Below are 144179 nucleotides of genomic sequence, written 5' to 3'. Positions count from 1 at the left end.
TCATGTGCTTACTAACAAGTCCCATGTACCTATGCTGGAGGAATTCACATCGTTTTTTCAGAACAGGGTAGGGATCAGGGATGGGAACATATTTTTAAGTATTCATTATGTGCGGTGTAATGTACCTGCACTCTTTTAGCTTGTATTATTTTATTTACTGAAAGTATTATCGTTAGTGCATTACCATGAAATCCCCATCATTCAGTGCCCATTGCTGTGCAAACACAGACAAAAAGAGGGCTCTTCTTCCAAGAACTTTAAAAACGAGCAAAGGTAAACCACCCATGACACCTGGCAAGGGGATTTTGGGCTCGTCATTGCTCTACGCTGACGTGCTATAGCATTTTAGCCCACCAGCCACAGGTAGTGTCTTAAGCAGGTTGCCTTGGTAGTGTCCTGGTAGTCTCCCATCTTGGTACCCATTTCACCAGTGACCAGGTGGAGGGGAAAGGACTCTGCATACTCTTCTCTGGCACATCACAGAGAAGGTAATGAGTTTCCACTACCAGAGTTTAACGTTTTAAGCTAACAGAATCATAAGTGTGAAAAAATTTATTTGTATGAAGATCATGGGAGATACATGATGTCTTAATTCTAAATAAAATCCAAGCTTTTAATACAATTGTTTAGGAAATTACCATTTTTAGTATGTATAAGTTTTTAACTTCTGGTAATTTCGGACATGTTCCAATCCAACCGTCCAGAAAGGACAAATTATACATAATAAATGATTGTTGAGAAGGAGGTATCACATTATCTGTCTTGTCCACAGCAAATTATAAAGCTATTCTAAACCACAAATGTTGAGTTCTTAATCAAAGAAACCACTTACAATAATTTTACTACAGATTTTTATATAGCTGTGAGGATGTATGTCTGATGGAAAGATGATAAAATGTTTTTATAAGATCAAATGTTATTTAAAAATTGGTATTACTGTATGTCTTAAAATCGTACTGGCAAATCTTTTCATATTTCTCTCCTCTTCAATATTGCCATAGGCTCAACACTGTGGTCTTTACAAGCAAAAATACCACGCATCGTTTGCCTGTATGATGACATCATGCGGGGGCATTACAGCAGCCTCTGAATAGTAGAGGTGACGGTGAGATCCTGCTTCCTTCATCGAAATCAGTGGGAGTTTCGCCTGAGTAAGGACGTTAGGATTGGACCCCCCCAAAAAAAGAAGAAAATGAGACATAACTAGGAATAATGGGGTGATATGAAGACCTGGAAAATGAAGTTGAATATCATTAAAATCTTCCTGACAGTGAGCTCTATTATACCAGGGAATAATCTCATTGACTTCAGTGGGAGAACTGTCAGAGTGAGATCTGAGCAAAGGCTGGAGTAGCCTTGGTCCTGATCCAAAGCCCCCCGATCAGGCCCAGGGTGAACACTGCAGGTTCATTTGCCTGAACCCGCACAACTCCCAGTGCTTTTTTTTGTAATTGTTACAAATAGTTGTTAAGATGTATCTAAATACAGGTGACAGATGATGTTACGGGATCATGTAAGCATAACTAAAATTGATCAGTTTAAGAGGCATCTTCCATGTGGTGCAAAGGTAAAGAAGCTGTTAAAATTACCTGGTTGCTGTTGTGCCGTCGGGTAATTTACACAACAGAGGCCGCTATGAAGAACACAGGCATGTAAAAAGGCTATACCGTGTTGCCGACTGGAGCGTATGTACCTGTAACACGGGGTGCTATGGAGGCTGGGCATTATCTGAATTAGAAATCCCTGCTTTTTATTGTCACGTCTGTGAATGCAGTGGGCAAAAAAGCAGGGAAGCTACGAGCAAGGAAGCTCCGGGAGCCGTACCAGACATACCTGCAGAGCGGTGTGAAGGAAAAGCGAGGAAACAATCTTTCTTTTCATTCACCCTGTGTACACTCTCGGTGAATAAACTGCATTACGTCAGAGTTGCCAGCTCCTGCATCTGTTTCTCTCCTCACAGACAAAACTTGCATGATTATGAACTTTAGCTATTACCTGACTCAAGCAAGGCAACAGACTAAGTGTTTGTGGCTTATGCCTTTGCACATAGAATTTAAGACATGCGTGGTTTTGTAGACACCAGCCATTAAATGCGTTTTAATACTGGCTCCCACTGAACCTCAGTAAAGTGGCAGAAGCACTGAATATTGAAAAAGTAAATTTCTTAACAGCAAACATTCCTTTGTCCTTTTGTGACTTCGCTGCACCTGGGTGTGTTTTTCGGCACCTCATACGGCCCTCCAGCCTGTCCGTGTGTTTCTGTCCCCTGCGACAGACTGGCAGTTACTCACATGAAGGTTTCTATTTCTCAGTAAAGTTTCTATTAGCTCATTGGTAGAGTGGTTGATGGGAGAGGGGAAGAGAAGCAAAGAGGAAGGCCTAAAGCTCATCAGTTTTTTATTCATTAATATCTGTAGCACAGCCAATGAGAAGGAGCTGTAGAGATCTGTGGCACTCATATGAGACTGATACAGCTAGATTAAATAAAATTGCTGAGTCTGTTCAGGTAAATTTATTAAAACCTCAGGATCTATGTATGGGGAAAAATGAGTATGCAGCTTCTTAAATTTTAACTTGCATCACTCGTTGGACTGTGACAGATTTGGAGACGCTTTGCAGTAGCTCCAGTATATTGATCTGGTTACTATAGTACTTTATATTTGCTTAACCCAAAGCAATATGACTGGAAAAAAATAGGCAGCTGAAGACAAATTGAATTGACTGGCTCCACCTCTCCCATAATAATTTAAAGTTGTTCAATCAGAGGAGTCGTAGGACATACCTGAAACATCTTCTAGTCAATGCAGCTGTCCCAGCGCAGATTCAGTTCCAGACATATTGTTCTGTATAGGTGGTCCAGCTAACTTCATCCTAGAGAACTCCCGTGGTGAAGGTTTCATCTTAGGCTACCTACTCTAGTGTTCCTCTGGCCTCACTGTTAGAAAGATTTTCTTAATACCTAACCCATATCTCCCTAACTGGAATTTAATCCACCAGGCAACATGGAAAAGAATGCATTGCCTTTCTTTCACAGCTGCTTTTTAGGAATTTGAAGTCTCATACCATGCTTCTCTCTGTCTTCTTCCACATAGACTGAGCAACCATGTTTCTTTCACTCTTCCCTCACAGATGGAGTTTTCTAGTCCTCACTCTCATCACTCTTTACACTCTCTAGATCGTTAGCGAATTGTGCACAAGCCTATGTAGGGTGTGCCAGAAGAGGCCTGATCAGCACCAGGTAAAGCAGAAGGATTACTTTGCAGGTTTTGAGGATGACACTCCCAAATATGTACTCCCGAGTAATGTCCATCTCTTTTTGCAACAGTCTGATGTTTTTGAGTCTTGTTAAACTTTGGTTTAGTACAACTCTAGTATTTCCTTCTGCAGTACAAAGTCTGTCCTTACCCTGTGCAGCTGATTACTGTTGTCTGGGGCTGAAATTTTGCAGTTATCTGAATTGAGTTTCAACCTGTTTCTTCAGAATTTTTCTGATTTTTCAACAAAATGTAAAATTATCACCCCATCCTTGAACAGGACTGCAGCTGTCCTCTACTCGCTGTTATCTTCAGATTAAAGAAACACTTCCTATTCTATTATCTGAGTCATTACTAAAACTGCTATATGGTATTGGACCAGAAAAGGCCCTTGTGGAACCCCATTTGATATGTGTATCTAATGATGAAACTCTGATACCTATGCTCCGAAAATAAATTTTTGGTAAGTTGTTTAGTAGTTTAAGGTGGCCGTGTTTCTCTACCTTGCATATGAGAATTATATGACATAGTGACAAAACCCACTGATGTCAAACATGTATGGTGTCTATTGCTTCTTCCTATTCTTGATGCCCGTTAGTCTGTCATGGAAGAAAATTACATTGGTTTGACATTATTTGCTCTTGACAAATTCATGTTGGCTGCTACTTGTCTCTTGGTTGTCTTTTAGAAGCCCATAAATAGTTTAATTAATTGGTCCACGATTGAAGTTAAGATGACTGATCTTTTGAGAGTTTCTCCTCTCTCACTTGTTTGCACCTTTTTGACAGTCTGGATCATCTACCATGCTTATGCACTTTCAGAAATAACGAATAATAATGATGCAACTGGCATGGCTAGATCTTGAAATAATACCCAGATTGAACTGTGCCAGGTGCAACCCATTTTAATACATTTCATGTTCAAGTATCCAAGATATTTTTTCCCCCCCACTGTAGTCTCAGTTCTTACCCCTTTTTCTTTGGTGTTAATTACCTTTGTTGTCTGATCATGGCTTTTGTTGTTGTTAAGATAGAAATTTTAAAAAATGGCTTTTTTAGCATCAATATCTTTCTCTTCCTTTCAAGAAGTAAACTTTCTCCCTCGATATTCTTCTTCCTACTACAGCTTTAGAATACCTTCCTGCTATGCTTTATATTTCTCCTTCGTTGTACATTTTTCATCTCAGCCCTTTTACTTTATCTCCATGTTTTTATACTTTTTTTTTTTTTTTTTTTTGTAATCTGACCTAGTTTCCAGCTTCCTATACTCTCTTCTTGAGGTTTAAGTCATTGAAATGCTCATGATTTAGCTACGTTTGTTTCTTAATGTGTTTCTGCATTGGAAGAGTTTATGTTTCTCCCTTTGATACAAGTTTTTAAAGGAACTGTCAGATCTGTTGGATATCTCAGAGTTGTTTCCCAGAACTCTAACATTTTATGGTCAGTCTCACCCAAGCTGCTTTACACCTTCACATTCTCAATCAGTCCCCAATGGCTGGCTTGAATAAAATCTAGAAGAGTTTCCTTTCCTTTCTTTTTTTCCCCCACAATTCCATAAAATTGTTTCCAACACATTTGTGGAACTTGCTAATTTGTCTCCTGTTTTCCTGGTTTCCTAACAGATGTCCAGACCAGTTAAATTTCTGCGTTTCACCAAGTCCAGTGCTTTTGCACAATTTCATCAGTTTACAAAAGCCTCATTCACTTAACCTTCCCAGTTCAGTGGCACACAAGAGCCTGTGCTGTGGCAGTGCCCTCATTTTTTCCTGTTACTTTCACTCACGAACTTACAACCCATCTATCTTCTTTCCCATCCTGGACCTCAGAACAATTCTTGATACACTACCTCTCTTATGCCCTCCCTATCCTTCCAGAGCAAGTTATACCCTTCCATATTAATATTCTAGTCATGTTAATTACTTGAACGAGTGCCTGCTATGCCAATTAACTTGCAGTTTTGATCATGCACTGAGACTTTCAACTCTTCCTGTTAATCCCCATACTTTTTGATAGACAGAATTGTGAGATACAGAGTAGTTGGCTTCATCCTCTTCCTTGTCCCTCCTAGAACCCTATGGTGAATATTCCTAGCTGTTCTACTTGTAGACCTTTGAGCTGAACTTCTTCTTTCTAACAAACACATGGATTCTTGTGACAAATTCTCATTATTTCTAATGTAATGTCCTCATAACTAGGGTTGCAAGCCTATGCTATCCCAATTAACAAGGAAAAATCAGAACAATTAATTTTAAAGACACTTCCTCCTCTCCAGCTAACTTGCAGGTGGCTGAAAGCAAGAAAGGAAAGGGCTGGCTAAAAGAGGAGATCAAGCAAACTTGGCAGGCTCAAAAAGAAGCCTTAACACGGAGGAAGTTCCTCGTTCAGGGCAACCAGACTGAGACATGGAAGAATGTCTGAGTTACAGTCAGGAAGGACAGAGGTCTAGATAAGATAAATGGGTATGTAAACTACTTTTTGGAGGCCTTTCTTCCCCAAATACTTTAATCCGCTGCTAAGTAAGCAGTTTTTGCTCAATTTCTGTATGTCACTATAGCAAAGGGGAAGATTTTAAGCACACATTTTGTTGAGGTACAAGTACATTGGCCATGGTTGAAGAAGCATAAATGGGATTTACCCCAGGATGGGCTGAAGCATTGGTCCTGACATTCGGGTGTTGCACTGACCGGTCGCTGTCCTGCCCACCAGCACCACGGCGGGCTCCGGCCGTCAGTCTCACAGCCACACAGTTCAAACGACGTGTCCGTAGTATGTGGTACGCAGTCAGATTTCAGGAGTGAGCTGCTGTGGCCCCACACCTGAGCTCCTTTGCACACAGAAGCCACTCGACTTTTTAAGGGCTAGTGGCACAGCAGTGGGCTGAAGTTCAGGCTTTATAAAGCATTGGGACTTATGAGTATTCTTAAGCCCCAGACTAATACAGACCTAGACCAAACCTGGAAACAACACAAATGTAGACTAAAACCAGTAAAAACACAGAAACGCACTGAACTGTTGCACAGCTGAAACCTAGGGAGCTCCTTGGTATCTCGTTTAGACCTCTGAAGGCAGCCTACATCACCAACTCAAAAATGGCAGCGTTCTGACCCATCCACAACCATCATTAGGTGTGTGAAAAATCACAAATTCTGACTTTGCCTTTTCTCTACTTTTTTGAAGATGAGTCATGCTGCTTTCTTTCATTTTTCTGACACTTGCAAAGGAAGATAATCACAAAGACTCCTTTAAAATAATGTAATTTTACCAGAAGTCATCAAGAACTCTAATGAAAAGTATATATAAAATAGCAGGCTGAACTAGGGGCTAAGTTGAAAGGTGGTTTCTGAAACCCATATTAAAATAAGGCCTGGTTTTGAGGAAATAATGAAAAATATGGAAATTTCTGCTATTTAATAACATTAACATTCCCTTGGTTACTGAAGCTCCATAGATACTTAGAGAAGCTATTAGGAGAAATTTGGGGGGATTTAGGCGAGCCTTTCAGCATCTTCTGAAAGCACATTTTCTACCAGATGTTTGTAAAGAAAGAAAAAAAAAAGCGTATTTTGATTCCATTCAGTCATCAGCTGCATGAGAATCTTTGTCTTCTGAACACTTCTTAAGCACTTTCTTTGGATCAAATATTAAGAGGAACTTTTATTAATTAATATTTTTTTCTCTAGATGGCTGGGTTTGGAAGCGTCTCAGGAAATTTCCTAAGAATTTGTGAGACAGGTTCCTATTCTGTGTGATTTTCCCAGAACATTATTATCTAGGGTATGGTGGTGTTTTTGAGATTAGTAGAAGATGCTACTTATAATGCAGAATGCTTCCTGTCACAAAATCATGTGAAAAATATCAAAATAATATATTTTAATGACACTGGTAATTGCCATCACTTAGTGGAGTCAAAAGCAAATCACATTACTGTGGAAGAATTTGCTTTCTCTCTACTTAGCCTTTACTGAAGCATGGTTTTCACACTCTCTGTGATGATCACAGGCGTAATTGCTGCTGTTGCGGTTTTTCAGTGCTTCCAGTTTACGTTACGTTCCTAATGCAAACTGATATATAGCAGTTGCCATGAATAAGCCAACATTTACCAACAGTTGCCGTACAAAGGCATCTGGAACACTACAGCCATCATCCACCAAATGTCCAGCAAAAGATACGGGGACGACTCAGGGGCAACCTGGAAATTGGAGGGCCTGGCCCCCTGAGCACCTTCTGTGGCTCCTCGGTGGCAGAGCCGCCAAAGCCGGTGTACGCAGCCCTCCCACCCCTCCAGCTGCTTCTTCCCACCCCTGGGCCGCCCACCGCCAAGGAAACAGCTGTGCCGGCACAATGCGGCGGGCGGTACAGCAACGACGGCTGCTTAAAACGCCAAAGAAATACATGCGGTGGTGTCATACAGAGCTTATGTTCCTCAGGTGCTTTTAGAACCACCTCCATTCCTTCACTCAGCACAATGACTCTGCCATTTTTCCCGTCTCTTCTCGGGGACAGGCTCAGGAGAACGGGAGGGTAGAACACCCTGTGGCCAGCTGTGACTTCTTGGCTGTGTCAGTCCACGCTGAGGACTAATTAGCGTCCAAGCGCACTGACGGAACTTCAAGCCACTGGATGAAACTGCAGAACCAAGACCAGCAGAAGACAAATCTACGAACGCTAGAGCAAGCTCTGAGTTGCTGGAAATGTACCAGAGCATGGAGCACACAGCACTAGTTCAGTGGAGAGACAAAAGTTTTTTAGCCCTGCCACCCTCCTGAATCACAGCGAAAATCTCAGTAGTGACTAACCAGGTCTGACAAGCAACAACCTTGTGCCCTGTAACTGTGATCTTCCCATTTTTAAGAGTGCTAAAATGCACATTTCTGTTGTCTGTGTTGGGGCAAATATGAGTAGCACAGTCAGATACACTGAAAAATGCCCTGTTAAGATTAGCTGTTTTCTGTTCTCTGTTGTCGTTTTCACTTGGTGCAAACATGGGTAGAAATTAGAAAGGTGCTCTCGACTGTTCTGACAACACTGTTGTACACTTTTCTGACACATGGGTGCAGACCCAGAACAAGCTGTGAACCAACGGATGGTCAAACAATGGTGGGATGAGGTGGCAGCAGGCTGTGCAGGGGCAGAAATACACCTGCCCTTTAGCCAACTGTGCTGACAGTCCCACTGGCAACAGGCACCCGTGCACAGTGGCAGGCCAGTGGTTGGGTAGAGCATCATCGCAGGCTACCACAGCTTTGCTTGCCCAGTTCAACAGGTTGATATCCCCGGCTGTTTGCTCTGTCCTGCAGCCGGGGGAAGGAGAGCGAGTTGTTCACAGCCTTTGCCAGCATCCATGAGTGAAGCATGGCAGGTAGACGCGTCAGTGGGTGGAAAAAACTCATCCTGGCCCTGGTCACAGGAGAATGTGAAACTGTGAATTTAACCCACTCACGTGCAGCAAAAAAAGCCAGGTAATCCAAGGCCATCTTAACCCTCATTTTCTGCATGCATGCAGTCGGCTCCACCGCAGGAGGTGACTGCTGCAAGTTCACACCCCAAGTCACCATGCACTCACACCCCAAGGCAGCCTGGCCTAGAACAGTGTCACAGTGGAAGCGAGACTGTTACATTCCCAAAACAGAGACAAATAACTTCCTAGCCATCGAAGTAAGAGCCAAGTTTGTAAAATGAGAATCTGCTACGTGGGTAAATGTTTTGGTGGATGTAAAGTGGGTTAATGCTAGTCTCTCAGCTCGAGAAGCCCAAGTCACGTGCACCAACAAACGTAATCGAAAGAGTATGTCTCCATGGTAGGGATCTTCCAGCAGATGAAAGTGACCACGCAGTTCAAAACAACTCATTAATTTGCCATTTCTTCTTAGTTCCGAACAAGCATAGGCATATCATTTAGGGATTAGATCCCCTCTTCTCTTTGGTTCTTTAGTCTGTTTCAGTAGTCACTGGAATCAGATGTTTCAAATAAAAGTTCAAGGAACTGTCAGTATAGATGAGTAGTAACCTGCCTAGTATCTGTCTATATCTCGCTTGCGTATTCTCACATTGAGTAATGATCTGGATCCTGAGGTTTTATATCTCATTCTGTACATGTTTGTTTTAGTTTATCTATTATGGTTTTGAATGTTCTTGCCATGCATAAAAAAACATTGCTTTCTTTTGTAGCTTGGAAACTACTTGACCTCAGGTATCTATTGTGGCAATGAGTTCCCTCATCTAAAATCATGTGGTTTGATAAAATGTTTTCTTTCATTGGCAGTGAATTTTTAAACTTTCATTTTCAGTGACTGTTCCACTGTCCTTATGTATCAAACAGTGGGAACAGAAGCTCTCAATCTTTTTTCTGCAACAAACCATGATATCAGCATTGGCATAGCAAGTAAGGACAGAGCGATCCTTATGCAGACGTAACTGCCCAAAATGCTGCCTGGCTACCGCCAGTGCATCAACAAAATTATATATCTTTTGGAAACAGTGTCTTAAAATGATTGATTTTTCATTATGAATAACTCTCAAAGGCTCAGAAAATCGCTAATATAAAGGCTCAAAAGGGGTCCTATGCTCCCCCGTAAATTTTCCATTGTGCTATGCTAGTTTCTAAAACTGCAACACGAGGAGTTTTTTGGCTTTGGGCATTAGGAACTGCCTACATGCAGTCCACCAGTTCCTCATAAATACACTCTGCTTCCTCTTCAAACGGAGATGCCTGCTCATAGACCGACCTGCAGGTTCCTGCGGGACATCTGGCTCCTTCCAGCACTGTCAAAGAGCTGCTGCAAAGAGCTCCTCCAAACACACGACTGGAACAGTACATGTCATAGCTTGTCTCTCCCCAGCCTGAGACTGAAAATACTCTTTCTTTCCAACTCCCAGTTCCCAAACTCAGGCTTTCGATGTGCTGGATCACTGTGCTGTGGCATTAAGCCTTAGAAGCGAATGGTTTCTTCTCATGACCTTCAGGATCTTTGGAGATCTTCTTGGAGAGCTGCTTGGAGCTTCTGGACCAAACTTGTCCTTCACTGAACTCCAGAAACTGTTCCAAGTTCCATGTTATTTGTACAGGAGAGAAATTTGGACACAGAGCAGCTGAAGCTTGGAAGCTACTTGTGTGAAAAAAATAAGATGGCTGAAAAAGCCAGGGAGCTAATTCTCATGGCCTGCAATTTGAGTGCTTGAAAATGTCTCTAAACTTCAAGAACAAATATTTTAATTCTTCTGAGGTTGTAGAAAAACTTGAAAAAAAAGAAAGAAATGTTATTCAGTTTTGTATAGGTCGCACTAGCAACGATTTGGATCAGAAAAGCCCGTGGTTAGTACAAGCAAAATACGTATAGGTGTTTCATCAGAACTACAGAGTTAAACAGCAAGGCTGAATTTGGGTAATAGGTGAATCTAAATTAGGGCAATGGGTGAGTCTGAATCTGACACAAGAAAGCTGAATTAGGGTAATATGTGCCCATCTGTTTGATGGGCAAATGTTAAAGATACATAGCTCTGGGTACCACATGAGAAATCCCAATCTCACTGAACTCAACAGGAATTTTGAAGTGGTATTTCAGAGTCTGGGTTTCATGTCACTTCTTCTTCAGAAAGAGTTAATGCTGGTGTATGTGTGTGTATCTCTAATCAAAGTGCTGTCTTTTTTAGGTAGCAAAAAATCAGGCATTAATTAGCAGCCAGTAGTCGAGTTGGGCATTGTGAGCTGTGCAGAGAATACAGCTGAAAGAGCAAAGTGGACCAGTCCAGAAAACACAGCAGAGGGAGCGGAGTTCACAGAGTGATTGGAAGCGATAGGCTGGAATAGCGAACCATCCTGGACAGGGAATGAAGGAAGAAATGAAACAGACCAGCTTGCCAGGAGGCAGCAGGGCTTACCGGACAGCCCTGATTTTAATGACTCTCTCGCAAGCCATGTCTGCAGGATGTCAATAGTACTCCCACTGCATCTATTTTATTTATGAATAGGCATCTCTGTGGCAATGGTGAATGCGTAAATACTCCAAAGACACCAAACTGCAACGCCTTCACATGACGAAGCTGCGTTGTGAAACCTGTCGTGACATGAAGCGGTGGCCGACGTGGTGATGAACTACCTACCAGGGTACCGCAGCTAACGGCAGCTCTGCCGACGGCCGGGCTGGCACCTGAAACGTGGGCAGAGGGGCAGCCCCGTCTTTCGTGGGGAAAAGAAGAGCGGAGCAAGGTCACCGCTCCCCGTCACGGAACACCACCCGGCTTCCCTAAAATGGGGTGCTGGGGGTAGGCCCCTACGCCCCTGCTCGGGAGCCTGCTCCCCGAGAGGCGCTGTGTCGGGTGCCGGATATCTTTTAAATTCGGAACGGGCCTCCGAGACCCAGAGCGTTTGGGTCGGGTAGCCAGGGAGGGCCAGCACAGCCCCCCCTCATGTCCGGGACCCCTGGCCCCGAGGGCGGGGGCTGGTTTCTTGTCCCCGGGGTGCACACGGGCTGACGGCAGGGCCGGGCGTCGGGACCTGCGGGCCCGTGAGGGAGGGCGGGTTCCCTTCAGGGTCTGCCCGAGGCGGGCGGCGGGGCGGCGGGGGGCCCGGCTCCGGAGGGCGGGCTGGGAGCCCGGCAGCCCTCTCCGGGTACCGCTCTGCGGCGTGAATCAGCCCTCGCCAGCAGACGCAGCGCCTCGCTGCGCTGCCAGGTCCCTGCATGAGGGATTTGGGGGGGGGGGGAATGATAACCCCCACACAGCCGGGAAATGAAATCCGCCCCTCCGCCGCCCGCGGACCCCTTCTGCCCACCCCGATCCCGGGCAGGCAGGAGCCGCGCTCCCGCTCCCACTTCGTCTTGGCAGGGCACCGCCATCAGACGGAGTGGGAGGAAGAAACATTAACTCCAGCAGCTGTTTCTTGACCCGGGCTGTCAGTCTGCCCGAGAATACGTTCGCGTTGTTTTATTTTTTTTTTTTATTATTATTATTATTATTATTATTTTAAATTCGGAGAGTCCGAATTCGGGGTGTGGGGGGGGTGCGCAGGGAGGGAGTTTTCGGGGTAAAGTTGTGTGGCCCCCCTCCGGCCCCCCCCCTTCTCCTCAGGCGGGGCTCGGCGGCGCGGCAACTCCGAGCGGCCGCCCGGCGCGCGCGGGCACACGCACACACTCGCTCCCTCACACGCACACGCGCACACACACACACACACACACGCACACACACAGCCAGCGCTCACAGCCCGTAGCTCGACTACAGTAATTCCCCGGCATGGGCGGCTTGAAACTGCTGGGGCTGAATAGCATTTGCTGTTCCGTCCCGCCGGCCCCCTCCCGCCGGCCCCGCGCGCTGCCTCGCCCCCTCCTGGAAGTTGTGCTGACACAGGATGGCGGCCGCCCCTCCGCCCGCCGGCGGGAGCCGCGCGGCCGCCATCTCCCCGCACCCGCATCCCCCCACACACCCCCCACACCCCACGCACATACCCCGGCAGGGTGGGTGTCCGTGTGGGGTGTCGTGTGCGTGAGGTGTCCCCTGCGAGGCGCGTGCTGCGGGGTGGCCTCTGAGGAGAGGCCTGTGCCGCTGGGACCAAAACCAGCAGGGTTTTGCCCATTAGTTGTTATTTTTTGTTCGTTTGTTTTCCTTTCCTGGGTTTCAGCTTGATTTCTTTAGCACCCGGGGAAAGGGACAGCACTCCCCGAGCTTCCCGCCCTGTGACAGCCCCGGGGTGGGGTTCAGGCGGAGGCGCCTGCCCCTGCGGCGGCCATCCTTCAAACAAAGGGAGGTGCAGAAAATGTCCACCCTCGCCCCCCGCAGCGGAGTGGAACCGGGGAAGGCTGCCTGCACCAGCACGTGGTGTAGCGGCAGGTACGCCTGCGCCTTTATTGTCAGGCAGGCCGAAGTCTTCGGTCGATGCCTTCCGCTCGCGTTGGGCCAAGGGTGCTTGAAGTTGCTTCTGCGCGATCTTGAGCGTTTGGAGGTTTCTGGAGGGGCGTTTTTCTGTTGGCTTCAAGCCCTCTTCGTCCTCTGAAGGCTTGGTGAGAGGAGGATTAACTCTTTGCAGGGCTCGAAATGCATGTTCCACACAACAAACAGCCCTTGGCAGTGCTGACCTCTTAAAAATAACCGGCATCTTCAGCAAAGCCGTAACCTGGCGTACCTAAGGGTCACGACTACAGGAAGGAGACCAGACAAAGTGCCAACACTTTAAACTACTGGTGATGGCTCTTTTTCACCCCTCTCGTTCACTTTATGTTTTACAGCATCAGATCCTCGGCGAGCAGAATGTATGCAAGCATACCTGCACCGGTGCCCTCATCTCTATCAGGAAAGCCGGAAAGCTGGAATGCTTTGGCCTGCAAAGCACCGGCCGTCCAAGGCAGTGCTCGAAGGACACGCTCGCCAAGTGAGCAGTCCCACTTGCGTTGGAAGGACGCGGCCCTGAAAGGGAGGAGTCGCAGTACTCTCTGTAGTAACCCTGCTGCTCACAGTGCCCCAAACGTGCTACCGAAATGGAGCATCTGTCCGCAGGGATCTTGTGGTGTCTAATCAGGATGCAGCAGTGGTTCAGTCCTCCCCAGCATCCATAATAGGGTAAAAGGAACAAGGAGGGGAAGATGACCATTGAAATGAACATGCCTGTGGGTGTTTGCATGCGGGAATAGAAGGTGTGAGAAGGAGCGTTGTGAGAGCTAGCTAAGGGCAACCCATTCACGAGGGACCAAGCGAGATGATCAGCTTTACTGGCTGTGCTGAAGACAACAGGCGATTCATCTCGATCAGCTTTTTGAATGAAATAGTAGTTACATGTTCTGTACTAACTGTAAAAAAATCTTGAACACATATGTTATAGATTGATTGAGGCATAGATATCTTAAACTAGTAGAGAGTATTTTTCCCATGCGGTGCGAAGGGAATACTTGTCTCTGACCCCTCAGATCTATACAAAGCCTCCTTATTTTGAGGTGATCAGAGAGATACGTTTTAAGTTCCTCTAAACTTAATTGGATTAGAAATAGCACGTGTCTGTGTTTTGGGTTTTTTTAATAAAAATTTTGATTGTACAAATGAAAGATCACTGGTGTATTTTGGAATGTCTGGAGCTGCCTGAACAAAAAGCAGAGATGCTCTCACTGTGCTTTAAGAAAGATTCTACCATCCTCTTGTAAAGTTTCTGGAAAGTACTGTATTAGTGCCTAAGATGTTCATGCTGACCTATTTTTCTTTTTTTTTTTCTTTTGGGTCTTTCTAGCTAGTACTATTGTGTTCTGGGGAAAAGGAGCTCGAGTTCCTGTAGTAATTTCCCCATATGCTTCCGACTCTGCCAGCTGTGGGATGCAGGTGAGACATAAAGCAACAGTGTTTCAGGACGAGTTTCCAGATACACAACCAAGTCATTCTAACCAGTCCTTATTTCTAACCATTATAAAGTATACCAGCAATGAAAACTGGTGCCTAGTTTTTAAAAAAGCTTCAAAAACTGCTGACTGACTCAGGAAAATAATGAATGAGCGTAGGGCTGTACACATTTGAAATGTGCACCATTTCATATTTGTGTGATGCTTTTGCTTTGTTAATTGCATTTTTCTCGAACATTAATTGCCCGCCTTTCAGTTGAAGGTATTAGCCTACGTGAAAAATCTGAGCACTGTACTCATTCGGATTCAGTTATGAGGAAGTTAAATAATAAATTAATTTGCAAATGTTGGTACCAGATGCCTTAGTGTAGGGCCAAAGTAGGACATCCAAGTACAGGAGGTACGTGGGGCTGGGTGAGGGGGATATTGGAGGTGTATTGTTAAATGAGTGTTTTCCTGGAACTTTTTATCCCATTTTAAAGTCATGTGCCAATTACAGGTAGTAATTATAGGATTTTTGTTCCAAAAGTTTGATTTCAATAAAGTTTTATTTTAATGTCTATTTTAAAATAACAGCAAGTGGATAACAACCTTTGGCTCACAGAGCTGAGAAGGAATTCTTTCAGCTTTGGGATCTTAATATGTGCCTTCCCGTTGAAGCTACGCACCCACACAAGCCGCAGCTCAGGGATCGTTCTGTATAAGCCTTCAGATGTATTTTGGTTTTTGTTACTCTAGTGGGACTGCTGGCCTGTTTAAATACCTGACCCTGTGAGCTGCTCCAGCCTCTGGCAAAGCTAATATTTCCGGTTGTTTTGGCTTCAGCTGGTGGCAGCGGCGCTCCCTGTGCAGAGGCGGTTGGCACCCTGATGGACTGGGCCCTGGGCTCTCCTAAGTCTCTTGCCTCAGTTGATGGCAGTGGGTCTGCAATTAAGAAATCTGTGGCTGATATAATGCCTTAGCATTGCTGATATGTAGTGACTTTTGTGTGTTTGACTTTTTAAATCTTCTTGCAGAGGCATAAATTATTCGATCAAGTTGTTTATCAAAGCTGTTTCTGTGTGAGGTCTCAAGACACATATTTGTCATTGTGAGAAACTTCCTTCTGAGACTTATAAGGGGTTCCATCTCTAATCTGTACCTACAGAAGCATTTTTGTAACTGAAAAGTAACTAAAACAATTTCAGAGTTTTCATGCATGCTTAGACAGTATATAATGTCAGTGAATGCTAAGATGACCCATTCATTCATTTAAATTTGCTGAGGCATATTAGAGGCTGCCTACCAAATTTCTCTGAAAATGACGAATGAATGCCTGTGCCCTAAGTCCACCTGCTCACCACTATTTTGTTCGCAGGGCACATAAGTAGGAGAGTGAAATTTGCTCTTCATATACACAGGTAGGCATAGCTTGTGCCTCCACAGAGGACAATGAACTAGAAAACATTCACATTTTCTTGTCATTAGTCACACAGATCCCATGACAAATTTTAGTAAATTTAGTCCAACTTGAGGTAAACAGGAAGAATAAAAGTGTGGGGAATAAAAGGTAACCTCAGTGTGATAGTCTGCCTGCTGTACTCTTAGTTTGTATACTCCCATTGCAGCCTAATGTCACTCTAACAAACCGTGTTTATGAAATACCTCCGTTTATAACAGCCTTTAACAGAAGCTGGTCATCAGCTGCAGTTGAGAGCGAATTAACAAGAGGTTGACCAGAACACAGTATTCATGATTTTCTTCTTCTTGTCAATAGTTAGCATATAAGTGCATTTAATTTTTCACTTGTTTAGTATTTCCCTTAAAAACACTGTTTAAATGTTGAAATAATCTCTGGAATTATTGGTATGTTTTGATATTCATTTCAGTGTTCAGTATTCTTGTGCAGTAACTTTTTAACTCTTCTTACAACAGGCACCCAGTTTACATATTACCGTGTCCTACATGGTTTGTTTTATGCATATTTAGTAATAAGGCAGGTATAGAGAATGTATTGCATGAAAGTAAAGCCAAATCTGGCGCAGCATTGTTCTGCACAAGAGAAATGTGGTGGGACAGTAGATACAGCTAAGATAAACAGAAGGAGTTTGTGCACGAGAGTCTCAGTGCGCAGCTAGCTGGTATAACAATTTAATACACAGATGAAATGAAAGTAACTGGGAGAAAATGGCTTAATCTCTTTAGAGTGCAACCACTGTATATTCAGTGATGGCTAAATCCTAACATGGTAACTCAGTCACAGCTGAGGAAAAACATCGGAATTGACCGCATTGTAAGTATTCAACTAATGTTTTAAAAGAGTTTTCAAAATAGAAGATACAACTTACTTCATCTGCACCTTACCTGTTGGTAACTAGGTGGTGTCCAAAACTTCTGAAATTAGCTAAAGGGCTATTTTGAATCTAATCTGAGCTATAACCTCTTCCATGTTTTACTCAAAAATTACTTTAATGTTAATTGCTTTGTAACTGTAAGTGCATTGGGTGCATATTTTTAATCCAAATGCAATATTTACAGTTCATGAAGAGGGCAGTGCGGTATCTTTGGCAGAGTAGTAATAATCAAAACCCATAAACATAAGGCATCTTTGCAGGGCCCTACAACCGCTTCCACTGATGTCGGTGACAAAACTCCCCGAGATCCCAGGGGTACAGGATCAGTTTTCTAAAAATATTACAGTAATACAAATAAACAGAAATAATAATAGTAAAAGGGGACAGGAGTAAACAATCAGAAAAGCAAACTGTTCCATGGCTCACAGAGATGAAATTAATGTTTTTCTAAAGTTTTCGTTCTACTTTTTGTTCTTCTTCACTGCAGTTGATAACCATCTCCATGATGTTTTGTGCAAGAGTAGCTTTACGTTAGTGTTAATGCCAGTTTTAGGCCAAGAATACCTTGCCTGAAGATGGAATCTGTGGCTGTTTTACAATGTCTGTCGTGTTTTTACATGTTTAGCAGCACTGCTAATGAAGGTATGATACGTAGAGGGTGTGCTAATTTTATGTTTAGCTAAAACATGTATAATGCTTAGGTTTGAAAACGAAGGTCCCAAAAACTAGATCAATGAGGTCTGGATAAACAGTTGCTAATGGATTAGTTTATACTAAGTACTGAATGTATACTGTTTTTCTGAAAAAGATTGCATTTTGTTGTCTATTAGAGAGATTTCTTAGCCAAGAAGGAACAAATGCAGAAAAAAATAATTTGATAACTTACAGTTATTATCTCTTGAAGTACCTTATATTCGGCCAGCGGTTTATTTATTGGTACAGTGGCTACCAATCTTCTAGTCATGAATCATGGCAAAGTATTTAAGATACCCCTGTGGACAAAATCTTAAATCTTTCCTTCTGTCTTATGGCAGAACTTAAAAAATGTTTTTGATTACTGTGTGTTAGGAAATTACTTAAATAATGCACCAAATACCCATTTACCATGTGACTTGATTCACTAACAATAAGAAAACATAAAACACCTGAAGTGTGGATTTAACATTTCAGTGGCTCTCAAAAATGTGAATACAGTCAGCAGATGAACTCAGTGGAAAACCAAGATCTGTATTTATATCCCACTAATGATGCAGATCTGAACTACAGAGTAAAGGATGCCAATAGTGACCGCACAATCCTGTATCTGACACTCCGTATGTAAGGTAAATCTTTTTGCTCACTTCCTCATTAATTATTATTGTCTGGGCAGAGGCTCACTACTGTATTCATGGTGATGCATTAAACTAACAAACATCCAGCTTGTCCTGTTTTTTCTTCATGCACTTTATCTGCTTGCATTTCTTTTAGTGACACAAGTTAACAGTCGTATTAATCTGAATTTTTTTTTGCAATAAATCTAAGAGAAGACAGAGAGGAGGTAAATATTGAAACTGTCAAGATGCAGCTCTGTCAAGTAAGTTTTCTGACCATTTAAAATATTTCAATATGTAACATATGTCGGAAAGTGTTATTCTAAATCTTCGCTTGACTACTGGTACTTTAGGGTGACGCTGTGGGAGTAGTTGGTTCCTCTGATCAGTCATTAGGGGCCAGATTTTTGCCCGAGTCTTGAGCGATTTCAGAGGCATAGTGCACTGCTGTTGCTCGGATACACAGTGTGACTGGGATCTGTCAGATGGGTTTTGAGAGAGTGTCTTCCCTGCTGAACAAAAGGGTCATGGTCTACTCATGGCTGATCAGGAGAAGGAGAACATGTTAGCCAGAGGTTTGGCATGGATGACCTCTGCGGTGGGTTGGGGTGTGCAGAACTGCCCTTTGCCGGAGGACAGGGTTGACGTGATGCAATACGCACAAGGACGGTATTGCCAAGAGGGTGAGTCTCCTGCAGCAGTACCAGCCCATGCCAATCGGCAGCAAGGCAGCGTAGGAGGAACCCGTTGTTGGTTAAAGAGGAGTGAACATGACTCTGCCCTGGAGCAGTCTAGAAAAAGTTGTTTTAGGGTAGTGCAAAATGAGTGTTTTCATATGCCTCCGCGTGCTAACGCAGCTCCCACAAAATTTGGCCGGAGTTACACTGTGATACATAATATTATGTTTTTGTTACAAAAATGTACCAGCAGGTTACAATGTCCAGGTACTATTTGCATAAGTCTGGTGAGATCCAACCTGTTCCCCACAGCCCTGTGGGTGCTCATCAGGGGCTGCCACCCTGCTCAACCTTAACTTTGTGTTCTGTGGTAGTAAGAAGATGTATCCTGTCTGTTTTGTATACCGGCAGTTGGATGTAGCAAAGATGTAAAAAGAAGTGTTGCTCGCAAGTATATTAATGCACATCAGCATAGCCTGTAGGTGCACTCCTGCTGGGATTAGCTGGTGTGGTAAAGGAATTTTTTAATGAACAGAATTAAACTGATTGATCTCATTGGTACCAGGAAATGTGTTGATTATATGATTATGTAGTTATTTCAGATGAGAATGCTTGTATTTATAACTATTCTGTGTTACCACTATAGTTTGTGTGAACTGTTTTGTGCATCCTTCATGTTTTCCCTTTTGGGGGGTGAAACGGTTACTGTCGTTGTTACACTATTAAGTCTAGACACTAGTGTTTGTGGTCGGGGTGAATACATGGCTTGTAACACTATCAGACGTGCATAGATTTATGCAAGTATTCTAAAAACGTACATGTTGTAAACTGGGTCGGAATAATATGAGCGTGGAAGACTACAGCCACTGTTAAAGAAGCAGATTACTCAGTTGTACAGTGCAGATTGTATTCCATCTAAAAAAATTAGCTGAGCAGAGTGCAATAATCACAAACTAGTTTCTGGGACTTGAGGAGGAAGAAGTGAAACCAAAGCAGAGCTTGTGCTTCTGTTTTTTAGAACAGGGTGTGTGAGGAATTTGGAGAAAGAGAATGTATGGGCAACTTTTTTTTTTTAGCCTGAAGAAAGAGAGAGGAGAAAAAAAAGGGTGAAACAGTTCCTGTAAGATTTTTTGCAAAGGGAGTAGTTAGAACTTCTGCTCCTTTGCCTAGAAGGAAAAGTCTTCTTCGTACGTTAGGAAGTTTTTTTCTTGCACATCGAGAAGGACAGCAGTAGGAGAGGGATTTCCAAGGGACCCAGGATCCCCCACACCCAGCTAGCCCTGACTTTTTGTGTGGGTTTGTGCAAGAGTGATGACAATACCAGAAAAGCAGTTCCTGATTTTAAACCCTGCTATGAAAGTTCTCATGTGTTTGTGGGTAACAGGAATCACAACTGTGAGTGATTCAGAGACGCTGGGGATGAGGAAACAGCTCCCAAAGTGACAACAGGATTGCTCCCTCCATCTCTGGTCTTCAGGGTACTCACCAGCTCAGCTCATAGCACCACCCTTCTCCTAGTCTCATCACAAAGCCCCAGTGCTTGAACTGCAAAGAAACTGCTGCAATTCAGTCACAGGATGGTTGTCTCTCTAATTTACACAACAGCTTCATCTTTGTTTCCGTGGGGAAGGTTTCAAGACAACCCCTTCCTGTGATCGCAGAACCTCCCATCTGTGAGAACAGCGTGCTGTGTGTCCCTGGTCTCTCATCCCTGGTCTTTTCACAGAATCACAGAATGTTCGGGGTTGGAAGGCACCTCTGTGGGTCATCTAGTCCAACCCCCCTGCCAAAGCAGGGTCACCTACAGCAGGCTGCACAGGACCGCGTCCAGGGGGGTCTTCAATATCTCCAGAGAAGGAGACTCCACAACCTCCCTGGGCAGCCTGTTCCAGGGCTCCATCAACCTCAGAGGGAAGAAGTTCTTCCTCATGTTCAGACGGAACTTCCTGTGCTTCAGTTTCTGTGCATTGCCCCTTGTCCTGTCGCTGGGCACCTCTGAAAAGAGTCTGGCCCCACCGTTAAGGTATTTACAGGCATTTATAAGGTCCCCTCCCAGCCTTCTCTTCTTCAGGCTAAACAAGCCCAGCTCCCTCAGCCTTTCCTTGTAGGAGAGATGCTCCAGTCCCCTCATCATCCTTGTAGTCCTTCACTGGACTCTCTCCAGTAGTTTTCTGTATGCATCTCTGTAAGTCGCTGCTTTCTGAGCTTTGTGTTCCAATGTATTCTGTCCCTCTTGCATTTCCCCCTAGTCCAGGCCTGACCCACTGATTTCATGTGTTCTGGTAATCCCGAGTATTAGACCACTCATTTCATCAATATTTTTGTTACTAAAAGTTTATTGTAAGTGGCATTGTATGGATAGCAACTTCCTGTGTCTGCGACTCGCATTTCCTGCTGACGTGAGCGTGTTAAGTTGGTAATAACCTCACCAGTCTTCTGGCTGAAGTTTTCCAGGCCAGTTGTCCACATCCAGCTTAGACACAGATGCATATTTATATGCTGGAGTTAGGTCATCATGTAGTGTTTTTCACAGGCACTCTCCTCTTGTCAGTGCCCAGGGTGGACCTGCTTGTAGATGAACCATGGCTTGTAAGAAGGGAGGATGTTTTCTGTAGGACCTCTAACTCACTTGGTCTGGAAGGCAGAAGGTACTTGACTGGTGAGTCAGGATATTGCTAACACAGAAAGGATGGTTTACTGATTACAACCATTGATGAATGCTACTCTGGTAAATCCCAGTACAGGACTCTGTCCCTGTCACAGGATTCATGTGTGACATGAAGCAAGTCATTTAACCAAATGTATCACAGGTGGTCATTGTGCCCTCCTCTTTTTCTAGCTTTCTGACTGGAGATTCTATGACCTAATTTGTGGAAGTTGTGAGTGCTCACGGTTGGAAACAAAATCCAAGGGGACTCTCCTTGGCATATGTAACTTCTCTGAAAAAAAAGAAGTCCTAGGCATACCAAATGAACAGATATCTCTGGTTTTCTTCTGTGGACTGCAGTTCCCTCCTATAAAACAGCGTACGGTCATAGTGAGTACTTCCCCAACTCGCACAGGAACTGTGACGATTCCTTTGATGGAATGGAATGCTAGCTTTATGAAATGCCCCAAGAAGCAATTAATAATTCAGTCTTCCAAACAGGGTTTAAGTTCAGTACAGTAAATAAGACCTGCAACAACATATTAGAGAATGAGGAAAAGCATAAAAAATGTATAGCTGCTCATTAAAAGAACATTATCTATTCTGTGCCCTGAAAAGGTGGGCAAGTACCTTGCAGTTCAATCACTAATTACTATACAGGAATGATGATGCGTAAGGCAGGCAAATTAAAGCTTAATTCTTTATTTTGTGCCTTTTGAGTACTTGACTTTGCAAATGTAGTAAAATTATTTTAACGTATTATTTTGTGTACAATATGTATAAATGCTGATAGGATTGCTAACACAAATGTTGCTCTTTAGAGGGCCACTTTAATAGTGGGAGGGTCACTTAAATTCCTGGATAAATCCCCATTTTGTAAAACCAAAGAAATAATAAACATAAAAGTACACAAAGAAATAGGTCTGTATATCCATTTTAATCCCTCAGCAGGCTTCCTAGAATACTAAAGGGCATTTCTCCTTAATGAGGCCAACACAACCAAAATTGAAGTAAAGATTCCAGAGAAAAGTTCAGCCAAAATAAAACCAGAAAGGATATCAGCTTGTTTGCAAAACAGTACAATTCATGATCTTATTTTATGTGTTTTACCAAAATCTCCTTTAAAAACATATCTGGGAGTGAGAAAGGACGCAAAATTTTAGAGGCAGTTGTTTTACCACACAGAAGCTAAAAAGGCCAGAGAGGAGAAAATGCTTAAGAACATGTGTATATCAAAAAGCAAATTCTTACCTTATCTGGAAAGTAGCTATTGCAACCTTTTAATGCAACATTGGCACAAATATGAAGATAGAGATAATGCAGAGGTTATAAGGCTGGTTTTGCTTCATGTGGCCAGTTTTGGAAAGACAGATGCAGTGATTTTGTATTTGATTGAAAACTGCAGCTTTTACGAGGAATTATGTTTTAACTCCCTAACAAACAACTGTACAATAAAACTGAGCTCTGTGACAAAAGCCTTAAGATGTCCGAATGTACTGGTAGTTGTTCAGGAGTGTGAGACATACCTATCGCTCCAAGCGCTGACAGACACACACTGTCAACAACCATGTCAGGGAACCAGAACAACTCACAGGCTTGTAGGACAATTTGTGCTGGAAGGGACCTCAGGAGGTCTCCAGTCCTACCTTGTCCCGGAGCGGGACAAGTTACGAGATCAGACCAAGTTGCTCAGGGCTTTTCACAGTTGGGTATTGAAAACCTCCAAGGCTGGAGATCAGAGACTGGAAAAGTCTTCCAGACAACCTTGACAGTCCTCATGATGGAATGTTTTTCCCAGTATCTAAGCTGGAACTTCTCTTATTGCATCCTACGCCCACTGTGTTTTTAAAAAGCATTGGATTGCAAATGTTATATCCGACTCCTCATTGATAACATTTTAAATAAATATAAAATTTCATCTGTAGCTGAAACTGGCTGATATTAAAAGTGATTTTAGTAGAGAGTAGTGACTTTGTATGATCAGAACACTCCAGATTCCAAACAAAATTGCAACACTGAAATAGAAAAATCACTTGAGGGAAAAATACGTTTGTTAGCATCGTAAATGTAAATGATGAGCTATGCAGGTATTCCCCAATGAGAGTAAAACTCAGCAAAATGAATCTAAACAAAAAACTAAACAAGCTCAGATCTGTACAAGCTTGTCCTGCACACACCTTCAAGAAATATTATATACTGCTGCGATCAAAAGGATCATCTGCAGTTTCCATATGATGCCATCATTTTATGACTGGCATTTAGTGTTATAGCTCATGGATACAAAGTTTGAAGAATATTAACAATATCCCATCTAACGACCCTGTGTTTTTTGTATTCTCTGTCTTGGCATGTCTACTCGGTGAGGGACTGTCTTCTTTCTAATAAGCTTCTGCCAGTACCATTCAAAAGGTTTTCGATGTTATTAACTCACAGTGACAGAAGACTGAAGTGTTGAGTAGATAAATAAATAATCACAAAAAAGAGCACAGAATGACAAGGAAGGAGGCATTCCCTCATACTGCCAAACTTTCCTTACTCATGCATCCCATTAGGCAGCAGGTCAGGGCTAGAGTAAAGCACATGTTGGACAGAAAAGTCCACTTTGTCAAGTGTATGCTTTTTCCAACATGCATTTCTCTGTGTGAAATCTGTCTGAGTCAGAACATTCCAGTATTTCAGGCTATTTCTTTATAAAGCTGCAGGGCAAATGACGTCTAAAGCCCATAGTAAGATTTGACCATCTATAACCAGATATGGACTCATCTTAAGAAGCCTACGTGCAAGTATTACAGCACAAAGGGATCCATACTTACAGGACAGGCACATGTTTCAGAGGTAAGACTAAGTGCCAACAGAGTCATGAAGTTTATGTTAAGCATTGCAATGTAACCACATGCCCTGGAATAAATTACGGAGCTTCTTAAATGGTCATGCTAATGTTTTTACTTATGAGGTCTTACCTGTAGAGGTATAGTCTCATAATTACTGTAATTACAAGGCTCATGAGTCTCATCGCTCAAATCACCTTGCTCCCTCAAGACATTCTCAAAATTGCTATCTGTCTGATTCCCACACACTGAAAAGGTAATGTTGGAGTAAAGTTTCCACGATGAAAAAACCAATGCAAACAATCGGAGGAAAGAAACACACAGCTATGTCATTCAACCCCCTAAACACTCCTAGGTTTCCTTTCTAAACCCCTGCCATGTCATCCCCAACATCTGCAGCTGACACACTGAAAACCCCTGTCTTGAGCAGGCACACCACTGCACATACAACGAGGTTTCGATGGTAAGCACTGTTCGTGTAGATTGCATATATTGCATAGTGAAAACTACTGTGCGCAGTTTTCTTAACTGGTGTTTGAGTTAGTGTCAGACAGGAGATGGTGATGAAGAAACCTTTGTCTGTAGCGCCACTCGATATTTCTCATAGCATCAGCTACAATGCTGAGAGCTGTACTGAGGGCTGCACTGGCAAGTGTACTCAGGATTCAGGCTGTTGAATATTCTTGGTTTTATTTCATTGCTTTGAAAATGTAGAATCATAGAATCACAGAATGGTTTGGGTTGTAAGGGACCTTCTAGATATCTCATTCCAATGCCCCTGTGTCGTGAATGAGTGGTTAGGTCACTTTAATGATCACTCAAAGGTTTTGCAGTAAAAGATTTTACTAAAAATTTAGAAAATGTGATCTTACAAAGTTTGTTGACAAGGTTCACTCTATTACTTCTTAAATAAATGGAATACTAAATCCAAAGGGGTTTTGTATGGAAAATGATTCATACAGAGTGAAACAAAAGTGTGAGGGGATAGGGAGACCCTCCTGTTGAGTCACCAGGTTTGGACTGGACCCGCTTGCTTTCTAAACTTCTCAGAGAGGAGCCTGGATGTGGCTGGATTCACTTAGACCACAAGTGTGCACGGTTTAGAGAGAGAGAGAGAATCACAGAAATTTATCAGCACTTAATCACTGGTTAACTTAGCATTCATAGAGACTAGAAAAATTTTCTGTTACAGTCACAGTAACAGAATGCTATGTTTTGAATTGATTCACACACACACACATAAATAATCCCCTCGAGTTCAGTGAATACTTCAACGATTTCTCAGCAGGTGGAGGCTGGGTCTCGAGGAGATCAGCCCAGGCCGTTCGCGAGTTGCTCTGAGAGGTGTCCCACTCAGAGGGAGTTACTGGGTGCTGCCCGCTGTGGAACAGAAGAGCTCCAAGGGCCTTCCTTGGTCCCACTGTTTGTAGGGTCTCAAGGAGTCAGTGATTTTCCATCCTGGTCACAATCCACGTGATGCAATCCCGGTATCTGGACAGCAACTACACAACTCCAGTACAACCCGGACTGTACGGTTCTGACATTTGCCAGGCGAGTACAACTCCAGGCATCGGGAGATTCAGGTGCGGTCAGGGAGCGCCTGACCGGCCCAACGCACTGCTCTTGCACAAAGCCAAGGAGAGTGCCAAGTCATCCCGGTTCACCGCACACCAGCGAACTATTCCTGCAGTGCAAGCAAGAGTACAGCGTTGGCTGGTCCTGGAGTTGCCAGGTATGTGTGGGGGCTGCACCACGACACCCTGCCATGGGCAGGGACCCCTTCCACCAGACCACAGAATCACAGAATCACAGAATGGTAGGGGTTGGAAGGGACCTCTGTGGGTCATCTAGTCCAATCCTCCTGCCGAAGCAGGGTCACCTACAGCAGGCTGCACAGGACTGGCTGAATGGCAGAACTCAGAGGGTTGTCATCAGTGGCGCTGAGTCTAGTTGGAGGCTGGTAACTAGTGGTGTCCGTCAGGGGTCAGTACTGGGCCCAATCTTGTTTAACTTCTTCATCAATGACCTGGATGAAGAGTTAGAATGTACCCTCAGCAAGTTTGCTGATGACACCAAACTGGGAGGTGTGGTAGATACACCAGCAGGCTGTGCTGCCATTCAGCGTGACCTGGATAGGCTGGAAAGTTGGGCAGAGAGGAACCTGATGAGGTTCAACAAGGGCAAGTGCAGGGTCCTGCAGCTGGGGAGGAACAACCCCATGCATCAGTACAGGCTTGGGGTGGACCTGCTGGAGAGCAGCTCTGTGGAGAGGGACCTGGGTGTCCTGGTGGATGACAGGTTCACCATGAGCCAGCAGTGTGCCCTGGCTGCCAAGAAGGCCAATGGGATCCTGGGGTGCATCAAGAAGAGTGTGGCCAGCAGGACGAGGGAGGTTCTCCTTCCTCTGTACACTGCCCTAGTGAGGCCTCATCTGGAGTACTCTGTCCAGTTCTGGGCTCCCCAGTTCAAGAAAAACGAGGAGCTACTGGAGATAGTCCAGCGGAGGGCTACAAGGATGGTGAGGGGACTGGAACATCTCCCCTACGAGGAGAGGCTGAGGGAGCTGGGCTTGTTCAGCCTGAAGAAGAGAAGGCTGAGAGGAGACCTTGTAAATGCTTACAAATATCTGAAGGGTGGGTGTCAGGAGGATGGGGCCAAGCTCTTTTCAGTGGTGCCCAGTGACAGGACAAGGGGCAATGGGCACAAACTGAAGCACAGGAAGTTCCGTCTGAACATGAGGAAGAACTTCTTCCCTCTGAGGTTGGTGGAGCCCTAGAACAGTCTGCCCAGGGAGGCTGTGGAGTCTCCTTTTCTGGAGATATTCAAGACCCGCCTGGACGCGGTCCTGTGCAGCCTGCTGTAGGTGACCCTGCTTCGGCAGGGTGGTTGGACTAGATGACCCACAGAGGTCCCTTCCAACCCCTACCATTCTGTGATTCTGTGAGTCTGTGACCTTGTCCAACCTGGCCTTCAGCACTGCCAGGGAGGGGGCAGCCACAGCCTCTCTGGGCAACCTGGGCCAGGGCCTCACCACCCTCAGAGTAAAGGATTCGTTTCTTCTATCTAATCTAAACCCACCCTCTTTCAGTTTAAAGCCATTACCCCTTGTTCTATCACTCCATGCCCTTGTAAAAAGTCCCTCTCCAGCTTTCCTATAGGCCCCCTGCTACTGAAAGGTCGCAGTAAGGTCTCCCTGCAGCCTTCTCTTCTCCAGGCTGAACAGCCCCAGCTCTCCCAGCCTTTCCTCACAGCAGAGGGGTTCCAGCCCTCGGATCATTGCTGGGGCCTCCTCTGGCCCCGCTCCAACAGCTCCAGGTCTGCCTGTGCTGAGGGCTCCAGCGCTGGACGCAGGACTCCTGGGGGGGTCTCACCAGAGCAGAGCAGAGGGGCAGAATCCCCTCCCTCGCCCTGCTGGCCATGCTGCTGGGGATGCAGCCCAGTGTATGGGTGGCCTGCTGGGCTGCCAGCGCACATTGGTGGCTCATGTCCAGCTTTTCATCCCCCAGCACCCCCAAGTCCATCTCGTCAGGGCTGCTCCCAATCCCTTCATCCCCCAGCCTGTATTGATAGTGGGGTTTGCCCCGGCCCGCATGGAGAACCTTGCTCTTGGTGTTGTTGGACTTTGAGAGGTTCACACAGGCCCACTTCCCCAGACTGTCCAGGTCCCTCTGGATGGCATCCCATCCTTCTGGTGTGTCAACTGCACCACTCAGCTTGGTTTCATCTGCAAACTTGCTGAGCGTGCACTCGATCTTGCTGTCTGTGTCACTGATGAAGGTATTAAACAGTACCAGTCCCAATATGGACCCCTGAGAGACACCACTGATAACTGGTTTCCACTTGGATGCTGAGCCATTGACTGTGACACTCTGGATACAGCCATCCAGCCAGTTCCTTATCCATCTGACAATCCATCCTTCAAGACCCTGGTCTCTCCAATTTAGCAGCAAAGTCTAGTTAAGCATCACGTAGAGCTAAGTTGTTCCCCTGGCTACCACAACAGAAATTATTTAGAATGCAGAAGAAATCTTCTATCCTACAGGGAATAGCTGTGTGCTTAATTCTGAAAGTTCAGAATTGCCTTATGGCTAGATGTGTGCATATGTGAATTTTGTGGAGATGGTGGCTGTTTAGCCCCAAAATACATAAAGAAAACAAAAGAAAATGTAAAAGAGGAACATTTAGAAATGTACCCTCTTTCACAGTTCCAAAGAATTGTAAAAAATTATTGTCTTTTGAAATAATAATTGGTAAATTTTGTATCTGAAATCAGTTGTTAAAGATATCTTAATTCTGCTTGAAGGGCTTAATTACTGCCTCATTGAAACTAATGTAGAGGGGCATCCAATGAGAAGAGACTGTGCTATAAATAGAAATCCCAGCTAGAGGGCCTCTCCTGGAATCTTCATGATACTGTGTAATCCAAACAAGCAGATAAATAAAAGAAAGTTCAATAAATGAAATGTAGGGCAATATAACTTCCACTCTCTTAGTGTGGTATCCCAGTTATGTCTGACTTTACATCACGTGCAGTACAGTCATTGTTAAATCTGATTTGTGGCACCCTGAGCTTTATAAATGTCATCCCTTTAGCCTTTTCTGGATCTAAAATAAAGATCCTCCATTTCATGAAGTACTGAATGTTCTCTGATTAGTTATAGAAGTAACATTGGCTCCTTAGGAGCAGTCACGGGACTTCAGGGCAATCTGTGTTAGTTCTCACCTTTCATCGCTGATAAATCAAAATATGGAAAACTTCAGGTACTTTTTGATTAAACAGTTCTTGAAAAGTCTCACAAATATAATAAGCTCATGTCCAGTAGACCTTTATCTTATGATATATCCAAGAAAAATAAAACAGTAGGGACCTAAATCTGGACTTAATCTTGTTAATGTTGTATTCACTTGGACTGTGAATATGGTCCCTATTTGGGCTTTTAAAATATTATTTTATAACTTTCTATTTCGAATCATACTGCAACATCTTGTTTCCTAAAAGAAATGCACATTGCTTTCTAGGAAAATCCTCCCTAAGCTCAATGAAGTGTTCTGCTTTTTACTTATTTAATATCATGTCTCAAAATCCTTCAGTTCCAGTGGTCTGATTATCTCATTATCCTGCCTTCGATTCCCTTTTACTCTAAACAATAATGTACATTTTCATAATAATTACACTTTGATTTTCTATACACCCATGTTTTCGCTGGAGTGTCTGAAAGGGCGTTAAGTACTATTAAGTTAATTTTCAAAACACCTGTTACATTATCATCCTCATCCTCATCCTGCAGTTAGAGGAAAGTAACAGCAAGAAGCACGTAGCCTGCCAAAGGTGACAGAGAGAGGTAGAGGCAGAGACAGAAGTAGGTGTGAGCTGGAAATGGATGACACCACCCTCGTCACCAGCCCCCAGTAATCCTACAGTCGATAAAACAGGGTACGTCAGCTCTGCATACCTGCAAAGAGCTGTCATCTCCCAGGGTGCTACCACCACTTCTAGCCACTTCTGTGTCTAAACACTTCTCCTAAAAAAGGGAAGACATTTGCCAGACAGGCAACATTCGTAAGTGCTGTTGAAAACATGCACAAAAACATTTTTTTTACATAAACAAAATACACCCATAAAGCCATGTTATTTGACTGTGGGCAGGTAATGGGACAGGAAAAGTTAACAAGAGTTGTGATCAAGGGGATTAGATGGAAGGTGACCTGGATTTGTGTAAGCCTTCTGGCTTTGCTTCTTGTATTTGGCTGTTTTCAGGAAAATTCCTAGGAAAAGATATCTCCTAAGCATGATTTAATCTGAATCGTATCCAGTTAACTCTCAAGTATCTGTGGACATTATGTGCCATTTTGGTATAGAACTACATGGAAGCTAAACGCTTCGAAGCTGTATTTTAGCTATATATCAGCTAAACCCCCTTATAAATCGCCGTCAGCTGTGTGCAGGTTCAGCCACAACATCTCAGCATTGTCCTCCAGCTACAAGGAGCATGGAGGTGCAGCTGCTTTTCTGGTTCCGCGTGGACATGTCTGGCTGGTGCTGAAACGGAGTCAGCAAATCTGGCCAGAGGGAACCTGGTTCCTGTGCCTTCGCGCTGCGCTTCTCTGTGTGCGGGGAGGACGTGCTGGCTCTGTGATGTGCGCTTGGCCCCCAGCACTTTGGAGCACCGTACAAAGACACCCAAGAAGTTCAGCTGAGGTCACTGCACGTCCAGTTCAGTGACTGTGCTGGCTACACTGGATCTCAGCTGTTTCCAAGCACAGTCACAGTGATACTTTCAGCCGCGCGCCACGGTACCTGTATTATCCAAGTCTGTCATTCGTCAGGTGTTGCAGCCCCACTGGATAATGGAGAGTAATTGCTGGACTAAATGAATTCTGACATACCTTCAGTGACTTTAGCAGAGTTACACCGGAGGTGAATTTGGCCTGCAGATTCCACTGTTACGTTAACATGCTGTCAGCGCTGTGTACGGATGAGGGAAGCTGACACCGATGAGCTGGTGAAGCTAAAGCCTGCTACTTCACAGTGTTATTAAATAAATCATTCCAATTTCAGTGACAGTCTGCCCTTCATCCTCTTTTCTTCCTGACTTTCTTTGACTCTTACTGTATTATTTACCTTGTGAAAATGCTGCATGTGGCTAAAGCACAATGGCTGAAGCTCAGGGCTGGAAGTGGTTTGGATAACCTCTACACCTTCCCTGCGAGAAATGTTCCAGCACAGTGTACCTGCGGCATAGGTAAATGTAACTTCAGTGAACAAAGTGGAGTTACAGTCTCTTACGCCAGGGTAAATTGTGCTCAGTGCCAAGGCAGGCCCTCAGGAATCACAGGCCCTGGAGGTAAGAGAAGAAGTCCACAGAGAGGATGACCCTCCCTTGGTCGAGGAGGACTGCGTGAAAGATCGCTTAAGCGATCTGGATGTCCACAAATCCATGGGCCCTGATGGAATGCACCCACGAGTGCTGAGAGAGCTGGCGGATGTCATTGCTGAGCCACTCTTCTTCATCTTTGAGAGGTCCTGGAGGACTGGAGAGGTGCCCGAGGACTGGAGAAAAGGTAATATCACTCCAATCTTCAAAAAGGGCAAGAAGGAGGACCCAGGGAACTACAGGCCAGTCAGCCTAACCTCTATCCCGGGAAAGGTGATGGAGCAGCTCATTCTGGAGGTCATCATCAAGCAAGTAGAGGAAAAGAAGGTTATCAGGAGTAGTCAGCATGGATTCACCAAGGGGAAATCATGCCTGACCAATCTGATAGCTTTCTACGATGACATGACTGGCTGGGTAGATGAGGGGAGAGCCGTGGATGTTGCCTACCTAGACTTCAGCAAGGCTTTCGACACTGTCTCCCATCACATCCTCCTAGGGAAGCTGAGGAAGTGTGGGCCGGATGAGTGGTCGGTGAAGTGGATAGAGAACTGGCTGAATGGCAGAACTCAGAGGGTTGTCATCAGTGGCGCTGAGTCTAGTTGGAGGCCTGTAATTAATGGTGTCCCTCAGGGGTCAGTACTGGGCCCAGTCTTGTTTCACTTCTTCATCAACGACCAGGATGAAGGGTTAGAGTGCACCCTCAGCAAGTTTGCTGATGACACAAAACTGGGAGGAGCAGTGGATACACCAGCAGGCTGTGCTGCCATTCAGCGTGACCTGGATAGGCTGGAAAGTTAGGCAGAGAGGAACCTGATGAGGTTCAACAAAGGCAAATGCAGGGTCCTGCAGCTGGGGAGGAACAACCCCATGCGCCAGTACAGGCTTGGGGTGGACCTGCTGGAGAGCAGCTCTGTGGAGAGGGACCGGGGTGTCCTGGTGGACGATAGGTTGACCATGAGCCAGCAGTGTGCCCTGGCTGCCAAGAAGGCCAATGGCATTCTGGGGTGCATTAGGAGGACTGTGGCCAGTAGGTCAAGTAAGGTTCTCCTTGCCCTCTACTCTGCCCTAGTGAGGCCTCATCTGGAGTGCTGTGTCCAGTTCGGGCTCCCCAGTTCAAGAAAGATGAGGAGCTACTGGAGAGGGTCCAGTGGAGGGCTACGAGGATGATGAGGGGACTGGAGCATCTGTCCTACAAGGAAAGGCTGAGGGAGCTGGGCTTGTTTAGCCTGAAGCAGAGAAGGCTGAGAGGGGACCTTACAAATATGTTAAGTGTGGGTGTCAGGAGGATGGGGCCAAGCTCTTTTCAGTGGTGCCCAGCGACAGGACAAGGGGCAATGGGCACAAACTGAAGCACAGGAAGTTCCGTCTGAACATGAGGAAGAACTTCTTCCCTCTGAGGGTGACGGAGCACTGGAACAGTCTGCCCAGGGAGGTTGTGGAGTCTCCTCCTCTGGAGATCTTCAAGACCTGCCAGGACAAGTTCCTGTGCAGCCTGCTGTAGGTGACCCTGCTTCGGCAGGGGTGTTGGACTAGATGACCCACAGAGGTGCCTTCCAACCCTGAACATTCTGTGGTTCTGTGACTCTGTAAATTTGGGCAACTGGGTCAGTGCAGGTGGCAACCATAGACAAGAAGTAAGAAATTGCACGGTGAATATTGGGGGAAAAAAGAGTACTGAGGCTGCAAGATAACTTATTTTGAAATTCTGCTGACAGTGTTTTGGAGGACTCAACCTCCACAAGTCCTTTTTTTGCACTGTTATCTGGGGTGGCAATCATCAGCAGTTTCAGGGTCAGGCAAGTATTTCAGCACCGTTCAAAGTTTCATTGTACTTGATATATGCAATGATTTTATGCAGCCATGCTGCAAGGTAAACTCTGTCTGAATAAATGTACAATTTTTCTTGGGGGGAGAAAAAACCAAACAAACTGGATTTGATAATATCCCAGTAATTTAACAGTGGATTTGAATTTTGAAAGTCTGGTAAATTTCTGGAGTAGAATAATGCAGAACAAGGAAAGCAAGCCTTTGGCCTTGTCCAAAAAGAGATAAAGAAACACATCAGTGTCATATATTAACTTGGATTTGTTAACAGAGAATTTTGTGAAGTCTAGTACAGAGATGATACTTTAGCATGTGCTAACCTGTCCATTTTAAATGCAAGCCCTTTCTGTGGTGCAAAGGAAAATATTTTCATTGATAGTTTGATGTCAATTGAACGGTCACTTGCTTGCTCCTCACTTCATCATTTTATTGGGATGGCTTTTGATTTTTCCAGTCCTGGCAGGTGACACTGATGTGTATTTTTCCAGCGAAGAGAGTTTTATTTGTCAGCCCTAACTGACAAAGAAACAGACTCAGCAGAGTGACTTCTAAACTCACCATTAATGGATATGATGTTCTTCCACTGGGCTTCTAAAAACCTCATTTGCATATCCTGATGAAAATTCCATCACTGGCTGAAATGACATTTTTGCCTTGCATTCTGAAGCCTTGAGTACATTTATAATTTCAGTCGTAAGTTTGGAAAACAGGTCTCGTGACAATAGAAGATAATGTGATCAATCTTATTCTCAATTTGTAATATGTGTAATTTTAGAGAGGATTATGATGTTCTTATCATGCTGAGGTTGTTCACTTCCTAGATTTCTCACAAATGGGAGAAAGGGTCATACTAAAAATGTTGAGTTAGAGGCCGTGATCTTATGCTGATGAAGACAATAAAATACGGGGCTTTTCTCCAGTGTTTTACATCAAACTGGACAAATACTCTTTTTTCCATTTCTGTGACAGGCACTTCCAAATAAGAATAGGTAGCTACACCATTCGGAAGGCTTAGCAAGTGAGCAGTCCAGCTGTTCAGAAAATAAGAACAAGCGACAGACCCTGTGTCTGAGAAGCAATACCTAGTGAGGAGTGCAGGAGGTGGATTTGGCAGCTGTGAAAGGGAATTGGGAACAGAAAGTAAAAACCTAAGAGACAGCGGCCCTGGTGAGACCGCGGCCCCACGCAGCCAAGTAGCCGGCCTCTGGTAACTGCAGCAGGAGGGGCCATCTCAGGAAAACCAGCGAGCCTAGCCCCTGCGTTGGTCCACTCCTTGGCAGCCGCAATGGTTGTATTAGGAATCTTAGAGAGTGATAAAACATTAAAAAGCCTTAATTTCAGGGAGCAGAGGCCTGAAGGAGAACCGCGTAGTCATGGGGTACATCCGCAGTGGATCTCACCCTGTGCCAGGCCTACGGGTGTTCACGCAGGCACTGTGCAAGCACAGACCGCTCCCGCTCCTTGCTGTGCACGACGGTACGGGGTCGGAAACCCTGTGAACGGGCCGCCTGCAGCCTCGGCAGGGGAAGAGGCCGACACACTGGACCCTCTGCCTGCAGTGCAAACCACACAAGGAGGGGTATTGGGAGCGTGGATGGGGGACACAAGGGGGGCACACGCGACAGCAAAGAAGTCTTACTCGTCTGGTTGCAGTTTTATTTATTGCTTTCTCTGTTGCAGATTAACAAAAAGTTCTCTATTTCAGGCTACTTTGTTTCTGCACCCGTAGAGCTTACAAACTGGTAAGGACAGATCACCACCGGGCCATGCACCCACGCGTGCCAGATATTTAATAACATTGTTTCCACGTAAACTTGTGAATTTCCTATGGAAGTATCCCCAATCTGTCATTCACAAGGTTGCACTGGTGTTAGCAGCCATACTTCCTGACCGCACGCATCAGTTTAATTTCAGTATGGTAGGTCCACGTTCACAGCCCAATGACTGCTTTTCGGGGTGCCGAAGCCCAGAGTCATATCCACAGCTTTTACCTCGCTGACATCAGAAGGTATTTTCACAGCACCAGCCTGTCTTCACTCAGCCAAGCGCACGCTCCAGTTCTGCTGTTCCACTGCTAGGTATGTAACTGGTTTTTCTCTTGGGACCTATGCCGTTAAAGAAGGATTTTGTGATCTTTGATATGGGAAAGTAGTTGTTACTAAAATAACAGTGACCAGTAGTACTCCATGGGTGACAACTTCACTGGGAAGGGCCTTGTTTTGTCAGTGAGCTTAAGCACAGGGCGTCATTACTTTGGTGCCACAGGCCTTGCCGTGTTTCCCGCGCCACTGTTTGAAACAGTCCTCATCATCCATTAAGCCTTTACTGAGCTATAGCTTTTTTGGCTGGTGTAACTCTTTAAGGACAAGCTGGGGGCATCTGTAGCCCCTTAGTGTCTCCTGAGCTATCGGGGAGCTCGCTCAGCTGCAGAACCATTAGTCTGTGAAAGCCATTTATTTCCCTCCTTGGGACCATAAGGGGAAAAACAGGGCTTTGTGAAGCAAAATGAAACCCAAGAAACAATCTAATTCCTGGAAAGACACCTATGATGAGCCCCAGAAATGCTGAAATCAAACATGTAGGTCACATACCCCCCTAGGGTGCAGGATGTTGCCTGCACACGATGCTGTGACGTGAATAACACGTGCCAAGTCAAATTTGCTGGGAACACGACATGCACAGAACCACACACAGACACTTTCTAACAGGCATACCTCTCATGATGTTGGCTGTGTGTTAAAAGGGGGTTGCGAGGCAGGAAAAGGGTTTGGTATGGATTGGAAAACAGTCTTGAAGGGGTTATTTGAACCTGTGTAAATTAGACTGGCCATATGTTCCCCCTGGACAGCCTGAAATGATGAAAAGTGTCTTCGTGTCTCCTTGGCTTTCTTTCACTTAGCTGCAGTATGAGTACAGGTGAGGCTAATGTGCTGCTTCGTCATGCAATCTGTGTTGCGGGCAGGGTCTGGAGTATGTTTTGGTTCGCACCTCAACTGAACTCATGAAGAATGAGGTGCAGAAGAGTTCCTGCTACACACCTCCCTGTTCGAGGGTGCGCAGCCAGGAATGAGACCACCTCCTGCTGCCCCCTCCCATACGACAGCTCTCGAGCAGCTGCACCTTGGTCAGGCTGGTCAGAAAGAGGTGCCCAAACAGAGGATCTCAGTAAACCTGACTGGGTGTCACAAATTCTATCAGATTAATTAAAAAACAGCATTTGTTTAAAATAGTGCTTTATACATTTTGGTGGAATTTGAATTATTGTCACTACTCATTTGTTCAAAAGTATCTGCCTTGTAATGGTAGGAATTAATCTGCAATTCTTGACCAAGGATCAGTAATGTTATGTGATGTCGGCTCCTACTTGTATTACCGCTTGCTTGGCTTCTAAATGGACAATTTCTTCATGTATTGTTCTCTGCAACAATGATAGTGGAGGGTGTAAGCTTTTTTTTTTTTTCAGTTTTGGATAGTTTCTGGTTTTGTATTACTTTAAAAATATGTACAATCTGTAATTCTTCATTCATGAAGAAATTCCCTCTCATTCTTCAACTCAGTCGGTCTCCTTAAATAACAGGGTTTGTAACTTTAACAGTAAACCTACAAGTTAAGCTCCAACTCTTTCCTCTGGACAAGGGAGATGATAATTGCTCTGCTCTTGCCTGTCATTTCTCATCTAGGCAGCTTCCCTCTTGACCTTTCGATCTACCATCTGAGGAAAATTTCTCAAAACACAGCCTTGCATGCTACATTATATCATTTTGGGTTCATAATATTTTTGTAGGAATCAAGAATAAAATCCTGTTTTCCTGGCATCAACATCTGTCCGTCTTGACTCACTTCAGTGTTCATTGTGAGCTGCTAATTTTATATGGGCCTGCAGACCTATACCAGATGAACAATTGAAACAATTTACTCTGGAGCTTAGCACTAGGCTTTATTTACCTTATACGTGCAAAATGAATCCCAGTTCTGATCTAGGTAGCATCCTGAAAAAAAATATTTCACACATTGTACTTTAACTGGTTTCTGATTTGCTGATTTTCACAAATTGGACAGTGGTAGCATAGGTTTGTTGGTTTAATAAAACAAGAGAGACAGATGGTAGCTTGCTTATTTATCACAATTACATATATTTACTAGAGGTTCTAACAGTATTCTTTCACTTACCTTTGCTCCACTGTCTGCAGATATTTTGATGCTGTTTTGACCACGAACTTGTAAACCGATTCAAAAATTTATCTTCTGTATCAATTAGTCCTCCTCATGATTCTCAGCATCCCCCGGACCCAAATTCCCTGATTAGGAGCAACACTTTTGAGGCCTTGAACTGCTATTATCTTTTATATTAATGACCTGAGTATTTCATATTTAGCCTGTCTCAAGTTGATTTCAATATGTTTTGGTCTAATAGGAAAAAAACCCCACAATTAAGAACGGAACTTGAATAACAGTAACAGAACGAGAACACAAAACAAATGAAAAAATAAAAAGTGAAGCCTGAAAGAATTATTAAACTTTTAGATAAAATAAAATAAAATAAGTAGAAAGAAGTAGGGAATATTGCCAAAAACAGAAGGTGGCAACAATTGCTGCACTATGCTAGTAGTTTCTTCAGTGCTGGCTGGTAGCTGCTGGAGCGGAATAAAAACACTCATGAAAAATGTATGCTGTTTGTATACCCTTCTGTTTGTTTCCTTTTGAACTTTCTCTCAGAACAATCATAGGGCCCAAGACCAAGTATGTTGAAGGCACAGATCATGCATCTATAAAGTTCAGCTCTGTTCGCAAGCCTAACACAGTCACCACAGCCTTCAACAATTAATTCCCTTTTTTCTGCCAGCAAAAGGAAAACAATTCTATTTGTCCACTTCATAAGAGCACTGTAATATTACAGTGATTATTGGAAAATAAGGTTTGTTAACAATTTTGACATAGTAACTCTCCACCTACCAAGTTCTACCAGGGGAATTTCAACTATTGAGTCTCCTAAACAAACTAAGCAGAAGAATGCGGAATGTCTTACTTTTTATTCTTAGTATGCATTATTGGTGCAGAATCTCATAAGCACTATTAATTTAATGACAGACAAGGAAGAGATTTAAATTAAAGTCAGCCATGGTAAATGTTTGCTAACATAAATTTCAACTTGAGTGAAGTCCAGCATTTCATTTTTGTAGATGCTGTCTGTACACACAATCCTTCTTAAATTGTCGACAGAGAACATTTGCTCCTGTGACTATCAATGCAGCAAATGCAGAAACTATTTGCGATAGCACAAACGATATGTTGGGTTTGAATGTGTTGTCCGATACACTCATGAGACATTTTCATGAGCATTTTGCTTTGGCTATACCATTATTTCTTATTTGGCTCACCCAGCAGTATTCTTTCATTACAAAACTTTGCAACCCATGTACTGCCAGGCACTGGCAATAATAGATCATTATCTCTTTTTGTTTAGCAATGTTGCTCAGCATCAGAAATTAAGAGTAATCAAAAACCAAAGTGGAAGAAATAGCATTACAGTTACTGTGAATTGCTCAAGATCTGACCCATACTATGGAGGATTTGTGAAACTGAATGTACATCGTGTTAATTTTATCAGTCTGAGAGCTGTAATGTTACCTTTTTCTTTGAGAGTAGAGTGTTGCCTGAACTGCTCGATTGATCAAAGGCTTTTGAATGAAGCTGTGTTTCTTGGGACAAAACAAGAGGATGAAGAGATGAAAAAGCCTTTTTGAGAGATAATTCCTTTCACTACCTGGCTGGTGCAGGATTATTCTTCATGATCTTTCTTTAGTTTAGTTCTAAAATTCCTGACCAACAACGTTTCTAAAACAACTGTAGTTTACTCTCAAAAATTATCATTAAGTGATAATGTATTAATATTAATATAAATATATATATATTAATAGATATAGAATAAAACAAACCAGTCTGATGATCTATTGTGCATTTTTTAGGTACATAAGCATCTAAGTAGTGACACAAGGAACAGGACTATTAATGCTTTTGTAGGGAGATAGAAACCCTAGGCATTTATTCAGAGCACAGGCAAAAGAAGGAAGAGAAAGGAGAGAAGCCCCCATGTTGGCACTTCTTGTTGAGTAATTTTAGAACCATAGCAAATGCATTTCCCTTGATAACGAGCACTCACTGCAACTTACTGAAATGCCCTGGCAACAACACTGGAGATGACCAGGCTGATACCGTATGCTGCAAGAATATGCCACGAGTCTGATCTGCTCTGCAGACAGACAAAAAGGCAAACGGACACCGAGAACTGGAACTATTAGCCCAAATTTGTCAACAGCAGAGCCAGGACTAGAATCCACCCCTAGCAGGCACAGTACCCTGTCTACATAGAGATGTATAGTATTTGAGTTAGCCATTATGTATGCACACTAACAGCTTTTCAAAGTTAAGCATTTTAGACCTTAACTTCTGTAACATAAAGAGTTAGTTATGATCATTTATGAGGAAGCCAGCAAGTCCTGAAAGGGGATATTCGGGTCAACCTTTTATTGTTTTTAACAATACGTAATTACTCAACACTGTGTATGTTAAGGTCCATACATAACATTTCCTGTTTGTGACAGTGTGGCTAAAGCCTATACTCTTTAAAAATGACCACTAGTGTTGAGATCCTAGTTAACAGATGTCCTTGATTTTTACAGGGGCTGTATATTTACATTTTTAAATGAAGTAAATGGCTCTGAATACATGGAAACTATGGCTTATTTTTCTGGAAACTGCCAGTCATGGTGACCCCTTTGCTAACTTCAGTGCAAAATCAGGGCCCTATCAGCCACTTTTTAAATGAGCTATGTCTTAAACCCCATGATTCTTCCCTAAGAAAATCCACAGAGGCAGTAACAAAGCTAAAATTAGAAATCAGGATCTGTAGCTTCCAAGGCAATGCACATTATGTGACATTTTTTCAATACCACAGGCATTTTCTGTTACCATAAATGGCTTACAGAATATATTCCACAATGTAAAAATCTTCCTTCAGAACTCAGGTTTGGGTGACAACAAGGTGTTTACTCATGACATTTCAAAACCCCAACATTTAAAAGAAACAGTGAGCAACACAAGTAACTAACTCTGATGCTTAAATAATGACTACTGCATTGCAACTTGCAGTTATAATGGCATCATCCAAGGTATGCAACTGCTTTCCAAAATAATACACACAGTCAGAATAATAATCTATGGAGGTGCCACAGTCTACTCAAATTACATCACTCGATTAGTCATCTTCCAGAATAAGAAACGTTGCTTATATATACCTATTGTTGAAAACTATAGACTTAGATGGAACATTTTGTTGTTTGCAAAGGGCAGTGAAAATTATCTTTAAATATGAATCATAGTACACATCTGAAGAACTCGTCTGCTAACAGCCAAAATCTCGAAAACGGAATTCTGAGAACAAAGAGAAATGGTTTACCTCAGCAATATTCAAGCAAAAACCTTTGACCCTGTGACCTCTCCACACCTGGCAAATGACCGGCTAATTCGGAGCAGCACAGTCAGAGAACGTCACATTGCGACCAGCCAGAGCAAGGCATCGTTTGCACATGAAGCCTCTCCACCGAGCAGCATGATCTCCAGTGCCAATGGGACAGCTCTTGTTTCCTCTTAATGCAAGAGTCATAAAACTATTTAAAACAGCAGTTTATAGCTAAATAGGTACAGCCAACATTTTATGCTCCACTTCAGTCTACCTAAACATTGTGCATTCTGCACACGCTGCAGTTTTGGATAGCTTGGTCATGCCAGCCAAGACCTGACTAATGAAAAATGTATTGTTTACACAGACTCGTAAATTTAAGAATAATTCTTCTAACATTTCTGTAGCACAACAGCTTCTGCGCACCTACCAGATTCTCAGATCTAAAAGCAGTTAAAAAGACAACACGTCTGGGTAACAGAATGAACACTGAAATACACACTGGGCACCTCCTGGAAACAGCTCAGGATTACGGTTTTGGTGAGCCCACTGCATTTCTTCTTATTTTCACGCAGACGAGTGCATAACCACTTTGGATCACTCTTCTACTTAGCCCTGGTGTTTACGCTACAAGACAGCGCTTGGGTCCATTTTAATTTCACATTTCCCCCTCCTTGTCTTTCTCAGGGAGAAGTAGTAACAGTATATACTTGTATTGCAGGCAGAGAAGGGCGATGAAGTCCGCAAAACCAGCTAGAAACAATCCAATAAAACCTGCACTTTCGAGCTGCTGGAAGAAGGCCAGCCCGAACCAAATGTTGCTAAGAAACTCCCTGGTCTGGTGGGGCCTTCTGATTACTACCCCCTCTTGGTAATGCAGGTTGGTGGGGACAAGATAGTAGAAAGAAGTCCCAAGGCCATCAAAAGGGACTTCAGGGCACTGGGGTGACTGGTTGAGGGATCAGGGGCGCAGGTGGTGTTTTCCTCCATCCCATCAGTGGCAGGGAACAGCACTGAAAGGGGCAGGAAAACTCACCTGGTTAACAGGTGGCTCAGGGACTGGTGCCATCGGTCAAATTTTGGCTTCTTTGATCATGGGGAGGTGTACAAAGCACCGGGCCTGCTGGCAACAGGTGGATCGCAGGTATCTCAAAGGGGAAAAAGGATTCTTGGCCACGAGCTGGCGGGGCTCATTGAGAGGGCTTTAAACTAGGTTCGAAGGGGGAAGGGAATATTGCCCAGCTCACTAGGGATGAGCCTAGGCTTGGAGTGCCAAGGCCAGGGGTGAGATTGACAGCCCAGCTCAAGTGTGTTTACACCAATGCACGTAGCATGGGCAATAAACAGGAGGAGCTGGAAGCCATTATACAGCAGGACGGCTACGACTTGGTCGCCATCACAGAAACGTGGTGGGACAACTCGCATGACTGGCATGCTGTCATGGATGGCTACAGACTCTTTAGGAAAGACAGGTCAACAAGGAGAGGTGGGGGAGTTGCTCTATATGTGAGGGAGCAAGTAGAATGCATTGAGCTTGGCCTGGGGGCAAATGAGGAACAAGTTGAAAGCTTGTGGGTTAGAATTAAGGGACAGGCTCATAAGGGTGACATTACGGTGGGTGTGTACTACAGGTCACCTGACCAGGAGGAGGAGGTTGATGAGGCCTTCTACAGGCAGCTGCAAGCAGCCTCACAGTCACAGGCCCTGGTTCTCATGGGGGACTTCAACCACCCTGACATCAGCTGGGAAGACCACACAGCTAGGCAGTCGCAATCCAGGAGGTTCCTACAGAGCATCGATGATAACTTTCTGATGCAAGTGGTGGAGGAACCAACAAGGAAAGGCACGCTGCTGGACCTTGTGTTAACAAACAAGGAGGGACTGGTGGAGGATGTGAAGGTCGGAGGTGGACTCGGCTGCAGTGACCATGAAATGGTCAAGTTCAGGAATCTACGTGGAGGAAGCAGGGCGATAAGCAGGATCAAAACCTTGGACCTCAGGAGGGCTGACTTTGCCCTCTTCAAGGAGCTACTGGGAGGAATCCCGTGGGCCAGGGCTCTCGAAGGCAGGGGGGTCCATGAGTGCTGGTCGCTCTTTAAACGACACTTCCTCCATGCAGAGGAGCAATGCATCCCCCTGAGAAAGAAATCGAGCAAAGGAGGCAGGAGACCTGCATGGTTAAACAAGGAGCTTCTAGAGGAGATCAGGTGGAAGAGAAAGGTCCATGGAATGTGGAAAGAGGGGCAGGCCACTTGGGAAGAGTACAGGAACGTGGTGTGAGCATGCAGGGATGCGACGAGGAAGGCCAAGGCTCACCTGGAATTGAAGCTGGCAAGGGATGTCAAAAACAACAAGAAGGGCTTCTTCAACTACATCAGCAGCAAAAGGAAGGCTAGGGACAACGTGGGGCCGCTGCTGAATGAGGCAGGTGTCCTGGTGACGGAGGATGCAGAGAAGGCAGAGCTACTGAATGCCTTCTTTGCTTCAGTCTTCAGTGCTAAGACTGGCCCTCAGGAATCCCAGGCCCCGGCGGTAAGAGAAGAAGCCTACAAAGAGGATGACTTTCCCTTGGTCGAGGAGGACTGTGTCAGGGATCGCTTAAGCGATCTGGACGTCCACAAATCCATGGGCCCCGATGGAATGCACCCACGAGTGCTGAGAGAGCTGGTGGATGTCATTGCTGAGCCACTCTCCATCATCTTTGAGAGGTCCTGGAGGACAGGAGAGGTGCCCGAGGACTGGAGAAAAGGTAATATCACTCCAATCTTCAAAAAGGGCAAGAAGGAGGACCCAGGGAACTACAGGCCGGTCAGCCTCACCTCCATCTCAGGAAAGGTGATAGAGCAGCTTATCCTGGAGGCCATCATCAAGCAAGTGGAAGAAAAGAAGGTTATCAGGAGTAGCCAGCATGGATTCACCAAGGGGAAATCATGCCTGACCAATCTGATAGCTTTCTACAACGGCATGACTGGCTGGGTAAATGAGGGGAGAGCCGTGGATGTTGCCTACCTAGACTTCAGCAAGGCTTTTGAAACTGTCTCCCATAACATCCTCATAGGGAAGCTCAGGAAGTCTGGGCTGGATGAGTGGTCAGTGAGGTGGATTGAGAACTGGCTGAATGGCAGAGCTCAGAGGGTTGTCGTCAGCGGCGCTGAGTCTAGTTGGAGGCCTGTAACTAGTGGTGTCCCTCAGGGGTCAGTACTGGGCCCAGTCTTGTTCAACTTCATCAATGACCTGGATGTAGAGTTAGAATGTACCCTCAGCAAGTTTGCTGATGACACCAAACTGGGAGGAGTGGTGGATACACCAGCAGGCTGTGCTGCCATTCAGCGTGACCTGGATAGGCTGGAGAGTTGGGCAGAGAGGAACCTGATGAGGTTCAACAAAGGCAAATGCAGGGTCCTGCACCTGGGGAGGAACAACTCCATGCACCAGTACAGGCTTGGGGTGGACCTGCTGGAGAGCAGCTCTGCGGAGAGGGACCTGGGTGTCCTGGTAGACGACAGGTTCACCATGAGCCAGCAGTGTGCCCTGGCTGCCAAGAAAGCCAATGGGATCCTGGGGTGCATCAAGAAGAGTGTGGCCAGCAGGACAAGGGAGGTTCTCCTTGCCCTCTACTCTGCCCTAGTGAGGCCTCATCTGGAGTGCTGTGTCCAGTTCTGGGCTCCCCAGTTCAAGAAAGATGAAGAGCTACTGGAGAGAGTCCAGCGGAGAGCTACGAGGATGGTGAGGGGACTGGAACATCTCCCCTACGAGGAGAGGCTGAGGGAGCTGGGCTTGTTCAACCTGAAGAAGACAAGGCTGCGAGGGCACCTAATATATACTTACAAATATCTGTAGAGTGGGTGTCAGGAGGATGGGGCCAAGCTCTTTTCAGTGGTGCCCAGTGACAGGACAAGGGGCAATGGGCACAAACTGAAGCACAGGAAGTTCCGTCTGAACATGAGGAAGAACTTCTTCCCTCTGAGGGTGACGGAGCCCTAGAACAGGCTGCCCAGGGAGGTTGTGGAGTCTCCTTCTCTGGAGATATTCAAGACCCGCCTGGACGCGGTCCTGTGCAGCCTGCTGTAGGTGACCCTGCTTCGGCAGGGTGTTGGACTAGATGACCCACAGAGGTCCCTTCCAACCCCTACCATTCTGTGATTCTGTGAATTTATCCGGGCGAACACTTTTTGGGGGCGGGAGGAGGGCCCTTCCGGAGGCTTGCTGAGCCCTCACGCCCCATCCGCCGCCTCACGCACGGCATGGGGTAGGCCGGGACCGCCGGTGGGCACGCACCCCCTTAGGACCCCTTTCTCGCTGCCGCCCCGCCGCCGGTGCACACGGCGCATGCGCAGCCGCTCCCGCTGTCCGCGCATGCGCGGAGGGCGGGCTAGGAGGGTGGCCGGGGGCTGGCGGGAAGCGGAGGGCACGGTATGTGGGGGAGCGCGCGGCAGGGCTGCTCGCTCCCGCGCCCCACTCGGGGCCGCGCCCCGGCGTGCGCCCCCGCTACCTCAGCGTGCGGGCTTCGCCGGGCCCCGCCGCGCAGCCCCTCCCCCTCCTCCCCTCAGGCGGGGCCCGGGGCCGGGCGGGACGGGGCAGTTGGGGCCCGCCCGTGGGGGAAGGAAGGGAGCCGTGCCGCGGGGGTGCCGGCAGCGCGGTGCTCCGTGCGGCCGCTGTTTTCACGCAGCGCGTCGCCGTGCGTGAAGCGAGCGTCGGAACCGCGCTCTCCTGGGCTTGCGGTCCGCGGGAGTTTCGCAGGGACGTTTGCAGCGTCCGTTTTCCACGTTTCCCCTTGACACCCAGGTAGCGCCAGCAGATCATTGGGGGCTTGGGTCAGCTGCCGCTGGGAGTGGCGCTGGGTAAATAATCTGCGTCGTGGGAGGAGAGGGCGGTGCTCTGACTTAGGGCCAGATCCTGGAAAGTAATGGCTGCTGCGTGAGGTGCCGTGCCCTGTGTGTTTCTGCCTGGTGTCCATATACTGAAACAGCCGTGTTAACGATGCTCCTCTTTGAAGGCAGGGAAAGTAAAACTGTCCAGATCCTCAGAGAGAGTTTTGCTGTTGCCTTCAGGACCCTGGGAGGGACGCGCCTGAGGGGTAGGGAAGGTGCTCCTTTGGAGCATGGTGTAACCCTCCGAAGCCGTGTTGTTGGGCCGTGGAGAGCTGTACTGCTGGTGTGAGCAGGAACAGCTGCTTCAGCTGGACCCTGATGGCCCCTCTGTGGGCACTGGGTCCACGCTCACTGGAGCTGTTAAGCTTTTGTGGAGCCGTTCAGTTTCCCAAAGAAAAGGAGGTAAGTCTGTGGAAGTAGCCCACAAGTGGATTCAGGCTTCTGGACACCAGTTGGACCATACTGCTACGGAAACATAGGTCAAAACTGTAGTACTGTGTCCAGCTATGGTCTCCTTGGTACAAGATAGAAAACACCATCCTGGAGCAAGTCCAGTGAAGGGCCACAAAGATGATTAAGGGTGTCTGACATACCAGGCAAGGCGGACAGAGCTGGGACTGTTCGACCTGGAGAAGAGAAAGGTCAGTGGGTTCTTAGAAATGTGTATAAATACCTGATGGGAGTGAATAAAGAAGACAGAGCCAGATTTTTTTTCAGTACTATGTGGTGAAAGCACAAGGGACAATGAGCACAAACTGATACATAGATTTTTTCATTTAAGCAGAAGAAAAATTATTTACTGCTGTGGTAATTGAACACTAGAACAGGTTCCCTAGAGAGGTTGTGGCATCTCTCTCCATCCTTGGAGGCAATCAAAACTCAACTGGAAATGATCCTGAGCAACCTGCTCTAGCTGACCCTGCTTTGAGCAGGGGATGGGACTAAACAGTCTCCAGAGGTCTTTTCCAGCCTGAGCCGTTCTGTGTATCTGTGGTTTTCTAATATACTTGAAGAAAGGTGACTTTGTTTTACTTAAAGAAACAGGCTTTTTTTCCAGTGCTTTGTTACTTTACTGTTCTATTTCTATAAATCAGTGAAGGTCTTTCGTGTTCATTTTGTCTGTCAGTACTAACATTTAGTTTGCTCTGCAGATGTCCGGTAGCATGGCAAGTGAAGAGGACTGCTTTTTGGAAGAAAAAAGATTCAAGCAGTACTGTGAAGAATTTATTAAACATTCACAGCAAATAGGAGATGGTTGGGAGTGGAGAACTAGCAAGGTAAAATAATCATAGTGTTAATTTTTAGATACCCTTGCTGGCCTTTTTGAGCTGTTGACAACCACCACAAGCTCATCAACATCCTTGAAGGGGGGTTTACAACACGTGAGATAAATGGCATTTTACACGGCTGTTCCAAGAACAGAATAGTACGTAGGTGGTTTACATGAGAATTTAGGTCAGTACATGTATTGAATAAGGTTCAACAATCCAGACAGCAGCTGGGATGGCCTAGTGCGATGTGTGTAACAAAGGGGTGGGATTACGTGAGATGATTTCTGTTTTGATCAGAAAATGTCTGTTAAGACGTTATGCATTCTTCATTTTTGAAATTCGTGGTGAAGGGGAAACAGTCATAGTTCTCAACAAGCCTTTTGAATGGTTGGCTGTGCTTATAATTGAATTAAAAAAAAAAAGCTGTCACTTTCAATGTTAACTTCTTAGATTCATTTTTCTCTTAACTGCCTAGCTTCATCTTCTAGCCTTTGGTAGCTGTACCTCGTCTACTAAGCTGAGGACTCTTTTATCAGAACTCTCCCTATTTTGGTACTTTAACTTCAGATCAATTCATCCCTTAACCTTGTCAGTGTAAAAGCAAAACGTTTTGAGGTCCCTGACTGTTTGACGTGTTTTCCAATATTTTAATAATTCTTGTGCATCTCCTCTGAATCCTTTCAAGTATACAAAATTCATTTTTTCAGCTGTGGGCAGAACTAGGCAACAAATGTTTTATCACTGTGAAATTAAACCTTCCTCCTCCGGGCAAGTGCTTGTGGTTATTGTCCTGGGTTTGGCCAGAACAGGGTTAATTTTCACCGGACTCCAGGAAGGGGCACAGCCGGGGGGTGGGGGCTGACCCCACCTGGCCAAACAGAGCCGGGTATTCCATACCATGTGACGTCACGCTGGGTTCCGGTGGGGGGGGCGGTGCGGCGGGAACGGACTCGCGGCTTGGGCGGGCGCAGCGCCGGTCCGGTTTCGGGAGAGCGGCTGTTGTACGGTTCATGGTTGTGTTTTCTCCTTATTTGTATCGTTGTTGTTCCTGTTTTCCCTCTGTTTGCTGTTCTGTTAAACTGCCCTTATCCCGACCCACCAGTTTTCTGCCTCTTTCTTTCCATTCTCCTCCGCACGCCGGCGGGGGGAGGGGCGGCCGCGTGGCGATTTTGTTGCCGGCGGCAGCCGAAACCGAAACAGTTATATATCTAAGGATCACTTTAACCCTTTACGCTGAAATAGCACATGGTCTTTGTTCTAGATGTGTGACTTAATATTTTGTATAAAATATGTGTTAGTTGCACACAGCAACCAGAAGAATATGTCTGTATTGATCATCAATCCTCATTATTTGCCGCTTCCCCATAACTTTGAAACCTCACCAACAATAATTGCGTATTGCTTCTAGGTCATTAATCAAAATTTTAAAAAGTGCGGGGCCAAGACTAGTCCCACAAGACCCCATTAGAATCACTTATTTTATGATGATTCTCATTTTTTAAGTTACATTTGAGATAAGTGAATTAATAATTTTTTCACCCTTTTGTATGTGTCAGATTAATGTGGGATTTTTTAAATTTTTTAATTTCCACTTGTGGGATCAACAGTGATCTTATGGAATTTTTGAGCGTGTATTGTTATGACTTATGTTTATCAAGAAACCATGTCTTTTTAAGTTACTGTGACAAAAATCTATTTTTCTTAAAAAATAACTACATTTGTTGTATATATTTATTTATTGAATTCTATATGACATCATCTATTATTTTGCTTGAGGTGATGTCAGACTAATATGTGTATAGTTACACAAATTATCCAATATGTAAAGATATATTGATACATGCTGGCTTTCTCCAAAGTTCTCTGAAATTTCCACAGTGCTCGAAGACTTAAAGAAAATTGTCAGTTCTTATGTACTGACTTAAAAATGTCTAATGATAGCCACTTCATGCTAGTGTCCTGCTTAACCAGTACTGAAATAAAAACTTTGTGATAGTTATGATGTATGGCTACGTAATTTGTATTTGTTCTGTAGTAACAATGGTAATATTTTGAATACTTGCTTTTTCTACTTTGAATGCTTCTGTTACTTTCCATCTAATAATAAATCCCACACTGTTCTAGGAGGTTTTTTTTTGCCACACTTTTTTTTGATGGATGGGCAGTGTAAGTTTTCATATGTGCTCTTGCTTCTCTGGCTGGTTTTCAATAATGGATGGTTTGGGATACTCTTTAATATCTGTGTATTTCTTTCTGCTGTCTGCTGTAGAAAATGTAGTTCTCCACCTTTTTTTTGTAGTTGTATTTTACTTTAGTGGCTTTAGTGGTTTCCCATGCTTTCATGAATTTTGGGGAGAAAAGTACCATTTTGAAATGCAAGAAGTCCAGGAATAAATGCACGCCATCATTTCTACATAAGTAATTATACATTAGCATTTGTAACCTTTCATCACAGATGAAACAGAATTTCAGTAAGAAGCAGGATCTTGGCCTTAGATGCATTCTGTTTAGAAGTTTTAAAAAGAGTGCAAATATTAGCTAAGTGCTACAATGCACCCTTTCTTACAGGCAACCATTTGAAACTTTAGATATCAGTCTAAGGCTATATTTGTGAGGATTTATTCAACAAAGATAGATGCTCTGAGCTTCTATTGGGAATTTAATACATGGGTCAAAGTTTGAACTTTCTGTGAAATAAGAAGCTTTGCTGGAAATAGCAGAATGAGATAGATTTTTTGTTCTCACATATAAAAAAAATTGTAAGAGGTTTTTTTTTTGATCGGCCAAGTTGGCGACTCTGTGATTTCAGTGTGTGATAAAAACCTGGCCATTGAGACCATCCATTTATAGTATGTAGTCTGGGAAGGAAGCTTTGCGTTAACAAGATGTCTCATTGTCTTTTTGCTTTCTTTACCGATAGATGTGTTGTGGGTAGTTTGGGGCACTCTTAGTTTTGCTGATGTAATGTATTTGGATCCCATTCCTCATTCCATACTCATGTGAATAGACCCATTGATAGCAAGAAGACCACACAAGAAAACCAGGCTGTGTTCTTGTGTTCCTGTGTTTTCTGTAGAGGTTAAATTTAGATGATGAAATTCTCATTGTTTTTGTGGAGCTGGCTCTTGTGACATAAGCTCACATGGCCCAAGCAGAACCCTGTACTTGTAAGTGAAATGTTCTAAACTATGTTATTTTTGTAATCTTTTCTTCCCAGAAGAAAGCTGTAAAAAAAGCCAACAGCACCTTTTCTGCAGGTCCTGATGAAGCTAAATGTGGGTGCAGTTAAATCCTGGGGGGGATGGGTCCTTAAATCTTGTCCATGAAAGCTGCCCCGCATTTGCTTTCTGCTTTATGTTTGTTTCGTATTTAGTTAGTTTAATCTAGGTAATAATGTCAAAGGCTATATCAGTTCCTTTTGCTTATGATACTCACAAGACATCTGGAGTAGAAATGGATGCCCGTTCCACATTAATGGAATAAAAGTCCTTGCTGAAGTATTGATTTATTTATAGGGGCAGAGGTGTGCAAGATACGTGATGCAACAGACAGTGCAGCAGGAGGATTGCTTCTCTTTCCTGCCACCTCTCCTTTAGCCTCTGACGTACCGCTATCAGATACCGAGACTGCTAACTCCACATTTCTAGCTACCCGTGGGTATTTTTTCATGGCACTCAAATACTGTAGAGTGCAAAGGCTATGGAACTTGGCTTCTTCCTGCTGACAGGAAGAACTGGTTTGGGGAGGTGAATGCTATATCCAAACCTTCTCTGGCAAAGCTCATTGTGCCTTGGGGCTTTTTACCACTGTGGGTGGCTGTAGTACTTTCTTTGCTGCTTTTAGGGGGATAAATACTGATGCAGGTAGCTTTCCTCCTGCTGATACTTGCAAGAAGCTTCACAAGGAGAGACTTGAGTGTTCAGAGTGAAAGAAGTGGCTTTTATATCAGCAAGTTAGGCTTAATTTTTCTGTCACTGTTGTCCTATGCATGCTTGATTCTTCTTTGTGCAGGGTGCAGCTGGTTCTGCAGCCAGGACATCCAGCAAACTTTGATGGATTCATGCACTTGATGAAATGCAGTGAGAAAAAAAGGCGTGGAGAAGTTAATGAGCAAGGTAGTTGCTCATAGTATGATTCATGCTTAAAAATTCATGAACAAAAACACATGTAAAGGACGTTATCCTTTATATCAGGTATGAAACTCGATAAGAAGAAAGTAAAAAAATAGCCCATAGCAGATTTTGGAGGTACATATCTTCTACAGAGTCCTTGAAAAGAGAGAACTGGTGTGTCAGAATGAAACCTGTGTTCATTTAAAGGTCAGAATACATGAAATAAACTGTGTCAGCAATGACAGATTAACCAGATTAACAAGAGTTAAATTTGCAGCCTTGTCAAGCAATTTATTGCTACATTAATGAATTTTGTAGAGAGACTGTTTTAAACAGAATCCTTTTTCATCAGATGTTGCGCATATGCTTTCTGTGTTTATCTAAAATAAAACGTAATGAAACAGCTAATAAAACCCAATTCATTTGTTTCCTTTGAGGAAGAAGTTCTTAACATGCAACTACTGTTCTTTGTGTTCTGCATACTCTTCCTCCCTTTCAGAGCGTGTCTTTTTCCAGTGATCTCTTATTAAACTTTTCCTCTCCTCTTACTTCTAATGAAAAAAAAAAAGTTTATATATGTGTGCAGATAGTCAGGTCAGCAACGGGGGAAAGCTCCTAAAACCTTCTTCTGCTACTCCAAAATGTCACAAGGGCCTTTTACAATAATAGACTGTGTAGCCTGGGAAGCAGAATGATAGAAAGGGAACAGGGAGAAGATACAGCTTTAGTTATTTTCTCTTACATTTGACCCTCAGAAGTAATCAAGAGAAGGGAACAAATTATGACTCTGGGCACATATGTTCTGAAGTGTTTATGTGTTTTTCAGGACTTTAGGAAAGTTAGAGGGGGAACAGCAAAAATAAACCAATCTACTAAGAATCTGAACGTTTGTACTGGCGTGAATGCATTGCTTGAAATAGACGGGTCAAAATTGTTAACAGCCGCTCATCTCTATATGACAGTGCACTGTCTTCCAGTTCTTTGGCAGTCACTCGGATCCTCAGGTAGCAGTTGTCTTACAATTTAGTATAGCTATTAATCGAATATTTTTACTGTTCAGGTCTTTGACTTCCTTTAACACCAAGAACTAGTGTAAACTACCTGTGAGAAGATACGGAAAAGCAATGCAGTCAGCGGTGCCTATAAAAAGACTTGGAGCTTATGCCTAAATACCATGCTCTGTTTATTTTCTGGAACAGTGACAGCGTTTAGCATTTTGGTTACAGAAAATTTTTTTGTTTCTTGTTTTCTGCACATAGGACCTTGGTGATGGTTATCTTAGTAAAACACACTTCCAAGTAAGAAATAGAAATATCCCACGAGATCTCAAGGAGAAAAACAATGATAACATTGAACGAACGTTGTTTACAGATGTTGAAGTAAGTATAGATTTTAGACTGTTGTGTTTATAAAAGAAATTATGAACACAGTTTTTTAAAATACAGTGTTATTCAGTTAAATCCCTCCAGAAACATTTCAGAACTGAAGTTACCAGTGACTTTTAATTATTATTCCTGCAGTTATTCTCATTCAAGTATATGGCTATACTGATGATGAAAATTGGGAGGAAATGGAAAAGCTACTGCATATTTTATGTGTGTGTTTTCTTCATGGAAGGATAATACCTCTTTGCACATTGATTCACCAACATTAAGGAAACTCTTTTTTGTGTGGAAAAAGGTTAAGCATCAAGATTTAGTTATCTTAGAGATAAATATTAATTAAAAAATAAAGAAAACTTGGAGGTTTTGAAATGATACTGAATAATCAAGTTGTGTGTAAGAATTTTATACTCGGTGTATACTTTTCTGCTGTGGAACTTACTTAAAATACTGAAGGTGATGGGAAATAGAATAGATTCAGTGTTCTTGATGGAGAATAAAGCCTGTTCATTAAACTCAGGGTGAACTGATCTGAATAATTATTTGCTTGTTTGATTCTGCATTAGACCTCCAGATTATTGACTAATCAAGATATAAACAGTATATTTCACTCCCTTGTTATGTTGTTACCATAAATATGAAAAGAAATATTGGATTGTAGTTGACTGAAAACAATGTATTCTATATATTATAAACTGTTGAATAGATGGATATGGTATATTTTCCAGTTACCATTTTCTGCAACAATTCCCTTTCTTCTTTCATCAGCACACTGATTTTTATATTTTTTTTTCCACAGAGGTTCTGGTACAGGGTCTGAAATGAGTATTCTTTTGGCCTGGTTTCTGAAGGAAAAGGCACTTAAAACAATCATACTGTCTGTTAGCCTGTGATGTAGTCGTTTCTCCTGATTCTTGAGTTCACTCTCAGGTTTCAGCTGTATTTTAAAGAGGGGTAGATATTAACAAGTATTTGTTTCTTAAAAATTTTGTGAAAGCGGTTGACTGGCTAGATGAAAATGACTTTTACTGGCAGGTAGAATTCTGATTGTTATGGCTGCTCAGTGCAAGTACTGGAGTGGACAGAAGCAGCACCTTGGTTCCTCACAGTGCTGCAAGGAACAGCTAGGGTTCAAATGACGGAAGTAAGCTGGAAATGACACATGGTTCTGTTAGCAAGAAGACAACTTGTTCAATTCACTAAGAAAAAGAGAAAATTTTACAATCCCGTTGCTGATACACCAGACTGGATATGAATTGGAATCCATATAATCTTTAGAATCATTACCTTGCATTTGTTTGATAATTACCAGCTATAGGCTTAGTATTAAGTCATCTGAAGGGTAGCTGAAACATTTTAAGTTTTCCTTTAATTTAAATGCCAGTATTTCTTAAAATGAAGGCTAATATCAATGCTTCAGAAGTTGTTACTTGTCACTATGACATTATTTGTATAGTTGAGTCCTGATTTGTAAGAACAGATTGCTGTTTATATTAAAAATTGCTTTTGATGATTGTGACTTTTTTTTATAATGAATCAAGTCTTCGTTACAGAGTGTATTTTAAAAGAACATCTTGTAAAAAAGAGTATTGAGTCCTTCGTCTGGAAAGATGTATAAGCTATAGAAAAAGTATCATGACACAAAAAAGGCTGCAGAGCCTATAACATAATGAAGCAGAGTTTTTAATATACTGAAATATAAAAAGTATTTAATAGACTGAAATATGATTCCATGCCAAACTCTATGGTTTAGCAAGATACTAATATTAATGATTACCTCTTGAACTATTACGAAATATTTCTCTGTTTAGAGTCATAGAAATGTATAGATTGGAAGGGGTCTTGAACATTAGCTTCTCCTCCTTGAGAGGGAGGCTTTGTTCACGTTGCGCAGCAGCAGTAAGTATGAAGAGTGAAGCAAGAGAAAGTTCTTAGAAAATTATGTAGGTTATAAGACATGAGGTTATGCATAAGAAAAGAATTGAGTTTCTTCTCCAAAATGTTCACTGCCTAATAGAGATTATGTCAAATTTATATTTTTCACTGAACTGAAGGGTAACCAGACTGTTAAAGTTATTTAATCTGGAAAATGGGAGAAGCATACCAATAAGTTGGAAAATTAAATTTGGTATTAATACATAAAGTAAAACTATGTATTTAACACTGAGGAGAAAGATGGATATGGTGACTGTAGAGGGGGAAAATTTGCTCAAGTACAGCAGTGCATGTGGAAGATTCATGTTCTTTTCCACAGATGATGAATGTGAGAGACTGTTGCACTGTTCCAATAGTCCGTTATTTAAATAGGTTTTGTTTTTGTAAAAATACATCTTGCATCTGTAAATTAGATGGTGTTACAGAGTTACTGCAGTCTCTTTCAATAAGTTATGGAAATACATTCTGATGAATAGAGTTCAGCAAATGTTGTGATCTTGGTAGAACTTGGAAAGGTTTTTACTGGTTATATGCCTTCAATATTTAGCATTTTTTTTCTTAGAAAATTTACAAATTTGATTTGTATGTGTTTGAAGTCTAAAGGAGCTCTAAATAAAATTTTTGATTTATTTTGGAATAACTGTGGCCATTGTCTGATAGTTGCATATTTCACAATATTCAGTTTCAGAATTACTGATCTAGATTTTTCTGTATTGTATCTACTATCTGTGTCTGAGGTATTTCCATCTGACAGTAGTCTGATCTTCTCCTTCAAGGCATGGTAGGAGTTATGACACATAGTTTTATGCAAGATAATTAAGCAGGAACAGTAAGAATGGAAAAATTAGGAAATTAAGGTCCAAGTAATCAATATCCATTGTTAGGAACAACCAGTGTTGACAAAAAGACAAGGTGAAAAATGTCCTGTGGTATGTGACAGAGCATAAGAGGCCACAAGGTTTTGCTCTCCTGTTCCTGGGAATCCAGTTCAGATATTATGAATAGAATATTAGTTTTGGCAGGCATTGTCAAAACTAGGAGGAAAATCAGAAGACAAATTTTTGAAGCTGGAGGGAAATAGAGGGATGTTATCCATATAACTGCTATTTAAGTAATTGAACTGAAGACACAGCAGGGAAGAGGTGATGTTGAATAAATCAGTGAGTAAATCCCATTTTAGCAAAGAGTACGATTAGGATGTTGAAACTGCAGAGAAGCAAAATTATTAGTCTTCTGTTCGTTTTTAATCTGTGAAGAGATACTAAAGTACAATGTTACAGTGCGGAAAACACACAGAATAGCTGAAGTAACTCTGAATAGAAAATCAGTGATCAGTTATCACACTATTAAAAATGTGCTAATCTTATGGGATCTCCAGGAAACCTGCTTGAATTATTTGAGAAGTTGATTTCAGCTCACTGGTCGTATGGAGAATTAATGCTTCCAACTTTCCGTCTTAGTGTTTGGTATCTAAGTATTTGGAGTCTTCCTGGTGAAGGAGTGACGAATAACTATGTGTTCTGTTCTTTTCTGCAGCACAGTCTATATTATGTGGTATGCTTTGTTCCATTTACACAAGTTGTGTTTTCATCTGAAAACCAAGAATAAAATTCTGTGTGGGTTTCTTCCCGTTCATTTTAGATATCTGCAATATAGAGCTTGTCACTTAAATCTTTGTTTCAGCTTGAGGAGGTAAAAAAACATTTTTGGGTATAAATCAGTCAACCTATTTTAGTTGTCTTCTCTAGGAGAAGATGAGTCCAAAAGTGTCTGTTTTTCTTCACCGATGATCAAGGGAAGCTAGGTGGTTAGCCTGAGTGTAGATGTCTGCATTTTGCCATGTGAGTCTCACACAGCATAATATGGATCTGAGCTTATGAAAAGCAGTAGTAATTTTTGCTGGTGACTTCACTGAGGCCAAGATTTCACTTTGATGGTAAAGCTTATACTTAGTTGAGAACTGTATTTTGTAAAGTAGCAACTCAAAAAAAAAAAAAAAGAAAAAAAAAGGGAAAAAAAAAGAATTTAAGGATAGACTGTTGGAGAAACTGGCATTGGCTTAAGCTTCTTTTGAAATCCTTACATTGCGAGTGGCATGCTTGTGCAGTGGAGTGCTGTGGCCTGTGTGGTACTGGGGGTCAGAACTGGCAGTCACAGTCAGCACATGTACTGGATTCACACATGCTAGGATGCCCAGGTACCACCCTTTTTTGGGGGTGGTGGTGCTGCGAGTTGCTATGTTCCAGCTCCTGTTGGAACTTCTTGCTTGTGCAGAGGTTCCTGTATTGCAGGTATTGTGTGATAGTAAGGATCAACTGATAGGTGGAACGTTGCTGTGAAGGGAGGCAGCTGGCTCTGTAGGACCAGCAGGAATACAGCAGAAGCCAAGAACAAGTTTGGGAGCCGCTGTGCTGTATTGCAGCACGTTGGCGTGTTACCTAGTATGAAATAGGTCTTACATTTTCTGGAACTTGAAGGCTTCTGCCTTGCACGTAATAGTTAACTGATGGTTTCTGCATCTTGTGGGCAAGCTTGCAGAATTCAGACTGTCTCCACCTTATCCTTTCACATGTCATTGAACCTTTGATATCTGCTAGTTTCCAGACAAGCGCTTGCTAATTCCTGAGCTGTCCTAGGCAGTAGAGGAATTACGTTACGAACTCGTATGAGGACTGTATAGGGTGTTGGGAGCTGTGAGAAGGCTCACAGCTTTAAGTGGGCACAGTATAGATGTCTGAGTTGGATTTTATTCTTTGTATTGAAATGACCCTTAACACAAGCTTAAATGAAGTTAAGTGTAAAAAAGAGTTTATATACCCGTAGATGCACTGACACTCTAAAAGCAACGTATCTGGAGGCAGGTATGTTTAAATGCTAATGTCTACTTAGAGCAGTTTAAGAAAGTTTCTCTCATTATACTTGACAGTAACTGAGTTGTCAAGCCGTTTGTCTAACCAGGTGCTTGGGGATCCTGTTTTATGCAGACCCTATCTTTCCATTTGCCATCTTACTGGAAAATGATTGAGAATGTTTGTCTGGAATGCCATTCTGTGGTTTCTGTGAATTTATTTTAATCAAGGTGTTGGTTTTAACTTCCAGATTGGTAAACAGAAACAACCAATGACATTGTGACTAACCATAAACAGACTTTGGACAGAGTTTGTGGAGGACGCCCTTCTAACCAGTGAGATCGGATTCAGTCCCTAGGATATGGGCTGAAGAGGTCATGAATATTTATAGTATCTTCCAATAGAATAAAAATAGCATGAGATGCAAAGGAAGGAAAGGATACAAACACATGGTGCCATTTGAAAATTTTTAAGTTGCAATTTTGTTCTGCTTAAATTTTTATTGACTCAGTTGTTCTCTTTCTGTGCTGTCCTGACTTTATGCCAGATGAATGTCATCTATACTTTTTTGCAGACAGCGTAAATCTTGTGTAACCATCATACTGTGTTCTGGCTAATTCAACAACAAACTTCAGTGTATATTCTTTCTTCATCCAGATCAAATCTGTCCTGCCGAGAGATCAGTCAGGGTCTGTGTCAATGAACATGGAATTGTGGCTTCTTTTGTATAACTTATTTTATATGAAAACATGTATTTCAGATATTTACGTACTGACAACTTTATATTACCCAAATTTATAAATCAGATTCGTACAAGTTGTTCATCATGAGCTCTTCACTGAGACTAGATGTAGTGGTGAACAGCTGTGGGAGGTCGGAAGTCTGATGAACTTAACCTTGCCTTGGTTTTGAGGCATACTGTGGCACTGGTGTCTTGACTGTGTGAGGCAGTAGCTTCTGCTTCTACCAAAACTGGGATCTTGCCCTTCTGTATTTGCTGGTTTTTTCCCCTTTTCAATCACCCTTCTTCTCTCTAGTCTAAGTAAATCACAGTGAACAGAATGGTTTTTCCTCCCTATGATTGAAACTATTCAAATGCTACAAAGTCATATTTCACTTACTTTATTACGAGTCCAGGTAGCCAGCTGCACTGAAACGATGCCTTTCATTCTAGACACTAGTATTTACCATCAGCTGTAGCCAGCTCCAGCTTTTGTTAAGTGCTATGTAGCTATGTTTTAAGCAAGGACAGAACAATTACATGTATTATGTGGATTGTTGATAAGGTGAAAAATACTGTACAAAATTCAAAATCAAGATAGTCCTCCTGCCTCTAAGAGCTTATATTCTAAAAGAGTAAAGTAGGAAAATCTGGATTCACTTTATGCATTCTTTTTATTTATTATTCCAATAGCTCAAGGGAAGCAATAACTTGGAGTTACAATTCTCTGTGTGTGGTTTGTCTCAGCTCTGCTGGGTTTTGCAGAAGAAGTGAGTCAGCATGGAACTGTTTCTGAAGCTACAGCCATTGCTACTTTATGAAGGAGTGGGCAGGTTGGGAGTGTTGAAGGTCTGTTAATACCTGATGTTGCCTTTGGAAAATAAGCCCTGAGCTTCACAAACATGTTGATTAAGTTATGTATTTACTTTTACGTGGACTCCACCTTTGCTGGCTGATGTTGATTAGTGTTAGTGAAGATCTGCCTGATGGAGGATGTGGGAATGAGTCTAGCATCTTTCTTAAACTTCATAATACCATGTGTTTTGCTGTTCAGCTGTGCTGTTCAGTTTAGAACGAGAAAATTACAATTCTTAGTAATTATTAATCATTTTTTTCTCTAAACAAATCCAGTATTTTTAGAATTAAGAACATCTCCTTTTTTTGTGCAAAAGTAAATAAGATGAACTCAGTATAAACATTTGCATAACCACAGTATTTGTTGGATGGCTAAAAAATGTGAAGTGAAAACCGAGCAAACAGTACTTAAGGAGAAAAATGTAAATACGTTTAATGGAATCCAGCACTCAATGCAGAAAGTAGTGAAAGGACCTTTGTAGAGAGGGAGAAAATCAAGTATTGCATACTCACCTAAACCATTAGTTTGTAATGAATGATCTGAGCTTAAGAGCAGTGCAGTTACGCAGAAACGGGTGAATTTACCCCTGGTCTGTCCTGTAGTTTCCCTGTTGCTCTGAGAATGGAAGTAAGTCATGCTGCATCTCATTCAGCCCAAAATATGTTCCCTGGAAAAAATGGTGTGGGAAGCTTTGAAAACATTGATAGGAAGAAAGTATTCTAATTTCAGTTTGTCTCAGATCTACTCAGAGCCTTTGTATCACTCTTGGCTTTCTTTGCTGCTTCCATTAGGTCTCCCGGGAGTGAGCTCTTCCTTTGGTGCTGGTGCCCAGAGTGCTGCTAGTCAGGCTGAACTGGGCCACAGTACATGCTTGTGCCCCATAATTCTGTGTTAGCCAGGCCAGTGTTTCGCCCAGTCTTCCCCGTTGCCTTAATGCTTCATTGTCTAGCATACATACCAGAAAGCTTTTCAAATGTCAGGTCACAGAAGGGAAACACAAATTGTTGGTGGAAACCTGTAAAAAATCAAGAAACCACTTATTCTAAGGAGATCTAAAGTGTGTTGCAAAATGCAGAGAAGATGCTTGTGATTTTGCTTTAAAATGTATTAATCTGAAAGTGGAATTAGCCTTTATTAAACCACAAGAAAATATTCTGGTGCGGATTTTATTAACTGTGTTCAGCATGAAAAGGCTTGGCAAAAGAATTACATTGTTTAGAAATATCAAGGCCGGAAGAAACTTCGCTGTAGACATTACACCCCTTGCTTGAGCTGGAGAAATCTCGATAAAGGAAGAATGTTGTGGTGACAGAAGTAATTTGAATCCCAGATATGTCCTGCTTCCGGACCCCTTCATTGATGGGAAGTCTAAGTCTTCACGGAAGACGCTAAATACTTCTGCTCCTGTAAAGTTCTGGGACACGGGACTTTTTTGTCTCCCACGCACAGACCTTTGTAGATCATTTTCCGTGTGTTGCTTTGGTATCCTGGCAAATGTTTTTAACAGTAGTTATGTTTAGTTTTCAACACCTTTGATGACATGCTGTTGGCTTGACTATCACTGTGGGTGGTGGGAGTCTTTGATTATATACCTTCTTTGATTGCTGTTCTGTTTTACCCAGTAAGATATGCTTAATAAGTTTTCACAAACCTTAGAAATTATATCAAAGCAAATATATAAACTCATTGTGAAGCTTTTGGGAGAACTGAAGCAGCACATTTTATGACCTCCAAAAATGATTTCTTTTTGGTTTAGATGTTAACGTAGAATGATTTAAACTTTTTGTCTGCTATCTTAGTGTTCAGAGTTGTCGCTTAATATTAGCAAATAGGTGCCACGTCAAACACAGAAAAAGATACTCTAGTTCAGATTTGGTAACTGAATGTGACAGTTCAGTTAGAGTTATCATGGCTGAAGGCATGATGTAATCCCCACACAATGTCTTCCTTCTGCAATAAATAAACCTTCATTTCCTATAAAGCACATAATTGAGACTCTGGTAAGGGAAGATGTTTTTCCTCGAGCTGGCGGATGTCATTGCTGAGCCACTCTCCATCATCTTTGAGAGGTCCTGGAGGACAGGAGAGGTGCCCGAGGACTGGAGAAAGGCCAGTGTCACTCCAATCTTCAAAAAGGGCAAGAAGGAGGACCCAGGGAACTACAGGCTGGTCAGCCTCACCTCCATCCCGGGAAAGGTGATGGAGCAGCTTATCCTGGAGGCCATCATCAAGCAAGTGGAAGAAAAGAAGGTTATCAGGAGTAGTCAGCATGGATTCACCAAGGGGAAATCATGCCTGACCAATCTGATAGCTTTCTACGATGACATGACTGGCTGGGTAGACGAAGGGAGAGCTGTGGATGTTGTCTACCTTGACTTCAGCAAGGCTTTCGACACAGTCTCCCATGATATCCTCCTAGGGAAGCTGAGGAAGTGTGGGCTGGATGAGTGGTCGGTGAAGTGGATAGAGAACTGGCTGAATGGCAGAACTCAGAGGGTTGTCATCAGCGGCGCTGAGTCTAGTTGGAGGCCTGTAATTAGTGGTGTCCGTCAGGGGTCAGTACTGGGCCCAGTCTTGTTTCACTTCTTCATCAATGACCTGGATGAAGAGTTAGAATGTACCCTCAGCAAGTTTGCTGATGACACCAAACTGGGAGGTGTGGTAGACACACCGGAAGGCTGTGCTGCCATTCAGCGTGACCTGGATAGGCTGGAAAGTTGGGCAGAGAGGAACCTGATGAGGTTCAACAAAGGCAAATGCAGGGTCCTGCAGCTGGGGAGGAACAACCCCATGCACCAGTACAGGCTTGGGGTGGACCTGCTGGAGAGCAGCTCTGCGGAGAGGGACCTGGGTGTCCTGGTGGACGACAGGTTAACCATGAGCCAGCAGTGTGCCCTGGCTGCCAAGAAAGCCAATGGGATCCTGGGGTGCATCAAGAAGAGTGTGGCCAGCAGGACGAGGGAGGTTCTCCTTCCCCTCTACTCTGCCCTAGTGAGGCCTCATCTAGAGTGCTGTGTCCAGTTCTGGGCTCCCCAGTTCAAGAAAGATGAAGAGCTACTGGAGAGAGTCCAGCGGAGGGCTACGAGGATGGTGAGGGGACTGGAACATCTCCCCTACGAGGAGAGGCTGAGAGAACTGGGCTTGTTCAGCCTGGAGAAGGCTGCGAGGGGACCTAATATATACTTACAAATATCTGAAGGGTGGGTGTCAGGAGGATGGGGCCAAGCTCTTTTCAGTGGTGCCCAGTGACAGGACAAGGGGCAATGGGCACAAACTGAAGCACAGGAAGTTCCATCTGAACATGAGGAAGAACTTCTTCCCTCTGAGGGTGACGGAGCACTGGAAGAGGCTGCCCAGGGAGGTTGTGGAGTCTCCTTCTCTGGAGATATTCAAGACCTGCCTGGACGCGGTCCTGTGCAGCCTGCTGTAGGTGACCCTGCTTCGGCAGGAGGGTTGGACTAGATGACCCACAGAGGTCCCTTCCAACCCCTACCATTCTGTGATTCTGTGATTCTGTGAATCTGAGAGACTGGTAATACCACTGACAAAATTATTTATAAGCTCCCTCATTTGGCCTGGTGATCCTGTATTATGGATATTAAAAAGAAGTATCGTTATTTTGTTTCCATTTAGTGCATTTTTTTCATGACATCTAGAAAGTTGTTTTGAAAAATTTATATGGGTGCTTTTAGCGCGTCTAGAGGGGAAAAAAAGTCCAGACTGAAGTCTTTAAGATTTTAATTCTTCAAGTTAAATAATTTTTAAGTGTGATTTAATTTCATAGATGTACGGTATGATTTTTTTGTGTGTGCCTTTAATAAATCATTGCTATGAGATTGTAAAAGATACCTTTTCAGAATGGTGCCACGGTGGACTTCAGCAGCAGTTATGTTTGTCTTGTAAATTATGCTGACTAACTTACCTTAAAGCTGTGTGTAATTGCACATACAGCAGAAGTATCAGAGATAGGTAGGCCACACATTCAGATAGTTACGTACCTGGGCTGTACTTTTCCCCTCTCAGTTTGCTAGGGTAATGTCTTTTTTTACAAGGCTTGGTGACTTTTGCATGAAATGTTTTCATAGCCCCACTTGACGTGCCTTGATACCTGGGTGAAACATCCAGAAATTCCAACTTCTATAATTTTATCAGTGGAAGGGCAGTGAGAAATTAAAATCTGTTTTTCTTTTTTCAGTTTAAAAATATTACTGTAGTAGTCGTAAGAAGAAGAAGTGTTATAAAAATAGACTTTTCTTGTTTGTCTTGTTACTGTTTAAAAAAAAAAGTTCCCAATACAGTGTTTTGTTACAATGTGTTGTGTCCCCTGCCCTTTTTCACTCCCCTCAAAAAAAAGTTCAAGTTGAGCTGCCATAAGTGGAAGAAATACTGAAGTGATGGGCATATCAACATGTCCTGGTTTTCCCATTATCCTTGGGGATAATGGGAATGAAGGGTTTGGGGGGAGCGTATTAGCACGATACAATGATTCTTCATCACACATGAGTGAGTAGATACCAAACACTTCCCCAGTTAAACCTCCAAAACTCGATTTTTCTGGAGTTGGAAGAGGCTGTAGACTACACTGTTTTTACTCAGTACACTTCATAAATGGCGATAGACAGGGGGTTAAAAGCTCCCTAGAATGCATAAAAGACCACGTGTGTTACTCTGAATTTTACTGTCACAGTTTGCTTCATCTCTAAATTGCATTCATTTTCGTATTAAGACTACACACTTTAGGATTCAGTAGAACACATGGTGCATAGATGTTTAGAATTGATTAATCATGGAGATGTGCACAATGCAAAAGGAGTATGCTCCAAGCATGTACACTGAAACTGACCGTGATATTAAAGGTATTTATTAATGTTAAAATTCTTGCATTCCTAAAAAAGATTATTTATCTGTGTTTGGGATAATCTGGCCTTAAGACGGTAAAGGGAAGGGATTTTTGAGCAATAGAAATACTTTTGAAAATAATAGATACAGAATGATGTTTTGGTTTGGCCAATGTAGGGTAGAGAGATGTGAGAGAGCCACCTGCATCATGAGTAGCGTTTTGGAAGCCGGAGTTTTAAAGTGCACTTCTGTTTTGTGCCTGTGCGTATGTCAGAAGTTAGTGATGGTGGCAAGTAGGGGTGGACGGAGTGAAGGAGAACGAGCCTTGCTCCCCGCACTCCGGGTGGCATTGCTGCACCAGCACGTAGGGCGGTATGTGCTGTGCCGGGCGTCGGTTACAGTGTGCTCCCTCACGGAGCAGCAGGGAGTCGGGGGGGGGAGATTGCGACAGCCTAATCGTAATTCCAGCATTTGGCTGCTCCAGGGGCCATCTGATGATGCCTAACTCGGGGCAGAGCATTGTCTTTTTGTCCACTCTCTGTTTTTTCAGACGTTTATGACATTAGCTCACAAACAAGAAACATGACACTACAGTATTTGTAAATGCTGTTTTACCACAAAGGAAATGAAATCACAATCTAGTAACTGTTAGCATTTTACTTCTGATAGTGAACTTCAAAATACTTCGTGTTGCCAGCCTTGCATGTATGCCTTCCTTTGTTTCTTTCAAATTATATTGTACTGGTACAGTATTAAGCTCTGATTTTTTACGGACAATGCTCATTTGTATTGGAGCAATACTCTTATTTTGCCGAAGTGCTGTATTTTGTAGCAGCGTTCTATGATTCATCTTTCAGTGTTTTTGGATTATTCGCCTGCAACACATGGGCCATGGTGGCTTGGAGTGAATATTGCAGATTTAGGGCTTTAGAGTGAGCAGTAGTTTCCTGAGAACCAGGCACAGTGGCCAAACTTCCACATGTTGATTGCTTTGTAGACAATTCCAACATTAAAAAGCTTATAGATTGCTTGTTCTATTTGCTTCTGAAAATTATTTTAGTTGTGTTATAAAGATTCTTAAGTAATTGCCCCCTTTGCCATGTTAGAATGTACAGTGTGGACCGTAGTCCAGCAGACAACTGAGCGGACTGTGGTGTGGTAGATGGGGATCAGGAGAATGCCAGACCTGACTCCATCCCCTGGGGCTGTTGAGCTTAGATCACCTTCAGTTATACCACTGAAACTTCAGAAATGTAAGCAGCAAATTATCTTGACGGTGAAGAAGAGTGTGTCGTCTTTAAATGTGCTTGTCACTGCTGTTACGGCAAAGTGAGGCCACACAATTCTGATCCTACCTTCCAGTTTGCTTACCCACATTAAGATTCCCTAATCATTGCTATCGTCCTTGTAGCTGTGAGGTCAAACTGAGTTTTGTTTCCTCCCCAACACCATCTCATCATCATTGTCTCTGAACTGTTCACGTGGGTTGCTCTCAAGGTACGGGATACAATCCTTTTCTCCCTTTTGTTACAAAGAACAGTCATTTCCTACGGCGGGAAAAGACGCGGTCCCATACTTTTCTCTGAATGCTATATCTTTCAATACCGCAATCTTATTTGTTAGTCTTATTAATTAAAAAGCAACTGCTTCTGGTTTTATGTTAGTATTGTAAAGACAGCGATTTAGCTTTCTACTTGAGGTCAGAATGCGGTGTTCCTCGAGGGCATTGTGGAGTCTTACTGTGTAATCAGTGTGTGATTTTGAGGTCTAGTTGTTCCTAGGTGTACCTAAATGGCTTTGACGTTGATTGAGATTTAGGAACTTCTGCTGCAGGACTGTATGTCCTAGAGTTACAAATTATTTTGTTGTCAATAATAACAATAACTTACCTTTGCTCATACAGACCGACACACAGTAAGGAGACACTGCTTTCTTACCTTTTAGGAGTCCATTTTTAGTACAGGTATTTTAAAAATGTAGCTATGAAAATAGCACTTTCTTTCATACCAGGCTGGTACTCAACTCAGCCAAAGCACAGTGTTAAAATTTGGTGCTAATGTGATTATGAACTCCCCAATTCCAAAATTATTATTCTAGTTTACAGCAGAAATGAATTTGGTTCTGTGAATTTGTAAGAGATACAGGTGTTCTCCTGAACAAGCAAGACAATGTATCTTTGATACATAGCAGGTATTTTTGACTTGAAGTCAGCTTGTTAATGTTGTGTAATTTTTCTGCCCTGGTTTGCTGGGGACTAGTTCAGACATTGCTTAGACATGCTTATTGACAATTTAAATGAGACCCACTCACTTCTACTGTATGCAAGATACTGAAAGCACGTTCCAAGTAAAGGGAACATTGTTTAAATGTTCAGATATATTTGGGGACAGGAAAATATACTGCTTAGCATACATAGGTGTCTGTAACTGAGAGTATTTTGCTCAATGGTTAGCTTTCTCATGATGATCGTTGGTGGTAGCAATGAAAATAAATAATTTGAATTGACTCAAACATCTTTTACCATTTTGCTCTGAATTCTGCAGGAAGATGTAATGTCATGTGCTAAATAAGATTTAAGTTTGGTTTCTAAAAAAGAAAACAATGAAGTGTAAGAACTCCTTGGGATCACGAGATAGATAGACATTTCTGTGGGGTAAGTGATAATCTTAAGATGCGGAAAGGCGGACAGCTTTCTCTTATATAGAAGAGAGAAAGCTGTGGCTTGTGAGAGGCATAAGACTTACGCTGTATGTAATAGGTCATGATTTATAATGTAAGCTTTGTGTCCATCCAGAGGTTTTTGTAATATGGTCATGAGTATTTATTTCCACATATATTTTGTATTTTGTATTTTTCCCTATTTGATAGCTTGCCATTGATATTTCTTTCTCAGACATCTGAACCTAACTTGCAGACTGACAGGGAACAAAAAAACACCTTCAAAGGAAAGCACTTTAAAAAGCTTAGAAATCACCAGAAAGCGTTAACGGCTCTGTTGGCTGTTGCACAATGGGATGCAGGAATTGCAATAATGTTCTTCTTCCATCTGGTGCCTGCAAACTTGCTGTTTTTAGAGGCATTCATTGCTGTGGCAAACTGTTCACTTATTCATTCATGTGTAGCTGCCTGTTATTCTTTGGAAAAGACTTGGGTTGAAATCTGCTCAGTTCTTTGTTACAAAAGTGCTCGGTGTCAAACAGATTACAAGAAGATGTCAGTCCAAATGCAAATACCATCAAATTTCAAGGCTTCTCCACATGTTGTATATATCTGGAATGTACTGTGAAGGTGTAGTCCCAGGAGTGAGGATCTTGACTGACAATACTCAAAGGAAAATCGCGATATCTGTGCCAAAATGTCTGTCTCAGACTGAAATTTCAATTTCTGTTTTAAATTTCCTGGCTTGTGTTAGCTAACATCCCAGCCTTAAAATTCCTTCTTTTCTTAGAATCTCTGTAGTTATTTTCTTTGTTACATCTGGACTGGTTATTTTTCAGGACTGTGAGGTAGCAGCTGACTGGAAGGAACGTGTAACTCTGAGAGGGAAGAAGGGTTTCACAAACTGAAGGATGGGGAAGAACTGGAGCTTTTCATTCACTGAAGCAGAAGGAGAAAACTTATTTTTGAACAGACTTCCTAATTTCCTTATATTGGTTGCCAGTAGGCGCAGTATCAGGGTTACCGGTTCTGTCACTACTGCAGAACAAGGACCATCCTAGGTCCTCATGAGGAATATTTGGAAGAAACATGGGCCTCAGCCTGCTGGCAGCATTAGTATTTACAGCTTTCATAGGAAAAACTTCAGAGTTCAGTTAGGAGGGAAGCGAGCGAAGACACAGAAAGGACACTGATTTTTTGCCAGACTGGGAGATAAAGTAGTTGATATGTAATATCTGAGCACAGACTGGTTAAAAATGTCCAACTGTTGGTCCTCCCCAAACGTCTGAAGTAACTGTGTTCACATGGCAAGAGTCTTCATATGTTCATAGCAAGACAGACTTCCAGGGTTAGCCATTACCGGTATTATGTTCTGTTCTCCCAGGATGTAAATTAGTCTCTTCTGTCCCATGGCAGTGAGCAGATAAATGAACTTATGAGCAGTTTTCCTGCAGGCATTACAGAGTTTCCAAGCATTCTGCCCATTTTAGTTAAGTGTCATATAATAATATGCATTTATGTAAATCTTATCTTGCTTTCAGAAACTGTGAGCAACAGGGGGGTGAACAGAGACTACGTGGGAAATGTCTGTGTTGGCATACGGAAGTGTTCAGGTGCTTTATTATGTAACTTTGTCTTTTTCACCTTTTTCTGTAAGGATTTGGTGTTCTCTGTATTGGTGTGATAGTTGTTTATGGAGTTTGTTACTGTGTGTTGTATACCTATGTGCTACAGGTGCAGTGACTGAAATACTAACTGCCAGTTACTAGACTGGAGAACCCTTGTGAAGAAGGGCCGGTGTCTGGCAGCTAGAACATCACTGGTGTTCATCTACTGTTGATATGTTACTCGGGGGAGAAAAACATCAGTATTTCACAGAAAGGAAAAGTCTCAATTAACCTCAAGCCATTTGGTCTTCTAGCTAATGAGAGAAGTTTGGAAAAAGAAGCTGTAATACGTATGATGGCAGTACTGCAGGAAAAAATTGGGACGGTATACACAGTGTGCAGATATATAGCATCGCAATCCGTGCAGTAATTGTGCTTATAAAAGTTTCTTTGAAATCGCCCTGCGTGTTCTTCCTACCATTTTAAAATGTTCACATCCTGGTGACTTTTTACAATTTGTTGTTACGATAGGCTGATAACATACACATTACTATTTCAAACAATCAGCTGTTGTGTTGTAAGATTTCAGAATAAGTAGATGTGAAACTTTGTGTAAAGTGCGGTTTGTGCTAAGGTCTTCTCTTAAGGATTTCAGTATCAAGGACATTTAGGATGAAAGCATAGCTCCTATAGGCAGTAATATGGGAAAGCCAGTGTTTGTGAGTAACTGGTTTTTGACTGATTTCTTTTGGAAATGATCTGAAGAGGTCATACCATGACTCCCACTCCACCACTGTGTACTTTTGAAGCTGTTTATGATGGTTGGTCACATCTGGCAGAGGTTATTCAGATTCTGAAGATGTTAAGTTTACTAACAAGCTTTGCAGTAACAGTTAAATACTGTTAAACTACAACAATGGGTCAGTGAGATGGAGAAGAAAGGCACTGGTAATAACTCCAATGACAGATTTTCACCTGTGGATGAGGAAAAGGGGAGGGACGTGTGGAAGCCACAGTGATATCCTGAAGAGTTATTTAGCCTGTGTCTACATTAGTACTGTGGTTCAGAGCATGAGTGTAGTTTTGGAGCAAAGTCCACAACTGTCCTGACTTACTGTGAGCTGGCTGGTTTGGTGCATGTGAACTAGATTACTTCTGGAGGAAACTAAACTAGGAGATCCTGGTCCAGGTACAACCTGCATGGGCACCAACTCCTGAAAGAGGTGTCAGGGTCCAAACCAATGGCTGATTTTTCTGTACAGCTTTGAACCACATGTAACTGGTCTTTCAGTTCAGAGAATCAGACTAAGTCCAGTCTGCAGTAAAATTTTGGAGCTGCGTACACTGTAGGTTTTGGGGTTTCTGCACCAGCTATTGATGCCCTTGATCTATTCCTGTAGACTACTCACTGATGCAGCCGTAGCCCTAAGTACCTTAGTGTACCAGCACTTGTGGCTAGTATAAAGTGGTCCTCCTAAAATAAAGACCTAAGTTCCTGTGTAGTCGATGGAGAGCAGTATGTGCTTTTGAGTATCTCTAAATAAAGGCCTTGTCTGCTTGAGTTTAGGCAGCAGTTATGCAGACATTGTCTGATTCTGGAGACCTTCAAAGCCAGTTGTTTCTTCAGCAACTAAGTTGAAACTTAAGCCCCGAATCTGAATTCATGGATCTGAATGAAGTGTCTAGCTTAAGGAAACTGAATTCCATCTTCCAGCTTTGTTAGTTCTTCATCCTGTGAAATTTTTGTTTTCCCTCTTTTATGCATTGCTTGGTCAAATCCACACTTTTGGAATGTTAGCAGATAATACTGATCGTGTTAGAAGTGAGGCGTGTCAGAAGAATTAGTTAAACATGGCTAAAGATCATCCCATTTTTGGCATCTGGGCCATATGATTTTTGTCAGTCTCTAGAAGCTAAGTGTAGGTTTCTCAGCTGACCTGATAGCAGCGGTGAGTCCTTTGGCTGTCTTTAGTGAAAGCTTCTGAGTACATGGTACGTTGGAAAATAGGGCCACATAACCACTTAAATGGAAACCTGCTAATCTAAATGGAAGTTTCTGATTTTTAGGGTTTTGTGCAAGATTTAGAAGCTAAGGCAAGGTTTATTGTCTTGAGTAGTTAAGCGTGTCTGTAGGAATGATCACGAGCAAGAAAAAGCCACCTATATGAAATCCTAAATCCTGTGTAGGATGCATAGATTACATTTAAATATCTGCTTTGCACGGTCCTTCTGCTTCAGCAGTGTCACAGCATGTGTTTTAATGTATGTTTAATGTATGTTTAACTAGTCCAGTGATTAAGATGTAGAAATGCAGTTAAAGAACAATTGAACAGAGTATGCAATCAAAATTTTGATTCCATGGTCTGGTATAAGGTACAATTATTTAGCTTTCAAAAATAAATATTACAACTGCAACCATTTAGATACAGATGGAAACAGCAGAAACTCTCATGAATTTCTAATATTAAGAATATTTTTATTTGCTGTCGGTTGTTAGATGCTTATTTTCACATTCCGCATTTTTTCCCCACGTTTTGAAAGGGCAGAAACGTACTTGCTGTTTAACATCAAAGACATAGTTTTTGTGTAAACTAGAACTGCACAAATTTGCATTCTAAGAAAAATGTTAAACATTGGAAAGATGAGAATGCAAAAGGTCTGCTATACCAAGAGTAAGCAAGGTATAATGCTCTGCTTTGGATTGTATTAGGAAAAACTGTTTTGATCTGATTTTCTGTGACGTGAGTTTCTGTCTGTGCCCTCACCTCTACTCAGAAATTCTTCTGTCGGTGGAATGATGTTAACCACATTTGAGCAAGGTAGAGGTTTTTAAAGATAATTAAGCTTCTGTAAGTTTTATGGAATTAAATGGCAGAGTGGAGGACAGAGACCATAGAAGTTCTCTGCCTGAGGGAAAACTTGCAGCATGTGCTGATAACTTACTATGTTCCTGAGAATCCACAGGACAAAGACCTTATGAATGTCCTAGCTGAAGGAGAAGCCCTATCCTTCCTTGGACCTAAAACTCAATTGACCACAAGGTGCAAATCTGAAGGAAAGAAAGATCAATGAGACAAAGCATTTCAAAATAATTCAAGGTAATTCTGAGTGTACAATATTTAACAAGCAACTTGATGAGCAATTTCAAAATGTTTTGTCATGTGGATTTGATGCAATATGAAAAAACAAACAAGAGTTGATTGAACAACTGTGTTTACATAAACTAAAGATTGGTTTTTTTGCTATTCAGTTTTTTTCCCTCTTTGCTCAAGTACCTGTACTTTGGGAAGACAGAGAGTGCATTTGACAAACTGTGAGTAAAATCTCCTGATGGGCAGCCTTGTAGCCGTGTCAGAATATGCTAGATATATGGATATTAAAACATGGCATTCTTTGGTGAGGCCTGGCATATCTTTAGTTGATGCAACATCTGTCCCTGGGAATGGAAGATTTGAATGCCTGTGAACAGTAAAACTGTGCTGAACCTTTCTGGTAGCATTTTTGGTCCTATATTATGTAGATAACCAGGACTTGCTAAGCCTATCCTAAATTTGTGGACATACATGATCCTATTCAAAGTTGCTGTGTGTATATGGTACTAAAGTAAATCCATGATATATACAACAAGCCCAGTGATTCCACCAACCTTTATTACCCAGTATAAATACATTGCTTAATATATATGCAAAAATTCTTAACACTTCCTGGGAAAACATTGGACTTACTGTGCTGGCACTCTGGAGTGCTAAGCATTTCATTCTTATGGTAGATGGCCATCTTTGAAAGCAAGATGTAATGGAAATACTCTTTTTTAATTCAGTATGAGGAATGCTTACTTTCCCTGTCTTTTTGCATATATGAAGTTTTTTTTTTTCTGGTTGATTTCGTAATTTTATAACTGTAGTATTGCAGGGGCATTGGTTGCTGTAGTGGACTTCAGAGCAAGGATATATGGAAATTCTATCCTGAAAACTACTCGGATACTACTGTGACGGAAATATTGGTAAAAAGGAAGAAACAGAAAAACGAAAATGAGTGGGGTTGTTATTGATGTCTTTTAGTTAGTACACTTCACTATTGTCAGTTGAAATCCCTGTTGTAATCTGATACACTTACGATTCTGGATGGTATCCTCACAGTATTTTATTTACCTGGTACTTTCAGATTTTGTCCATTGGTGTTTTAAACTATAGCTGAGAATTAACTTCTGCCTGTTGTTTTTCAAAGGCAGCCCTTTATGATATCGTAACTCTGTAAACATCGGTTTTGTAAGAGTCTACTGTACTGAGAGCTGGTTATGTTGCAGGTGTTCCAGGGAAACGGTGTGTCTTTTTTCAGTCAGGTCTAGAAATCTTGCTGTCATGAGTTGTTCCCTTATGTGTGTGAAGACCTTCATGAAGGACAGCGCTCTTCAAAGATGCAAATAATACATAATTAAAAAGCATCATCAGTTTTCTTTAGTGATTGAAGAACATTTAATAACCACACATGAGTAATACAACAAAGTGCTTAAGCAAATCAAATCAAAATCGAGTGCCTTGAAAATTTTTGAGTAATAATTGTTAAGAACTGAACACTTAACACTCTGAAGTTACGAATAATATGTAGACATACAAGGAGTGAATGGATGAATAGAACAAGTGTTAAGAGTAGGAGGGATGTGAGCTGATGCAATACTTTGGTAAGGAAGGGGATGAGCCCATTCTAGTCACTTAGAGACTACTTCTAGAGCAGTTTCAGAATGCCAGAAGTTAGATTCCAAATAGTTCCATTTTCAGGATCAGGAAAGCAGAATGGTGGGTTTTCCTGCCCCCCCTTTTTTTTTTTCCTTTCCATCTTTAGATCTATCTCTTAAATTTTCCCCTGCCAGTATCAAAAGAATAGGTATTTAAAAATAGCTTATCTCTGACTGTAGAGTAAATACACTTGTATTCAGCTGGTTCTGAATTAAAATGTTTGTCCTTAAATAATAATTTAGTAAAATGCTAGAAATTCAAAGCATTGATTAAATTTTAGGAAACATACTGAATTAGCCAGTAGTGGATGCCACTTAGAGTGGGGAGAACCTTTGCAAATGGATTCTCCCACTACACTCGCACAGTTTGCAATTATGTATTGTATGTTGCAAATAGCAAAGAAGAGATAAAAAGAGAAAATGTTTTTCAGATGTTTCAAATGTGGCTATAACAAGGAAATAACTTAGGTTGTAAGCTGTTTTTCAGGGACTTTCTATTTATTCTGTTTCTGAAGGAGTTATAAGTGCTTACTTCTGGAGGCAGAGTAGCTATTATTCATGCATTGCTTTGTTAGACATAAATAACCTTGTAGAGAAGTAGGATATTATGTTAACCCAGGCAGAGTATCATACTAATATGGCTATGTTCTTTCTGGTACCTGAGCCGTCTCTCTAGAAGTTGTGAACATGCCTTTGCTGAAACAGATGATTCATTCTGATAATGTCAGGAAATCAAATATAATAAAATGACTGCATACACTGAATATTTTCCATCTGTCCATACCTGCCGTTCAGTAGTGTGTTGTTCCCTGAATCTTGCTGTAAAATAATCAGGAATAAATGTAATCCTTCCTCTCTATTTTCCACCTTTCATCTTGCTGCACTTTATGATGTTTTTCTTGAGTATTTTTAGTAATGATAGGTAAATAGTGATCATATGTGTAGTATTTGGAAGAATACAGAAAGCCTTCTCAACATATGTCTCCAAAAACAGGTTAGGAGAAATGTTTGTTATGGAGCTAGAAATCAGTTCTGGAGGATTTCCAACTTTTTAGGTTAGAAGAACAGTTGAAACAAGAAGTTTTTATCGTGTCAATAGTTGCATTTGAAGGCAAACTTGTAGAATTATTTTTCTCCACTAGTCTATTGCAAGTGGTTTCTTGATTACTATGGCATTATTAAATTTAATTATTATTCTGGTATTATTTCTAAAAATGGTAAGAGTCTCCTGTATGTAACAGATGATTATTTTTTATTTCAGCAGTTGGGTATCTTAATGAGCAAAATCCAAAACTCTTTCAGGTATGGTTTTAGCATGTAGTAAGAATTACAGAATAGCTGGCCTTGGAACACAGGCTTGAATGGATGTATCATGAATTGATTCTGTTTAAAATAAATAGATGGACGACTGAAGTATTTAAGTTTCTTAATTTCAAAAGGACAAATTGTAATTTCTTAAGGATATTTAATGATTTTGGTTGAAGCATGCTTTGACTTCCTTTCAGCTGAAGGTGCAGAATAGTCTGAAACCTAACCATTGTAGCAAGATCATTAGGAAAATAAAGCAACCTTAAGCAATGGAGGAAAGGTGTAGCTTGGACGTTTTAGATATAAAATAAGAATTCCCAAAAAGACAACCTGGAGTTATATCTTGAAAATAGTTTTGAAAAGATGATAAGACAAATGTCAAAAATTTCTTTAACCCTGCATATAGAAGGCTTAAAGGAAGAGAAGCAAGCCCAGGGAAAAGATTGCACACAAAATTATGTTTTACTCTCTCCACCCGGTAAATGGAAGTGAATACCCATTTTTAGTAAAGACGATCTCAGAGCAGGCAGGATAGCTAATGAGAATGGGGGTGTATGAAGTCAGAAATTGCTTTGATCAAGGGGGAAGCAAAATTTGAGAGGAGATAGTGACGTAGATGGTAAGAGAGAACTTCTACCCTAGAATTCCTGTCAGGTATATGTCTTGTTGGGTGGTAGTGTTTGAATACAAAAAAGGAAACGTGTTTTGCTATTTTAAAAGGCAAAAAGCTGTAGGTTTATGACCCTCATATCAGTAGTATTCAAGGTTTTAGAGAGAATTCTTGAAGAAAATGTAAGTAATGGTTGAAAATGGAAATAGGATGGAAAACACGATGGGTTTATGAAAGGTAGCGTGTTTATTGAACCATTACCTATTATTTGGCAAAATAACTGGTTTGTTGGAGGAAGAAAATTTGGTGCTTCTAATCTATTTAGAGTTTAGTAAAACATTTGATATTAATTTCACACAGGAAAACAGAGCTGAGCGATAATACCACAAAAATATGTCCTCAGACAAATCTGACATTTTAAGTGGTAATTGTAGTACAGGAAGTAGGAGAGGGTTAATTAAATTTGCTGATGGCAAAAATATCTGGAGGCATTGTCAATGCAGCAGAAAATAAGGAATTCCTGTAGAGAGAACCAGAAGACCTTAAGGACCCGCATAACAGAAACGGGATGAAATTTAGTGGTGCAAAGTATAAGGTCATGTACTTGGGGAGTAAGGATAAGATAATTCTGTTTCAGAAGCTTGTGGCTCATTAGTTGGAAGTGGCTGAGGCGGAGAAAGGCATGAGTGTTTTAGTTGATCGAAGGATTACTATGAGCTGCTAGTGGGCATGGATGAAATAAAGACAGTTTTAGGTACTGTCTGGGTGTTACTCTCTCCTGAAATCGGTATTATACAACAAGGATGTTGAGGACTCATCCATCGTGCTGTATGTTTAATTCCAGTTACTCCCACTCAAAGAAAGCGAATTAAAAAAAAATAGAATTGTTTTGGTGATTGGGAAAATCAGATTGGGAAATGCCTATAGTATGAGAAAAGACCAGAAAAGTTAATCTTGTTTAGTCTAGAAAAAAAAAAAAGCCTGAAAGGAAAAATGATTTATCTCTGTTAATACATTGGGGAAAAAAAGGTTTGAAATGCCAGGGAATGAAAGAGCTGTTGAAACTAAACTAAAGTGTTGGCACTGGGATTAAAAGTTATATTTTAAACTTGGATAAACTTGCACTAGAACCAGAGAAGTGAGATGCTGAAATGGCTTTCCAAAAGAAACAATAGTATCCTGAAGCCAGTTAGTTTTCAGACAAAATTATATAAATTTAGTAAAAGACATTATGTGAAGTTTGATACCTATGATAATGAGATACTGAACTTAATGACCCAGAAAGTCCCTTGCCCTCCTATTTCATATATCATTATTATTCATTTTGCATTATCCATGACTGTGGTGAAAGATTGGTATTTAGAGTTACTGCCTTTGTTGATATAAATCTGTATCTATATCTATCTCAGGTTTTGCAAGGCTGCTTGGAAGGTCAGGAAATTAGATTGCACAAGAGTGAATATCTTCCCGTGTAAAACAGGACCCTCATCTTTTCATTACGTGTGAGAGAGATTTTCTCTTTTGCCCTACATAAAGGGTCCTAAAATCCTGGGATCAGATTTTGAGAAAACACAATCCTCCAGATCCCTCTGATTTCATTCTTTCAAAATCTGTGTCCCGAGTTCTGTTCTTATCTGAAGTTTAGCTAGGAACTTCTCCTTCTTTTATGTGCTTCCCAAAGCACATCAGAGACATAACGTACAGAGGAATTTACATATTCCTTACAGCAGAGGAAACAGAGGGAAGAACATACAAGAAAGGATTTGGCTAACAACTCACAGTGCTACCTAGCATTTTCCCCTAATTATCTGGAGTCCTACTTCATCACTGAGACTCCAGTGTAACATGGGGAATGCCTGTCTTAGGATAAGCTTTCAAAAGAAAATGAGGAAATAATTTGGTTTAACTAGAGGAAGTGGGCTGAGAATTTACGGGTGGGACTGTGTGCATGGTCACCCTTCATATGTGTGAGAGGGAGGGCAGGAATGTTTGCTGCGGTTGGACTGTGAAGAGGAACATGTAGAGAAAGTCTGGGGTCAGCAGACAGTCATTGATATGGACTAACATTGTGCCCTGTTGAAACTGGCTTAATGATAATACTTATTGCAATTTTTCTTTTCCCTCGGAGGCTGAATGGGGAACTTTTGTGCTTCCACGGTTCAGACCTGATGCTGCTACTCTGAGGTATTATTATTAGTAATGCTAAGCAGTGCTCGTGGGCTTCACGTAGCTTGTGTCCACTTTGTAATGAACATTAGACATTTGGGAATTGTGATGGGATGAGACCCAACAAATTATTAAATCCCCTTGGTTGCTTTTGGTTTTTTTCTGCCCTGGGACTGGAAATGTGAGTTGTCATAGCCATTTAGATCAGTCTAAAAACTCCATTCTTATGCAGTATAAAGAACCTGGGAAGTGATTATTAAGCTGGAGAACAGAAGGGATGAGAGGTCCTGTCCTGAACACAAAGCAGAGAAAAAGAGTGGAGAGAGCACTGCTCTGAGCAGCCTCAGAGAGTGAAAGTTTGGTCCCTGCGCTTGCAGCTTAGCTTTAGAGCTGAGCTCTGATGGATTAAAAAGGGAGGATGCTGCAAAGCTAGTAATTTATTTCACTTTTGTAGCTGAGCTTTGCCTTGAAGCATAGAAACACGCTGGTAGTTAAAAATGCTATTTTTAATGAAACACAGTTTTAAGTTATCCATAGCTTTAGATTTTTACCTTTTTCTTGGTTATCTTATTTCCAACTTTGTTGCTAAGATGGTAACCTTTTGCTTTTCTAGGTGGAATTTGTTTTCATTTGTAAGTCATCTGGTGTTAAAAACGAACAGAACTGACAGACAAGCTTCTGCAGATAAGATGTGTCCTAGGAAAGCAGCACGCAACGCTGCCAAGCAGCAGGGATCTACAACCTGAGAGAAGGTTGGGATTTTCTGGAGATGTGCATGAGTCTTGCCAGCTGGAGGGGTCCATGTGCACCTGGTCTCAGCTGCTGATGGGTGGGAAAATGTCCTGGCAGGCAAGGCACAGGTGGAGTAAAGCTGAGCCCTGGGCAGTCCCCCATACTTACATACTTATGCACACTTCCAGCTTCAGAAAAGCACTTTTTACCCAATCTTTACAAACGACTGGTGTTTGGGAACCACGCTATGAGTTGAAGCATATGTGTTCTTAAATAGTGTGTATTGCTTACCTTGCAGAGGCTGAAAGTGCAGTTGTTTTGAAGAAGAACAAGTGTTTTTGAAAGGGCCATTTTACATATCTGTGCTGAAAACTTGCCCTACTGAAATAAATGAGTTTTGAGTATTAGTGTTGTTGATAACTTCCTTCGCTCTTGCTCTCAACCCTACGCATCTTCGTGAGCTTTGTTTAGGCTTATTATTTTCCTTTCATGTTAGAAAAATGAGCCAATACATAGTAGAGAGTTTGAGGTAAATACTTTTTTGATGATAAAATGAAGACTATGTAGACAGTCATCTTCAAATGCATTGAGTTTTCATTTCCTTTTTCCTAAACCAGAAGACCATTCTGCTTTTTTCAGAAATATTATCTGCACTTCTGTTCCGTTTCTTATTCTCAACTGCTCAGCAGCCTTTATGTCCATATTAGGAGTGAGGCCAGTAGCTCTGCGTCTGTGTAGGCACCGATCTCTTGGCCCCTAATGTGCCTCAGAGCCTCAGGAGGATCCCCAGGAGACAAAGCTGTAGCGCATATAAGGGTTGTATATGTTCCACGCGGGCTTGTGGAAGCTATGCTTTTGTCGGGCGTGCCTATTAAAGCGCATCCGTGCAGTCACGAGTGGGGAAGGGGATAGACGGTCTGTATAGTCAGTGTCTTAGTAGAGGTTTGCACTGCGAAAAAAACCCCACTAACCTTGATTATAGAATTATCGTTTTACATGAGAAAATCTAATACTAATGTGCTCTTTTTAGGTTAATTTTGGCTGAGTGACTCAGACAGTTCCCAATTGTGACTGGCAATCAATGGCAATAATATGAGCAGTAAGTCGTGTTTCTTCATCAAAATGACAAGCCTCAGAGCAGACAGTATAATTGTTTGCTTTTCTGCATAGATAGAGACATGATTGCTCTGCTTTTTTCTAAAGCATGAGTTCTTGGGGGCTGAAGGAATTAATGTGTAAGGTACCAGAGACAAAGACTTATGTAAGAATAGGGAACTGTAAATATAAAACAGAATGGACATTTAAAAAGTCACATAAACATTTGCAGCAGTAGCTAATGACAGTTATGAATACCCTTTAGAAATTTATGAATACCCTTTAGAAATCTGAGATAGGGTCGAGCTCCTACGTGGCATCTCAGAGAGGCTTGTTAGCGTGAAAGTAGAACAGTGTTAGGTACCTACATACCTGGTCTTTTAGGAAGAGAAACAAGGATTTTAGAGTTTGTGCAGGTAATGTAACTTATGTAACTGCTATTCCTCAACAGTGTCTAACCTTAAACCTTAAAACCAAAATAAAATATCTAATAATTTTTTTTAATTTCCCAGAATGGCATATGATTTTGCCTGTTTTCTTGAGTGTTATTTCTGTAGGAGAGAACGAAGTATCTTTCTATTTTTAGTTAACAAAGTTACATATTTCTACCTAGCACCTGATTTGGTTTTTTCTAAGTTCCAAATAGCATGTATCTTTTGGCTTAGTTGTATGTGTATGACTTGATATCTGCAATATCAACAGTTCCTTCAATACCAGCGTAATGAAGAGATAAGCCAGAAAAAGGTTATTTTGAGAGCACCTGATATCAAGGGGTGGAAGCTATGGAAATCATGTTGAAAGTTAGGTTGCTTTGCACTATGAAATTTCAAGACTTTCAGGAGGAGGAGTGGGGCAAGGAGGCTGAATAGTTTCAAGATGGAGCTAAGAGAACATGTGATGCACAATTGATGCGCAAGACTGGTACTAGGCTTGATGATGCATCGTGTTCCTTGTTCATGATCATCTAACGTTTCAAGTATTTCAGTTAATGTGCGGGCAGCAGTTTTATCTGACATTTATACATTTTGGAAAACCTGGACCTTAATAAAGCCCAACATGTGGTCTGCCAAGCTAATGTGATTCAAGTATTCTGCATTTATTTCTAAGTTTTGTCCTTTTTATTCCAAATCAGATTGAATTGGTTAAAACTGTGTCATGTATGAAGGAGGTTGCTCATGTACAACCACATGAACCATGGCAAAATGAAACAAAGCAAATACACCGTAGCTCGTCAGTCAGTTTTGGAAAGCGGATCCCAGCCCTATTTTACACAGACACCATCCCTTGTAATTTTAAGAAAACTTATGTGTGTTTAGTTGCTGTTATAGAATCTATGTTTCTTTTTTCTTTCGCATTTTCATCTTTCGCCCGAAGATTATGTGAAGAGATGAGACTTTCTACTACTGTTTTAAGTAAAAAAATTTAAGATTCTTTACTGTGAGGAAAAACTGTATGATTGAAGAGCTAACAGGAATGTTAACAGAGGAAAACATGGGAAGAGAATTTTTAATCAGAATATGTAAAACTATATGTTAAGTATGCTTTCAGCACCTACTTCTGTGATTAATCCTTATTTGAATAAAAGGAAAATTTGTGAAAGAGTTAACTCTCTGAGTGTTTAAATTGTACTTCTAAGTTAAATATACAAACACATCTTGCATCTACGGTTGCTCCTCTGGCATTGAATGCTGTGTCTGCATTTACACTGCAGGTTACTTACTGGCATGATAATACTAGTTTTAAAGGCACAGTCAGTATGATTTTCCTTGGTTCTGTCTAGTAGTAGTCTTGCACCAGCTGAAGAGATTCACAAATCTTGATGTTACCAGGTTCGAACATTTTTGCATTTTGTTTTTTCAAGGTTGCTGAAAATTCAATTTTACCTTTGCTCATGTTGGGGCATCCAGCTTTCGAAAGCGTGTTGTCTGATAGTTCACAGAACCATTTGGCAGTATTTTTGTTCTTAAACTTAGGTATTTAGTATGAAGAGTTATTATTCTGAAGTTACTTGTTAGGTTTTTTTCAAAGCACAGTTTTGGCAGTGGCTAAAACTGTGGAGGTCCCACGACCTGTTATAAGGTTGTCTGAGACATGGTTACGTTAATACTGTCTGGTGATTGAAGGTGGAGCTGACCTTTGATAAACTATTAAGCATGGTTTGTACTGATTTCAATGTTTAAATTAAACAACTACAAAAAGGACTTTCTAAACACGTTGATATTTTACCACTGAAAGATTACAGCTTGTCAATATTTGCTCTTCATTTTGGAATGTTTGGGTTTTAAAACAAAAACATCCTTAATATGTCTCATGTATTTTACTGCCATCCTGTTTTTTACAGGTTGCTAATGTTCATAGATTACAGAAGCTTCAGAACTAGTTTTGAAGTTGTTTTGCTAATATGCTGAGTTTGTAAGGTACCTAATTATTTTTCTGGAATTTTGGAAATGTTTGGAAATACACAGCATTTTGGCACTAGGAATAAAAATAATTAAATTTTGCTCTTAGTTCTGTTGTGAATTTACCTTATAAGCTTGATCAAAGCACTTCACCTGTCTGTGTAAGTTTTCACAGAGCAGCTTGTGTTTGCAAGAGGTAGAAGTTAACAAAATAAAATAACTTTAGAAAAGAGTAATCTTGAGACGGAACATGCAGTGAACTTTGTAATGCCACTTTGTATGGAAAAACCTCCTTATAATATCAAAAAAATCTAGTAAGGCAAGACCTCTACCTTGAATTAATTGCTGTTTGCATTGTAATGTTTACTTTCCTTTCAACTATTCCCATCTTAAAACACAAATAGATATATTTAGGACCTTGCCTTTCCCTGTTATATCTTGGTCTTCCTGGGCTGATTACTGAAAATTTTGCCTAATTTTTTTTTAAAGCTGGAACTGTAGAATAAACAAACATGGTGCAACTTTAAAAAAAAATATGTGAGTAAAGACTTTGTGAGAATAAGAATCTCAGGACTGAGCTATTTGTTATTTATGTAACAGATGGTCAACCTATACTTTAAAGTTAAAACAAACTGTATTTCACAACAGAACTGTATATTACCAGTGTTAGTGCAACGGTCTACATTATTCTTACATGTGACCCATTGAAACGTGTAGAATTAAGCAAGGGATAAGTCTGACCTCATTTTTCATCTTTTTATTGTCATCCAATTTTGATTTTACAGTTTTCCCTGAGCAGAGGAGAGGAGGAAACATTACGTTGCCCAAGCGAAACACAGTGTATGATGTGAGGAATTCCTGCTGCGTGTTCTGTAGTAATGAGAGCATGTTTATCATTATGGATTCCCCTGCTGCAGGTTGTTTACTCGGCTTGAGTAGCAACTGTGTTTTCTATTTGACTGCTAGCATACTGTATTGTAAGTAGTTACGCATTTCTCTGGTGACCAATATCTGTGAGCGATTGGAGGACAATTCAAAATGAAGAAAAAGAAACAGTGTTAGAGGAGGACTAGAGGGCTAGCTTAACCCCCTCTACCTTCAAATTTAGTTTGAAATACAACTTCCTGTTAGAGGTCTGCGTCTCTAGTGGGAGTGGGAGAAAAATACAATTTTTTTCTTACTGGATGTGTTCTAACTGCTGGAAGAAGTGGAATGGGTTCATGTGAACGTTCATACTCAAGGGAAAAACAGGAACACTGTTTCTAATTCCATTGAAATACAGACATTTTAAAAAGCTCTTTTAGACGAATGTAAGAAACTACTGGCAGTGTCTCAGTAATACGGCAAGTCCACTCTAAGCGTGCTCTACCATCAGGCCATCCTGGCAAAGTGCTGCTGGTGTGGGCATGGTTCAAGAGCCACCGTTAGCGATTTCTGCTGTGGTAGTAGGCAGAACCATCCCCAGTGCCAAATTGAGACAATCTTGGTGGTTAAAACCACAGATTTGTCCATATGACTGCACCTCCTGCACCATGTTAGAGGCTGCTGCTATCTCACTTCTCCATGCTGCTGAGCAGCTTAGATGTCTTAGATGATGTATGAGGCAGATCTGTAGAGGTGGTAGATGCTTTAACTCTAGACCTTGGGTCTGGGCTGTTTTGAAGTTAGAACTTTGATTTTGTTTTAATTCACATTTACGTATTGTCCATTGTTTTCAGAGGCAAGGAACAAAACTGGTGTAACTGTAGCCTTCTACATGGTGAGCTGCAGTGAATTGATTTCAGTTTCACATTCTGTCATGCAAATGCATAGTTTGGCACCTGAAGAACTTTTTCAGTATGTGCAGTATGTCCACGTGTCAAAAGCCTTACAAAAGGATTTAAAATGTACCTGATACTGAAATGAAAAGAATGGAGTATGTGCCTTTATTTTTCTTTTTTCAGAGTTAAAATTGCAGGCAGGTTTATAAACCTGCAGTTCTCTTTTGCTTACTGCTGTATCGATACCGTGCAGAGATGAAGATGTTAGAGAATTTTTTAATGCAAAATTAATTTTCTACAAACTCAAATTTCCTTCATGAATTTATTTTTCTAGTTAGACAAATGAAAACGAAGTAGTTTAGGATCAGTTTAATCCTACTGGAAATGTGATAATGTATTAAATTTTTCTAGAAATTTTTTTTTAGCTACAGTTACAATACAGCAGAGCTGTATTTTTTACATCATTCTCCACCAATGCTCTGTTAGGAAAAATGACATTATACTTCCGGTGCTCTAGTATTTCCTTTGACTGTATGCCCATTAGAGCAGTGAAATGCCTTTGAACGCCTCAGGGGAGAGAGGCTTGCTAGAAACTCTGTTTTATGGGTTAAAATCAGACATGCATTAGGTTATGCATACTACTAGGATTATCAAATCGAATGTCCAGCTGATTCTAAGTGAATTGGTTCAGCAGATTTATATGGCACATTTTAATTTGGAAATGCTGACATTTTATTTTTTAATATTTATTATCTCTAACGAGAAAGATTTTGTTGTGTGAAAAATGTTCCTGTTTAACTTTTATGTTGATTACAGAAAAATGTTAAAATACTTGAATTTCTCATGGAATTGAAATTGCAGTATTTGGTCAGATCTCAGCATTTCGAGTTCTCTTTTCTTTGCGTAAAACATGGTTGAGCAAATGAGATCTGTGAAGTGTGGGGAGAATCCCTAGTTGCAATAGGAGAATGAGAGGCATTTGTCTTTTCAGTTGTTGATATTGTCAATACTTCTGTGACAAAGAGGGGGAGTAGAGCTGAGATCAGCATGTGGGTAATCTTGATGTGGCAATACTTATGTTATAAACTCTGTTTCCTGTAACAGTTTCTGTCTCCTGCTCTATTGACCGTGCTCCCCAGCTTTGTATCATCAGCAAAATTTGTCAACAATTGCTTGCTTTCATGCTCAGGTTATTAAGGAATATTTTAACTAAGATTACTTTACAGACCAGTTTTAGAGATGCTCAGTTAGTTGATTGTCTCCTGGTCAATAATTCTTCTTTTAGCATATCCCATCATTATCTCCCCTTTTTCCAGTTTCTTACATGTTACATTTTTAATGTAATCCCCATCTTCTCCAGTTTAAATAGGAATTTCCCATTTGGCGTAGTATCAAATGTTTTACTGAATCCAGACAGATTTAATCTCCTGCATTTCCTTGTCCACTGATTTAGTTAGCTTATCGGAGGGAAATATCAGGTTAATTTGGCATGCTCTTTTTCTGGTAAACCAATGTTATGAAAATGGTTCTAACCCCAAGGTCAGTCAGCGGTTACCTAAGTAGCTTTTTTCCCCTTTCTCAAATGAAGATACTTCATCTGTTATTTTCTTCCAGGTGTTATCACTCCAGCATGATCCAGTTAGAAAAAGAACCTTGCTGCTGGATCTGTACCTTCATAAATCCATTCTTTTAGACTTTCAAGCTGGACCTTTTTCCTGTCCCCCTTCTTGGCTCTCCTACCAGTGACCAAGACATGCCTTGCTCATCTGTCATAGGATGAATGTACCGTCATCTCATTAACCATTATATCATGCTCCCATCTTCTACTGTCCTGCTCTGAAAGTGCATACTGGGCTCTGAGACAAAATCTGAAATTAGGCTTGGGGCTGTTCCTTTGTTGTTTTTAATTTAAACCTCAGTCTTACTACATTTTTGCACCGCTTTTCTCCTTCTTCTTCTACTCATGTCTGGTGAGCCTTTTGCCATTTGTAACTGTAAATACAGACTGAATTTTGGCAGTTCTTACTTTCTCCTTCTAACTTAGACTTCAAGGTGTAGCTTTTTTTGCTTGCCATTCTTCTTCTCTATTCTCTATAGGGTTTTTTTATGTACTCATGGTATCCTTTCTGAGGTAATTCTTCACATAGTTAAGTCTGCAGTTTTATCCTAAAGTGATTTTTTTTAGTGGTTCAGGGCACTTCTGGGGCAGTTTTTGTGTCTTTGATTTAAATAAATTTAAGCCTTTTCCAAATTCCAGTCCTTCACCTTTTTTTTTATTTGGCTGCTTTAACTCATTATCTCTGTTCATTTCTCAAATACTTTATAAAATCTTAATGTAGATTTAGAAAGGCTTATCGTGGACAGTTTCTCTCAACAGATACTCAGTACAGGAGGATCCGTAAAATACCTGTTCTGTGATTGTCTGCCTATTTGCAGGCTAAAACACATTTCTCAGTTCATCATACAAAGTGAATCTGTTGTAAAATACCAACAGCCAGTTCTTTAAAATGTAAAATCCCTCGCTGACCCTAGAAAGCAGGGCACACTCTGATCTTCTGTCCAAGGCATTAAAATTTCAGTGATCTCTGCCACTCTGACAGTGGAGAGATTCCCACCTGATTTGCAGTCTTGCAATTGGTTGTTTTTGAGAGTTTGAGCAAGACACAGCAGTCAAATAAGCTTAATATCTTATATGCACCTATCTCTCTGTATTTGTTTGTACTTACACGTAATTGAAATCTTTGAGTCAGTTTTATTTTACATAGGCAGCTGTCCTGTAATTATCTTGAAACTTCGTTAATCCACATAAAAATTTTTTTTGTTAATTCAGTGACTTTTTGGTGAAGAAGTAAGTCACATATCGCATTTGAGAAAAAGTACTTCTTGGCAATATGAGAAACATCATTTCCTGCAGTTCCTGGCAGTACTAATCTCGCTAACAGTATTTGAGAGATTTCAATCTGAATAAAATTCTATTGGTCTTATTTGTGCTTGTATAGACCCTATTTTTGTAATTCTTCACCCAGATGATTTTTGACGCAAGCTGACGTATCTTTATCTGTGTTGCTTGTATTTGTCTCCAGTTCACAGCTGGAACATAGGCACCAAAAGCATTTTTTCTCAAAGGGGGAACTTGCTGTAATGTCTTCCTCCCAGTCTTGCACCGGCCGTCCACCAGAAGTCTCTGGTTCTTCCCGTGTTGCCAGAGTTCTTGAATCAGTGTACCGACACTGTGAGTGCTTCCCTTTGATCTCTCCCCATCTCCTGTACAACTCAAATACAGCCCCTTCACTAGCTGTAAGCACTAGTTTCTTCAAGGATCATAGTTCCCCTCACCACTAATGAGGTTTCCAGCACTGCACTTTTTTTTTTTTTTAATTTTTATTTATATTTTACTACTTCTTCACTTACAGTTTTATTCTCTGTTTGGATAACAGGCAAATCTTTCAACAACACTTTTCTCCCAATTTCCTGTTTTAAACCACTTACTAACTGTACTAGATGTGACTATAAACATGAGTGTCCCATGCTCAAATGATGTCTTTTTGTTGAGAGAAGTCAGGTCTGTGTGAATCCCTACCAGCTACCATCCCCAAACCTTCCAGAGTTAATTGATAAGTTGTCTGCTCATCAACACCATAAGGTTATGCCTCCACCTTCCTTCCCTTGAAAAGGCAAATCGCAAAGAATCACAAAATTTCCACTGCAAGTTCCATGAAACCTTTGTTTCTTTGATTATTTTCCTCTGCCTGATGTAGTTGTCTGTGAGTCATTTCTGTAGAAGTGTGGATTTATGGTTTGTCTCAGTATGAGGGACATGTAGTGGAATTTCCCACACTTTGTCTCAATCCGGGACTTGAAGTTGCTCATCGAGTAACAAGAATAGAAAGTATGGTACTGCTGCTGACTCTGTGCTGTGTGCTGAACAAGGTGGAGAGTCCTGTTGGAGAAAATTACCATCTTATAAAAAAAAAAAATCTACGTTTCTAATATTGTGCATAAGTGCAAACATTTGTTAAAACATACGCGTTGTTACAGAATCATAGAATCATAAAATGCTTTGTGTTGGAAGGGACCTTTAGAGGTCCTCTAGCCCAACCCCCCTGCAGTGAGCAGGGACATCTTCAACTGGATGAGGTTGCTCAGAGCCCCATCCAACCTGGCCTTGAATGGTTCCAGGGATGGGACTTCCACCACCTCTCTGTGCAACCTGTGCCAGTGTTTCACCACCCTCATTGAAAGAAATGTCTACCTTATATCTAGTCCAAATCTACCCTTAGTTTAAAACCATTACCCCTTGTCCTGTCACCAGAGGCCTGTTAAAAACCTGTCTCCATCTTTCTAACAAGCCCCCTGTAAGTACTGAAAGGTCTCAGTAAGGTCTCCCCGCAGCCTTCCCCAGGCTGAACAGCCCCAGCTCTCCCAGCCTTTCTTCTCAGCAGAGGGGTTCCAGCCCTCGGATCATTGCTGGGGCCTCCTCTGGCCCCGCTCCAACAGCTCCAGGTCTGTCCCGTGCTGAGGGCTCCAGCGCTGGACGCAGGACTGCCGGGGGGGGCTCACCAGAGCAGAGCAGAGGGGCAGAATCCCCCCCCTCACCCTGTGCCCACGCTGCTGGGGATGTAGTCCGGGGTATGGTTGGCCTTCTGGGCTGCAAGCACACATTGCGGGGTCATGTTGAGCTCCTCCTCAACCAGTACTCCCAAGGCCTCCTCAGGGCTGCTCTCAATCCATTCTCCTCCCAGCCTGTATTGATAGCAGGGGGTTTGCCCCGACCCATGTGCAGGACTTTGCTCTTGGCTTTGTTGAACCTCACGAGGTTCACACAGGCCCACTTCTCCAGCTTGTCCAGGTCCCTCTGGATGGCATCCTGTCCCTCAGGTGTGTCAACTGCACCACTCAGCTTGGTGTCATCTGCAAACTTGCTGAGTGTGAACTCGATCTCGCAGTATGGAACCCTGAGGAACACCACTTGTTGCTGATGTCCATTTGGACATTGAGCCATTGGCCACTACCCCCTGGCTGCAACATTCCAAAAAAGCCAACATTTGTCTTTTTTTTATAAACTGCATACAGTCCTGCAGAATTCAACCTATGAGAGATCCTGGTACTTGGGAACTGATTCCTACAGCCATAAATTCTTGATATGCTCACATACCACTTCCAGAGTCAGTGAAGTAAAAAATGCAGAGGTCCTCTTTTACCTGAAACAAAACGGAATGCCGACCTCAGCAGTACTGTTTCAAATATCATATGGACACCAGGTTTTTATTCTACAGTTACTCCTTCAGAGACTGCAGTTGAGTTGCAGAAACCTATAAACAAAAGTTAAGAAAAAATCAATTAAATTCTGTCTTTGATTTTGATGCACTCATAGCCTCTGCCTTATGAATAAAGTTGTATAGGATGTTAAAAATACATTTAATGTATTTTTAGTTGCTTTTTCTTCCCCTACATCCTTTGTTTTGCACATGACTGAAGTTTAATATTTAGGAAAGCATGCTCTTAGCTGATTCTAGATTGATTCCTTTACATAACCAGAAATAATTTAAGCAGTAAATATCTTGCAGTTTCTGTGGGACCTTATTTGGGGTACATGCAGTGGCACGCAGTACAATAAAAGGTTCTTTCAGCAAATGTTTAGGAAAATACTTTCCAAGAGATCTGCACACGATTAGAATTACTGAGTGCTCTCCTCTTTGGCTTCCTGTTTTGGAACTAAATGCCTTCGGGACACTTGGAATATCTTAGTTTTGAAAAGCAAGAGCAATTTAACCAATTAAATACTTCATCGTCTTAGCTATGGTTTCAGTTAGTTGTAAATAGGGACGAATATATGAAATAGTCCCTGAGATACCTTAATCAAATCGAAGGAATAAATTAACTCCAGTAGCCAGAGAGTAGCTTTTGAGGAAAATTAGAGCAGATAGAATGTAGTAAACAGTCACAGTAATGTTCTGGCTCTTTCTCTGCGCATCTATGCAATTACTAGCTCTTCCCTTACTTTGTGTATCCTGTGTTTCTGGTCCTGTGGGGTACAGAGTGAGTCACTTTCTGACGTGGCCAGGGAAGCTGGGGCTGTGGAGCCTGTCACTCTGTGCCCTCCGAACACAAAAATCACCTGCAGAGGCTGGTACGGTGCGGTGCCGATCAGCGGGGCCCTGGCGTCGCCAGGCTCTGTTCCCTCTCATGCAGAAATTCGGTGACTCATGTGAGGTGGAGCAGGAGAGACGTCACCTCGGGTGCTTTGTGGCGCGGTGTCTGGAGGGCTCTTCTCGGGGAGGAGAAGTGTGCATTCGAGTTGCTCCGTACCGAAAGGAGTGTGCAGAATGGGTGAATGCGGCATCAAGAGGGAGGAGGCAAAGATACCAGCTCTCCTTTTCCTTCTCAAGTTTTCTGCTGCTCCCAAAAAAGAAAAGCTTGAACATTTTTTTTTAACAATTTACAATTTGCTTGAAGTGTTTCACATAGTCGATTTATAAAGTTTGAAGGAAAATGCAGATATGCTTGTTGAACAGCTGTATACAGAACAATCTGTTAAGGTCCTTCCGCCTAGTACCGAGCAATTCGACTACCAGAATTCCTTAAAATGAGATAAGTTAGTGTACTTAATAGCTCACCCATTAAGTGGATTTTGCATCTGTGTAAAATTTCTACAGTAATACTATATATGAGCTTGGCCCAATATAGCTATGTACAGTGTGTAGCATGTTTTGATTCTTGTGTTGTTTGGTCATTGTATTTATGTAGTATTGTTGACCATTACTGGTGTTTTCCACCACATACTGCCAAGGAAGTAGCTGGGTATTCGTAATTCTGTACTGGGCTTTCTTGTTAAATAAAGCAGTTTGCAAGAAGATGGAGACTGTGAGAAGATGCCAGACAGAAACATTGTAAATAATTCATACGAATTTAAAGTATTGTTAAGCAAATCACAGAATCACAGAATCACAGAATAGTAGGGGTTGGAAGGGACCTCTGTGGGTCATCTAGTCCAACCCCCCCGCCGAAGCAGGGTCACCTACAGCAGGCTGCACAGGACCTTGTCCAGGCGGGTCTTGAATATCTCCAGAGAAGGAGACTCCACAACCTCCCTGGGCAGCCTGTTCCAGTGCTCTGTCACCCTCAGAGGGAAGAAGTTCCTCCTCATGTTCAGACGGAACTTCCTGTGCCTCAGTTTGTGCCCATTACCCCTTGTCCTGTCACTGGGCACCACTGAAAAGAGCTTGGCCCCATCCTCCTGACACCCACCCTTCAGATATTTGTAGGCATTTATAAGGTCCCCTCGCAGCCTTCTCTTCTTCAGGCTGAACAAGCCCAGTTCCCTCAACCTCTCCTCGTAGTGGAGATGCTCCAGTCCCCTCACCATCCTTGTAGCCCTCCGCTGGACTCTCTCCAGTAGCTCTTCATCTTTCTTGAACTGGGGAGCCCAGAACTGGACACAGTACTCCAGATGAGGCCTCACCAGGGCAGTGTAGAGGGGAAGGAGAACCTCCCTTGTCCTGCTGGCCACACTCTTCTTGATGCACCCCAGGATCCCATTGGCCTTCTTGGCAGCCAGGGCACACTGCTGGCTCATAGTTAACCTGTCGTCCACCAGGACACCCAGGTCCCTCTCCGCAGAGCTGCTCTCCAGCAGAGCTGCTCTCCAGCAGGTCCACCCCAAGCCTGTACTGGTGCATGAGGTTGTTCCTCCCCAGGTGCAGGACCCTGCACTTGCCCTTGTTGAACCTCATCAGGTTCCTCTCTGCCCAGCTCTCCAGCCTATCCAGGTCACGCTGAATGGCAGCACAGCCTGCTGGTGTATCTACCACACCTCCCAGTTTGGTGTCGTCAGCAAACTTGCTGAGGGTACATTCTAACTCTTCATCCAGGTCGTTGATGAAGAAGTTAAACAAGACTGGGCCCAGTACTGACCCCTGAGGGACACCACTTGTCACCAGCCTCCAACTAGACTCAGCGCCGCTGATGACAACCCTCTGAGTTCTGCCATTCAGCCAGTTCTCTATCCACTTCACCGACCACTCATCCAGCCCACACTTCCTCAGCTTCCCCAGGAGGATATCATGGGAGACTGTGTCGAAAGCCTTGCTGAAGTCAAGGTAGATAACATCCACAGCTCTCCCTTCGTCTACCCAGCCAGTCATGTCATCGTAGAAAGCTATCAGATTGGTCAGGCATGATTTCCCCTTGGTGAATCCATGCTGACTACTCCTGATAACCTTCTTTTCTTCCACTTGCTTGATGATGGCCTCCAGGATAAGCTGCTCCATCACCTTTCCCGGGATGGAGGTGAGGCTGACCGGCCTGTAGTTCCCTGGGTCCTCCTTCTTGCCCTTTTTGAAGATTGGAGTGACATTGGCCTTTCTCCAGTCCTCGGGCACCTCTCCAGTCCTCCAGGACCTCTCAAAGATGATGGAGAGTGGCTCAGCAATGACATTCGCCAGCTCCCTCAGCACTCGTGGGTGCATTCCATCGGGGCCCATGGATTTGTGGACATCCAGATCGCTTAAGCGATCCCTCACACAGTCCTCCTCGACCAAGGGAAAGTCGTCCTCTCTGTAGGCTTCTTCTCTTACCTCCGGGGCCTGGGATTCCTGAGGGCCAGTCTTAGCACTGAAGACTGAAGCAAAGAAGGCATTCATTAGCTCTGCCTTCTCCGCATCCTCCGTCACCAGGACACCCGCCTCATTCAGCAGCGGCCCCACGTTGTCCCTAGCCTTCCTTTTGCTGCTGATGTAGTTGAAGAAGCCCTTCTTGTTGTTTTTGACATCCCTTGCCAGCTTCAATTCCAGGTGAGCCTTGGCCTTCCTCGTCGCATCCCTGCATGCTCTCACTACGTTTCTGTACTCTTCCCAAGTGGCCTGTCCCTCTTTCCACATGCCATGCACCTTTCTCTTCTGCCTGATCTCCGCTAGAAGCTCCTTGTTTAACCATGCAGGTCTCCTGCCTCCTTTGCTAAATTTCTTTCTCAGGGGGATGCATTGCTCCTGTGCATGGAAGAAGTGTTGTTTAAAAAGCGACCAGCACTCATGGACCCCCCTGCCTTCGAGAGCCCTGGCCCACGGGATTCCTCCCAGTAGCTCCTTGAAGAGGGCAAAGTCAGCCCTCCTGAGGTCCAGGGTTTTGATCCTGCTTATCGCCCTGCTTCCTCCATGCAGGATCCTGAACTCGAGCATTTCATGGTCACTGCAGCCGTGTCTACCTCCAACCTTCACGTCCTCCACCAGTCCCTCCTTGTTTGTTAACACGAGGTCCAGCAGCGCGCCATTCCTTGTTGGTTCCTCCACCACTTGCATCAGAAAGTTATCATCGATGCTCTGTAGGAACCTCCTGGATTGCGCCTGCCTAGCTGTATGGTCTTCCCAGCTGATGTCAGGGTGGTTGAAGTCCCCCATGAGAACCAGAGCCTGTGACTGTGAGGCTGCTTGCAGCTGCCTGTAGAAGGCTTCATCAACCTCCTCCTCCTGGTCAGGTGGCCTGTAGTACACACCCACCGTAATGTCACCCGTGTGAGCCTGTCCCTTAATTCTAACCCACAAGCTTTCAACTCCTTCTTCACTTGCCCCCAGGCCAAGCTCAATGCATTCCAGTTGCTCCCTCACATATAGAGCAACTCCCCCACCTCTCCTTGTTGACCTGTCTTTCCTAAAGAGTCTGTAGCCATCCATGACAGCATGCCAGTCATGCGAGTTGTCCCACCACGTTTCTGTGATGGCGACCAAGTCGTAGCCGTCCTGCTGTATAATGGCTTCCAGCTCCTCCTGTTTATTGCCCATGCTACGTGCATTGGTGTAAACACACTTGAGCTGGGCTGTCAATCTCACCCCTGGCCTTGGCACTCCAAGCCTAGGCTCATCCCTAGTGAGCTGGGCAATATCCCCTTCCCCCTTCGAACCTAGTTTAAAGCCCTCTCAATGAGCCCCGCCAGCTCGTGGCCAAGAATTCTTTTCCCCCTTTGTGATAGCTGAGCTCCACTTGTTGCCAGCAGGCCCGGTGCTTTGTACACCTCCCCATGATCAAAAAAGCCAAAATTTGACCGATGGCACCAGTCCCTGAGCCACCTGTTAACCAGGTGAGTTTTCCTGCCCCTTTCAGTGCTGTCCCCTGCCACTGATGGGATGGAGGAAAACACCACCTGCGCCCCTGATCCCTCAACCAGTCACCCCAGTGCCCTGAAGTCCCTTTTGATGGCCTTGGGACTTCTTTCTGCTACCTCGTCCCCGCCAACCTGCATTACCAAGAGGGGGTAGTAATCAGAAGGCCGCACCAGACCAGGGAGTTTCTTCGCAACATCCCTAACCCGGGCCCCAGGGAGGCAGCAGACTTCCCTGTGGGATGGGTCCGGTCGGCAGATCGGGCCCTCTGTTCCCCTCAGAAGGGAATCGCCTATGACAATGACCCTCCTTTTTTTCTTAGTTGAGGCAGTTGTAATACGTAGGGCTGTCTGACTCGTTCTAGGCAACCCCCTGGATGGAGCCTCACCTTCGCCCACATCCTCTGTGGCCAGTCCCTCACATTCCAGAGCCCCATATCTGTTGCTTAAGGGCAACTGAGCAGGTGAGGGAGGCCGGGGGGAAATTCGCTTGCCCCCCCGAGCAGGGACCTGTTTCCATTCCCCCCCATCTCTTAGGCCCCCTCTTTCTGCTCGGTGGCAAGAGTGTAGGGGGTTCTCTGCTTTCTGTGGAGCCGCCTCCTGCTGCCGCTGCCTCAGGGAGGGCAGGGTGCGGCTCCACCAGTCGATCTCCCTCTCACACTCCCGGATGCTCCTCAGCCTCTCCACTTCCTCCTTCAGCTCTGCCACCAGGCTGAGCAGGTCATTCACCTGCTCGCACCGAACACAGCCACTGTCTCTGCTGTCCTCCGGCACGAGCGCCAGGCTCAGGCACTCCCTGCAGCCAGAGACCTGGACACCCGTGTTCTTGCGTGGGGCCTCCGTCTGGGTCCCCACACTCCTTCGAGCAACACCTTTACCACGGGTGGTAACCATGGCTAGAATATCTCCTGGAAGAGCGATGCCCACTACTTGAGTTGCCAGAAGGGGCGGCTGTACCCTGCCAGTCGCCTTCCCCGCTCGCCCTGCCCGCGCAAACTGCTGCGCCGCTCCCGGGCTGCTGCGCCGGCTCTGTTTGCCGGCTCTGTTTGCCGGCTCTGTTCGCCCGCGCTCCTGGTCGCTCGCGCTTCCTGGGGGCTGCTCTTATCCCTGAGAGGGTTTGGCCGCTGTCACACTCGACTCCGCCCCCGCTGAGTCAGAGCTACCGCTCGTTGGCACCTCCCGCTTTCCCGCTGATGGGGGGGGGGCTGGGGTCTCCTCTCTCTCTCGGCGCTTTTTGCCGCCTCGCCGCTGCGGTTTTGCCACCGGAGAAAGGGTCCCTCGGCGCGAGCCCCTGCTCCAGAACCCTTCACCTTCAGTAGCTTCGCCGAAATGCTCTTGGCTTTGGAGTATAGCAGGCTTCAATGTGCAGTTGTACTGAATTGTATGAAACTCTTGATGGTGTAGAACTGTAGCTGAGATCCTTTTCTACTTCTGTATTTTCTTGATTTGCCCATAGAAGTCTCCTAACTGTTATTCAACTGTAGGAGTACAGTATAACTGTCTTTATTGTTAGATAATGCCTTAACAGGCAATTTTTAATTGCAAGAATATATTGCATTGTGTCGTCTTATTTGAATTTTGCGAATTTTAGCTGCGTTTTGTCAAACTACAATTACTTCTTTCTAAAGCTTGCTAGCAGTTAAATTTACATTGAGATCTATTATGTACTGCATTCCTGGAAATTAATAGTATCATGTAATACAGCATGGCAGTTTTCATTTGAGATCACCTTAATAAAAGAAGTGATTCAGTACTTTCTCTCCAGCCACTATGAATGTCTCCAATATACATTTGGGCTAGTTGTGATCAATGACATTTGATAACGTTATATTTATTAATACTTACAATATTCTTACAGAGTATTTTGTTTGAAAATGACCTGAAGGGCTTTTGACCTGCCCAAATCTGAATTCAGAGCTTTGCATTTTCTATGTAACAGTGATAAGAGACTAGAAAGTAAGTACACTTGTATTACATTATATATTAATAAATAAAGTGGTTTTTCAGAGCAAGCAAAAGCTGAGATTATTTGACTTGGTAGGGTCTGGCCCTGGTCCGTAAAAAATAGATTTATTATATCTAGACATTTCCAAAAGAAAACATCACTGGATCCTGGTATGCTATTAGTTTAATATAAGTGTAGCTACAAGTTTGGAATTTTTTTTTTCAAAATTTAGAGGGAAATTCGCAAGTATTTTGAGTTATGGGTAAATTTTTTAATGAAGATTAATTTGAATTTGAAATAGATCATTATGCTTTAATTTTCTCTTCCTGTTATATTAATAAGAGAATTGTATATATGCTTTAGCCTTAACATATAGCACATTTAATTGGATCTCTCATATTCAAATAAAGTAGTTGTAATTAAGCTAAGTTGTTTATTGTTTCTAATCGTTGTGCTTATATAATATAGGCGATGGCTAAGTTTAGATTAGCATCTCAGGTAACTTCTAAGTTGCATCATTTTGACATATACTCACTTGATCGGATACCATTTCCTTTTTCATCTAGGCAACATGCAACTGTTACGCTTACTGCAGTAGGTCAGTGTCCCAGGGGCACTGCCTTTCTCTCACAGTGTCCTGGGTGGGTGGGCATCAGCGCAGGCAAAGCCTCCCTGGAGGTCTTGCCTGGTCCCACCGTAGTGGCCAAGCCTGTAGCACCACATCACACGACTCCAGAACTGCATCGCCCCTGCTTCCGCTTCAGCTGCTTTTAACTGTAACCTTTAACTTCAAATTTCTTGTTTTTGTAGTGCCAGATTTTGTGACGGTTTGAGCGTTTATGTCTGTAACTTTTTCACTTGAGTTACTGCTAAACACTGTCTGTCAGTCTTGGCACCATTTTCATATAGTTTCCCATCCGAGAAATTAATGGGGATTTGAATTTGTCTTCTATACAGTAAAGGTTTTGTGGGCATTTGTTGTCAGTCTCCCCATTGAACTAAGCGTGGCCAAAACTGGGTTGCTGCTGAGATTCTGAAAGCAGAATAATAATCCTTGTGCTAAAAAAATAAAACTGACCTAAAATACAGCTGAACTGCTACCTTTGTCTTCTAGTGTGGCAATTTTTTTTATTTTTGCCTATTATAAATCCTATTATGATGAAGCGTAGAGCCCAATCCTGGAAGCACTTCAGTTCAGAAAAGCAAAAGTCTTGTGAAATAGTACTTAACCTCGAAGCAATAACTTTCTCCAATTTGTACAAATGCAAGATAATGAGAAAAATAATGGGAAAATACTGCAATTTGGTTTATGTTTGTCTGTATAAAATTCAGTGATATAAAACCTCGCTTGTGTGTGAATTTTAATTTTTTACTCTGATAATTATTGCAAACTAACAGCAACAATGTGTATTTATACGTACTTGATCTGTTTTTCATGAGCCTTGAAAACTCTGCAGACCCCTGTGTATATGCGTAGCTTGTTCTCATACGGTAGCACTGTTAAGGACTGGCATGTTTTGCAAGTATTTTTTTATGAAGGTTTGTTAATGAAATCACAGACCTTCCTAGTAAACATATTTTTCTTGTTTTAATCCTAAAATTCACAGGTCTGAATCACTGGAGGTTGTATGCACCAAAGGACGTGGATGCACTTGGCAGCTCTGGCCAAAATTTGGTCCAGGAGAAATCTTTCTCACCCGCCCCTTAACCTGGGATGTGCCTGAGGGCCCTGGGAGTCCAGTCCCAGGTTGGTCATGCCATGAAATTCCACAGCCCATCTCGCCCTCAGGACCAGATCTAGCAAGGCTGCTGAGCACACCAGTGCCAAAAGGGGCTCTGCAGGAGATGGCGGATGGCCAGAGGAGATGCTGGTTGTCCTGTATTGCTCAGTAGTTTGAGGGACGTTGCAGGCAATCTGACTTTGGTTCTCTGCTTTGGCAGAGGCAATGGAAGCTGCTTTGAAAGCACTTGACTCACTGGGTGTTAAGGTATTGTGGTAGCTGTTCTGCTTCTTGTGGAATAATTAAGTATATGTTGAATGAGACAGAGGAAGGGACTTTGGGCTGATGTTTACTCAGTAGTTACTCTGCTCAGTACTCAGAAGAGGAGGCTGGAGTTTCTGTCCCTGCTGAAGGACATACACAGGGTGGTCTCCATACCTCATCTGTCCTGCACAACTTTTCTTACAGAAAGGCTAGAGGCAAAAAAGAGGTGGTATGGGTACTGCCATCTCTGATTGCTTCTTATCTCACCACACTTAGAGAGAAGGACTGCTTTAAGTGCCTAATTCAAGCGATAATATTGACAAAGTCTGTTGGCTGGAGGTAGTGAAGGTAAACGCATCCCTACAGCTTACAGATGAGGTTGCTCTGTTCTTCTGGAAGGTGTGTGTCTGTAGGTTTGCAAGAACACTTGTAAGAGTTTTGAATCGTCTAGGTTAGTCCGTCATTCCTCTGCAGGTGGGCCATGTCTCTCCTGCTCCTTTAATTACCTTGCCTCGTTTCCTAGCTTCACTGGGTGTTACCTGTAGTTTCCACCAGAAGAGGTTTCCAAATGTACTGTGTCACAGTGCTTCAGCCCTGTTCAGAATGGAGTCTTGTACTTTCTATATAAAAAAGGAGAACGTGTGTTTTGCGGGGGAGGAGAGAAGCCACCAAATTCTTCATTTTATATGTGACAGCCTGGGAAGAGTGAAGAGTGATTTTGAAAGAATTCCCTACCTTTACGTGAAGAAAAAATTCACAGTTCTTCTGTTTTCATGGTCCATTGCTTCTTTTGCTTGAATAGATTTTGCTTTCACTTGTGATAGCGGTTTTAAAGCAATCAAAAGACGAATCTAATTTTCAACCATTAGAAGTGATTGTTAATGCATGAGGAACTACTGCAGTTTTATGTGCTGTGTCTTTTTTGGGGTGGAAGTCTTGGTTTTGGTCTTGTGGTATGCCTTGAATGACAAAAGGCTGTGGATTTTTTTTTTGTCAGTAACCTATATTTTTTTGGGGACAATAGTTATTCTAATAATGACTGGATGCCTGAACGGTGTCACGGTCAGGGTGCTGACTTGCAGTCAGAAGATTTTCCTTTGGGAGATGAAATATCTTGGGGATCTGTGTGCCCGTAGGAATCCATTGCCTGTGTACATCAACTTACCTCTGAGTTCTTCCATTGGTAGTGTAGTGACTTTTCAAAGTAGCTGCATCTTCCAAAAGAAGGCTCTTTGGACATGGCATTTAGTAATATCACCGACTAATGTAAGGGCCACTTCCTTTTGCTGTTGTTGAGGGGCAATATCTAACCAGGTTCTTCACTTGGCTAACTGAATTTGAAGAAATCTGAGCTAGTGGGGAGGATTTTGTAGCTGCATACAGAAAATAAATCTGTAAGGTAACTTTGTTTTTCTTCAGAGCTCTTTTGTTATTCTCATATTCCCTTATCTGTCACTAATGATGGTGGCACTGGAAAACACATGAAGATCGTTGGTTTCCCTATATATTCTTCACATAAAAGAGCAATTTATTAATGTATGTAAAAATGCTGCAACTGGTGGCAAAGACATTTGTACACCATTTATCTTATGCTTAAATTATTCAGGAAGATGTCCACATTATTGTGCATTTTTACAGGCTGTGATACAGTGGGGTAAGTTTGATTAGAGCCTATAAATTTTAGCATAGTCTGAATATTTAATAGTGAACAGAAAATACTGACAGTCACTTAATGCAACCAAAATTCTCCTACTATATTAAAATAACCCCCCCCCCCCATCTGCTAGGATTGTTTTGAGGTTCTTGCAAGTCTTGATTTGTTGAGTTTTTTCCTCTCAGTACATTTAGTTTTGCAAGGAGATTTTTTTTTATTTTCTAGGCCTCCTTGCAATTTCCAAGTAATATTTCATTTTGAGACATGAATCCAGGCAATTCAGCCTTCACTCAGCCTAGCTGCTGTCCCCTGCTTGTGGGGACGATCCGAGCTGGCCGTGGGTGCACGAGGTGGGCTGCTGCCTGGATCTCCGACTCTGTTCCCCTCTGACCGGGCTTACCTCGCTGACCACGGAGATTCCACACTGCGTTTTCAGTATGGGAGGGAAGGGGAGGATGGGATCCGGAGATTCGAGTTCTGTGTAAGGGTGGGGGGTGACTTGAGTCTCTGCACGGGAGGGACAAAAACTGGCAGCAAAATGACCTGCAGAGACTAGACCTGTGGGGGCTGCAGGCAAAAAAATGAGACACTGTCCAAATAAACGTGGAGAACACCCAGGAGGAAGAATAAAAAATGCAGATACCATCTCACCACACTGCCGCACCCTCCACATTAAGCTCCGTTTTAATTCTATCTGATGAACACTCTTCTACCATTCAATTTTCATGTTCAGATCTCCCTGTTTGCCAAAGGGAAAGTGTTGAATGGGGAGGGGAGCGGCTCCCCAGAAGCTCTGGAGTTTCACACGGTAGCTCACAGTCGTCTGAAGAAAGAGGGACGCCGCACCGGAGAAACCGTGGTAGATTTGTTTGCAACTGTAGAGGCTGAAATGAAATGAAGTGTAAACGTATTCCAAGCAATGAAATCAGATTTGCTTACTAATCTGGATTGCACCTCCTTCCCCCACCCCCCCAGCAAAACTAGCAGTACCAGTAGCTGTGCCTGCGTCACCTCTTCCTCCCTTTCCTGCCTGCAGCCCACTGCTTCCACGCTCCTGCGGGAGAATTTCCCAGGGGGCTGCCCTGTAGCAGGAGGAGAGAGAGGTCACGACAGCCAGAAAAGAGATGAGGAACATGGGAACTGGGAGAAGGGCAACAGTGTCTTGAGATCCGGGAGAAATGTGCCTGCTGTTCTTTAAACTACTTCTCTTAGCTTTTCCCCAAAAAAGGGCATTAGGGCCTGTCTGTGTTTCAAAGGGAATCTGGGCTGAGTGAGGGTGGCTGGCTTAGCCGGTCTCTGCGGCTGAGGTGGAGAGAGGGAAATGTTTGGTGCCAGTAGAGAAAAATCCCTTTTTTATCAGGTAATTCTGTCGCCTTCCCAGTTTACGCTGTCGGTCACTTCCGTGCCCCTTTGCTTTCCGCTGGGGCTCTCCTTTCAGAGGTGACCAGCCTTAACTCACACCTTCCTGCTGCTCCTCGGTCTGCAGAGCACAATTACTACTAGAGAGTATCAAAACACACTATTAACTCTCTCCTGCTGTGAAATTAATTTGTTACCAGGGGTTTTTAACTTGCCTTCTTCGTCAGGAGGAATAAAAATACTACAAATACATTATTTTGCCTTCAGAATGACATTTCTTATCTATTGATTTAAATAATTTAGCATTTTAAAAGGAACAAATCAACTTAATTTGTTTAGGAGATACTTAAGAGTTGAGCACAATTTTGTATCAATTAAATTTAGTGATAATTCATTTATGATGGAACTAATATAATTAACTTGGTAGTTGCTGCGTATCTTTTTTTCTAATACATACAGTACTTTTAAACAACTGCTCAGTAGTCCATTATGATAGCACGAGAATGATTTTACGTGAGAGTAACAGAGGAGCAGATGCTTCCTGATGACAGCTTCCCAATTTGTTTAGGAAATGGTCAGTGAGCCCTGGATTCACAGTTTTAACTTGAAGCACGGCAAGCATGCAAGCAAATTTGCAAAGCAGAAACAAAAAAATTGAGAAAGCAAATTACTTCATAGCATCTTTAATGACTGCAATTTGGTCAAAACCCCTTTTTTTGTTAACTTTTTTTTTTAACATAGGTATGTTTGTTTTTTCTTTGCAAGATCTATGTAAAATTACGAATTTGTTTTGTGATGTGTGTACATGTATGAATGTTTTGCAAAGGTTCTGAAGTTAAAATTGATTTTGAAATTGTCTATTACAGTAACTAAATTTCAGCATTAGCTCAAAAAGAGTTAGATCAACAGTATACATAAAAAAGGAAAGTAGAACAATTACCTGAAGAAAAAAATTAAAGGGGCTGTCATATGACATATATAAAAATAAAATTCTGTGGGTTTTTTTTATAAGTTACACCTGCTTTTTATATTTATGGCTTTATCAGTAGTTGGTTAAAGAGTGAAAAAGATCTCTTCTTTTGGGCTGATATAAAACTCACTGAGGCTCCATAGTTTTATTCAGCCATGCATAGATTTTTAGATGTTCCAAAGATTGCCTGAAACGGCTGTACTCATTTTATTCATTTCATCAGCAAAGTTCATCTCATCAGCCAGAGAGATACCATCAAAATTTTTAGGCTCCAAAATGTACTTTCCCTGGATAAATACCGTGCGTTGTACTTACAGAGACTGTAAAGTACAGGATTACACATCAATGCTGTATCTTTTTATGAAAGAAGTTTTGAAACTGCTGTTTACTGAAAGGAAAGGGGATTAGAGGTAGCCGTAAGAAGGATTCAGCTATCTGCCTTTGTATGCAGATCACAGATACAACGTGGCCACTTGTCACTAGAAACAGCAGAAAAAGAGATCTGAGTATCAGAAACTTATTTTGAACAAGCATAGAAACTTTGTAGTAGACCGAAGTCCATCTTGTTACAGAGCAGAAGAATGTCAGTTGCAAAGCTTCTTTGAGCTTTGCATTCAGCTGAATGCTTGATTTCAGAAACTGCCTAAACTATCAGTCAAAAAAATCCAGGATAATGCAAAATAAATGTGTCGAAGAATATTCTGCTTTCCAGAAGAGTAAAGCATTAAAGCTGCCTTCTTCCCATTTCTGCTGCCTCTCCTTCCATGAAACTGCGTGTATCTTCTGGGAAGGCCACTTCTGGATAAAATCACCTTTCTCTGGAAGTAATAGGATGTTTTGGGAAGTACCTCACCATCAAATGCCTGTCTGCTAATGGCAGAAATTCTTAAGGTTTCTCAGTGACCATCTCAAAGAACAATGAAATTAGAAAGTCTCTCCTTTACTTTCGTTTTCCTAATGCAGAAAATTAAGATGGAAGTGGCTTACCAGCTGAAATCCCTGCTAACCCAGCAAGTTGAATTCTTAATGGTGAAATTGTTCCTAGCTTAATTTGTGACTTTCTGAGATAGTAAGTAGGGTTTTTATAAAGCATGTTTTGCCTAAGGGTGTACAGGTTTGAGTATTTCATTTCTGAGTGAGTATCAACTTACTTCTTTTCCTAGGTATTTGGAGGTAATACAGAATACGGCTTCTTTATGATCATCACAAAATTAGATATCAATATTTGTACGAGGGATGCAGTCATTTTGCCCTTATATACAGAAAGCAGGAGAGAGAAGTATGTGTATACATACAGCTTTTTTCTGGAACAACAGTGTTTAATACAGGAACAGGTAGTCTTGCTATTTCCAGGAGAAGTATTTTTTTAGGACAAGGTAAACTAGTGACTAAGCAATAGGAAAGGCCATAACATCTGATGAAACATTAATGTCTGTAAAGCAGTATGATTTTTATTCCAGGAGGTTGATCCGAAAGACTTTTGTAAATTTAAATGTAGGTTCAGTTCTGAACACAGACTCTTTCCCACCCCTAAAAAAACTGAATGCTAACCTGTGGTTGTTTTTTGTTTTCTTTTACCACAGGCTACTGCTGTTCTAACTTTTACTGTTCTCACTAGAGTTTTGAAGCCGTTTTAAAGAAATTTCAGCTTACTATAGAGAAGAAATTTCTATTTTACGTGAGAGATTTTTTTTAATCTGTATTTCGCAGCTGATCAGAGGGCATGACATGTGTGAGGAGGAAAAGAACTTGCCTTCTTAGTGTGTTACACATTTACATGAGAACTGACATACCCAACTGTACCTGGCCCATGAAGTCAGATATAGTAATCATCATTGTCCCGTCTGGCATGCTGTATTTAGTATCCCTTCATATACAGTTTTTAAAACTAGGTTAACACAGAGAGCGCTGTCTTTAATGTTCCCTTTCCATGCTTTAGATACCTGTTTCCTGATAGGCTAAAATTAACAATTCCTACAGCTGTCCAGAATCTCCCAGAAACCACCTGTTCTGCAAGCATCTGTGATTTTCTCATTTAATGTCCAAAATTATATTTAAAGTACCTTGAAGTGTAGCTTCCCAAGGTCTGGGCTTTCCATTCCTGATCTTCTATCCATGTGCCTCAGCAGCATCTGGTTATCTAATACACTAAATTTGGGGAAATCACTTCTATGAGGGCTATCAAAAAAATCAAAAGTATTTTGTGTGTCATTACAGTTATAGTTTATGAGTTCTTATATCTCTTCATAGATTGATTAATGGCTGAGTTGGATTAAGGATATGAGATAAAAATGCAAAATAGCTTTAAATTTCTTGTGCATTAAACCAGCAAGGTGTTCAAAGGATTCTGGTTCTCCTTTTTGGTTCAGTCTCTTTTATTTTGGTTGGACAGAGACAGTAAGCCGATATTCACAGTTGTTTGGCAATAGTCAAGTTGTGAAATGCACACCCAACCTGTGGGGCATTATGGTTGCTTAGTTCATGCATGTAAATTTGGGGGTTTGAAAACCAAAGGAGTCCACACCCATGGTGTCTTCTTGGAAAGTTTGTCCTAACATTTAATCTTAATGACATTATTAATTTAATGGTTCCATTTTCAGAGATGTTGAGTATCAACAATTTTTAGAAAAGTCAAAACAACTGGGTGCTTAGCACTGTTTGAATATTAATTTGAAATGTCAGGAAATTTAGGCTGCGACTGGGGTATATCTCAATTCAATAAGTTCCATCTCTTCTGATTTGTTTCAAATATACAATAAACTTTACTTACTTTACACCTGAAATATACATTAACAGGAAAAAAAAGTCTCAGTTTTAGAAGTATTATTAGCAAAACCAAATTCTGGCAAAAAAGCCTTTAAAAAAACTAGAACAGAGTATTTTTGATGGATACATTTGATTTGTCCTTTGGCAAGCAAAACCGGATTATTTAAGGATACACATTTAAAACGGTCCGTACTAAAGGTAATGAAGAGTTGTGCAGCTGTAGTCACCTTATTGTACCAGTTCCTGTGCTGTAAAGATTTTAGAGACCTTTTGTCTTTTGCTTACAAAAGCAGCCTGCACTTAGAAAGACCTCAATTCTGCAAATGCTTAACCACAGTTCACAGCTTGTGGAATTAAGTCTGCAACATGTCTTTGTAGGTTTTGGACTGTGGTTTTTTCGCTAGTATTGAAAAATTCCTTTGGGAATTCGAATGACTAGTGCTGTGGAAGGGGTGATTGCCATTATTTCTGCTCTGTATATTTATTGAATTTTTACAATAGTAATAATTAATTTTCCCCTGATACGAATACAAAAGTTGATGTATTACAGTGTTCATGTTTGTTGTTTTAGGAGCCATTGGATGATTCTCAGACAGCTGGAGTCTGTGCAACAGAAGAAGTGATTCGCTATGAATATCATGTCTTGTACTCCAACAGCTACCAAGTACCTGTGCTTTATTTCAGGGCATGCTTCTTAGGTAAGACCAATCTTCTATTAGACAGAAGGAAGAATAAAAATGTGTTGGATGCAATACATGTTAAAAACACAGATTTTATATTAAATTGAGTAATGGGGTATGATCTAGTGTAACAAAAAAGTAAGAGATGAGGCTGTTACCAGTAAATTTCATAATACTCCCGACATAGAGCTTCAGGACCTTGGAGTAGATGATATCATCTTAGCCTGAAGGAGGCTGATCTTTGGCTCCTGGCATCTTGCCTGTGGTTGACTAAAACTGCTGGTCATTTTTCTTGCTCTTTTCGTCAAACGAATACAAAAACTTAAAGCTGCAGGTTTGAATTTGGCTACAGTATGAGTGGACCTAATTACAGTGCTTCAGCAGAGCTGTTTTTGTTTCTTTGGAGCCTGAATTTGAGCTGCCAGCCTGGGGTCTAAATGTACCTTTAAAAGTGCATGCTGTTTTCTATTTAAATTTGCTGCTTAAAAGACTAAAATAGTGCCAATAAGGTATTGCCTGTCTCTATCTATTAAAACTGGCTCTTGAAACATGAACTGATCTTCTTTCCTCCCTGGTATGTACATCTTGTTACCCGTTACTCAATTGCTACAGCCACTGTGATTTCACTCACCATCCGGTCAGGAAGGAAGGAGGAGCACACAGCCTCCCTCCAAGGCTGCTGTTAGTGCCACTTATTTAATCAGCAAACATAGAGTGATCACACTGCAGCACTGGCTGTGCTGTGTTCCTCTCTGCCCGAAGACTATGTACCAAGGGCGCAGGGATTGAAATCTTCGAGTCATTTAATTCAGTCTCCTGCATGGTAGCATCAGCATCTTTTGTGTTTTGAATAATCTCCTAACTTTATCTAGATAAGGATGTCTGAATGTTGCCAGTGATATCTTTTACTTTTTAATTAAAAAGTAGCTTAAGCTGCTTTGAATGTGTTTGGTAGATTTAATCACTCTCTGCCTTGTATCGTTTAATGGTTTCTAATTTTGCAGTGTTAGCGTTTTAAAAGGCACTTCAGATTTAAAATTGAAGAACAAATTCTCATAGACTCCCTGGTGGAAAGATTTTAGTCTGAGGTGCAGTTTCAGGAATGGATAATTTGGGGTAAATTTTCAAACTGGGACATGGGGAATTGGGGACGTTGCTCTGCCTTTACCACCAACAGAACTCATTTGCACGCATCCTGCTGCAAATTTATTTCTAGAATTATTACAGGCATTTAGAAATGTCCAGTGTTTTGCCTTTAAGCTTATTGTGCAGACATGAAGATAAAGTTTTGCTGTAAGAGACAGATTAACCGATCTGTGGTCCTGAAAAATGTCATCTTCTTGGTTTTAGCTGAATTAATAGAGCACTGTCTCTACAGAAGAGGATGGAGACGCTGCAGGTAGAGGAAATAGGACACTATTTCTACTGTACTGTACTTTCATATAATTAGTATTCACCATAAACAGTTAATCACCAGAGAAGAGCTCCCAGAGACAAAACAAGTTGTTTAGCTTGTCAGCATCAGGGAATCGGAGGTGTTGAAACATGACTCCTTATAGCTGGAAGTGGGTATTACAGAAGCTAGTGGATGATCTAATGCACAATCGTGGTATTATGTGCCAACAGCTCCCCTTGCAGTACAAAGCTGTAATTGTTCCTGCAAGTACAACTATGTTTTAAAACACTTCTTGGGAACCTTTCACAATGGAAAACAAGGACTTTTTTTTGATAATTCCTAAAGTCACCTGGGTTCTCTTCAGCTTTTAACATTCTCTTTTAACATTTAACATTCTCTGACTCTTGAAGAGAGAAGGATACAAAATGCTGGCAGTAAGTACTTTTCCAAATAAAGTTTTCAGCTAGTATTCTCTGATTTTAGTTATGGATAGATTACTTTTGAAAATGAAAAATTCTGTCATCCCTGCAAGTTGTTTGCCAACCTGTGCTGCTCTGTCTGAAGGTCCCAACATAGACCTTTCAGGAACATGCAGATGACAGTCGCTCACAGTCACTTGAGATACCTGAGCAAATTATCTTTTGTCTTGTCCTGAACCTGGTTGAGGAAAACTCTAGGTAATGCCCCGAGATTCTTTTTCCTTTGAGGTTATAGTCTTCAAATGATAGGCTCCTTACCTTGTTTCTCAGAAAACTAGTAATATTCACTGCATTCCTCATCTGAAATAATCAGGGAAGAATCTTCTTCTGAGACCTACATCAATTTTCCAGTCTAAATTCCTACCATTATTTGTAGATTAAGTAAGAAAATCAGTTCCTCACAAGTCTCTTGTGGGCTGTTCATGGTTTCCCTTGAATCCTGTCCGTACTGATCCTCATGTTAATTAGAGCTTGTTGCAGGAGGTGAAGGTGAGCTATAATGCTTCCAGTGTTTCCAGAGCCTTGCCCTGTCTTGCCTTCCCCAGCAGCAGGGCACAAAGTTTGAATTAAAAACTCTGCTTCCTCTCTGGCAGTATGCTAAGTGGCCATTACACCTCGAGGCCTGCCTAGGAAATAATAATTCTTCTGTTCGACCTGACTGAGTAGTTTTGCTTGTTTTGCAATATTCATTTCCGCACTTTGTATGTTATAATAGCAACTGGTGCCAGCCTGTCCAAATCTGTGCTATTCCGAATAGACGCTTTAATAACTTTTTTAGAACAATTAAATCCTGCCTTTCTCCCATCATCTGTGAGTCCATTTTCCATTGACTGCTTGGTCTCTCGCAGTCCATCCTAGCAAAAAGGCTTGTGAAAGAGTTGCTGGGGGGATTTTCCTGTTGTACTGAGCACGGTTGGCATCTGCAGGAGCTTGTGTCAGTGAGGACATCCAGTTTTCACTCCTCTGTGCTAGTGATTGTGCTCAAACATTATAGGTTTTCCTGCAGAAAGACAAAAATTGCATAGTATCCTTATCCTTGCGGCTGTCTAAATTGGATGAAATGATTTATTTTCTGGAATTCGTCTTTAGACCTCTGTTTTTGGTGAGAAGTTTGATATGTAAGGTAGCACAAGGTAAGGGTTTCATTTTCATTGCAACAGAACTAAAACATTTTGAGACACATCTAAGCGTTTGGGTAGTCTCTGGGGATAGATTTACAGCGAAGATCTTGTTCTGTGCAATGACAAACACTTCATCTGAAAATAACGATTAAGTGTGATGAGTCTGTCTGGAAAGATGTTTGGGAATGTTCTAGGATACAAGAAGATGTTTTTAGATACTTTTTACAAGGATACAAGAAGATATTTTTACTTTTGTATATATATGTGTAATAAACATTTTTCACCACCTCATGATACTGCCCGCATGGTGTATTTTCGTAAATTCAGACCTACAGAAGTCCCAGTCTGTGTTGGAACCTCAAGGCAGTGGTCCTCAGTACCTCAGAGTCATTTCTCCAAAATCAGTCTTATGGATGCCATACTTCTCAGAAATGGGAGCCCTTCTTTCTTTCTCTGGCTTCTGAGATTACCAGATGATAGGTAGTTGAAGAAATGCAGGAACCCCTGCTGATATCTAATGTCAGCAATTAGCCCTCTTAGAGACAGATGGTATAGGCAATTAGCCTTCCCCTTCAGTGCCGGCATCAGCCAGATGGGCTGGGCTAGGTCCAGTAAGCTTTCTTTAATCAGCAGAGTATTTTCCCCTTTTCTTAGTCTTTAAGACCTCCAGGAACTTTCGTCTTTTCCTGAACTGTCATCGTCTGAAGCCATACATTCAAAAACCTCTTGCACTGGTAGTGAGGTAGCAGCGACACAATCAGAGGTGGACATGAGCATCATTCAGGAATTACCCTGCATGTCAGGAAAATAATGGCTTGTCTCACACTTCTCTTCTTATTTTTCTTATGAAACCAGAATTATGAATGCTGGCTAAGCACTGAAAAGAAAGAGCAGGACTAGTGGGAGTAAGTAAGGACTGCAGCCTCGTTTCTCTAGAAACGAGTGAGGAGTGGGATTTTCAAGTTGACCTGCTCAAAATACATCTAGCTCTTGCATGTATAGGTAGATCCCTGCCAGTAAAAAACATGCTAACCAGTGATTAGAGAGATAATGCAACTTCCTCCAACCCTGAAGGCATGAGTTTCTGTATTCATAACCGTACTGGGCCTTGCTGATGCACTTTCCGGAATATAGACTGACTCCCTGAGCTCAGAAGCATGCAACCACCATGTCCTTTCTCAGAAAAAATGGCTCCTCTTAAGGCCATGTCCCATATGAACTGGTTTTATCATGGCTTTGGACATAAATAAATTTGAATAATATGTATAATCAGATATTCTCCTAAGCTGTAAGGGTGTTTTTTCCTTTGTGGCAATGGTTTCTTAAGAGTACAAAAACCTAATATTTCTTTGGAATGTATGCCAGAATGAAACCTCAGAACAATTTTTGCACTATTTCACCAAAACTGTCAAATGACCTTTAATTAGAAATCTCAGAAATTATTAAAGCAAACATCAAGAAAACAGAATACAGCAATTTGGGAAGCCTGAAAATTTTCTCTGAAAATGTACGTGAAATTTGTATGCCTAAAGAATTTCTGCTCTTTGCAGAAATTAAGGTGCCACATCAGCTGGGAGCTGCAACTCGTATGTCATCTTAATGCCACACCTTTCTGCTGTGAGGAGGCACTCAGCCATCTGATTGTTAACTATTTCTTGTTTGTGGTGACATAAACGAGTTAACCCCAAGTGGACCATCAAGAAGCTTTTCTCAGAAAATTTTGCTATAGTCTAAACAGTTTAAATAACAGAAATCTGAGTTTGTGATGGAAAGGCTGTAGTTGTTCTTGCCTGACTATTAAGGCAGATGAACTTGTTGATTCGAGCCTGTAGTTAAGGGCAGAGATAGAACGCACACCTAGGAGCTCTTGACTCCCATCCTTTATCTCTTCCCTCTCAACAAAAATCTTAGCTGGTTGCTCCCCAGGCTCTTTTGGCCTTTCTTGCTGGGTAGATGTAAGGTTGCTTGTGTAAGAGTCTGTATTTCACAGAGCCCGGGTGAGTACGGATGAGCTGATGATGTGCCAGGCTGGTGGTATTACAGGCATGGAGCTTCAGGCACCAAGGTGCAGTAAATCTGGCATGACCCACAAGCAGCTGTTCCCTTTTGCTCTCTGTAATTATTTAATATGAGCTGAATTATACAAAATGTATAGATATCCACGAACTTCCACTTCTGTCTGCACGCCCACTCCCGGCTAGACTTGGGCTAAGACTTGGGACAAGCTGCAACCACCTCGGCGGCTGTGTCATCACAGGTGGGTGATGAGTACATGTACTGCTGGGTGAATCTGAAGCCTCCACCTCCCTCTCCTGCCACTTCTTTTGGCTTGATGCTGCTGTTGCCTTCTTTTTCTGGATGAACTTTTTGAGTTCGGCTCTGTCACAGGAAAGAATGAGGCAAGAAGCAGAGAGGCTGCTTGGCTCAGCAGGTGCCACAGTGTCCCCTTGTTGCTAGCAGCAACAATTACAGACTGCTCTGTCAGCCCAGCTGGAGATTTGAGGTCTCAGTGGGTTGCAAGAATGTGTAACAGGGCTGCTAAATGTGTGAATGCTGGCAGCCCCGGAAAAAGGGGTCTGAAAGTGCCTGAAGGATACAGATGTGTGTTTTGTGCAAGTCTGGGAGCTCGCAAATAAAATGGATTCAGTTATACTGTCCTAAGCAGAGGACAACACAAACTGAGGAGTTTTAAAATAGAAAACACACCTCCAGACAGATTATCTGAAATGAGTCCTTCTATCAGTCATTTTAAGATGTTAGTGTACTTGTATTTTATTTTATTTTATTTTATTTTATTTTATTTTATTTTATTTGAGAAAACTCTTTCAATAGACTTTCACTTCTTCACCCACAAAAGAGGATGGGGAAACTGCCCCATCTGCCGTCTCTCCTTTTGCAAGGTGCTTCCAGTTCTTGGCTACGTAGCTGAACCGCACATCCATTTTAAGTATTGATAGGTTATTCTTTCCTGCTGCATCTGGCCTCCCATCTTCTGAGCTAGTCACTTACATAAGAATTTAGAGGAACACAATACCTGGGGGCATGTACGAAAACTTTTGAAAAAACACACTTAATTCAAACTCATTTAAAGCTTAGTGGAATATATTAAAATAGTGCAGAAAAATAAAAATGTAGGGAAATTTGGATCAAACATATTTCAATATATAAGTACATAATCAGAATGCCCAGATGAATTTTTTGTCCCTCTGTGAAACATTGCAATTACTCTGTATTAACTATTTAAGTGTTTTACTGTCTGTGATCTCACTCTGATGTGAAGTGAAACTTTCAGTTTGGGTGTGTTTGTGTTTTTCTGTGAAATGAAAATAAATCTATACTGAAACATGATGGAAGATACACTGCTTCTCACACATCAAGTAATAAAATCCATGAGTTAAAGACAAAATTCAATTTTATCTACAATATGATTAATGCTTCAACAGTACTTGATTGCTTCTGTAAATGAGGTTAACGGTTAGAGTCAGAGTAATCCACTCCACATTTACGATCTGAGTTTGGTCAAGTGTTACTGTAAAGATTCACTGATACAAAGAAAGGTGTACAGAACAGAATCTAGACTGGGAAATCAAATTTTGCCTTAGAATATGTGATTTTACATTTGGAGTTTCTCTGCATTGTCTTTTCAGGTTGAACAGAAGACAGAAAATTGCAGGTATGCATGGCATCTTGTATTACCTGCACACAGATAATCTGAGCATAAATACATCCTTCTAAAGTTAACTTACACTCTTGTAACAAACTTCTTCGCAAATATTAGGCCTTCTCCAGCACAGCTCTGGTATCTGCCACCATAAGACAGAGGGCATGACGGTCTAACGAGCCTCACCTTCATAAGCGTGGCACAGTATAGCTAATTAATATGCTGTTACTCCCTCAGGTACTTTATTTGCCACATGCTTCTGCTGTGTGGTGCTTGTGCAAGTTCAGAAGTTGGTTCTTTTTCATAAATATGTGCAGAAAATAAGATAAAACAGGGGCTGTAGGCAGCTGGTTTTAACTTATATCTAAACACGGCATTCAAATGTTAATTGGGTGAATAAATCTTGTTCATTTTACAGACATGAAAATGGCAGTAGAGTAAAACTGTTTATCACAGGATAATGGTTTCTGACACCTAATAAATGGCAAAATGAAGCTACTTATTGAAAGTATATAAAAATATTTTCAAAAACAAATATTTAGGAGGAGTTGACATGCTTATTATCTAAGTGGTTGACACTAATATATTGTTGTAATTCTAACATCACAACTAAAAACTGATGCAACAATGTTACATAAATGCAGCTCAACAAAAAATTATGGGCAGGTAGGTTACAAAAATGCAGTAAAATTTTGTCTGCAGAATTGTGTTCCTTGGAGTTTTTCTACTCTCTCACTATGAATTATGTGTATTTACATCAGATAGCTGTTCATGATATCATTTCGTGGCTTTAAATTTATCTTATCCAAGCATTACTTTAGAAAATGAATTTAACTTCACACTTTACAACCAGCATGGTTAAGTTGTTACTCTGAGGTGACAGAGAACAAAGCTGAACAGGGAATTGAGGACAGCTTTTTATGCACCTTCAGTCAGGATTTGAGCAACGCTGTTTTGGAGTTATGGGGCCAGAAGGGGCTCTGTCACGTTTTGCTGTTATTTTTTCAATCTGCTTCCAGATAATCAGTATTTTCAGATTTACTTTTGCTATTCAGTATGAAAGATATAGCATGCTTAAGAGCTTTGACTGTGAGTGGTTTCCCCCCTCAACAGATGGAAGACCTTTAACTCTGGAAGAGATATGGAAAAGTGTTCATGCATGCTACCAGGCTCGTCTGCTGGAGGGGCCCTGGGACACCATTACACAGCAGGTGAGAAACCACTGGTCCTTTACAAAATTGATGAATGCAATGCATGCCTGAATACTCAGTGGCCTTATTCCCCTCCTGGAAACAAGTGAAATATATAAAAGCCCAACTCAGGTTGTGTGAGCCAGTTGCCAACAACTGTTTTAGTCCTGGATTTTGAAGGATATGTAGGTGTTCACCATGTAAGACTCAATGTGACAGTATCTCTCATTTAAAATACTTTTCCAAAGCCAATCATGAAAACTTCAGGCAATTTCTGAGTAATCGTGGATTTGGGTAAATACAAAAATAGACTTATTTATGTAAGTAAATATATTAGTGTAACATTTCACAGATTGTCTATTAATCCAATTACCAAAAAAGACTGTGTAATTTTCAATTTTAAATAGACTCGCAATCCTTACAACTGAAGGAGAGAAAATCGGTCTCTCAATCAAATAATAAGTTATTGCTGACTAATGTCCTTAGGAATCAGCAGTTAATGAATGCTGTGTTTTACAAGAGGAAGCAGATTAGTAAACTGTGATATCACTGTCTTCTTTTACAGCTGTTCAAATCACTTTTATTTAAAGTGGCTTTACAGTCACCAGATCATTTCAGTGACCGTTCCCAGACTTGTGACTCTCTTGAAAAGAGTCACACTTGTTCAGGGAAGAGTGAGGTATGGTGCAGAGCGGAGTTGCTTGCTCTGGGTTCTTCCCTCAGCTCCAGGCCTCCAGTGGTAGTTTGGATAAAGAACGGAAACTCTCCAGGTGTGAATTTTTCATCGTCAGACAAAGTTACTAATGTCCTTTCTTGCTTCCCTTTCCTTCCTTGACTTTTGATTTTAGCTGTTTCCAGGTATGCAGGTCTCTTACCACAGCAGCTGGCACAACAGGGATGTAACCTCAACTGAGTTCTACAGGTGTTTCCTTAATTCCACTAATACAATTTAATTACAGGATGCCTATTTGTAGATGGTACTCAATCATGGGAATGCAACCAGCATTCATGTTTTTGCAGCCATGGACTATTATTTATTGTATAATAACTCCCTGAGAACCTAACAAGCATTGGTTTTCTGATGTTTGCTGTGCGTTTCTGGATTCCAGCTGTGAGTTTGCAGATTCTTGTAATGCATACTTTTACGTAAAGTATTAATTACCTGACTTGTCTGCTATGGAATGAAGATCAGAAAATTAGGTTTTAGTAAAACCATGTAATATGGTAGCAGATAACTGATTTTCTGCACAAGCAAGAATTGCCGTTCAGATTTCTCAGTAAAGTTTTGTGATTTGTAGCTGAAGTTTCAGATATGTAGCTAAATCATGACTGTTTCTGTGTAGAGAGGCAGAGGATTCAATTAACTTTGCCTTCATTGCATCCACCTTCTTGCATTCCTATTAGGCAGAGACCAGTAACCCCGTGGTCAGATGCCAGTTACCCTTTAGGGCTGACATGTCTGGTATTTCCCAGCTGAGCTGCTCTGGCTTGTGGATAGTTTATATTCCCACCTGCAGAAACGTACAGGAGAATCTGCTGTGCGCACTCCAGAGGTGGTGTGCCTTTCCTGCGCTCATGTTACACTGTGGCCTGGAGCCACGTTCGAGCTCCTCTGTAGAAAGCACAGTCTCTTTCTGTTCATCTGCAAAGCACTGCAAGAACCTACAGCTCTGTATAGGTAATAAATCATAATGCAGTACTGCTGAGAATAAAGCATAAACGATATGTTTGGAATGTGTACAATCAGAGTGGTGGAAGCCAAAAGGAAAACCAGGTCGCTCCCACCCGGAGATTAGTTTTGCCTCTTAAGGAACCGTAAGGTAAAACTGTCCTGCATCTAATAACTAGAGATATGTGTGAGATACGTACACACAAAGTCCTGCAGGAACAGGCTCTGTGGGTGATAAAATGTGTGGAGCGCTGAACCTGCTGTCTCTGTGACACCTCTCCAGAGGCGGTTCAGCCAAGCTGAGTCCAGTGACAAATACAAACTAAGATGTGAGGAAAAACATTTTGGAGAAATTAGCAAAGTTGTAACAACAGAATACTATTGAACATAGCATCAAAGTGACTTTCCATTAAATAAGGAGATGACAAACCAAGTTAAGCTGTTTACCCTAGAGCAATAAAGACTACCTCAGGCTGATAGCACAATACTGGAACTGCTGGCAGGTAGCGGAAGCCAGAGAAGGTAAGACTGTAGCGAGGTGGGTGTTGGACTCTTCTCCCCAGTAACTAGTGATAGGATGAGAGGCAATGGCCTCAAGTTGTGTCAGGGGAGGTTTAGATTGGATATTAGGAAAAATTTCTTTACTGAAAGAGTGGTCAGGCATTGGAACAGGCTGCCCAGGGAGGTGGTAGAGTCCCCATCCCTGGAGGTGTTAAAAAAATGTGTAGATGTGGCACTTCAGGACATGGTTTAGCAGACATGGTGGTGTTGGGTGGATGGCTGGACTTGATGATCTTAGAGGTCTTTTCCAACCTATGATTCTATGATTCTATGATCCTCCAGCAATCCTACTACATAATTTGAAATTACTTTACTTTTTCTCTATGCCACTTGTGTGCATTGTATGCATTCTCCCTGAAGACTGTGTACCTGTGGTTCAAGGCTGTTGAATTCCACTGACTTCAGTGAGGTGAGCCTGCCTTACATGAATATTGAACTTAGTCCAAAGGCGCCAGCTGCATTCCTGGGTTGGAAAATGTGGTTTTAATTTTAGTTTTAGATGATTTTTTTAAATTTTAATTTTAGTTTTAATTTTAGATGAAGGCAGAAAGGCACCAGGCAATGAGGTTGCATTTGCTTATGGTCATTCAGTCAAGTGATAAGAAGACATAGAAATGCATGGTTCGTGGGAGCGTACGTCTCTGGAGCTGAATCAGAGCAGGGGAAAGCACCAGGACAATTAACAGTGTCAGCAACCACTGGTGCAACGAACACTTCCCCTTGTAAACTGGGAGATGCATATGCCAGTTCAAATATAAAACAGCAGTAAAAATCAGAGTATTCTCACAGGAATTAGGAAAGACAATAAAAACATAGTGTAAGCAATAGCCTGCAAGGCTCAGATCAAAACAAGAGTTAGGTTTTTCCCCCACAAATGAATCAGGATTCTGAATTGAAAGACAGAGTTTTCTCCTCCTTTTCTGCTTTGCTGCTGACCCATTTTGTTATGTGGGTTAGGCTTTGCCTGCAGGGACACAAGATCGTGTGATGCAAGTCACTGGGCAAACTAGCCAAATCAGGCTTGAACTCTCAGTGTGCATGAACTGCAGAGAAAAAAGATTTAGGATTTTGCTCCAAAATAGATACAAATCTTAAATTCTACAAGCAATCTGCCATTAGGAAGAAAAATTGAACTTACAACGGTCCATGCATAATAGTGCTTAACTTTTAATTAGGGCTGATTTTGCACTTGGATTCAATAGTTGGCAGATTAAGAACAGAAAGTCATACTGCCTTTTTGTCTCCTAGATTCAGGATCTCACACTAATCATTTGGGATTTATATTCCACGCATTTTATGAAATGTGAGTGCCATGCCCGTGCACATGTTTGATACAACTATATTTTGTCTTATACTCTCCGTGGTAAAATATATCTGAGATCAGGAACAGAGACATTGCCTGAGCTCCGAAGAATTTAGATTTTTGGCAATTACATTACGTTGCCAAAACCAAATTTTGAGTAAAATTTTAACTTTTTTAGTTACTTTTTATTATTGTGGAAAGTCACGCTCATTTTCACAGAAAGTGTCTTCAAATATTTTTTACTGACTAGATTATTTTTATTGCAAAAAGCAGAAGTCAACTAGTTATCTTCTCATAAATAAATTAATATGATAAAGTTGCATGGAATTTATAATGATAATTGATAAATGGTGATGATTTAATTGCACTTCCTCTAGTAATAATCTTAAAATGCTCAAATGAAGTTCCTATGATTGGCTTTCTTCTGAGTTAAATCTCCCTGGAGTCTTCAGTCATCCCTTTTCTACATCCGGTGATAACTTGCTTTAGCTGTTTTAAATAATACAAATCAATTATAACACACAGCTGTTTAACAAAACTTCTAAATATTGCTACAGGTCTCTGTGGGTATTTCCTGATGGCTTATAATGACATCAATTTAGCACACCTGGTAAGATCTGTGTGAGCTGGAAGTAGCTTAATTCTGCAAGACAGGAAAATTAAGGAATGTTTATGGATTACTGTTGCATTTCAGAACCATTGCCAACTGTGATTTTATCTTCTTTTTACAAAGAGTCAGAGCTGGAATTGCAGATATTGCATGCCCATCTCCTGAATAGTTTACTTGCTACTTGGTGAGTGCTTTTGAGGATATCCTGTATTAGCTATTTCTCTTTACATATTCTATACAAAAGAAAGTCTCTTCACTTTTTTTGATTAATAGAGCTAGAAATGTGCGCTTTGTAAGAAGCTCCCTTCCAAGTCTTTGTAGCCTTCCTGAACTGCAGACAAACAGAGCTTTCCTCAATTGTCCCTCAGCTAGATTTTCCCATTCAGCTTGATTTAGGATGGAATCCCAGACCTGCACTCTCATACCACCATGTTGAATAACCTTCTGGGTTCATCCGGCTGCCAGCCCTGGTGTTTTTCCTGACTGCATTGATTTTTAAAAATACTGATTAAGCCAGTTATATATCAGCCATAAAAGCAAGTAAGAGATCTAGATGTTTGGAAAAGAGCCGGGGGAGAAAAAGACAGATTTGTCAGACTGAGAGAAGTTGCAAATAGGATTAATGTAAAAATAACACTCGGTGTCCCGGAGAGATTTCAGTTAGTGGTGGAAAACAAAACCAAGACACATTCTCCAAAAACTCAGGCAAATTTATCCAGCTGAAAGAAAGCTATGGTAAGTGGAAGGAAAGTCTGGATAAAAGAACGATAAAGTAAGTCGTCATGAGAATAGATGGCAGGAAGAGGGACATGTGTTTCTCTCTCATGTGCTTTGATGTTCAGCAGAGAAGTCCAGTACAGGTTTAGGTAAATACGTAGTGCCATTGTGTAAAACAGCTTAAACAGAACGGTCCTTCTTTGTGAACAGCAGATCCACCATGTTAAAATCCATGTATACCAGAGGCATAGTTAAGTTGGCAGCAGTCCAAAAGTGCCCTGGTCGAATGCTAGGTGATGAGGCAATTTTAAAAGAAAAAACCACAATAATAGCAAAAAAGTTCAAAAAAAACCCCCAAACTCCAGAGAGTAGAGGAGAGAAATGAAATAAAGGAGGAGAAATCTTCCTGATTATAAAGGTGAACATATTTTACCATGTGGTAGTGCATGATTTAACAAGTAGGAATTGAAAAAACAAGGGTAACTAAGGTTTAGTTAATCTGTATGGGTTACATTTTACCTTTTAGCATTTTGGAAATCTCTCTCAACATGAATGGGACATGTAAAGCAGCAGAAGATGACTCTATGATTATAGCTAGAACTCCTGTCGTCAGGCTATGTGGTATTAGGTCCTTGCTGTGGAAGGTGGAAATACAGAGGCCGTAAGTACCTTAGAATAATTAAATTTTGTCATCTAATTTTTAGAAAACTGCATTTCAAAATTAGAGCCTGGTAATCACGAAGATTTAAGAGCATAATTACTTCACCAAATACTATATACGCACTTCCATATAAGCTATATGCATTATTGCATACAGCAGTAAAGCTGCTTTGAAAATTTTAATGTATGTCCAATGGACAAAATTTCAAATAGTAATTGAACTATTTAAAAATACAAAAAAACCCCAAACCTGAGCAGAGATGTTCAGCTGTCTTAGTAATACATGTTTACATTTTTTCCAGCTATAAACTGATTGTCTGTGAAAAGCTGCTGAAATGACAGTCTAGAAGACTGAAGCCCTTTTTTGTTAGAATGAGTATGGGACAGGCATTGGCCGTGCATGGATTTTCATCCTGGTGTGGCTGGGTGCTCCAAACCTATTTTGAAGTACCTGCATCACGGACCGAGACAGTAGCGTAGTCCCCACATCCAGTTGAGTCCTTGGTTTCTCCAGAGAGTGTGAACTGGCATTGGATTGGTGATGCGTACAATCAATTATTAGAAGGTAAACCCAGACCCATTTATTTCCCAAGCAGCTTCTGAAAGTTTTTTATAAATAGTGGAGTGGAAAATGGGTGAAAGCACTAGTATTTCGTCCTTTCTTTGCCTTGATGGGTATTTATAAAAATGTATACAAAGTAGAACAACTTCAGCAAGGGAAAGTGAAGCATTCCCACCTCAGAATACCGTGTAGGTCAATGATGAACTGGTCTCCTAGGAAGTTGAGAGATTCACTCTAAATCAAGCAGAAAAATAAATTTGAATCTAGATTTGTTGTGTCTTGGGTGAATTCTCTACTTGGTTGTAGGGTAAACTGTCTTCTTGTCTTTCTTTTTGATATGATTTGTGCAAGACCTGCTTTGGTAGGTATGCTGCATGGATACCTGTGGGCTACCTGCACTACTGTCAGCGACAGGCTCTGGGACTCATATTGGAGCACAGGCCATAAACTGACCATCTTTTCAAGATACACATGCCCAGTGACAGAAAGGTGTCTTTTTTCCTATGGGGAGACAACATGTATGAGACACAGGCATTTCTAGGGCTACGATGAAGCTGAGTAATAATTTTATGAATTTGAGATACAAGCCCCTGAACATATGTGCCCAGGTCCATTTTTGATTCTTGTCACTTGTGCCAGTCCCTATCTTAGTTATTTTTTGTCTGTCTGGAAGCAAACTAGCAAGAGAATTTTAAAAGCTGATGAATTAACCTGATCACAGTCACTACCAAGTATCACCAAAAATTTAGTTTCTAACACTGTAATGTTCTCATAAAGCCTGAACTTTCCGTGAGAAAACAAAGTCATAAACGCAGTCAAGTACATGTGCTAAGGCTTAATCAATGCTTAGTGATGATGGAATGTAAAATCAAACATCCAAGGATAGAAATCAAATTGCATTTTTACAGGAGGCTCAACGGTTGAAAAACTGCCTAATAAAATAAGAATGAAAGCTTGGTGACTTCAAGGTCCTTCAGAAATAGTCTAAAAAACTCATCTGTGAGTCAGGACTCTGAAGGATTATGTAAGTTACAGAGCACATGTGTCCATGCACCCCTTCCCCTCCCACCCTTTTTAACAAAAACTGTTCAGAAGATGCAGTTACTTCTATTAGCAGGATGTGACTTAGTGGTGTGTGTGCAGGGCAGTCACCCTGAGCCATGGGAGTGGACATGTTTGTTGTGTGATGCCTTGGTTCTGAATTTGCCAACAATAAATCAGCGAGTTGTTTGTTTAGCACTTCGCTGTCATTCCAGAAAAAGACACTCAGAGCATTCTGATGCTGACTGTAAATGCAGCATTTTGTGAGGACTGTGCAAATCTGAGCCTCAGGATTATATTAACTCACATCTTCTGCCAGTCTGGAACTCTGCTTCCAGAATGGTGTGAAAACTGTCTGCGTTCTTAAGAATGAGAAGTTTCCCATGCTTGCATTTATTGTGTTATTCTGCCACTCTGTCCTCTCATAAAACTTCTTTTTCATGAGCCTCTGCTTCGTGGGACTGCAGAAAAGATAAACCTAATGGTCTAACTAATTAATAGCGATCTCTGCAAATTCACTTCCCTTCAAAGTTTATTTCTCCTTTGATATATTCCTGCTGTTCTATAACCTTGAATAAATTCTTAAATATGGGAGATCGCTGTTACCTATGTGGTGGTCTATTGAAAGATCCTTCTCAGTGCTTCAAGTCTTAGCATAAAGTCTCACCTTAAAATCAAGAGGTGTGGACTGTTGATACCAGTGCTAGTCAAGTGAAAACAGGAGGTGATTCTGTTGGTTTCCTTCTGCATTGTTCATGTGTTTCCAGGTGCAGACTATTCAGCCCTTTTTTGAGTCCTCATCTACAATGAATAAAGCTGTTTCCATTTACTAACAGCACTTCTATTTACAAAAAGGGAGGAGTTAGCAACTCTGTCCCACAAAGTACTGACCCTAAGTTCCAGAATAGTAAGTGATAAGGAATTCTTCTCTGTCTGTTTTTTTCTCAACATTTATTTCTCAGTTTCATCTGAATGAGGTGTTTTTCTTCTGTGATTTGATACTTAGCAGGTAGCTGTAATATCATCTCTGTTATATGTCCATTCTGTCATATAAAAAGTAGTCAACCAAACCTAAACTACCCAAATAACAGCACAGAACCGTGGTATTTCTATGTTAGTCCAGAGTCTGCTCTTTTTCAATATGTAGTTAAGAATCTGGAAGACGTATTCTTTATAGTACTTCAATAATCCTGTCCATTACATCACTTAATTTATAACAGTGTTAACAGAAAAATCAATAAACATTACTTCTAAAATGTCAGGGATGTTAACCGTGTGATTTAAAAAAGGAGAAAGATTCAAAACTCTGAACAGAAGACACTGATATAGTGCTGTAGGGGCACATCTTGCTGAAACTGTGGTAGGGAGGATTTAAATCATTATGGCTCAGTCATCTTGAAAAATGTGTGTAGGTAGCTATTCTTAGACATACAAATCTTCCTTGCCATATTGTGGGATTTTGCTAAGTGGGGGAGGCTGTATACTGTATATCTTAACAGAAGGTTGCTAAGATCACTCTTAAATCATTTTGAGTCATATCAACAGTTGCTATGGATCCCCTGCTAATATTTTTTGAAAATTATTAGTACAACTTCCTGAGGAAAGGGAGTCTTACCAGTAGGGACTGGAAAGCTGTGTCACAGGGAAAGATCTAAGAATGGGAAAGATGGATGGATATTTATTTCCAACTAAAATTTTCTGCGATGTATTGAACTTCTGTGGTTTACACCAAGCAGTAGTATTGTAAAAGCTAGCAAGTAAGTTTTATTTTAAAACTAAGCATTAATTAATAATGTACAGCTGCCCTACAGTTTAATCATGCTTTTCCCAGTAAGACTTTATGGGCACAAAGCTAGTCTGACTAATTTCATAAGAGGAAGAGACCAAATAGTGGACTAATACTAAATGTTATAGAATAAATAAAGACACTCAATGGATAATGTACATGTAGAGATAAAGAGCAGTAGGAGGATCCTTGCCACTTTCTGAGGCACAATTCAGGATAGACTTTCAAGTCCTGGTCCTCTTGTTACTTGAGTTGATCAGTTATTCTGAAATGAAGGTTCAGTTATATTTTCAACACAGATATGTGATCAATTGAATGAATTACAACATAATTAACTCTGGAGATATTCCAGACCCGCCTGGACAAGGTCCTGTGCAGCCTGCTGTAGGTGACACTGCTTTGGCAGGGGGGCTGGACAAAATGACCCACAGAGGTCCCTTCCAACCCCGAACATTCTGTGATTCTGTGATTCTGTGGTGGTACTGATTCTTTTGATTCTTTTATACCTCTGTAGAAAAACTCTTTCAGTGCTACACTTTGCATTTACAGAGAATTTATCTAAAAGTGGCTTTGCTTCCACAGAGCTTCCCAAGCAGACATTTTGTGTCAGAAGTTGTAATAGCGTGTTCCCTCCATGGTCTGGCAATTCTCCTTGTAGGCTGGGGTGGGTTGCTCTTCTGTCTTCACTCTGCCATGACCTCTAACAATTCACTACTGGAAAGAAACTGGTCACTGAACATTTCCCCTTATGGAACGTTTTTGTGAAAAGTTCTAAAATACACAACAACATTTATCGCACAATATGAAAGAAGTGGATATCATATATGGCACATTCAGCTCCATTTGAGGGGCAAATGTTATGGTCACAAGGTGTTGAAAGTTTTACAACAATTTCCCTTTTTGTCTTCTGCAGCAAGGGCTTTTGGTCAAGCCCTTTGGCATTTTTTTTTTTTAATAAAAAAAAGCATTAGAAGTGCCTTTTAAATGGGAGTTAGGTATACATGTTAACAGAAAGCAATTTATGCCTAAGCACCTGTGCTCTCAAGTTGTGGAAGCAGATGGTATCAGCAGTTCAAAAGCATTTAGACAAATTCATGAGACCACTTGTCCATAAATGGCTGCAAAATTACCAGGCAGGAATGTGTCCAGCATTATCCTTGATAGAGCAGACATGCTGGAGCAGTAGAAGGGGCGTGAACCACGGAAAGAGGCCAGACTCGTGTTCTCCCAAAATAGCCGTTCCAACTGCTGCTGTTGGAGACAGGATGCATTGCTAGATGGACCTTTGGTCCATCCAGTCAGGCACTTCTTACCTTTTAAGGCAGTCTGAAGTTAAAAAAAAAAAGTAAATTCATCTCATTCAAGAAGTCAGACTTGTATGTGAATCTGTATACAGTCTCCAAGGCTCACAAAACCAGCTGAGAGCCCTTGATGTTGGAAGTCAACCAGAGTCTCTTTTTGGCTCCTCTTTTTGTGTGTTGTTTCCGACTGCATAGCAGCCTGACTCAAGAACCACGAGAGAGATCACCTGAAATTCTCCTGCAGAGTGGGAGCTATGGCTCCTGCACAAATGGTGGGTTTGAGCTTCCATAAGCTGTAGCTCTCAGAACAGAGCTTGGCGTTTCAATCCTGTGTTGACTGAGACACTGACATGATCAAAGTCTTTTCTGGGCTCTGAATACCCATTTCATCAAAGCGTTTAGCTACAGTCCTGAGATGGGCACTTCAGCCTTGCAGGAGACAGTTTCAGTGTCCTTTTGCCGTTTTCTGTTGCCCACCTGTGTCATGTCAGCATTTGCTGTTCTGGTGGTTCCTAATCCCTGTTCAAACCACTGGCTCCATCATGCTGCCTATAGAGATCCATAAGTACCTTGGGCAAAATTGTGACAGAACTGAATTTTAGGTAGTATAAAGTTTGTAGCATTGTATTGAGTATATGATTAGGAGAATTACCATAGAATCATAGAATAGGATCATAGAATCATTAAGGTTGGAAAAGACCTCTAAGATCATCAAGTCCAACTGTCAACCCAGCACCACCATGTCCTGAAGTGCCAGGTCTACAGGTTTTTTGAACACCTCCAGGGATGCGGATACCACCACCTCCCTGAACAGCCTTTTCCAATGTCTGACCACTCTTTCAGTAAAGAAATTTTTCCTAATATCCAATCTAAACCTCCCCTGATGCAACTTGAGGCCATTGCCTCTTGTCCTATCTCTGGTTACCTGGGAGAAGAGACCAACACCTGCCTCACTACAACCTCCTTTCAGGTAGTTGTAGAGAGCAATAAGGTCTCCCCTCAGCCTCCTCTTCTCCAGACTAAACAGCCCAAGCTCCCTCAGCCGCTCCTCCTAAGACTTGTTCTCTAGACCATGAATATTGAAAATCCTACCATGTCTATGCAAGAATGTTGGATATTCTATTTCAATAGTGATTCAGAGTACTTGGTCCAACAAATGTTATTTCAAATGATAGGTAATATAAGATGCTTTGACTGGGGGTGGAGAGCACAGCACAGCTGCTGCTATAGGGAGAGATGAGGAACAAAAAATGTCTTCCCTTGGCCCGAACTCAAAATGAGGGTTGAGTCACACTTCTACGGACACGTCATTGCCTCCTTGTATTTGGTGTAGTTAAATTAGTTTTCTGCTGCTCTGCTGCAGCAGAAATTTGCTTTCCATCATTACCTTGTGATGATTGTCTGTCTTCTGGCTGTGACAGCTCTCAGTCGTACTACCTTCTTGATAAACTGTGAAGAGGAAGTAGGAATACATGCCATCCCGTTTGCTTATTTATTTTGGTTACAATATTTGAAGCTCAAAAGTCTTATGAAATCTCTCTTCCCAATATCTTTTTGTCCAGGAATTCCTGGGATTATAAAATGAACCCTTTCGGGGCACATTTGTCAAATGCCAATATGGATTTTTTTTCTTAGCTTACCATTTTTTAATCAGGGTAGGAAATCTGGCTCCAATATATTTTCCATAATTCCACAGCTTGTTGTATCTTTCAGTTTTGCACCTTAGATGAATCTCTTAACTTAAGAACAGATTTTAAATAGTAATTAATTAAGACTATATGCTACATAACTAAAATGGTGACAACTGAATTAATCTTATTTTGGCAAGCATGGAAGAAGAATCATCTGTTTATTTTCTCAGGAAAATGGCTGAGATGCCATTTCTTGACAATATAACTATCGTCCTGCCAATTTTAACTATAAAGTTTGCTTAAAGAATCCTAAATGCAAGTGACGTGCCTGTGAGAAGTTTAAGCATTAAAAACAGAGTTTTGTCTGAGCGTCACCTAGTGCTTTGATTCCTCTTCTTCTTATAATTAATAATTCAGACTTTATTCTATAAAAGAAATATATAAAGATATACATGATCTATAGATATATAGATATTTATCTATAAATATATAAATATATAAATATCATCAGTGTTCTTGATTAATTCTTGATTAATGTTGTGCTTCTACTGCATTACCTCTTAGGTATGCCTGTCAAGGGTATTGTTAGCTATTTAATAACTTTTCAAAAATAGTAAGATTTTAAATAAGGATCACCACCCCCTCAAAACTGTAAATGTTCTAGAATCAGGAAGATTTGGGGGAACGAAATATGAAGTAGGTCATGGTCATCTAGTTCTTATATTCAAGTATTACAATAGTAATGAGTTAGCTCTGCACAAAAAGCAAATATGCACGTCAGATCTTATGGCAGCTTTCTCTGTTGTTATCATTGTTATAGAAATCACTGTATGGAGACTATATTTATCTTTTGAATACACCTAAAATAGCAAGGGCCTAAAGATGTAACGTAAACTAAAGTAAAACTTCTGCTTTAAACCAATTTCTATCTGCCACCCTTGAAAACACTTTACTTCTGGCAAACTGGCTTCGTCTGTGACTTTCTAACTTGCACTGTGTGTTGTACAAGAGAAGTAAAGTGATCTTCAAAGATCGTGGATTTAGCTGTTCTTCCTGGTTTGGATGCACCCTGATACTTCGGATAGCTTTAAAAATGGAAAAGCAAGATTGATGCTTTTGTGGCATCAAACTCTAGACATATTCAGCTGTCTCATTGAGCAGAAGCTGCAGCTGTCAACGTAAGTAGCAGTAAGTTAGCAATATAGAAGTGATGTGTGCATGGAGCATGGTGGTCAGAGCTCTGTCCGAAGGAGGAGACAGTTTTATTGGAGGCTGTAGTTAAGAGGTGGCATTCAGGTGTTGATCAGCCAGGCTTGATGACATTAGCAGGGTTTTAAGACATCTTACGAGAAGAGCAGATTGTGCCATGAAGCGTTTGTTTCTTCAGGACGTGCATTTCCACCTTCGTGGCCATGAAGGATATGAAACAGCAGGTACAACGTGGTAGCTGTGGTTCACCTCACAGAAATTCTGGCTGCATCAAGTGTCCTCATGTGTTTGTGTGGCAGGATCTGCTAAAGCAACTCCAATTTCCTCAGAAAAACTTAACCGTTTCATTAATTGCCTCTTCACCTTGGACTTTATAGTTGGTGAAGGAAGGATAGTATCCAGCTTAGTCGGCTCTGTGGGATCGGTAGTAGTAAAAGTATTAATAAAGACTTGTCACTAAAGCTAGTTGGTATGTCTTTTGAAATACACGGGGAGCGGATACATTAAATCATAAGGGCAATTGCAACTTGTCATCTGCAAAGAACTTGAGTGTAAATCAAAATCCCTCTGCAGCCTTCTCCTCCAAAAAGAGGTTCAGTAATGACAGAAATTTGTTTGGTCTAGTTTGCACTTCTTTGTCTCATCAGGGTCCCTTCAAGTTTTCCCTTGCTCAGTACCCTTGCAGATTTATTTTGATTATCTGAGAAAATGCCGGAGAACAGCAGTAGTTCCACTTTCATAGTCATTTTTCAGCACCTGTTACAGACAGAAGTAGGTTGTTCCATCTTCAACAGGCTTAGCAGTGGGAATGCTTCCCTGGGTTTTATGGCAAAGTGATAGAAACTTTCCTCAGTTACATCAGTAGGATTACTGAGCTTCTGCTTATAAATTGAAATCAAGGTGACTATAAACATGTCACCTGTCCCAGGTAATAAACTGTATCCCACTAGGATAAATTGCTTTTTTTTTGGAGTTGATGGCCATCACAGCAAGCACATTTCTTTCAACAGCAATTTTGCCCCCTCTGAAAAAATTTTTAATTAAAATTTCTCTGTAACTAGTAATCAATTCTATTACCAAAAAGAAATGTGGCAGCCTATGTCAGTAAGATAGAGAAGCAGTATACACTTAGTATCCTAACAACAGCTTTATTACTATGAGCTGTACCTTCTATCAGGATCATAGAAGTTCCCTGTGTAATTACAGTTCATTAGCGTTGCGCCTGCAACATAATGATTCCATAGTAATAGAGTTTCTGTTGTAGTAAGTCCATTATTAGAGGAAAATATTCTGTGAGGAGAAGGGGAGAGAGAGGAGTTTGGAAGATTTTTCTTGTGACAGCTGCTGCTGTCCCGTTGCCTTTGCAAGCACTGTTACGGGTCCTTGTAAACACAGTGTGCATATACTCATCTGGCTTCAGTGCTCAGGCTCACTAGCACTCATTCGTAAAAATGTTACGCACTTTTTACACCTGAACCTGTGCGCATGTGTAATTTAAGCATAAAGTAGTCCCTTTAACCTGAAGTTCAACATGGTTTAAATTCCACATGTGCACAGTTACTGTTCTGGTTGTGGGACACACAGCCTGTCTGAAGGGCAAAATTCTGTTACTTGCCTTCCGAATGGAGTTAGATTTTACTAACGAGTAAGTTATTGAAGTATACAAAAATAAGGAATGAAAAAGAAGATGGACTGTGAATTCAAGAACATAAAATACTTACAGTATCCTAATCTTGTGTGAAGGATTTTTACTTAAAAACAGGCATTTGTTTCAGTAAGTGTGGTCAAAAATTGGTGAAAAGGGAAGCACATGCAACTTCTTTATTCATTGCATCACTATTCCCATTTCCCTAAAAGGAAGAAGTTACAGGGAACATGTTTCATTAATCCTGCTTGCGTTTTCTGACCTGATGACTGGGATTGTGAACACTGCTGGGAAAGCATCTGAAAAGAATTGGTCTTGGCTGTGCTGTTTGGTGGTAGTATCCTGCATGAAAGTTTTGACACCCCTCCACAAATTTATTTTTGCAAAGCAACATCATGCAAACTCAATCAGGGAAGAGGCAGTTTCAGGCACAAATCCCTTGCACTATCATAAATGGAGAGACCATAAATGTTATGATGGATGCTCGAGGGCAGTTTAATGTAGCACTGGAGAAAATAGAAGCCATTACTACTGGAAGAGTTCCAGTTATGACAGAGAAAATAAATGGTGCTGTTACAAGAGATGTACTGACAACAAAATACCTGCTGGCTGGGGAAGAGAAGAGCAGAGCACAGTACAGATACCTACAGGCAATTACCCATGACCTAAAGTGATGTTTATTTTTAATTTTAATCTGACATGGATAGTATTTCCTATACGCTCTGCTTGATAAAATGACATACTCCAGTCCGATGGAAGTTTAAAACTTAATTATTCTTGTACTTAGGAACTACCCAGTTTTTGCCACTGTTCCAATTCATGCCTTAATATTTCACTGTGCTATAGGCACTGCACGGCAGAGGGGATGAAGTTAGTTTTTGTCATCTTAACTCTTGATGAGTTAAGATCCAGTTTTCTTAGTGAATGATGACAGGATGGGTGAAGGACTGTTGATCAAGCCTTCACAACCACATTTATGGGAAGAGGCCTTCTTACACCACATAGAAAAATCTGCAGCTCAGCTGAAATGTCTTTCAGCCCTCTGGGAGCCTGTAGCTTTCATTTTTTGTTGTCGCTGCCGAGGGCTCAGGCATACTATCTAACACAAACCTCGGCGAGAGAGGTTTAAGCCCACCGGTTTAACCTCGCAACCGAGGCAGCTCCGCACTTGGGCACAGTTAGTTATAGTTGCGCAGCTAACGAATAGTAAGCTGCTGTGCTGCCAGTGCTCAGTTGCATTCGGTCTGGTGTAGCATTCCTAAACAAAACTACATTCAGTTTCAAACTACCCAATGAAATATTTCACATCTTTCATCTATCTATCTCTTGCATAGTTTTGTATGGAAGGAGCTGATGTAACAGCTACAGAAATGGTACATAACATCCTTACAAATCTTTCTTGAAGATGAAATGAAATTTCTTTCTTCACCTAGTAAAGAGATATTGCTACAGAAAATAAATGAAGCAACAGCTTGAGCTTTCAAATTCACCAGAGCTAGTTGCAGCCTGTAGAAATTTTATTTCCCGTGAAAGTTGGGTCAGACCCAGAGGGATATGCAGATGTGTGATGGACTCCAGTGTACCGTGCTGAACAGACAGTGCTGTGAATGGGCCTCACAGATAGACAGATACAAGATCATAGATAGATACGAGACAATAATGCTGTTGATTTCAAATAAACTGTGTGTCAGTGTCCAGAAGAGTGGTGGGCAACCTGCAAATGGGTTCTTGCTGTACAATGCCAGCAAGTAATTGTGAGAATTGACTGGAAACTCTCAGGCATTACTCTCTAAAATGCATTTCTACATGATTGATTGGAAAAAGATTAATTGTGAACGAAAAGTGGGAAGACTCTTTTAAACTATTAAAAGTGTTTTTGTTTTTTTTTTTTCTGTGAAGTCTCAATAGGACTTTATACTTTCCATGTCGCTGGCTCATGGATCAGACTAGCTGAAGGCTAGTATTGCTGCGCTAATGTTTTGCTCAGGATACATTTCACTGCATGTGAAATCATCATTCCACCAGATGACTGCAGAAGGTAGTAAATATGCTCATGAAGCTGATGCAGCACAAACTTTCATTCCTTCTCACACTTTTAGCCGTGTTTGGGAAGGACTTGGGATTCATCACGCTGCAGACACACAGCCCTCCCTCAGCATGCCACGAGCAGCAGAAGTGCGAGCTTCCTGCTTTTCCTGACTCCAGAGCTGGTCCACAGGGACTGCTCCCTATGGCGACAAGATAAACCACCGTCTCCAGGTCTGGACTCATCTGCAGTGACCACCAGCAAGGGCACTAATTAACGGCACTTTGACTGTGCGAGACCTGACAATTGCGTATGCAGCTGTTGTACAGTAATGAGTTCTAGCTACTGCCAACCCAGGCCAGATCTGAGCTGGTGACCTGGCAGTGAAAAGGCTCTGAAATAATTCAGGGCTTTGATAACTCTTGCATTTTTATTGGCAGCTGTCTGATACTTCTTCCTCAGAGCTGCTGTGTCGGTGATTTAACCTTGAGTGTATATTAAAGCCTCATGGGGATGCCATTATGTACAGGATTTGGAATTTAGGGTTTGACTGAATCAGATCTGATGCTCTCAGAGTGTTTTCCCTGATGCTCAACAGGTCTTCTTCCCTGCCTCAGCCCTTTCCCTTTTTAGAGGCTCCTGCTTAATGGGTCTTGGCTCAGGATTTCTTTTAATCTCTTGTACTTTTGTATTTTTCCTATTGGTGTGTGGCATATTCCTGTATTTTGGGTTTTTAATAAACAGCATGGCATTCTTGTAGCTTTATGCCTTTTGTTTAGGGTAAGAAAGATACACGCAGCAAGCTTATTGAAAAGTTCCGACTTTGGACACAGCTGTTTTGCATGACGTCATGCCCATGGACTTCCAGTGCTGAAGGATCTGTGTAGTAATGAACCTCAGTTTCCTGGACTAGAGGTAAACAAATAAGTGGCAGTCCTCAGTTCTCAGAAATGCTCTGCTAAATGGGAACCAAAGCAACTCTTTCTGAATGTGCAGACATGCAGCATTAGTGCGCATGCCATTCTCAGAGCCTAGCCAAAAAGCAGCATGAGTTTAACTAAACCCTTGTGTCATTTCATTGTTGCCATGCAAAACTCCATGGATTATAGTGAGATTTACACCACCCTGGCACAGCTGTTACTTCAGGAATTCCATGAAGCAGCGCTTGATAATTCGAAGAACAAAGAGATGAGCTAGGAAGAAGGTTTGACTAACCAAGAAGAAGTGTCCTCAGAGCCTTCGTGTCAACCCAGAAGCTGATGGCATGTTCCTGTAGCAAAAAACTCTCCCTTTACATCTGCTGGATCCAGAGGGGAAGAAAGAGCCTTTCCACCCATAACAGAAGAATGGAGGAGAGATTGCAGAGGATTCAGAGTGTGAGCAGATTTCACCTCTGTCACGTGCTTGTACATCACAGATTGATGCCAGAGATGGTGGGACCAAGGATGTTACCCTTTTGAAAAACTGAGTAGCAATGCACTCTCATTTTTCGTACAGACATCTAATTGATAGAGTCTGGGTGTTCTTCCAGTGTCAATCTGTCATGTTGTAAGAAGAGGAAGGACTAAAAGAAGAAAGAAGTAGAATATAAAGTTAATAAGCTATTTTAAAAAATCAAATCTGGTCTCCATTTGTCACTTGCTGGTGGTTTGCTGGAGCAAGAAGTGCAGGATAAAATAAAATACCCGGTGACAGGATGGTTGGGAATGACTTCAGGCTGAATATTCAACTTTGGAAACCATCTTTATGCCTTGTTCAGAGCCCAAGTCACTTAAAGCCCAGATTATCTTCTCTGTTCTTTTTGGGAGTGTGTGCTACCTCTTTATGCTCTTTCTTTGTGTAAGGGAGTTGGCTGAAATTGCTGCTTGATCTACTTTTTTTCCTTTGCTCAATAGCTTTGTCAATGTTGTTAACTGTCTTTTTTTGCTATCTTTGAGAAATACCATTGGCACAATCTATGTATTTTCTGGAATTATTTGGAGACCTAAACTGATTTAAGCTAGCAGGTAATTAGAAATGATTTTAAATTCAAACTACCACTTCTTCTCAATGGAAAACATCAGTTCACTTTAACTAACAGCAGGTGGTAGCATTCTTGCACGAGTTATCTGTTCACATGGCAATGGAAAACAAAGCTTTCTGAACATTATTTTTTGTGTCTTCTGAAGCTTCTGGAAGTTTTTTAAAGTTGTCTTAGACACAAAATGATTGATCCTCATGAGTACATTTTCAGCTTAAGGACCAAGTGTGCTTCAGCTGTAAGAGACCTGTTTAATATTTAATAATATAGAACAAGTCCTATTTGCTGAACATGACAGGCCAGGATTTATTCTTTATTTCTAGACAAGGGGTTGGAGAAGGAGTTTTCACTGTGCAGCAGGAAGAATCACTCTGTGGCCATCTTCCCTTCAGCGCAGGGAGTTTACTACATGCTAAGATAAAATGACATCAGAGAACTAGGGGAGTCTGTCTACAACCGCGTCAGCTTGGAGAAGGGAAGTCTCTGTCAGAGCATAAATTTAGTATTTCTTCCTCTTTGCTGTTGAGAAACAGACCCAGCACAAGAAGCACATCTAAGGAAAAGGGTCCTTACCCAGGAGAAAACACCTGCCACGTTAGTCCAGTGGCTCTGGCGAGGAGCACAGCACAGCAGGCCAGGGTCCCACAGCTGGACGGGGAATGCCATGCAGAGGGGGAGGATCCTATGGTTTCCTCTGTTGTGGTCCATGCCTGCTTCTTCCCATCCTGCTGCCTGGCGTTGGGTGCTCATTGAAGCACAGTCTCTGCTCGGCTCTAATCAGGCTGTCGAGGAGTTTCATATTTGACAGCTTTCTTGTCTGGAATCCCTTCTAGCCATTCCCTGCTGTGCTGTTCCGCATCTTATTGCATGTGGGGATGAGGTAGGATTTGTTTATTTTGGTGCAGAAGTCGTAGCAGCAACCTCGGCAGCGTTAGAGGGAAATCGCTTCCCTAGGGCATGGTGCATGAGGCAGTCAGATGTGCTGGTCACGTCATACCACCTGTGTAAGAGCTGATGAGATCGCTGTTATGGCTTTGCATTGAGTGCAGGCTTGATTAAGTCAGAACACATATTCTGTTGGAGTGCCGGCTGGAGATGAACGTGAAAGCTTCATGGAGCGTTGGATGGAGTGTTCAGCAGCACTGTGTGCAGCGTGAAGGTGGAGGGGAGCAGATGGAGCCTTATTGTGCTGCAGGGAGTGTGTCTGCGTCCATGTGATTTTACACATAAAAGTGTAAGGGGATAGGGAGACCCTCCCGTTGAGTCCCCAGGCTCAGACTGGACCTCCTTGCTTTCTAACCTCCTTCTCAGAGAGGAGCCTGGGTGCGGCTGGATCCAGAACAAGCCTCAGACCACAACGGTTTATGTCAAAGGGATAAGTTTAGCAGCAACTCATGGTGTATTCATAGTTTAGGGAGAGAGAGAATCACAGAAGTTTAGCAGCACGTAGTCACTGGTTACCTTCACATTTACTGAGTGATCAAAAAGAATTTGCTGTTACAGTCACAGTAACAGAATACTATGTTTCGCATCAATTCACACACACACACACAAAATCATAAATAATCCCCTCGAGTTCAGTGAATACTTCAACGATTTCTCAGCAGGTGAAGGCTGGGTCTCGAGGAGATCAGCCCAGGCTGTTCGCGAGTTGCTCTGAGAGGTGTCCCACTCAGAGGGAGTTACTGAGCGCTGCCCGCTGCGGAGCAGAAGAGCTCCAAGGGCCTTCCTTGGTCCCGCTGTTTATAAGGTCTCAAGACAATTGACTTTCGGCATCAGTGATTTTCCATCCTGGTCACAATCCACGTGATGCAATCCCGGTATCTGGACAGCAACTACACAACTCCAGTACAACCCGGACTGTACGGTTCTGACATTTGCCAGGCGAGTACAACTCCAGGCATCGGGAGATTGAGGTGCGGTCAGGGAGCGCCTGACCGGCCCAACGCACTGCTCTTGCACAAAGCCAAGGAGAGTGCCAAGTCGTCCCGGTTCACCGCACACCAGCGAACTATTCCTGCAGTACAAGCAAGAGTAGAACCTTGGCTGGTCCTGGGGTTGCCTGGTGTGTGGGGGGCTGCACCACCACAGTCTGACTGCAGACCTAACTCCACTCAGTGATTTTCTTTGTTTTCTCAGGACGGTTTTGACAGGGCTTCTTGAAGAACAGCTGTTTTACAGAATGTTTTAGTACATTTTTTCTGTAGAGTAGCCTAAAATGAGGATATGCCACCTAGTGGCAGTTAAAACCACCTTGAGGGCTCTTCCTTCTTCCTTCTTGCTCCTCCTCACAGGCTCCAAATTACACTGTGTTTACTTCCCAGCACCAGTTTGAGAAGCTACAAGGATAAGGGGTCAAGGTTGTTAAAGAGCTTGTCCATGAAGTGGAGTTGATTTATGCATTACATTTCATCCGATGCTTTTTTACAGAGTAGCTTTGCCTACTTGCATTCAAGTGATGCTGGTACAGTGACTTGAGTTGCTTTTGCAAATGATTACATTTTAATTAAAACAGTGGCACAGCGTGGTTGGTGATCTTGTTTCCCTTTTAAGATAGCAGAATATGGTCTCAAATATTAATTTGTCAGTGACTATCAGTACAAGAGCAATGTGGGTTAGATTCTGAAATGAGAAAAGTTGCATCAAGGATTAACTGGACCCTGCTTTGTCTTTTCCAAATGCATATCGTGGCTTTTCTGTTTTCTTCTTGCATAATAAAACAACTGGTATTCCCTCTTAGGAGCACCCCTTACTTGGGCAGCCATTTTTTGTTCTGCACCCTTGCCGGACCAATGAATTCATGTCTTCTGTACTGAGCAGTTCACGGAAACACAGCAGGTGAGAAACAGCACTGTGCCTTGCACGGCTTTGTGCAGTGCAGGTAAGGTAGATCAGCTGGGTGGTGGAAATGGTCAAAACAACTTCCTCAGTCCAAATAAGATTCTGGATTGTCACCTAAGGGCTGAAAGTTAAAATACATTTGATATAGATGAAGTGAAGGAATAGCCCACTTCAAAGTTATTTTATGACTGTCAAGTGTGTCTGCAATTCAGAAAAGTTTGGGATAATATGTTTATGGTGCTTTTTTGTTGGTTTTTGTTTTTTTTTTCCCCCCTAGATACACAAATTACATTATATTGTGGCTCAGTACTGTGGGCCCAGTTGTGGGTCTAAACCTGCCCCTGAGTTATGCAAAACTAGCGCCTGAGCAGAATACAAATGCTGTTTCAGCTGAGAGGTAAGAGAAAATGAAATCACCTTTTTTCTCCCATCTTCCTATGAAATTAAAAAGATCAGATAGAAAACTGGCAAAACCATTGTCTTCTCCTTTGGAGCTCTTGGTTCAGTTCGTTTAGGACTCACCTTTTGATATTTTGCTTACATGGCTGCCGTATGGCCTTACTGACTTTGCACTGAGAGAGGTGTGCTTGGCACATTGCTGACAGCCTCCATGACTGTCAGAGGGTCCCTGGTGGCCTGGGGTCTTTCTCAGGTGTGGAAAAGCATTTTATGGTGGTCCCTCCAGCACATGATTGGTGGTCTGCTACAACGATTTTAATTTCATCTTTTTTCTGTTTGATGTCTCCACCTCAGACCTCTGAGCTGAAGGACAGATGATGGTTAGTTGTAGTAAAGCAGCTGCTGCAGACTTTCCTAAGGATGAAACCAAACACAGGAACCCTTCCTGACTGGTAAGCAATGCCATGTGGAAAGATGACTGTTCATGGCTCTTTCTCTGGCAAGAACTTGCCTGATTTCAGTGGAAGACTTGGCTGCAATTGTGACAACAACTCGCAAGCACCATCAAGACCTGAACTTCCTTGTGACTGCATTGACCCCTTGAAGTCACTTATATCCTACCTCTGTTTTACTGTGGTTATGGCCTTAGTAAGACTGCACACAAATGTACAAGTCTGTGGCTCCTTGATACAGAATTGAGATGCTGGGTTTGGATCTACTAAACTTATCTACTAAAAATCACGTCTCTAGAAAATCTGCACCATCTGTGAGGACACATACAACAAAATTCTTGTAGGATGTGGTTTAAGCTCATGGCAATCAGTGTATGGGCTGAGACTGCTTCACCGAGGGACGACTTTCTCCACCACAGCCTGATACATGGACCATCCTCATGTTCCACACCACACACAGAATATCCTAATCTGAGAACTGAATAATACTTTGCTGAGAATGTTTTCTGTAGATCATGCTTCAGGGAACAGACAGGATCAGGGTTGTAGACAGAGTACTTACACTCTACAACCGACTAAGGATATACAGTTCTAGAGTTCAAGGTGCCCCGTGCTACCCTGTGAGAACATCTGGCTTTTCTGTGCTTCACTGCCTCCAAAGGAAGCTTTGCCATTCCCTGTGAGAGTTACTGCTGTAGTCAATTAGTATTTCTCATTGTACTAGTAGTTGTTAGCAGGTTTGTCCCTATCCTGCAGTCTTTATGCAAGCCTCCTCTTGACAGCTGTTGAATTTTGGGCAGGTAGGAATTGCATAGTAGTGCAGTGAGTGAAAAACAGATTAGAAGTAACTTCCATACAAGTCGTCTTGGATTCTTTCTCAATCACATTTTATGTGCAGTATAAACCAGACCACAAGTCCTAAGCAGCTGAGATGGAATTACAGATTTTACTTTATGTGTTCAGCAATATGTCACTTGCATCCAGAGCCCAACGTAAGCCACATCAGAGCTGGAAATGTGAAATGCGTTGGATTTCAGATTCTGAGTTTTCAGATGTTTTGATTGGTTGCATATTTTTAACTTACATCATATGTTGTTGGAGGATTGAACTACAGTGCAGTCTTTAGAGTGTCATTGGTGTAGAATTCTTTTGCCAGTCATTTGGAATTAATAATGAAAGAACATAAATTGTCCCATTCTGGATCATAACAACTTGAAAAGCCATTTTTCCATGTAAGATTTATAAAGTACAGCTTCCCATTCATGTACCGTGACAGTAGCTACATTGTCTTTTTTAACACTTGTTGAAACATATGCTTGGTAATTGCATCCGTAGCCCATTTTCAAATTTAAGGGAGACTTACACAGGAGGAAAACAAAAAAAAAAATAGATAGCAGCAATTTTGAGAGCTGTTAAATGTTCATCCCTGCTCTATGATCTTCAATTGTGATAAAAAGGAACAGAGGATTAAAAGCAGTCAGCCCTCCGCAGCTGCCCTGCATTGCTAAGCAGCGCTCCATCAGCTTCTCCTGCCCCTGTCCAGCACATTGGCACACTCACACTGTGCTGGCTAGCCCTTGGCACCTTTATTCCCAGTATAACTTAGAACTGGTCTCGGGTAGCTTTATTTAAACCAAGGTCTGAATTAGCTCCTGCTGACCTTAGGATCAGGGGAGCAGAAAGGAGTGATGGAGTTGTTCCAAGACCTAGACTTATTAGGTCTACTTCCATACACATTCACCCCAACAACTGCTTTCTCCACATCCAGCCAATTAGGATTAATAATAGTCAAACCATCAGCACTGAAGCTGCATCAGCATAACTGAGGGTTGGTTACGCTCATTTTGCCAAAGCGTCAGAGCTGTTACCCGGTACTGCACTGAGGGCTGAATATACAGAGGAAATTCCACTTTTAAACAACAGGAGTCATAAAATGTGATTCTGAATACAGAGTGGCTTTTGGATAACTTACAGCCAACCGTACCCTGGGCTGCATCCCCAGCAGCGTGGGCACAGGGCGAGGGAGGGGGTTCTTCCCCTCTGCTCCGCTCTGCTGAGACTCCTCTGGGAGTCCTGTGTCCAGCGCTGGAGCCCTCAGCACAGGGCAGACCTGGAGCTGTTGGAGCGGGGCCAGAGGAGGCCCCAGCAATGATCCGAGGGCTGGAACCTCTCTGCTGGGAGGAAAGGTTTAGAGCAGCCTGCCAGTACTTACAGGGGGCCTGCAGGAATGGTGGGGAAAATCGTTTTAGCAGGGCCTGTTGTGACAGGACAGTGAGTAATGGTTTTAAACTAGGAGGGTAGACTTAGATTAGATATAAGGATGAAATTCTTCACTGTGAGGGTGGTGAGGCCCTGGCCCAGGTTGCCCAGAGAAGCTGTGGCTGCCCCCTCTCTGGAAGTATTGAAGGCCAGGTTGGACAGGGCTTGGAGCAACCTGGGCTGGTGGCAGGGGTCCCTGCCCATGGCAGGGGAGTTGGAACGAGATGTTCTTTAAGGTCCCTTCCAACACAAACCGTTCTGTGATTCTATGAAATGCTGGTTTTAGTGTTCTCATATACTGGACAAGAGCTGTTCCTTGATAAAAGAGAAGAGAGCCTGGAACAACCTTGAGTATTATTTTCAGTACTAGTTGTTAGACCTTGAGAAGATTCAACTGCTAAGATGCTGCTCTGCACAATTTATCAGCATAGTTTCATAGGCATTTCTTGGAGACCAGCTCTTCCCTTTTCTGTCTTGGAAGCAGAAACTGCAGTACAACAGTATGATTCATAATGGGATTTGGTCAGTTGGGTTTATTCCCTATAGGCAAGACTTCTTATTGCAACTCTGTGAAGTGTCATTGCTCTACTCAGAATGTCAGCATCTCATCCATGTGACACTGTACATCGGACAGTGTAGCTTACAGATTGTAATTACAGATGAAAGAAAACAAATATGAAATAAATCTGGGAGAATACACTCCAGTAACTTCCTGCACTCATCAGCCTTCCATTGCACCTTAATCTTATATTCTTTTTTTCAAGAATTACAAGAAAAGTGGAATTTGTATGTAGATAAGAAACAGACATTTTTCTTTTAGGTGGGGGAATTCTCAACACCCATTACTTTCTACCTTAATTTATCATTTGTAAACAAAACCGAGTATTATTTGGACAGGGCATTGCACATTGTACTAGACTTAATATTTCCTCTGTCAGAGACATCCCTAGGTGGTTGTCTAATAGATGGCTACACAGAGCGGGATGCTGTTTTGTCAGTGTCCTGACTGCCACATTCCTAGATGTCCTCTCCCAGAAAGCACTCTACCTTCTAGATATCTTCTAACCATACACTGACCTGGCTAGACGCTCAAGTTGTTCCCAGTTTCTGAAGCTGTCTCTGCCTTGCTTCCTTCCTGCTGATAAAGCCCCTCCAAATTCCTCTTCGATGCCTTCACCCTGTTCCCTCGGTAACTGAGACACGAGGAGAGTAACGGGGAGCATGAAGTGGGTAAGAGACTGACAGTTCCCCTGTCCTGCCACGATTCTTAACCATTTAACACTATAAACAACAAAGTAATAGAGCAGTGTCAGCATCAGTGTCACTGTTCCTCTGAAATGTGTGCAGAATACCACTAGACAACAATTCAGCTCAGTTAGTACACTAAGTTGAGATTGAGAACAAATATGGGATAGCATAAATGTTTGGGATCAAGGAGAGATATAATCCTGTTTAGACAGCTACTTTCTAATGGCTCGAGTGGGAGACAGGCGTCTAATTTCTTGTTTACATCTGTGCCTTAATGACTTATAGGCTTTTTTATACAGAATGTTTATGTACAAAAATCCTGGTTTATTTCAAAATCAAGTTAATTGCAGCACTATTTTGTAATTTTATTTAGTGAATCTGTTGAAGATCCTTAGGTCTGAACTTGGGGTTTGGCTATATACGTGATCTGAAACCTTGCAGCCTACCAAAAAGAAAATTTCCAGTTCCAAACAGTTTTGTAAATTTGCTCAGTCGTTCATCCTTGCTAATCTGGGGAGACATATTGAGGGCCATTGCTTCTGGGGTCTTCTTTTTAAAAGAACTGACTCATACCTGCCCTTGGTCACAAGAATCAGCAAGAAGAATGAATTTTGTGTGTTCAACTACGCCAAAAATATGCTTTTCTTTGGAATGCAGTTGCCACCTACATAATCCCTCATTTGTGTCAGCATGATCAGGTTAGAGTTTCACCCCCATCTGGTCTGCCAGAAGGTTTATAGTTGGTTGGTTTTGGTTACTAAAAGAAACATTCCATTGGTCAAATTGCATGCTTGTTTTCACAACAGTAAATGTTGGGCTAGTTAATTAGAGCTGAATGTAGTGAAGTAATCAATATCAAATCTTGTTGCAACTCCATGAATTTTGGCAAAACTTTTTCAATAACTTTTTTGTTTTCCCATTTGCTGTGGCTATGGTTTAATGAGCTGGTTTGAACGTCTATGTTTATATATTATTCAATGCCAGCACAAAGGAAAAATGATTGCTCTTTTATCTGAACTGTGAAGTTACAACTATTTCCTCCAAAATACTGTCTTCTAGAGAACAGTGTATATATGAATATCTGTGCGTATTTTTAGTAACACTTAGGCTTTTAAGAGTCTTTCAGAGAGTTTAGAGCATTTCTTAGCAAGAAGTTCTTACCATCTAGAATAAAAAAAAATGTATATCTAAAGTCCATAGCTGCAAAGCTGCCATGCCAGGTAGCTGCAGCTTTAATTCCTAAATTTAAAAAGCCAGGCTGATACAGAGGCATACTTGGAGAGGGTAACCATGTACTGAGTGCTCCAGAAGAATTAGGAAGGTGTCACACCTGTTACCTTTATGTCCTAGATTTAATTAGAGTCTTAAAAAAACACTGCACCACAAGGAAGCTTTCACTTCACCACTGGAGAGCTTGTTGCAACTGTCCCCTACCAAAGACGAATTTCAACATAAGACGAGAGAGGAGTTTACTGCTGTGTTTGGAAAGAGAATGGTTTTACAGAGCCTTGCCTTGAACACCTTTTTCCTCGAGCCTGTTAGAAAACAAGGTGTTTTCCTGTGTTATTTTTCAGTGATGTTGCTAGTACAGCGCACTGGAAGAGGTAGCCCTGTCCAAAGAGATTCAGCTGTGTGGTTTGCCCACCGCTGGGTTCAGCAGCAGAGGTCAGATGGAGTGAGGTCCTGTTCAGGTGCTTCCTTTCCCCACTTTTGTTGCTGTCCTGGATTAGGCTACAGATAAAGAATCCCAGTAAGGAGAATTTCACCAGCAGTCATCTGCATCACCAGGAACAATCCCCGATGTCTCTTTTGGAATGCATCACCTTAAAACGCAGAAGCCAGTCTTAATGCTTTTTGTTCCTGCTGAGCAAGTGCAGCAGCTGATGCCACCCCAGTCCCACGGGCAGGTAGAGCCCACAGCAGGGGAGAGCACAGCCTGAGCATAGATGGAAAAAGATTTGGCAAACTGTGGAAATCAACTAATCCTTCTTCCCTTTGCACCTGATACAAATGAAAATCCTGAGCTGAATGTTGGTTGATTCCAGCCAGGCTTCACTCTGCCAAGCACTGGTCGTTTCTCCAGGGTTTGTAAAGTTCATTCCCCTGCATCCAGCAGTCAGGTATTGTTAGCTTCATGTGATTAGCTAAGTCTTTTAACATCTACAGGTGTTTTGCTAGTGAGTTAGAAACACAGACTACTGTGACTATTGCACGATTTCACCTCTTCTCTGATCTCCGCAGATTCCCTTCGATGTGGAGGGCTTGGGTTGTGTAACACATAGTTTCAATGCTTCTTTATTAGGCTTAAAACCCCTGATCACCTAGTGATGAGGTTTGGCTTGGCTCATCTGGCTTTGACTTCTTTCTGCAGTGTACAGATCATACAAGTTATTCCCGGGCGCTGACAAAATGCAGAGACAGATTTGCTAGGAGAATCCTGGTGCCCAAGCATTGGCTAGATGTTACATACTAGACATGCTTATAATACAAATAATAAAATGCAACTCAGAATGTGCAGCTAGCTTAAATAACGTGCTTTACTTGTTCTGCTCCCAGTTGTCTGTGTTCTCCTACTCCTGGTAACTATTACTATCCCTTCACCTTAATAGCTGTCTCACTTTTGCTACATTGCAAGAAGTTTAAAAAAAACACGCACAAAACAAGCTCCTAATTCAACCAAATCTCTAAAATGTACATGTGCTTGATGGAGTAACAAGCACCTGTGTTCTTCTCTTCCATGTTTTTGATCTAACAAGATTTCATGTGAATTTACTCCATAAGTTCTATGCAGCATCTAGCCGCTGTTAAGGTAGACAGAGGCAACAGATTAGTAAGTGTCCTGTTTTCCTAACGGAACTCTCTGAGTCAGTTAAAGGCTAGGTTTCCCATTTTGCAGATTTCCTTTGTCACAGTCTGCATGAACAACTTCTTTGGCTGACACCTTTTACGGTTCTGCTTTCCCCCTCGTTGTACTGATAGCAACATCTAGTGGCAACATCTCCTCATGACGAAGCCCTGCTTTTGGAAACTGGTCTGGCTCCGTTTATCTCCGGGTAAATCTTCGTCTCCTCTGCCGCCAGACTGACTTTAGAATTTGGGAAGAATTTGAACGGCGAGGACTTCTGTCGCCATCTGCGCTGGCTGCAGCAAAATCCTTTTTTTCAAAGGAGTATCACTGGCAGCCCCACTAATAATTTTTGCTGCGTGAGAAAAGCAAATCAAAATAACAAAACCAGACAAACTCAATGTGCTGTAATAACAAAACCAAAGCTGCTGATTTTCTTAGCTGAAGTAATGTATTGCCTGTAGAAACTGAGCTGGAATCCTAACACCACAGTTGTGTAGGATAACATTTGCATACATAAGACCATGATTTCCAGATTAAACGAGCTGACTGGGATCTGTCTCTTCCACCAGGAACTGCTGTCAGATCTGCAAGCTGTGAGTCATGGCTCAGTGTTCAGGTTTGCTCATCCAGTAGCTTCCAGTTTTATTGTGATCATGGATCATCTGAAGAAAAATGGGTGACATTCTAGCTGTTCTTCTTGTAGTTATGTTCCTGATTTCCCTTGCGTACCTGCAGTCAGTTTGATGTGTATTAAATAAATATAAATACAGTAAATATACCTCTACTGATGGCAGCCACTGCTTTCAAACCTGTCTGTCTACTCACATTGTTCTGCTCTTGGATGAAGGCTGGATTTCGGAGGCTTTGTAGTAGAATATGTATGCATCGCTGCTGCGTGCTACCTCCCATTACTGCACATGTATTCCAAGTTTCGCAGAAGTGCTAGGCAGAGCGCAGCAGATGTGATAGGGACGTATCTGGGATGTCTGGGCATACAATAGCATGGTTGAAGTTGCTGTGCTTAAACAGTAGCTTTGATTCAGTGAAGCTGTAAGAAATACTGGGCAGAGGTAGAAGATCCTCAGAATCCATCCGCATAACATTTTGGGTGAAAAGAGAACACATCCAGAACACGCATATGGTTGCATGAAAGGAAAAAAAATTACAAGCAGTTAACCCTCCACTATCCAAGAAGACAGGAGGGCTAGGAAACCAGAAAGCACAGTAAAAAAAGTGGCGATATTGGGTACCTTGGGTGGCCATGGGGGTAGCTGGTGGCATGGTCCACTCAACCCCTTCACTTAGGCTTCGATGTGCTCAGTGACTGGAGCGCACTACAGGTACTGCGCATTTACACGGCGCCTGGGACCAGTGGGGGGTTAAGGCCTCACCCTGGGAATCTTGGAGGGCGTTTCAGTCGGGTTCCAACAGGGAGAGCCTGAATTCTGGAATTGCAGAGAGCGTCTTTTCCACAGTTCCCCTGCAATGCTGGGAAGGGGCTGCAGCGCAAGCGGTTTGCTTTATGACTGGGGCTGCTTCCTTTACAAGGGTAAGGGAGATCCAAGCTCAGCATTGCTTCTGCGCCTGAACAAGGATTTGAATCCGAATCTCACAAATTCCCAGATGACAGAGCTACAAAATACCCCTTAGTAGAGATTCTCAATCTGTTCTTGAATTTGACACCATTTTCATATGAATTAATGAATACTAAAATTGAAGTAGAGAGTTTTGAATGAACATACAGATGAACTGTGATTATAACGAGGGAATTCTTTACACTCTTAACTTCAGCCAGATAAATATTTTGAGGTTTTCTTGCGTTAAGATAGCTCTAACATGAAACAAAGAGCCCAGCACACCGCTGTAGGCTTTGTGCAAAATGTACTTTCGACGGGACGAATTCAAGGTGAAATATATGAGCGCAAGTATCAACAGAAGAGCTGGCAATGATTTAACTGCTGATACAGAGCGGCAAGTTGGGCTCTTGGCTGGTGTCCTGTTCTGTAATTCTGTGTTAGTTCTGGCATCCGCATTTTAAAGTGATATTGAAAAACTGGACAATACAGAGAGAAAAACAATTGAAGATATGAACTGATGAAATACTTTAGTTTTCAAATAGCCTGATTGTGGTGCAGACATCTTGGAAAAGTAAAAAAAAAAAAATCCATCTATTTAGTAGTTTTTTTAATCTAGCAAAAAGCCCTACTCAAGGACATGCTGGAGTCAGTAACACTGACTCCAGTAACACTCAGCAGTTAAATGAAAACAGCTGGAATGAACTAAAAGGAATGGGTGTCTTCAGATCAGGCGGGATGCTCAAGTCCAGCTAGTTAGACTTCATTTGCACTTCACATGAAATGAGCTGGGTGAAGTTCTAGGGGCTGAGCAGGAGGGAGATGAGATGAGATAAATGGTTTAATAATCCCTTCAGGACCTAAACCTGATGAATTGCGTGTCAGGTGCCATTGCCTGTTTTCACACTGGAAACTAGAACTGCTGACATCATTTGAAGACCATGAATAAATACCATTTTTGATATTTACAGTGAGCATTTTCGATTTGAGGAAGGCTGTTTTCCAAAATATATGTTAAAATTCATGCCATTTCTCCTCCCAACTTGCTTGAGGAGATATTTTGATTCCTGATGAATTTAATAGTCCCAGAGAAACATTAGGGTTTTTTTTTTTGGCCAGAGCTAGCAGTAAGAAATTTCATTTCAGTTCCTATGTGAAGAGTTTTATGACTGATGACTGAAGATAAAATTCCAGCTACATGAGACAGCAGTCTGTTTCTTCTAAAAAAGATTGAGCCTGTAATTAAGTTCTGGATTGTGTAGTATTTACTGCAGTTAATACAAACACCTCTCAAACCATCTACGCTCAGCCCCTGATGAGATAGGCAAAACCAAGGGAGTGACATGTAATACTTCAGGCTTCGGAAAAAAAAACTCAGCTGAACAACCAACCACCTTTACACAGTTATGTGATAGTTGAACTATTTAGTGGTGTCCAGAGAAAGGATACAGTTATCCTGTGCTCCTGAAAAGCAGTTGATCTTTCTTTGTAGAGCACAGTGATATTCTATAGAACTGGAATTACCTCTCTTTAAAAACAAATATTAAATGACTAGCAAAAGGTCACAGTAGATCTAGAAGAGACGTAAGATCCAGTCTTGCTGTCTGACAAATCTTTCCATCCTAACAGTTATATTCCCCCTGCGAGTGCTGTCCTAACATCCAGTGAGAATTACCCACTTCAGACGACAGAGAACAAGGAGCTGGGCTTATTTAGTCTGGAAAAGGCTGAGAGGGGACCTTATAAATACCTTAAGGGTGGGTGTCAGGAGGATGGAGCCAAGCTCTTTTCAGTGGTGCTCAGAGACAGGACAAGGGGCAATAGGCACAAACTGAAGCACAGGAAGTTCCGTCTGAACATGAGGAAGAACTTCTTCCCTCTGAGGGTGACGGAGCACTGGAAGAGACTGCCCAGGGAGGTTGTGGAGTCTCCTTCTCTGGAGATATTCAAGACCTGCCTGGACGTGGTCCTGTGCAGCCTGCTGTAGGTGACCCTGCTTCGGCAGGAGGGTTGGACTAAATGACCCACAGAGGTCCCTTCCAACCCAAACATTCTGGGATTCTGTGAGACACTTAGGGTCTGGCACACAGGCAG

The 144179-nt window shown here is 42.1% G+C and overlaps 1 protein-coding gene across 8 annotated transcripts; it reads left to right on the top strand.

Moving 5' to 3' along the window:
* Positions 1–44896: 44896 nt before the first annotated feature.
* On the top strand, positions 44897–141287 carry ATG10 (autophagy related 10). Of its 8 annotated transcripts, XR_012761862.1 has the most exons (9): positions 45105–45303; positions 46541–46666; positions 52032–52151; positions 103768–103894; positions 111647–111744; positions 133205–133302; positions 133583–133702; positions 134059–134156; positions 141081–141163. XR_012761862.1 is itself a non-coding variant. In XM_075410695.1 (8 exons), exons 2-8 carry the CDS (start codon positions 46541–46543, stop codon positions 134069–134071), a joined length of 702 nt encoding a protein of 233 aa, XP_075266810.1. In that variant the 5' UTR covers positions 44897–44931; the 3' UTR covers positions 134072–141169. The 8 variants fall into 8 exon arrangements, 7 of the variants coding, with proteins under 7 accessions (XP_075266810.1, XP_075266809.1, XP_075266814.1 ...); XM_075410695.1 differs by lacking the exon at positions 45105–45303 and adding an exon at positions 44897–44931 and having other exon boundaries at positions 134059–141169; XM_075410694.1 differs by having other exon boundaries at positions 134059–141169.
* The last annotated feature ends 2892 nt before the right edge of the window (positions 141288–144179 follow it).

The sequence above is a fragment of the Opisthocomus hoazin genome, chromosome Z, assembly GCF_030867145.1.
Source record: "Opisthocomus hoazin isolate bOpiHoa1 chromosome Z, bOpiHoa1.hap1, whole genome shotgun sequence".
Taxonomy (NCBI): Eukaryota; Metazoa; Chordata; class Aves; order Opisthocomiformes; family Opisthocomidae; genus Opisthocomus; species Opisthocomus hoazin.
The sequence above is the reverse complement of the archived record's forward strand: the minus strand, read 5'-3'. Positions and strand labels throughout refer to the sequence as shown.

Coding starts and splice junctions, on each gene's coding strand:
- ATG10 (XM_075410695.1), top strand. CDS start 46,541: ATGTCCGGTAGCATGGCAAGTGAAGAGGACTGCTTTTTGGAAGAAAAA. Junction 103,895..111,646: donor TTTCAGGGCATGCTTCTTAG/GTAAGACCAATC, acceptor CCCCCTCAACAG/ATGGAAGACCTTTAACTCTG. Junction 111,745..133,204: donor GGGACACCATTACACAGCAG/GTGAGAAACCAC, acceptor ATTCCCTCTTAG/GAGCACCCCTTACTTGGGCA.